Source organism: Cornus florida, unplaced genomic scaffold, assembly GCF_030987335.1.
Source record: "Cornus florida cultivar Cherokee Brave unplaced genomic scaffold, ASM3098733v1 CherokeeBrave_3.0.0_Hap2_Chr11, whole genome shotgun sequence".
Classification (NCBI taxonomy): Eukaryota; Viridiplantae; Streptophyta; class Magnoliopsida; order Cornales; family Cornaceae; genus Cornus; species Cornus florida.
In genome coordinates, this window is record NW_026775581.1 from 135,817,268 (window position 1) to 135,960,869 (window position 143,602).

General features: G+C 36.1%; 11 protein-coding genes across 14 annotated transcripts in view; 8 read left to right on the plus strand and 3 right to left on the minus strand.

Moving 5' to 3' along the window:
• The window catches only part of LOC132282356 (bifunctional aspartokinase/homoserine dehydrogenase, chloroplastic-like), a 17,268-nt gene extending 4,858 nt beyond the window's left edge, over positions 1–12,410 (plus strand). Inside the window, exons 5-18 of the mRNA XM_059784009.1 lie at positions 1–227; positions 450–502; positions 595–809; positions 921–1,008; positions 1,089–1,202; positions 2,609–2,707; positions 3,120–3,314; positions 4,249–4,331; positions 8,624–8,849; positions 9,255–9,400; positions 9,554–9,689; positions 10,183–10,266; positions 10,349–10,441; positions 11,861–12,410. The exon at positions 1–227 is cut by the window's left edge and continues 77 nt beyond it. Coding sequence (XP_059639992.1) covers positions 1–227; positions 450–502; positions 595–809; positions 921–1,008; positions 1,089–1,202; positions 2,609–2,707; positions 3,120–3,314; positions 4,249–4,331; positions 8,624–8,849; positions 9,255–9,400; positions 9,554–9,689; positions 10,183–10,266; positions 10,349–10,441; positions 11,861–12,106 — 2,005 coding nt within the window. The 3' untranslated portion in view covers positions 12,107–12,410. The remainder of the gene's footprint in view (positions 228–449; positions 503–594; positions 810–920; positions 1,009–1,088; positions 1,203–2,608; positions 2,708–3,119; positions 3,315–4,248; positions 4,332–8,623; positions 8,850–9,254; positions 9,401–9,553; positions 9,690–10,182; positions 10,267–10,348; positions 10,442–11,860) is intronic.
• A 32,118-nt stretch (positions 12,411–44,528) lies between these two features.
• On the plus strand, positions 44,529–50,732 carry LOC132283044 (V-type proton ATPase subunit d2). 2 transcript variants are annotated; one of them, XM_059784923.1, is made up of 10 exons: positions 44,529–44,933; positions 46,167–46,287; positions 47,711–47,818; positions 47,897–47,999; positions 48,790–48,870; positions 48,972–49,057; positions 49,169–49,228; positions 49,323–49,371; positions 50,019–50,153; positions 50,309–50,732. In XM_059784923.1, the coding sequence occupies exons 1-10, from the start codon at positions 44,753–44,755 to the stop codon at positions 50,438–50,440; spliced, it is 1,056 nt and encodes a 351-aa protein (XP_059640906.1). In that variant the 5' UTR covers positions 44,529–44,752; the 3' UTR covers positions 50,441–50,732. The 2 variants fall into 2 exon arrangements, with proteins under 2 accessions (XP_059640906.1, XP_059640907.1); XM_059784924.1 differs by lacking the exon at positions 44,529–44,933 and adding an exon at positions 47,393–47,603 and having other exon boundaries at positions 46,166–46,287.
• A 723-nt stretch (positions 50,733–51,455) lies between these two features.
• Positions 51,456–53,765, plus strand: LOC132283389 (uncharacterized). Its single transcript, XM_059785330.1, has one exon. It carries the CDS (start codon positions 51,581–51,583, stop codon positions 53,603–53,605), a length of 2,025 nt encoding a protein of 674 aa, XP_059641313.1. The 5' UTR covers positions 51,456–51,580; the 3' UTR covers positions 53,606–53,765.
• A 4,913-nt stretch (positions 53,766–58,678) lies between these two features.
• Positions 58,679–67,073, plus strand: LOC132282902 (5'-adenylylsulfate reductase-like 5). The gene is made up of 4 exons (XM_059784724.1): positions 58,679–59,050; positions 65,673–65,854; positions 65,954–66,078; positions 66,289–67,073. Exons 1-4 carry the CDS (start codon positions 58,871–58,873, stop codon positions 66,732–66,734), a joined length of 933 nt encoding a protein of 310 aa, XP_059640707.1. The 5' UTR covers positions 58,679–58,870; the 3' UTR covers positions 66,735–67,073.
• A 1,132-nt stretch (positions 67,074–68,205) lies between these two features.
• On the minus strand, positions 68,206–69,985 carry LOC132282215 (AP2-like ethylene-responsive transcription factor At1g79700). The gene is made up of 7 exons (XM_059783823.1): positions 69,667–69,985; positions 69,529–69,537; positions 69,320–69,408; positions 69,121–69,194; positions 68,985–69,035; positions 68,813–68,889; positions 68,206–68,720 (listed from the first exon to the last, which is right to left on the minus strand). The coding sequence occupies exons 1-7, from the start codon at positions 69,983–69,985 to the stop codon at positions 68,206–68,208; spliced, it is 1,134 nt and encodes a 377-aa protein (XP_059639806.1).
• A 3,033-nt stretch (positions 69,986–73,018) lies between these two features.
• On the plus strand, positions 73,019–83,099 carry LOC132282403 (FACT complex subunit SSRP1). The gene is made up of 16 exons (XM_059784074.1): positions 73,019–73,163; positions 74,142–74,327; positions 77,753–77,858; positions 78,475–78,611; positions 78,816–78,899; positions 78,992–79,086; positions 79,189–79,297; positions 79,458–79,544; positions 79,637–79,729; positions 79,920–80,117; positions 80,242–80,387; positions 80,469–80,616; positions 81,012–81,110; positions 81,201–81,383; positions 82,675–82,753; positions 82,843–83,099. Exons 1-16 carry the CDS (start codon positions 73,110–73,112, stop codon positions 82,968–82,970), a joined length of 1,932 nt encoding a protein of 643 aa, XP_059640057.1. The 5' UTR covers positions 73,019–73,109; the 3' UTR covers positions 82,971–83,099.
• A 4,300-nt stretch (positions 83,100–87,399) lies between these two features.
• On the plus strand, positions 87,400–89,824 carry LOC132286752 (probable auxin efflux carrier component 8). Its single transcript, XM_059789137.1, has 6 exons — positions 87,400–87,998; positions 88,558–88,738; positions 88,809–88,894; positions 88,996–89,153; positions 89,229–89,305; positions 89,406–89,824. The coding sequence occupies exons 1-6, from the start codon at positions 87,491–87,493 to the stop codon at positions 89,470–89,472; spliced, it is 1,077 nt and encodes a 358-aa protein (XP_059645120.1). The 5' UTR covers positions 87,400–87,490; the 3' UTR covers positions 89,473–89,824.
• A 3,245-nt stretch (positions 89,825–93,069) lies between these two features.
• LOC132283514 (mitochondrial outer membrane protein porin of 34 kDa) lies at positions 93,070–97,561 on the plus strand. Its single transcript, XM_059785468.1, has 6 exons — positions 93,070–93,225; positions 93,404–93,471; positions 94,970–95,080; positions 96,123–96,209; positions 96,380–96,588; positions 96,981–97,561. Exons 1-6 carry the CDS (start codon positions 93,177–93,179, stop codon positions 97,285–97,287), a joined length of 831 nt encoding a protein of 276 aa, XP_059641451.1. The 5' UTR covers positions 93,070–93,176; the 3' UTR covers positions 97,288–97,561.
• Positions 97,562–99,378: 1,817 nt separating this feature from the next.
• LOC132283478 (hypersensitive-induced response protein 1-like) lies at positions 99,379–108,125 on the minus strand. The gene is made up of 6 exons (XM_059785425.1): positions 108,004–108,125; positions 101,932–102,140; positions 100,939–101,059; positions 100,738–100,829; positions 100,554–100,650; positions 99,379–99,931 (listed from the first exon to the last, which is right to left on the minus strand). Exons 2-6 carry the CDS (start codon positions 102,118–102,120, stop codon positions 99,558–99,560), a joined length of 873 nt encoding a protein of 290 aa, XP_059641408.1. The 5' UTR covers positions 102,121–102,140; positions 108,004–108,125; the 3' UTR covers positions 99,379–99,557.
• A 655-nt stretch (positions 108,126–108,780) lies between these two features.
• LOC132283477 (protein CLP1 homolog) lies at positions 108,781–117,775 on the minus strand. Of its 3 annotated transcripts, none has more exons than XM_059785423.1 (11): positions 117,379–117,775; positions 116,985–117,174; positions 113,436–113,504; positions 113,275–113,367; positions 112,194–112,435; positions 111,873–112,011; positions 111,695–111,751; positions 110,419–110,553; positions 109,998–110,233; positions 109,309–109,353; positions 108,781–109,217 (listed from the first exon to the last, which is right to left on the minus strand). In XM_059785423.1, exons 2-11 carry the CDS (start codon positions 117,147–117,149, stop codon positions 109,130–109,132), a joined length of 1,269 nt encoding a protein of 422 aa, XP_059641406.1. In that variant the 5' UTR covers positions 117,150–117,174; positions 117,379–117,775; the 3' UTR covers positions 108,781–109,129. The 3 variants fall into 3 exon arrangements, with proteins under 3 accessions (XP_059641406.1, XP_059641407.1, XP_059641405.1); XM_059785422.1 differs by having other exon boundaries at positions 108,937–109,217; positions 116,985–117,206; positions 117,379–117,774; XM_059785424.1 differs by lacking the exon at positions 111,695–111,751 and having other exon boundaries at positions 116,985–117,206.
• Positions 117,776–120,638: 2,863 nt separating this feature from the next.
• Positions 120,639–126,430, plus strand: LOC132282381 (probable RNA 3'-terminal phosphate cyclase-like protein). Its single transcript, XM_059784042.1, has 6 exons — positions 120,639–120,985; positions 121,112–121,261; positions 123,994–124,175; positions 124,240–124,415; positions 124,537–124,753; positions 125,981–126,430. The coding sequence occupies exons 1-6, from the start codon at positions 120,724–120,726 to the stop codon at positions 126,188–126,190; spliced, it is 1,197 nt and encodes a 398-aa protein (XP_059640025.1). The 5' UTR covers positions 120,639–120,723; the 3' UTR covers positions 126,191–126,430.
• The last annotated feature ends 17,172 nt before the right edge of the window (positions 126,431–143,602 follow it).

Consider the following 143,602-nt stretch of genomic DNA (forward strand, 5'->3'; position numbering starts at 1 on the left):
AGATTATATGGAATCGGAAAAAAGACTTGAGAATTGGTTCTCTCAAAATCCATCAAAGACAATCATTGCAACTGGTTTCATAGCTAGCACACCTCAAAATATTCCTACTACTTTAAAGAGAGATGGAAGTGACTTCTCTGCCGCTATAATGGGTGCTTTATTCAGGGCACGCCAAGTCACAATTTGGACAGATGTTGACGGTGTCTACAGTGCAGACCCCAGAAAAGGTTTGAAGTGACCTGCTAATTTGTGTATTATAAGTCACGTAAACATTCTATTCTCATGAATTTGTCTCTAAGACCTGCTTTGATCCTTTTCATTTTATATTAAGAATCTACCCCTCTAAACACAATTCTTACAACATCATTTGGATGATGGAAGTTAACTTTTTGGAAAATTCAGTTACAATATTAACTAGTAGTTTGATCTGAAGGACGTTTTTTCTGCAGTTAGTGAGGCTGTTGCACTGAGGACGTTGTCTTATCAAGAGGCCTGGGAAATGGTGAATTAGAGATTCTTCTTCTTGTACCTGTTAAAGTTGATGAGACTTGCCATGACACATATTTTAACAACAAAATTTGCATGCTTGTGCAGTCATATTTTGGGGCAAATGTTTTACATCCGCGTACTATAATTCCAGTAATGCGATACGACATTCCAATTGTTATAAGAAATATCTTCAAGCTCTCTGCACCTGGAACAATGATCTGCAGGCCTTCTGTCCATGAACTTGAAGATGTCAACAATTTGGAATATGCTGTCAAAGGGTTTGCAACCATAGACAATTTGGCACTCGTAAACGTCGAGGGGTGAGCTTGTATTGAATATATCATTCTGCTTGTCTTGTCTTCCTTGGTGGTTATGTGTAGTATTTACCTTCCTTTTCCATTTAAGTTGTACATTGCAAATGCTTTTTGCAGAACTGGGATGGCTGGAGTTCCTGGTACAGCTAGTGCCATTTTTGGTGCTGTGAAAGATGTAGGAGCTAATGTTATCATGATATCCCAGGTATCTTCATCCTCCAATGTTCTTTCAATGTTATTCTGAAATTGTAAAATTTGCATGGTTAGTGATTGGCTCAAATGCAGGCTAGTAGTGAGCATTCTGTATGCTTTGCTGTGCCTGAGAAGGAAGTAAAAGCTGTTGCTGAGGCTTTAGAATCCAGATTTCGTCAAGCTTTGAATGCTGGACGTCTTTCTCAGGTGTCCTACATTGATTTGATATAATTGTTGAATATAATATGGTTTTCATTATGCTATAATTATTTTAATTTCCAATTGTTGTATATCATGATTTTCAAGTCTTTTTGATAGTATTTTGGATTTGTTTCTTTGTTTCCTTTATAAAAATTGTACTTCCTTACACAACCATTACTTGCTAAACTTCTGATAATTCTACAAGACTATAACTTGAAAGGGTAGAAGTTAAAAAAGTTGTGATATAAAACTATACTTTAATCGGTCCATTATTTTTCAGCCACATGGGCACCTAAAGTGTTGGTTCCTGTGACATCATGTGTACTTGTAAAATCATTTTATTTTTTATTTTTTATTTGTCTAGGATGGTTTCATGTGCCATGATAATTAATTAGTGCACCACTAAGGAGTGATCTAATTTCATGATTTAGTAAACAAGAGGAGAAACAAAATTATCCTGGTGAGGAAAGACATAAATTCTTATAATTTAATAGAATATATGGTACTAATAAAGTTGAACTGTAGCAGCCCAACTGCCCACAGTCACTATAGTATTGAAGGTGCTAACTCAATATGTTGGTTCCAAGGCTCTGCTGATTGAGTTGAGAAAGGGAAGTCTACAGGAGATCATTTGGTCTAGCACGGCTAATAACATTAGACAATATTTTTCTGATATGTTCTAGGGATCAAGTAATGTCGTAGACTTAAACAAGTGGTGAGAAGGGGTGAAAGGAAGGGGGTTCAAGACCAGATCAAACCTGAATCATTTTTATTACAGGTTTGGAAAGGTTAGGCGAAAGAGACGCACAAATAATTACAACCCTGAGGGTCCTCACTCCTTGGGTGGTTTGCTGGGTGCCACTTCAGATTGGTTTGAAAATCCTGTGGCAAGGATTGTCAAACCAATTCGATGGCATACCTCTGCTGTAATTAGTGTTGGCCTTCAGTATGCATTTTCTGTATGCCTATCAAAGGACATAATTATCCCAGCATATATGATTGATATAGTTTTGGCTCATACCTGAGATCATCTTTCCATCTTTTATTTTTCTGTAATGTACTATCAGTTGGAAACTTGAAATGGGCATCCAGAGTCACTTAAGGATATCTTTTGTGCTTATGACCCAGTCAGTTGCAAATACTATATAATCTTGCATAGTTATGATATTATCCAACAATATGAAACTAATATGTTCAATTTTATTTATTTTATCATGGGAGGCTGAAGGTTATATCAATTCAATCCCTTTCCTAAATGGATGAGATTATGAGAATCTCGAGGTCTTTTTTTTCTTCTTTGACGTTAGATGACACTGATAATATCATTCATTATACTAAGAGATTCTTTTCTTTTTTATGTTTTTCTTTCTACTTCTTCAGTTCCCAATCTTAACGATTTCAGCTTTTCTCAGGTTGCAGTTATTCCAAACTGTAGCATTTTGGCAGCTGTTGGCCAAAGAATGGCAAGTACTCCTGGAGTTAGTGCAACACTTTTCAATGCACTCGCAAAGGTTGGTGAAATATATTGCTCCAAATACACATGGTAGTATGCCATGTTGTTATGTAGCTTCCTGCTTCTAATTTGTGAATGCATGAAAACTGATTATACATAGGAAGTGGAGTATATGAAACAAATATTGGTTTGCCAGCAGGGTTTTTTCTTTCTTTCTTTCTTTATATATATATATATATATATATATATATATATATCATTCTTTCTAGTAGTTTTAGAACTATTTACTGATTGCTGAGTATGCACTTCATTGTTGAAACTTTTGGCAATAAATTGTCTTTTCTGCCTCTCCACGGTGGAATTTGATATTTTGTTTTTCGACTTACTGAATTTTTTTTTTTTTTTTTGGGTTTTATATACACGTTTCTCATAATTTCATGAGAAGTTTATGGATAGTCATTGTACTGCAGGCTAATATTAATGTCCGTGCAATAGCTCAAGGTTGCTCAGAGTACAATATAACTGTAGTTGTCAAGAAAGAAGATTGTATAAGGGCCTTAAGAGCTGTCCACTCCAGATTTTATCTCTCAAGAACCACAATAGCAATGGGTATTATTGGACCTGGATTGATCGGTGGCACGTTACTTGACCAGCTCAGAGATCAGGTTGGTCATCTATTTTTTAATATTTAATTTGTCAAAATTCTTTCTATATTATTGTGTTGAATATGCAAATCATAACATTGACATCATTTAATATGGTTCTTTGAACAAGTTATTAACAACTTAAAGTTCACGATCCTGTATCATATTTTCTTTGTTCAGTCCTATTAATTTTTATATATATATATATATATATATATATATATATATATATATAGTACTTTATTAAATGGCATATGTCAATAATTCAAATAGATGGGCACTCATTTAAATTTAAGACAAGGTTTAAAGATTCTACATTGATTTTATTCTGCTTCTTTTTAAAAATATACTCCGTATAAGAAAAAGTTTAGAGGATAATTGGTCAGGTAAAAGTATATCCATTTTAATTGCACCTGACATGTCTATCCATATAGACGTTTGATGTTGGATTAAGGAACTTGATAAAATGTTCTCTCCAAATCAATGTATTCCTACCATCATGCAATGGTTACTTTAACAATAACAGAAAGTATATACATTTCATTTTTGATGTAAATGGATGACAACTCGTCATTCTTTGTGAGGATAAATCTGCTGTCATTTGTCTGGATGACACATATTCCTGGAAGGACAAGCCAACTTATATTGGAAAACCCAACTAAAGTTTTGTACCTACTTGAGCATTGTAATGGATACTGAGGCTCATATAACCTTTTTCTTTAGTTTAAAATCTGCAAAAATAATCTTGTCTAGAAGCAAAGCAATGTAGTTCACTTAGTTGATTACAAGCTTAAATTTGGTCTAAAATCTTGAGTGCATTAACTAATGCTGTACTCTCTGCATTGCTTCATATTTTGCTGGTGAAGATAAAACTGATTTTAAAGAATTTTAGCTTTTAAGTTTCTAAAGCATACACATATGATGCTCACCGCTTTACATGAATTCTCATTTGCAGGCAGCAAACCTCAAGGAAAAGTTTAACATTGATTTGCGTGTTATGGGTATCTCTGGCTCAAGGACAATGCTTTTGAGTGAGAAGTAAGTTTTAAGTTCTCAAAGAACATTCTTTTTTTCTACTCCCATGTCAGAGGGTTATGCCCGTTTGTCATCTTCATTTTCAAATGCATGATTCTTTTGCAGCCAACTTTGCGATCTACTATGATATTGAGAAAAATTCCTTTAAATGATAAACTAAAATTGTAAATAGAACTCAGAAATTATCAGTCATGTACATATTCTTGTAGGTAAGTATCAGTCATGTATTTATTGTTAATCCTATTTATTGTTAATTCTCAGTTAGCTTGTAATTCTTTAGTTAGAAATTCTATTTATATAATTAAAATTAGAATCTGTTCATTCACTTAGAAATTCTATTTATTACTATGAACTGCAGCAATTAACACCTTAAAAATTATTAAATGTAGAAAATTAACACCAAGTACAATAGTCATACTTTTTGTTAATTTGCTGCAGTTAATAATTTTAAACGTGGTTAATTACTGGAAAAAATAATTTTAAACATTGTTTCAGTTCATATATCTGGTTCTAGGTTAGTGTTGGCTGTTCTTCTTGACCATGGAATTGGCTATAACCACTTTTTCCACCCAAGTCCTCCTTTGAAAAGTATTACAGAGGATTTGTAAATGCTTTTCGAAGTTGCTTCACATTCTCCCTGTGTTTTCCTACTGCTCTTTTTACCCATTCCATCTACGCCACCATGCTCTCCCATATGCTTGCTATGCAAGATTTGCTTGCGTTATTATATCCATATGTCCGTGTTTTTGTTAGTTATGGGATAGTTCTGCCTTCTAACCTATAAAACTATCATTCGTGTTAGAATTTTTTTTAAGGGCGTCATTTTATTTTAGCCAATTTAAAACCATTTTCTGTGTGGTAGGATGGTTTTATGTTTCTTAGAATGTGCTTGATTCAAGTTGGAACAGTATTTCTCCCTATAACTAAGAAATGAGTTAAGAGTTCTGAAAAGATAATCAATTAATCCCAAGGGAGTCATTTGAAAATTTTAGTAACAAGAACTTGAGAGAAGGGGGAACAACAAACACAAACATAGCTATAACCCTTTCCATTGTTTAATCATTCTCATTTCTCTGTTCCTTGTTTCCACCAGCACTACCAAATTTTCTTACCATCATAACCACTTACCACTGTCACCACGACCAGGATTTCCCCACCAGCTTTGGCTTTATGCTAGTGCCATCACTGCCACCATCACTACCATCTTTGACACCTTAGTTGTCAAATTATGTAACATATCAAGTATTCCAAAGCTAGTGCCATCACTGCCACCACCACTACCATCTTTGACACCTTAGTTATCGAACTATGTAACATAGCAAGTATTGATTTATATGTGTTTATGAGGCTTATCGTGGTGCGATATTTTTTTCATAAATATATGCACAGACATAAATTAAAAAATAAAATACACAACAGTTATATTGTTTGATATCAATTTATTCAAATTTGACATAATTTTGGGGCTATTGATAAAATTATATATGAATTTTGATGTTTTTATTCCTGTTAGAGTTGGAGTGTGTTTAGTGTTTTACTTATTTACTTTGGGGCATTAGTGTTTTACTTGTTTCCTTGATTTCTCTTCTTCTACTTCTCTTCTCTAACCCAAGAAACAAATTCTCACAAGCTCTAACTCTTCCATTAAACTTACTAACAAAATTCAATAAATTTCTATTTTTATAAAAATTTCAAGTGTTTACTATGTTCAAACAAATAAATTTAGTTCCTATGTGCTTAAAATAAATATCAATATAAAATATTGTGTGTGATGTGTCGATACAAGTTATAGTTTTGAATATATAACTTAGGATTTCCAATTATTTTTTCACATTTGATGCAAATTTTTGACAAGTCATCTGTATTCTGTACATAAAATTTGATTATCAGAAATTTTTTCAGTAATGAGGCAAAAGAAAGAAAATGGGTCTGTAAAAGATGTGCTTTAATATTTATGTACCTCTGAAAGAATGTCATTATAGCATTGGGAAATGTTTTAACTTATTTTTCCGAATTAGATGGTGGGTAATTTGTCACAGTCCCCTACGCAAAAATAGTACAGTCTCATTGTTTAAAATTAGTAGAGGATGTGGTGATTTTTTTCAAGCTTAATGGACCTTGCATAGAAGATTGTACCAAGTCAACTCAATAAAGCTTGTTCCCGACTACTTGGTGCTGCTACATGAATTCTTTCACCAGTCTAGTATAAGGCCAAATTCTCAGTGAAACCACATCCTCTAAATATATTCCCTTACTATCTTGTTTGGCCTTTTCCTTTGCCTTGCATGACCACAGGGGATGATCACTCTTAAAAAATGATTTGCAAAGGAACCAGGAGAACCTCATAATAATATGTTGCGACTGAGTTACATTTACAATACACATGCATATATTGCAAATCCTTTGGGGAATTCTTGGTTTTTTATACGAGGTAATGAAGCCTTCATGGACAATCGGCATGACTAATGATTAAATAAAATGGCTGTACAGTTGCATTTCATAGATTTTTTTTTTGATAAGTAAAGATGTATTAGAAAGCATTCAAAAGGGGAACGCATCCCAAGAGCTGTACAATAACCGAAAAGGCAGAAAACAACAAGGAAAAGGGGACGACCTATGGACCCAAAGACCCCAAAAAGTCCATGATCTCATCAACAGATGTACAATCTCTCCCCATACCCCAACTAAAAAGAGAAAAAATAATAGAATACTTTAACGCCCCAATGGATAACTCCTCCCCAATAAAGGATCTCCTATTCCGTTCTTTCCAAAGGCACCACCAAATACAAAGAGGAGTCGCCCTCCAGAAATCGCGAACACGAGCCCCCACTCTTTGGCCCATCCAAATATCAATCTAGCCCCGTGAGGTCCGGGGCATAACCCACTGGACGCCGAAAAGACCCAACATTAGACTCCAACAGTCATGAGCCACTGGGCAGTGCAAGAGAAGGTGCAGTCCGTAGATATCTTGCAAAAAAAACATTTATGTCTCCAATGATACATGCCTTTAGCAATTCTCTTAATTGTCTATCCTTTATATATGACAGGGAAGTCCCCTCAGCAGTAGCTTCCAATACTTAAGTTGACCTCCTCAAGTGCCAGATATGAATGTTTTATGACTTTCAGAGTGCACAATTTACTTAATGTTCACTTGCTATATCACCGCTTCCAAGTCACAATGTGGGCCATAGAGTGAATGCAGACCCTGGAGCATTTATCATCTGAATCATTTCTGAGAAACTGTTCTGAATCATCTGAATCATTTATGTGGGATGTGAAGAGGCTCTGTAAAATGGTCACCTGGTCTTTTCATAAACGACAAGATGAAGTCTATGGACGAGTTAGAGATATGTTCACAAATATTATACCACCCCTCAAAATGGCTAGGGTTTCAATGGGCAAAGTAAGAACCTTTTCTTGATTTCAACTTTAGTTTGCAACTCATTTTAATACCTAATATTTTATATAATGCATATAGTTAGAAATAAATTTTGATAGAAATAATCTACCAGCTTCATAATCTACCTGGGAGGGAATCGTTAGATTTGTCAGGAGGAATATGGTTAAAAAAATTTACCTACTTTCTTTTATTGTTGTCCTTTGCCATCGTTAAATAAGTTATGTTCTATCTTAGTGCGAGTTTCCATTGTTTTTATTTTTATTTTCATTTTTATTTTCTATTTTTTTAAAGACAAGGAGACAGATGAAGCTAGGACGTCCAGATTCACAAGTGTGAGGCACAAGGCTTGTCCTTCTAATGTTTCATTGTTTTAACAATACTAATATTATATGTGCAAATTAAAACTTCTTTTGGTGGTAACTTAGCTATTCTTTAGAAGAATTTAGGTTTAAATTTTATTTATTTTTTGTGATAATTATTTCATTGGCTTATTTTATTTCTTTTGCCCAAAAGAACAGTTTTGCTGTAGTCTTAGGTTTTTCTCGTCTTACTGAATTTCTCTGAATGGACATCCTATTTGTCTAACTGAATCTCTTGCTTTGTGGACTTCATTAGCACAAAAGCGAGTGTTTGACAGAACATAGTATTATTCCACTTGAAACTTCTTCCTTTTCCAACCTCCTTCCTTTTTGCTGCCTTCTGCTAAAGTGTGTAATGGTTTGTCTTGAATAGTCTCTCTGCTCGGTGTTTCAACCACCACTGTCTTGTGTCTTTCCGAGGATGATGTTCTCTAATTCTCATTTTATTCCGGGTCTTGGTAGTTGATGAATCTTTTTGTTAGCCATTTGAGAATTCTCTTGACTATGACCTTTGACATTTTCATCTTTGATTGTAGGGGTATTGACTTATCTAGATGGAGAGAACTTCAAAAGGAGAAAGGAGATGTGGCTAACCTGGAGAAATTTGTTCAACATGTGCACGGGAATCATTTTATCCCAAATACTGTTTTGGTAGACTGTACTTCAGACTCTAACATTGCAAGCCGTTATCATGACTGGTTGAGAAGAGGAATACATGTAATCACCCCAAATAAGAAGGCAAATTCAGGACCACTTGATCAGGTAACATTATATCTGCTGGATTTACTGTGTTGTGGTCGTCATTAGTGAAAAATTTTGCAAGTTTTGAGGAAAGCATCGAGATCAATTCAATTCCATTGGCTGTCCTTTCAATTTTCCGATCAGAAGGCGGAAACAGCATCCAATGCTCACTAAATAGAAAAAGAAGAAGACTTGGATTCTCCTTCTTGGAATACTTTGCCTATGTTTGTGAGCTGCAGTTATACTTGGCATTGGAATGCTCCAAAATTTTCTTCTTTCTTTCTGCAAGATGGAATTCTCATGTTATTGAATATTCTAATTTACTTAGCAAAAATCTGTCTTGTGTCCTTTTTTTTTTTTTTTTGCATTTTATTTTGTTGAAACTTGTATTGGGTTTTCTGTAATGGGATTGTTATCCAAATCCAGTATTTGAAGTTGAGAGCTCTTCAGCGGAAATCCTATACTCATTACTTCTATGAAGCTACTGTCGGAGCTGGCCTCCCAATCATTAGCACCTTACAAGGTCTACTTGAAACTGGGGACAAAATATTGCGTATTGAAGGCATTTTCAGGTTAGTCATACTGACTTGTTAAACTAGCAAAAGTGAAAAATACTACATGATAGGGATTAATCAATGTGCTTATCAAAGTATCTGAAGTATTTTTGCTTACATGCATGTTAGTTTTCTGGAAATTTGTCTTCAATTCAAGATTTACTGATGCAGTGGGACTCTGAGTTACATTTTCAACAACTTCATAAGGACACGAGCATTCAGTGAGGTGGTGGTGGAGGCAAAAAAGGCAGGTTACACTGAACCAGATCCAAGGGATGATCTATCAGGAACAGATGTGGCCAGAAAGGTATTGGGTCCTAAATTTGTATAAAGGAATTCTATAATACTTTTGTGTCTCTGTAATCAGTTGGCAAATGAGGGAAACGCAATTGAATCACTAAAGATTTCTTCAATCTCCATTTAAAAGCTATCTGGATACTTGATTTGAAATATTATCTGAAAATGATATATTGCAAGCTAGCTACCCTGAGAGTAATAATTGTGCTTTTAGAAAAAGGAAACAATTTTGAATTATATGTTGATTTGTTCGTTTTCACCCTGGTCCAATCTGATTTCATGGTTGAGCTTGGCAGCTCTTTATAGCTGACTGAACACCCAACATGTTGTCAAACATGCCATCTGATTGGAATGGGCAGGACAACTTTCTAGAAACTGCTATTAAATACCTCACTTGGCCCCTTACACAAGCCATTAAGCGAGTGATCTCATTATGCTTCAGAAATATGTTATTACTTTTATACTCTTATGTTCAGGTTAGTAAATCAGTTTTAATATTGTAGGTAATAATACTTGCAAGAGAATCTGGTTTAAAGCTAGAACTTTCAGATATTCCTGTTGAAAGCCTGGTTCCAGAACCATTAAGGGTAAGAATTAGTTTGTATTAAGCATATGCCAATTTGCTGGGAGGAACACCATTTAATGTGATATTCTGATGATTTATTTCAGGCTAGTGCATCAGGCGAGGATTTCCTGCTGCAGCTGCCACAATTTGACCAAGACATGGCTAAGAAACTACAGGATGCTGAGGATGCTGGTGAGGTGAGTATCTCAATTGCATTACTGCTAAATTTAACCTGTCTGCAAATGCACCAAATTAAGATTGCCAAATTAACTATCTTCCTCCTCTCTCCCCCAGCAAAACTGGACCAATCTATATGAAGTGTTTGAATAGTCTGAAGTGGATTTAATGGGTTATAGTTCTATAAGATCTTCTGGACATTTCATAGTTGAATGGTTCCGTTTTACGAATCCATGGGCTAGAAAGCCTAGAATGTTGTCACACGATGCTCTTTTCCATGTCATTTGGGATGACAGCTTCTATCTCCCATGATAGCTCCATGGTTGACAATTGATTTCTAAAAAAACATTGTTAAAACATGATGAACCATTAGCTTTAATTATGAATGGACTGATTAGATTATTTTGGTGTATGCTATTAGGGTGGTTGTATCAACTTCAATAATTGAACTATACCATGCATGATGCAAAATCACTGGTTTACAGAAAATCTGAATATGATAAATTTAGAAAAAAAAAAAAAAGAAAAAGGGTGGGGGGGGGGGGGGGGGGTTGGGGTTTGTTGGTGAAGACATCATGTGCAAGAAAATTGAAAAAAGCCAAAGAACAAGTGAAGTGCCCGTGTTGCAATACTCGGGCATGGGATATGCCTGACATTTTTAGTTAGCATATACCTAAAAATCATTCCCAATGATCGTATTATTTAGTAGTTGTCTATGTGTTTTTCTATTAGGAAATTTGTTGCCAGACGTTTGGATACATACCTGCACCCTACACACATCCCCAAAATTAGCTAACATAGCATACTCTGAGGAATGAAAGTAGGATGGATTCAGAGGAGGAATGCTTTTGGTGTATTATGTAATGTCTAATAATAAGGTTGGAAGGTAAAATATTTAAAACTACTCCTAAAAGCATCCGCTTTTTATGACTAGAATGTTGTCCATGATCTTTTTTTGTAATAAAAGCAGTTTAAGAGATAGATTGTTGGTCGAAAAACAAAGTTGTAAGCATGCCCAAGATACGGATATTGTGGTGATGTTTGGTAATAAAAGGAATAAAATTCAAAATTAATGCATTCTTCAGACAATAAAAGCATCATCCTTTGATGATAAAACAAGAGAAAACCCATTAAGATGGACTCCTAATTTGTAGCAAAAACTAACAATTGCACAACTGAAAGAGTAACATGGCCTACATTAGGGAACAAGAAGACCAAAATTAATGTGAGTTGAAATGATTAAACAAAAGCATGATAACAAGTTGATTAACCTACAAAGAGTGGAAGATACTGGACTTGTAAGGCTGCATTGAGTATCTTACATTTTTAAGCATGGTCGTAGTTAATCCGAAATGAATATTGTGAAAGAAAGCGTCATGTTATTTTTCTTTATGCTTTCTGTGTGTTTAATGTCTTCTCATAAATTGTGGTATTTGAAGGTCTTGAGATATGTTGGGGTTGTGGATGTGGCTAATCAAAAAGGGGTCGTGGAATTGGGAAGATACAAGAATGATCATCCATTTGCACAACTATCAGGATCTGATAACATCATAGCCTTCACTACTGAAAGGTACAAGAATCAGCCTCTTATAGTCCGTGGCCCTGGTGCTGGCGCCGAAGTTACAGCTGGTGGAATATTCAGTGACGTTTTGCGGCTTGCCTCTTACCTCGGTGCCCCATCATAGTGACATTGATCTCTAGCCATAAACCAGTGTAGGTTCTGTTTATGTTGTTATCGGCTCCTATTCTCAATTTTTTTGTTAGTCTGAGCCTGTGGCATTTTAATACCTTGGATTGTGTATTTAACTGTATTATTGGCTTCAAGTCAATTTATGTAACAGCCTTGGAGTAATGTTTTGAGGCTTTTTCCAACCCTTGCTAGCTAGGATTTTTAGTTCAATCGAAGTTGAAAATGTTCCATAAAGCTGTATTTTCCCAGCAAAACTGCCAATATTTTAGTGAAGTCATTTTTGAGTGATGAGGTGAAAAGTCGTGTTTGCCTTGACATGGCTAAAAAATCTTTTGCCATCTTGCTAACTTGGTTGGTCGTGCCACTATGAATAGATAATTCTATTTTTTAAACCATAATTGTGGGTCTTAATGTGACGAACAACGATGAAGTTATAATGTGAAATTGCTCTTGTTAGCTGCTGAAGAGGGTTCATGATCTCTAATTAAATAAAGGAAGGGAGGTACGTGGTGAGCTATATGGTCTATAGAGGGTGAAAATCCGGAGAGAACATGGGTAGTTGCATTCAAATTGCCGTTGGTATTGCGGTAGTTCTCCATGAAGTGCCCTATTTTGCCCCGGAAAATTCTCAAAGAATATATAGTGTCTGGGAAAATTATCTTTCTTCGTAGAATTGAGGAAGTAGGTACTTACTCACTCACATTTTGCTCAAGAATCCCTTTGATTGAAAAAAATGAAGTAAAAACTTACCCTCCAAGAAGAGTGAAAGATTACTTATATAATCATACTGTTTTCTATTTTTATTTTTTGAGGAAAAAGTTTGAGTTTTCAAATTCCCTTTGCATCAAATCAGGCAGATAATCAAGTGTTTTGCGCATGGGAAGGCTGAAAGGACGAGAGATAGGGAATGGAGAATGCTATTTTTAGTTTGAGAAAAACGTTATTTGACTAACCAATTATTGTTACAGCTAGTATTTATTGTTGATCTTCGAATTTTATTGAATAATATTATGGGCACATTACACAAACCACCCACGAAGGTTTCTATATTGTGCATGTAAATAGAAGTTATAGCAATATTATAGAAAGGTGCAAATTGACCGTTTGACCACAAAAAATCAATATAAATTTACACTTCTGACCTTAAAATTAAAATATTTATTTTTAATTAAAAAAATTAAAAGATATTGTATATTGGGAAGTTTCATTTTTGCCCCTGAGTACACCTCATGGCTTCCTTACCACATCATCGTTTCCCTACCACATCACTCCTCTTTTCTCTCTCTAAACACATCAATCGAATTATGCGTTTCCAAGGAGACGAAGAAGTTGGCACGACGACGAGCCAAGTTACCAGAAAATCATCCATGTTCTAGTACAATTCGCCCCTTGTTCAGGTGGGTCTTATCGGATTGGTGTGTTTCTGTTGCCCTGACATGTTCAATGCCCCTATTGGGTATAGGCGGTGGTGGGCAGGTCGACCACACGACCGCGAATAACGACAACACCGCTAGGTAAAAGGACTCTCGACAGTGAAATGCAGCGATGGCTCGGAACGGCAGTAGAACTGAATCTCCGTGAATGACTCGCGGCGGCTAAGGCTGTAGATGAACTGCAGCAGTGCACGGCGAGACAAATTCAGCATTGGTGATGGCAGACCATCATCATCATTGTAATACCCCTAATTTTAAAAAGATAGTCATGGTATTTTAATTAATTGTTTAATTGCATTTTTAATTATTTAATTGTTTATTTGCTTGTTTAGTTAAATTAATTGTGAATTGCTTTATTTAACTGTATTTTGCTTTTTCTTTAATTGATTTAATTATGATTATTATTGTTTCCTTTAGTTGAAGTAATTGTTTAATTAGTTAAATAAGTTACTTGGTTTAAATTAGGGTTTTATTATTCTTTTATGTTTCACGGGTTAGCCGACTAGGGTTTTAATTAGTTAAGGTTGCCGTCTTTTAATATAAGTAGAATTAGGTTTTTGGTTAAGCCTATATAAAGAACAGTATGTCTGCCAAGGGTTTGTAAACCCAGCTCCCGTATACAGAGAAACAGAGATAAATAGAAAGAGGAAGACTAGGGTTTGACTTAAACTAAGACTGAACCAAGGAGGGGAAATTTAGTTTGCTCGTGGGTTGAACTAGGAGCAACAGAGGTCAGTAAAAGCAATTATGGTCGCCGGAGTTGCTAGAGAAGACGGTTTAAGATTTCTAAACTGAAATCAGAGGCAAGTCTCTATTCTAACTCCTTCCCTTAAACTTGTGTTCTGTGCTTGCCTAGGTAGACTCCAGGGGTTTAATTAATGCTAAAAAAAATCTTTTATTCATGTTTAAACTATATTTAATCTCGTCGAATTAAACTGGTTTGCAAATTCTTAAAGTTCTATTAACTGATTCCTGTTGTCTTTGCGCTTAAGCTTTGTTTAATTGAGATCGTTGAAGCATATCGATGTCTTGTAAATAATCTGGGACGTTGAATGAACACTAGAACAAGTAGTAAAAGAATTACAGAGGCCCTGGGTATCGCTGGAGGCGAGGAAGACGAAGCAGAAACATGTAAGGGCTTCAGGGAGTGAGAGAGCAGGCTCCCAAAAGGAAGGAGCCAGCTCCCTCATTGATGGAGCCGGCTCCAAGGAGTGTGGAGCCGGCTCCTAACTTCTTAGAGCAAGCTCCCACAGGCTCTCAATTTGTGAGAGCATGCTCTCGCCCAGAATTTCGTATTAACTATTTTTAGGCCGTTGTTTGGACTGTACAGGGTATTTTTACTCTGTTTAAACTGCTTTAAATGATGTATGGGATTGTTATAGACCTGTAATATTATGCGGAAACATTAATTCATAATTGGACTACGGAATGGAGTAAGATGAATTTAAGGAAAAACCTGTAGTTTGCACACTATTTTGGTTAATTAAATTACTTGCTGGAACTTAGAGCTTCTGTTATATATAATTTAATACTGTTTAATCATAATTAAACAGAGTTATAAGTGTAGTAAATTACTTGTCATTAACTATGTTTAGTTTGGTAAATTGGTATTTAACTTGCTTTTAATTGTATCAATTTATGGACAATTTGGAGGATTTAAATGCTTTGATTTATTTTAGCAAGTTAAATAGTTAGAACATGATTTTTAGGTTTTATAATGAATGCCTAATATCGATGTATATGTATTAATTTATATTGATGCATATTTTGGATAATGGTTCATAAATACCTAGTGTTGTGTGATACCCCTCGGATCCGAGACACGGGTTGATCAGGCCCAGGCCCAAACCCGAGGGAATATCAAACAATTAAAGTATTTTAAAGCGAACACAGATGACAAAATGAAACAAAAGTGATGGAATAAAACTGAAAGAAACATTAATTATAAAATCCTCCATGGACAACTGAAAAATGAAACTCCAATCCTCCAAAACTTCAAGGTTACAACTTGGGAATCCACTGATGGACCCCTAACCAAAAGTTCAACTGAAACTGAAAACTGAAAATAGATAATGCTAGAAATATCGAGAGAAGTCCTACGTAATCAGATGAAGGTGAGACTGCCCTCGACAAGCACGATCAAGCTCTAAAGCTGGAACCGTCCTGTACCTGAAAAGAATAATAAAGGAGTGGGTCAGACCCACGAGCAAGTTCTAATCTAACTGCAATCCATACAGTGACCTGATACGCAGATACACTGTAGACACCTCACAATATCTATCTAGTCCATACATATAAATATATCCACACTAAGGGACATTCACTAGTCTATAATAGGGGTCTCAACCTGAATAGAAGGCAACATGCGAATACGCACCCAAAGGTGGGCATGAGTACCTAGACCTAACAGGGTACACCTCAACCTATTATAACCAGCTACGCATCCACTGCATATACGCACCCTAACCAACGAGTCTGAGACTCAAGCTCAACTCGTGGTACCATAAACATATATATAAAGTCCGTCCAAATCCAAGGTAAGCAGTTCAACTATTTATTAAACTGACCTACAATAAACCAACTAGTTAGTCACTCCACTTATTCAGTTGATATGACTTAACTACCATCCGTTAATCCAGGAAGTCATCCAACTTGGTTACAGCTGATCTGACTTAGTCACAATTAGGATTCGATATCTTTCAATCCATTCCATTAATCCATTAGGTTAGGTTTATGCGTTTTGAGCTAAACCGTCCCTAGTATGTCACCGTCCCATACCGGTACATACCATCCTCCATATCCATGTAAATTACAACATATATAACAGTTCAATAATTTACAGACCAAAAACTACCATCCAAACAATTGCAGAAAACTATTTAAAGCTTCAGCAATTTAAATCCAAGCATTTAACCATATAGTTGCAGGAGACGATTTTAACAAATCAACAACTAACATCCAGAGCATGCATAGACCAAATTTAATATGTCAGGGACTCCATCATGCATGTGAATAGGTTAAATAATCCTATTATTAACCAATAAATTGCTAAAACAATTCAGAAGATTGTTTAAATATTTCAGCAGTTTAAATCCAAGCATTAGCCATATAGTTGCAGTAAACAATTTAATAATTCCGCAACTAGCCTCCTAAACATGCATAGATCAAAATTAATAATTAAATGACCCTATCATGCACTTGAATGCATTCTAAAACAAGTTTTATAAACACATTATGTTCCATCAAATTGCTGAATTTTAATTCAACAATTAATTCAATTCCATTTGTTAAGTGCCTTAATTTTTACACAGTTTGTCCCGACAACTTAGAATTAAACTTTACTCAATTTAGGGTCTTACTAACACTCAAAATTCATTCCTTGATCCCTCTGTAAAGTTCCAAATTCATTCAAACAGTCTCCATGCTCCAACAGTGAACATAGTATGTAGAAAATTAAAAAAACCGTAAAATAAATCAAAAACACCAAGGGAGCCTGCTCCAGAATTTGGAGCAGGCTCTTTTCCAGCCTAGAGCCGGCTCTAGGACTCCCTAGAGCCGGCTCCACTTTGTTGTGGGAGCCGGCTCCCACTTCCATGGAGCCGGCTCTCACTTCCTCTGAGAGCCTTCGTCCCTGGTGCGTCGTTTCAGCTCTTGTGCTCCTTCTCCGGCTTATTCCTAACCCTCTGTTAGTCTCTGAACTAATCTTAGGACTCGTAATTTAGTCTAGAAGCATTCCCCAAGATTGTTTACAATAGTTTTGAAAGCAATTACAGAGTTTACTCAGGCCATTTAAACTAGCGTTGTTGAAGAACGGCACTGAAACTAAATTGCAAGATCAGTTTTATCCCAACCCCTCTGTTCTTTCTCCAATTTAAATTTGAAGTCTTAATTTACGTCTAGTATCCAGTCAGACCTTGATTGATTTCAGTAAGATTCAAAATAAAAATTAGAACAGTGGGACGTTATGCCAAAACAGAGTCAAGAAAACATACGCGCTATAATTATTTTGTAAATAAATTTTGCACAGATAAAACGATCAAGCAAATCATATATCAAACATGCATGGTTCAGTTTAAGGCCAATTAATCTCCTAGAGACTGTCTAGGTGCACAGAACACAAGCCAAAGGGAAGGAGAAAGAGAAGAACTTGCCTGTACAGTTTTATAAACAGAACCTTGACGCCGTTGTTCTAAGCTTTCCGGCAACCACTGACTACCTTCTAGCCTCCTCTGGTTCTGATCTAATCCACCAAACACCTCCCTTGGTTCTCTCTGTTATTCTCCTTGACAGACCGTTACGACGCTCTGTTCTCTCAACTTCTCTCTTTACTGTATACGGGAATATGGTGAATAGGGTTTTAGAAACCCTCGGCAGACGTATACCCATATATTTATAGAGTTATACCAAAACCCTACATTAATTAGAGCCCTAACTAAATCCTAACAGGCCCATAGAACTTAATTAAATCCTGTGTCGGCTAAAGAAACTAAACCCTCAATTTTGAAAAAAATCGTTAATTAAAATACTTCCTAAATTACTTCCTAAATTAAAACCTTTAATAATCAATTAAATAAATAGAATGCAATTTAAACAAATAAATAGATACCAATTAAATACACGAATAATCAATTAAATAAATAGAATGCAATTTAAACAAAGAAATAGATACCAATTAAATACACGTCACACAGGTAAACAATTAAATAAAATAATTAAACCAAATAATCATGCAAAAATACAATAAAAATAATAAATAAATGCCGAGACTATCCTTTTAAAATTAGGGGTATTACATGTTGTTTTATCAATTTTGCTAATTGGAGAATTGTATGCACCGGTATGGGACGGTGGTATACTAGGGATGGATTAGTTCAAATACTAAGTCCTACCTAATCTGGATTGAGATATGGATTAACCATAAAGGTTAAGTCCTACTCATATTTGTGTCATATCAATAAAATAATTGAATGACCTACTTTGGTTTCTGGATGGATTGTTGTACATATATCAAGCCACTATACCAGATGGATGATATTTTGTATTAGGAGTATACGGACTTTATATATTTATGTTATAGTGCCATGGTATGAGCTTGAGTTTTAGGACCATGGTTAGGGTGCGTATATAACCTAGGATAGATAATTGGACATAGGTGTTATTCCCTGGTAGGTCTAGGTACACATAACCACGTTATGTGCGATTTGCATGGTATCTCTACTCAGGCTGAGACAGACCTATTGGACTAGTGAGCGTCCTATAGTGTGTATTTATACATATATGGACTATTCTAGTTATTGTTGAGTTATCTAGGATGTATCTGCATATCGAGTTCCTGTATGGATTGTAGTTGGATAGAACTTGCATGTGGGCCTGACCCACTCTATTATTTTTCAGGTGTTCGTCAATTTCAGGGTCAGAGCTTGGTCGTGCAGTGTAGATACAGACACTCACTCCTCCAACTACGTAGGATTACTTTCCATGTTTAGCTCTATATTTTGTTTCAATTTGGGATATTATTAGGGGTCCACTAGGATGGATTCCTGAGTTGTTTATTAATGGAGGTTTTGGATTATTGGATTTTAATAATTTTATTTTAAGGATTTTTAATTTAGTATTCTTTTAGCTTATTATTTTATTCTTATTTCATTTTTTGTATTCCGTGCTTATTTACATATTAATTGTTTGGTATCCCTCGGATTTGTGCTCGAACTTGATCACTCGTGGCTCTAGAATCGAGGTGTATCACAATTGGTATCAAGGCACTCCAGGTTCAGTATCTTTAGGATTCTATCGTATAAGACTTCCGCGTAGCGTTTTCTCTTGTTTAGAACTTAAGTTTAGGATTCATTGTATTCTTTTACGGTTCGATTTAAATCGTACTGATATCTGTCTTTCTATGTTAACAGAATGGTTAATGCTAGAACCAGACGTAACAATCAGCGATGAAGGGAAGTGGCCCGTAGGCAGCTTCAGGAGGATGGTGGTCAGTTCTACGAGGAGTAGGAGGAAGTTCAGCAGACTTAAGATTAAGGAGGAGATCCAGAGTATCCTCCTCATATCAATGACCTTATTGCTCGGGCTATAAAAACAGGTGTGACAGCTGCACTTTGGAATCAACCACCGGTTCAGCAGGCACTTATACCAGTACTGGTTATTCAGGTTGATACTTGGAAAAAGGTTAGAAGTTCTTTTACAAAGGGGAGCCCACCTGAGTTCTCAGGCTCCACCGATGCGAAAACAGCTCACCAATGGAAACAGGACATTAAGCGACATCTGCACCTGGTTCAGTGCTCGGAGGTTCAGAAACAGATGCTTGCTACCTTCAAGCTGGTCGGAGATGCATTACAGTGGTGGGAGTCAGTTACCACCATAGAGGAAATGATGTCATTGACTTATGATCAGTTCAGTGCTCACTTTGATGAGAAGTATTTTCCTTATGCAGTCAGGGCAGCCATGAAGACAGAGTTCCTGCAACAGGGAAACACGACAGTGGAAGAGTATGAGCAGCAGTTTACGCGTTTATCTCTTTTTGCTCTAGATGAGGTGGCTATAGAGGAGAAGAAGCAAAATAGTTTCGTTAAAGGACTAATGTGGTCTAGCAAGCGAGCTATTACAGGTAGTCAAGCCTACACTACTTATGCTCAAGTGGTGGACACCGCTTTATAGCAGTATCAGTTGACCGTGGACTTTAGACAGGCTAAGGGTGATAAGCGGGGTGACAGAGACTCTGCTAATCAATCAACTGAGAAAGGAAATGGCAATGGACACCGACAGAATGACAAAGGTAAATTCCAGGGACAACAGTCTTGGAAGAAGCACAAGGGTGGTTCAGATGCTCACAGGGATGGGGCACCTATTCAGAGGTAACAAAATGGGGGACCACAGGCAGGACAAGGTCAACCACCGGGCTAACCGACAGAGGAGGCCATTTGGCACTTTCCAGGGTAGTTGTTACACTTGTGGAGAGTATGGTTATACTTCTAGGCAGTGTCTTGAAGCAGGACAGGGACAGGGACAACATGTGCAGCAGGGACAGAGGGCATCGGTACCTTTACTCGTTCCACAGGTTCCACGGATTCAAGGACAGACATTTTCGGCTTTACCAGTACCGCCACAGCCTTAAGGACATGCACTATAGCAATTGCATTTATGGCAGGGTGTACAACCCCATGCCACAAGATATTCAGGCACCTCAGGCTGTTCAGGGTATGTTTCCTATTCATGGTTCATTGGGGCATGTTTTATTTGATACGGGTGTTACACATTCCTTTGTATCTAGATCTTTTGTTGTTTTATTTGGGATGACAACGCGGGTATGCAGTAGACCTTAAGGTATTTATACACTTTTAGGCAATACAACCATTTTACATGAGAGTGATGGGCCTGTGACACTAGATATTGGTAAACTCAGATTTCTAGCCAATCTATTGGTCCTGAACATGCACACTTATGACGTGATGCTTGGGATAGATTGGTTATCTCACTACCATGCCCAAGTTAATTGTTATAATAGGTCTGTTGTTTTCACCATACCTGGTCAGGATATGTACGTCGTCGCTATGCCACGTTCTAACGGGGTCACTAGCACTTATTTGTTCCATATGGAGGAGGAAACGGAGGAGGGGATTTTGTATCATTGGATAGCATACCAATCGTATAGGGTTTTTCGAATGTTTTTCAGGAGATTCCAGGGTTGCCACCTAGTCGCGAGATAGACTTTGTGATTGATTTAGCTCCAGGCACTACACCTATTGCTAGAGCACTATACAGGATGGCACCAGTGGAGATGCGAGAGCTGGGGGATCAAATTCAGCAATTACTCAGTCAGGGTTTTATTCGCAGGAGTATTTCACCCTGGGGAGCACCAGTTTTGTTTGTGAAGAAAAAGGATGCTTCACTTCGCCTGTGTATAGATTACAGGGAGTTAAACAAGGTTACTATTCGTAATAAGTACCCTTTGCCCAGGATTGATGATCTTTTTATCAATTAAAGGGAGTTACATACTTCTCTAAGATTGATCTTCGTTCTGGATATCATCAACTTCGGGTTCGGGAGCAGGATGTTCCAAGGACAACGTTTCTCACTAGATATGGTTCTTATGAGTTTCGTGTCATGCCTTTCGGACTTACTAACGCACTTACGGTTTTCATGGACTTAATGAACAAAGTTTTCAGGGCTTACTTAGATCAATTTGTCATTGTCTTCATTAATGACATTTTGATTTATTCTAAATCAGAAGATGATCATGCTAGACATCTTCGCATAGTCTTGCAGATGCTTCGTGAGCACCAGTTATATGTGATGCGACCCGAGCGTGTGCACAAAATAATGCACAACACTTTGGTTTTGGAAATGGTATCAAGCGGGCATCATAGTTTACATTTGTAAACCGCTAGACACTTATACTATGTAGTATGAAGTGAGAAGGGATCGAACCCAAGGGATTGAACACGTGTTGGGACTAAACTTGATTTTAATGCTAATTAGATTGTAAAAGAGAGAAGAGAAAGAGTGTGAGAGAAAAATATTTTGGTGGAGTGATTAAACTAAAATTCAATTAAAAGCATGAAAATAGAAATGACATTAAACTAAGAATTAAAGAGATAGGAAGAGAGTCTTAGGGTTAGGATTCACCACTAAGCCCATGCAATTAACCATATGCTTTCAATTAATGGGGAATTTATTAGTGTAATTATAGATGTGGTCACATTATCATCACAAATCACAATTGTAAGCATAGATTATCAACATCAAGAATGAATTGTTTACCTAATGACAATTAAACTAAAGTGTAGAACCCATTCAAGACTACGTCATAACCCACCATACACATTCACAAATGTATTCGATAAAAGCACACATCAATTAAGAGGATAATACTAATTGTAATTAGAAGTATGGATTAACATAATCAAGCACAAATTGCCTACTTTACTACAATTACCTAATGACAATAAGCTAATTTGTAGAACAACCCATCAAGATTAAGCCTTTATCCATCAAATTAATTTACAATTGTATCAACTAAGTCTCATGCTATGGCCATCACTAAACACAACTAAAAGAAGTATCTAGTGTAGAGTATAATTCTAAATCAATCACACATAGACATGCAATTTTCATATAGAATTAATGGAAGAATTAATTTTCAAACATCTAATGAAGAATAAAATCCCTAATTAATCATATATAGACATACAATCAACTTGGAGATTTCAATGGAAGAATTAATCAATACAAGCCCTAATTTGTCAAATCAAGCATGTATATATAAATAAATCACAAGGCCAAATATTTAATTACAACTTAATAATTCCCCAAGAAAAGAAAAACAAAGGTTTAGGTTACATGAACTTAGGGCTCATCCAAGCCCTAAGTGAAGAATTAGCTCATGGAGAAGATGATCATGGTGTCAACAAGCTCCATCTCCATCTTTTGGCTCCCTCTTCTTCTTCCTTCAATTGTAGACAAAGTCTCTGCAAAAAATATTCTTGAAACCCTCGCTTTTTTTCTCCTTTTCGTTTTCTCCCAAAGAGAACAATATCACGATACAGATTAAAAAAAAATAAAAACTTCATTCCCCAAATAATAAATCACTAACTAATAAATACTAACCCTAAAAACAATGGGCCTCACTGGGCTTAAGTAATAAACCTAATAAAGCCCACTAGGTTACAAAATAAGCCCAAACATTAAAATAAAAATATGCAATGTTGCCAAGTCCTGGGGGATTGATCTCCCACCCTGGGGGATCGATCCCCCACAGTTAGAAAATTCCTTTAAGCCTTATTCAGCTCCATTTTTGCCCCGGGCTATTTGGTTTGCTTCTCCATCTTTGGGAACATCATCAAAGGCCCGAGATTGACCGTTTTGTGCCATTTTCTGAAAATATTTGCTTAACTCCAAAAAGGCTTAATTGGACCGTTCTTAGCTCATTTTAACTTTATTGCCCTGAAATACACATAAACATAAATTAGGACTAAAACATAAAATTAAGATAGATGCAAAGACTGAAATACCTTAGCTTAGGTGCTGAAATGTGCAACATTTAAGCACTTATCACGCCCCCAAACTTAGATATTGCTAGTCCCTAGCAATAAACTACAGCATGGAAATGAAACAAACATATATACGATTATGAACTAATAAAGCAAATAAAAATAACACCACTTTCGTAGGGATCACGGTTGCATTTAGCATATGCAACAAGCCTTTTAAACCCCTAGGTTACCCCTAGTGGACGAGTGAAGTCTCGTGAGGGTTTACAGAAATGGTACCCACAAACATCAACAGCTCTTTCTTACTTGAGAAGTAACGACACATATTAAACAAGTGTTGAAAGTAGACTACCTCAAGTATGCAAATTTCTGCCATTTCTAAGCTATTATCAACGTTTCAACATCATGTAAGCAAAAACGGTCCTCCACACATCAATCAATTAATCATGCAAATTGAATCAATTATATCATCCTTTTAAGTGAACCGGCATCAAAATGTGTTGCTATCCTAGCAAATCAAAGTAATGGCATAGCCTTACCCTCAAACTAGCATGCAGATATAGTACCAGACATCAAGACATTGAATGAACCTTGTTATTTAATCAAACATTCTTTTTTTTTTTTTTTTTATTGATTTCATTTTTTATTTTTATGTATGACCATGTGCAATGTCCAAGTTCCTTAAGCTCTCTAATCACCCCATGTAACAAGCGTTGAGCCAACGACTCCCAAACCAGATGGTCTTAGGGCGTTAAGTGTAAAGACACTCCTAAGGGCGTAATGACTCGGAATGGCTAGGCTACGAACTCAAACTAATCATACATCTTACATTCTTCCCTTGTCTTCCTTTTTAATCAGTTGACATGTTGAAAGAATGCAGTTTTTTTTTTTTTTTTTTTTTTTAATTTATTTCTTTTCTTTCCTTTGCAAGGTCATTTTATCAAGAATGAAAGCTTTCAAAGCATACTAGCTCAATTGGAACAAACCAAAACAATAATCAACTAAGCATGTACCCCACAAATTGAATGCTAGTGTGCGCAAGTGCAAATGTAGAATTCTAGAATCAACTCTCAAAGCATTTTCAACCAACAAGATGATGTGTACCACAAAAGCAAACATGATGTCAAAAATTAAAATTTACCCCTAAATGGCATCCTAGAGCATACAAGAAGTATTAGACTCTAACAACTTGTTTTTTAAAGGCACTATGCTTCAAAAGTTCAAAATCATTGTCAAATATATCTCAAATCTCAATCATGCATTTAAAGCTCAACTTAAAGTAGAATGTAACAAGGCTACGTTACCCCCAAACTTAAACTGCACATTGTCCTCAATGTGCAATGAGAACAATGAAAGAAATGGAAAGAGTATACCGTGATGGCAAAAGTTAATGACGCCCGGCAATGATCCATGACGAAAGAGGTCTCCCCCAAACTTGGATGCAAAAACTTACTAGAAAAGCCATACTAGCAACTCACATCAAATATCAAATGGGATAAGTAAAGCATACATTCCAAAACAATATAGAATAAGATGTAAAGAGATATGATATGAAACCCTGGATAAAAGATTAAACATGTATAACCAAGCATAAGGGCATACTAGTAACATATTTTTGATTTTTAATTTTTTTTTTTTTTTTTTTTTTTAAGAAACAAAGAAAAAGATTATGTGTACACAACTTACAAAAGAAATAAAAAATAAAATGGGCTAAGTTTATCTTCTCTAGCAAGACGGATTGGGACTTTGAAATAAATTTTTTTTTTTTTTAATTTTTATTTTGTCATTTATTTTAAAAGAAATAAATAAATAAATAAAAATCTTATTGCAAAATCTATTGAATTGGTTCTTTTTTTTTTTCATTTTTTTTTTTTTTTTTTTTTTTAAACGGTAAAATCTGCAAATCAACCAACAAAATTCAACAAGCAAACTTCCCCAAAATTTTTTTTTCTTTTTTTTTTTTTTTTATCATCAAGTCCATTTTTCTTTCCTTTTTTTTTATTTATTTATTTAATTTTTTTCCTTTTCTTTTTCCTTCCTTCTTCTTCTTCCTTTTTTTATTTTTTTTTATTTTTAACATCACAAGCTTGCCGGAGAAGACAACCGGCAGAACTGGGTAAACCCAGTCCAAGAATCGCCGGCGAGACCCAGCAGCGACGACGGAGAACTGCGAAGCGGTAATCGACGACGAACCCAGCCGCGACGCCGTTTGATGAACCAGCCGCCGGAATCGCTGGGGAAAACGACGAGTCACAAGCTCGCCGGAGAGGGCCAATCCGGAATCGGACTGATTTAAGCACGGCCGGAAGAAAACGGACAGCCGCGACGCCGACGAATTAAACAAGAACCAGGAAATGGCGCTGGAAGATGAACAGATGCGACGCGAAGAAAGACGAACAGCCATGATCGCCAGAGAACGACCCAGCCGCGATCGCTGTTGGAAGAACCAGACGCCGGAATCGCTGAAGAAGAAGCAGCCGCAACGCCGGAGAGATGAAGCCACGATCGCCGTAGAGAACGACCCAGATCCGACGCCGAAAAAACGAACAATTAAAGCCAAAACAGATGCAACCCGAAAAGAAAACAGATGCAACGCCGCTGCTGTTTTTTTATTTTTATTTTTTTCAGAAAGACGACCCAGACGCTCGCCGGAAAGACCAGCCGCGATCACTGGAGAATAAAGGATGAGTCTCAAACCGGCGGCCGAAGGAAAACCCAGTCGAAATCTCCGGAGAAAAGCGACCCAGAAGCGCGACAGAGAACCCAGCCGAAATAGCCAGAGAAAAATAGCGACCTTGATGCGATCGCTGGAGAACGGCGACAACAACTCAACGCCGGAATATGACCCAGGCGCGGCGCTTGTAGAACAACGAAAGAGGCAACGCAGAACAGCGTCCTATCCGAAATCGCTGGAGAACGACCCAACCGCAACGCCGGAGGACGAACCGGCCGTGATCGCTGTTAGAAGACGCAGCCGCGATCTGAATCGCCGGAAGGAACAGCCGCGTCGGAAAATAAAAGGCGAAGCCAACGGCGAACTCAAACCGTCGGCGGAGAAGAACTCAGAACATGGCGCCGTTTTTAACAGCCGCGACACCGTGGAAGAGGAGAAGAGATCATGAGGGTTGGACAATGAAATTGGGCTTAGAGATTTTTGGGGGAAGAAGCAGAATTTCAAGCAACAGAGAGGAATGTATTCGTGGTTTCAAGGGTCAAGGTGCGATCGATCTGCTTTGACGGGGGATCGACAATTTTAGGCAAAAAATGTCCCCTTCACTGTTTAATAAGAAGGGAGAAAAAATAAGTAAAATGGGATCGATCCCTTTGGACGGGGATCAATCCACTTGGCCTATTTTTTTGTTGCTCTCTGCCAAGAAAATGGGATCGATCTCCTACCCATTTTGGGAATCGATCTTCCCTTTTTTTTTTTTTTTTAAATTTTTTTTTTTTTTAAGCAAAACTAAAAATACTATATACACTAATATAGATAAAATAAAATAAAATAAATAATAATAAATAAAATTACAAAGCAACCTATATGAACTAGTACTATTCTTTTTATTTATTTATTTATTTTTAATTTAAGCAAAACTAAAAAGAAAAATATATATACTAAAATGAAATATATATAAAAATAAAATCAAAAGAAAATAATACTACTAAAAATTATAATAAAATCAAATACTAACCTAAACTACTCATCACAACATTTTTTATTTTATTTTGTTATTTATTTATTTATTTATTTTTTTGAATTTAAAAATGTATAAATGTACAAACAGAAAATAAAATAAAATAAAAATAAAATGCAATTTTTTTTTTTTTTTTTTTTTTTTTTTTTTTCAAATCAACAAAAAACTAGTGTTTAACGTCTCTAGCAAGACGTTGGGGTGACTCACTAGTCGAAAGAATCAAAAACCGGATATGAGATATCCTTATTGATCCGTTTATCTATTTTCCCCAATGGATCCGCTCTCACAACAACAAATTCATCTCTCAAAAGAATGATTTGGAAAGAAATGGTGAAAGATGCAATTTGTTTCCTCTCATCCACGGTTTTGAAAATAAAGTCCATAATGAGCGGCCTTGCACTTGGCAAGGTAATGTCTTTCAAAGGCTCGGTTAGATTATTAAGAAACTCAATCTCTTCATCATTTTTGTCAACTTCCACATTGATCACTTTCTCCTCCTTCACTAAGGTCGCCTCAATGACTTCATGCTCAATATTATAAGGAATGTCCTCATAAATTGGATTGGCCATTGGGGTACTTACCACTTCTTCCTCTTCTTGATAAGAAAGAGTACTTGCGATTGAAGGGAGAGGTTCTTTTGAGTTTTTCCATGGCGGGAAGTCTAAGATGGCTACGGAATCCATTAGAGAATTCACTTCATATATGGAGCTTTCAATGTCAAATGCGTCCATGTTGAAGTGAGAGAGGCATGCCTCAAGAGGATCTTCAGAAGGAATGGAAGGAATGACTTCTTCAACAATTTCATCCAAGATATTCACCATGAAACACTCGCCTTCATTGATAGGATGTTGGCTCGTGTTAAACACATTAAGCTTAACCATCATATTGCCAAAAGAGATGTCCATAATGCCGGACCTACAATTGATTGTCGCATTAGCGGTGGCAAGAAATGGTCTTCCTAAAATGATGGGAATGTAAGTGGTAGGATTGGGAATCGGCTCAGTGTCAAGCACAACAAAATCAACCGGGAAATAGAATTTGTCTACTTTGATGAGGATGTCCTCAACAATTCCCCTTGGTTGTTTTGTAGACCTATCGGCGAGTTGAATAACTACCGAAGTTGGCTTAAGATTTCCCAAACCTAATTGAAGATACATGGAGTAAGGAATAACGTTAACACTAGCCCCTAAGTCAAGAAGTGCCCTTTTTACCTCATGGTTCCCTATGGTACAAGAGATGGTTGGAGCGCCAGGGTCTTTGAACTTAGGTGGGGTGCTAAGCTTAATGATAGAGCTTACTTGCTCCGTGAGAAGTACTTTCTTTGGGCTTGGTCCCTTGTTCTTCTTCTTTTGAGTACACAAGTCCTTCAAGAACTTGGCATATGGTGGAATTTGGCGAATAGCATCAAGAAGAGGAAGGTTGATTTTAACTTGTTCAAAAACTTCCATCATGTCATGGATTTTTCCTTCTTGCCTCAAAAATGGATTAGAGTTTAAAGCTTGAGGAAATGGAGCTTTTGGCTCATAAGGCTTCTCTATATGGGAGGAAGATGATGATGATAGAATTGGCTCCTTAATGTGACCATTTGACTCTAGTGAAGTAGGAATGGAATTGGGAATTGTAGACGAGCTAACACTTGGTTGCATTGGAACACTTATTTCACTAGGTCTCTCAACTTTATTATCAATTTTTCTGCCACTCCTCAAGGTGGAAATGGAGTATGCCTTTCGGTTAATCTCAGGTTGAATAGGCCCTTTCTCTTTTATTGATTTAGCCATTTGCCCAATTTGGGCTTCAAGTTTTGCAATTGATTGAGAATGTGAATGAAACACTTGATTTTCCTTTTGAAGATCACCCAAAGCTTCTAAAACCTTATCCTCAAAAGTGGGATTCCTAGGAGGCTCTTGAGGTGGATGAGAATAAGATTGATGATTTGAAGAATGAGAATTAGAGAATTGATTCACATTTGGAAGAGGATAAGATGGAGAGTAGTATGCTTGAGAATTTGCATTTCGGAGGTGGGGAGGCACATACTTTTCTTGGGAATTTTTATGAATAGGAGGAATGATACCTCATCCTTGATTTCTCCAAGAAAAGTTAGGATCACTCCATCCAGAATTGTAGGAGTTAGAATTTGGATTACTTCCCGGATGAATAAAAACAGCATTGACTTGTTCTTGATACTCACTCGGAAAAACTTGTCCAAGAGGACAATTGAAAGTATTGTGAGTATAACTAGAGCAAGTCATGCACATCACATTTTGAGAATGGAAAGAGTTGGATGATTGAATTGCCGAGTTTTGGCTCAAAAGAAATTTATCAAACCTTTGAGTAAGATTTTTTACTTCGGCGGCAATTTCCATGGAACTTTCCACTTGAGAAAGACTGGAGGTTTTCTTCCCTCCTTCATTCAAGTTTTGGCCAAATCGGGACGATGAAGAACGATGCATTGAATTTTCGCTCATGCGATCAAAAAGATGCCACACATCATCTTCATTTTTGTCCAAATAGGCTCCTCCACATGAAGCATCAACCATACCTTTTTGGGTATCGGATAAGCTTTCATAGAAGCAATGAACTAATTGCCACTTAGAAATGTCGTGATGTGGACACTTCCGTAACAAATCGTTCAAACGCTCCCATGCTTCATGCAAAGGTTCTCCCTCATTTTGGGAGAATTCACGGATAGAAGCTCTCATAGCATCGGTTCTACTTGTAGGGTAAATTTTTTTTAGGAATTCATATTGTAGTTGAGCCCAAGATGTGATTGAATTTGCCCTCAAGTTATTGAACCAATATTTAGCCTTTTCCCGAAGAGTGAAAGGGAAAAGCTTCATTTTTAAGACTTCTTCCGGAAGGTCCGTGATTTTCACGGTTGAACAAACTTCCAAAAACTCATCCAAATGTTTATATGGTTCTTCATTGTTTACCCCATAGAAAATGGGGCACATTTGGATGGTTGCGGGCTTAATTTCATAATGGGTTGCCCGAAAGTTTGGCAACCGGATGCATGTTGATGCATTGTATACATTGGGAGTGTAGTGATCCCGAAGAGATAATTGATGATTGGGGGGATACACTACATGATCTTGAAGATGGATTGGCATTATTGGAGGTTGTTGCACTTGATTGGGTTGTGGCAACACATTAGGATGGGGAATTCTCAAGGGTGGATGCCCATTAAGAGGGTAATACTCACCTAAATTATCCATATTCCCTAGATATTAAAATTGGTTTTCTATTAAGTGTGAGATAATCAAGAATGGGAAGAATTCTCCCAGAACTACCTCCTAACACCGAATGGATGATTCAAGATTAGACCACAACAACTTCACAACAAACCACAACAAAAATCAACAACAATTCACCACCTCCACATACGATGTTCCCATACTCCCATGTTCTATCAATGCACAAAATTAAATTGCCTCCACACGGGCCGATGCTTTCTATCAAGAAAGTAGTAGCCTCCTTTTGGGCTTATGCTTGGACAAGAATTTAAACAATGTGATAGCCTCGACAAGGGCTATCTCGCAAGCATACAGAGAATTGAACAATTATAATAAAAGAAATTCAAGGAAGCTTACAAAAGTCCCTAGCAACAATGTTACAAAGGTGCTAAAATCCAATGCTTGCTCCTTTTCTTTTCAAGTACCTAATTGAACAAGGGGGATTAGTAAGAAAATAGTAATTTTAAGAAAACAATTAAATTAGCCCTAATGCCTAATTTAATTCCAACTAAACCGTCAATCCCCGGCAACGGCGCCAAAATTATGATGCGACCCGAGCGTGTGCACAAAATAATGCACAACACTTTGGTTTTGGAAATGGTATCAAGCGGGCATCATAGTTTACATTTGTAAACCGCTAGACACTTATACTATGTAGTATGAAGTGAGAAGGGATCGAACCCAAGGGATTGAACACGTGTTGGGACTAAACTTGATTTTAATGCTAATTAGATTGTAAAAGAGAGAAGAGAAAGAGTGTGAGAGAAAAATATTTTGGTGGAGTGATTAAACTAAAATTCAATTAAAAGCATGAAAATAGAAATGACATTAAACTAAGAATTAAAGAGATAGGAAGAGAGTCTTAGGGTTAGGATTCACCACTAAGCCCATGCAATTAACCATATGCTTTCAATTAATGGGGAATTTATTAGTGTAATTATAGATGTGGTCACATTATCATCACAAATCACAATTGTAAGCATAGATTATCAACATCAAGAATGAATTGTTTACCTAATGACAATTAAACTAAAGTGTAGAACCCATTCAAGACTACGTCATAACCCACCATACACATTCACAAATGTATTCGATAAAAGCACACATCAATTAAGAGGATAATACTAATTGTAATTAGAAGTATGGATTAACATAATCAAGCACAAATTGCCTACTTTACTACAATTACCTAATGACAATAAGCTAATTTGTAGAACAACCCATCAAGATTAAGCCTTTATCCATCAAATTAATTTACAATTGTATCAACTAAGTCTCATGCTATGGCCATCACTAAACACAACTAAAAGAAGTATCTAGTGTAGAGTATAATTCTAAATCAATCACACATAGACATGCAATTTTCATATAGAATTAATGGAAGAATTAATTTTCAAACATCTAATGCAGAATAAAATCCCTAATTAATCATATATAGACATACAATCAACTTGGAGATTTCAATGGAAGAATTAATCAATACAAGCCCTAATTTGTCAAATCAAGCATGTATATATAAATAAATCACAAGGCCAAATATTTAATTACAACTTAATAATTCCCCAAGAAAAGAAAAACAAAGGTTTAGGTTACATGAACTTAGGGCTCATCCAAGCCCTAAGTGAAGAATTAGCTCATGGAGAAGATGATCATGGTGTCAACAAGCTCCATCTCCATCTTTTGGCTCCCTCTTCTTCTTCCTTCAATTGTAGACAAAGTCTCTGCAAAAAATATTCTTGAAACCCTCGCTTTTTTTCTCCTTTTCGTTTTCTCCCAAAGAGAACAATATCACGATACAGATTAAAAAAAAATAAAAACTTCATTCCCCAAATAATAAATCACTAACTAATAAATACTAACCCTAAAAATAATGGGCCTCACTGGGCTTAAGTAATAAACCTAATAAAGCCCACTAGGTTACAAAATAAGCCCAAACATTAAAATAAAAATATGCAATGTTGCCAAGTCCTGGGGGATTGATCTCCCACCCTGGGGGATCGATCCCCCACAGTTAGAAAATTCCTTTAAGCCTTATTCAGCTCCATTTTTGCCCCGGGCTATTTGGTTTGCTTCTCCATCTTTGGGAACATCATCAAAGGCCCGAGATTGACCGTTTTGTGCCATTTTCTGAAAATATTTGCTTAACTCCAAAAAGGCTTAATTGGACCGTTCTTAGCTCATTTTAACTTTATTGCCCTGAAATACACATAAACATAAATTAGGACTAAAACATAAAATTAAGATAGATGCAAAGACTGAAATACCTTAGCTTAGGTGCTGAAATGTGCAACATTTAAGCACTTATCAATATGCCAAGTTCGAGAAGTGTGAATTTTGGCAGCGGGAAGTGAAGTTTTTGGGTCACGTGGTGTCAGAAAGGGGAATAGCGGTAGATCCAGCCAAGGTTTCAGCAGTGGTTGAGTAGGGACAGCCTACTTTACTTACCGAGATTCGGAGTTCCCTCGGATTGGTAGGATATTATCGTAAGTTCATCCAGGGGTTCTCAAAAATAGCAGGACCACTCACACATTTGACTAAAAAGGGTGTATGGTTCGTGTGGGATGAGCATTGTCAAAAAACTTTTGATGAGCTAAAGCGCAAGTTGACTTCTGCACTGGTTATGTCTACTCCACAGAGCGGGATTGAGTATCTTGTCTACACAGATACTTCTTTGTAAGGTCTTGGATGTGTTTTGATGCAAGAGGAGCGACCGATTTCATATGGTTCTCGAAAGTTTAAGCCTCATGAGCTTAATTATCTAACACATGATTTGGAGTTGGTAGCTGCGGTCTTTGCTTTATGCATTTGGAGGCATTATCTGTTGGGAGAATCCTTCAGATTATTTAGTGATCACAAGAGTCTGCAGTATTTGTTCACTCAGCGGGAGCTGAATATGAGGTAACACCAATGGTTAGAGTTTGTAAAAGACTATCATTTCTCTATACAGTACCATCTAGGGAAAGCGAATGTGGTGGCAAATGTACTCAGTCGCTGACCCGCTGTTAGTCTTTCTGCTTTATTCACCACTGAGTGGAATGTTTTGAAGACGGTGGATGAGTTATCGGATGCTTTCATGGCTTGCATGGTAGTTACACCGTCTATTATTCACAAGGTTTTGAAAGCACAACTCATGGATCAGCAGTGCATTGACAGAGTTGTGGAGAAAGCTTCCGGGATTGATGGAAGTTTGAGGTACAAGGGATGGTTAGTCGTACCTTCTGATGACAATTTGAGAAAGGATGTAATGATTGAGTCTCATCATTCTAAGTTTGTTGTTCAACCAGGAGGCGACAAGATGTATCAGGATATGAAGCGGCAGTTTTGGTGGGCAGGTATGAAGAAGGACATTGCTATTTTTGTCTCTCGATGTAATACTTGTCAGATGGTTAAGATTGATCATCAGCGGTCGCCAGGAGCTCTACAGCCACTACCTATACTGGAGTGGAAATGGGAGAGCATTTCTATGGATTTCATGGAGGGATTGCGTAATTCCTATAAGGATCACAATTCCATTTGAGTCATCGTGGATAGGTTGACTAAATCAGCTTATTTCTTGCCTATTCGCACTGATTTTACTTCGGAGCAGTTGGCGAGACTTTATATTACAGAGATTCTGAAGTTACATGGTATTCCGTTGTCTATTATATCAGACAGGGATTCGAGCTTTATGTTAGGATTTTGGAAGAGTTTTCAGCAGGCTTTGGGTACAGAGTTGCATCTTAGCACTGTTTATCATCCTCAGACTGATGGGCAGACTGAGAGGGTTAATCAGATCATAGAGGATATGCTTCGTTCATGTGTTCTTGATTTCAAGGGCCACTAGGAGAATTATTTGTCACTTGTGGAGTTTGCATATAACAATAGTTTCCAGAAGACTATTGGTATGGCACTATTTGAGGCATTGTACGGCCGACCGTGTCGATCGCCTGTTTGTTGGATGGAGGTTGGCGAAAGCAGATTTTTGGGTCCTAAGTTCATTAAGAATACTTCTGAAAAGATTGCTATTATTAAGGATCGCATGCGCACTGCTCAGAGTCGGCAGAAGAGTTACACATCGTTATACTAGTGCATTAGAGTTTCAGATTGGGAATCAGGTTTTACTTAAGGTCTTTTCTATAAAAGCAGTAATGCACTTTGGGAAGAAAGGGAAGTTGTCACCGCGATTTGTCGGTCCATTCATGATTACGGATCGAGTTAGCGCTGTAGCTTATCGGTTGGCGCTTCCGGATAATTTGGATTGCGTACACAATGTGTTCCATGTTACGAAAATTTCTACAAGATAAAGATCGTTATCAACATATCTATGTTGGGGAGATTGAGTTGCAGCCGGATGCAACATATTTGGAGCCACCGGGTCGTATTGTCGATCGTCGGGATCAAATCCTTCGTAATAAGGTTATCCCTTTGGTGCGTGTTTAGTGGAGTCATCACAATGAGGCTGAGTCTAGTTGGGAACGGAAGGATGTCATTCGCTCGCAGTTTCTTGAAATTTTGGAAGAAGGTAAGAGCGAATTCTGAGGATGGAATTCCTTTTGTTAGGGGGAAAGAATGTAATACCCCTAATTTTAAAAAGGATAGTTCTGGTATTTTAATTAATTATTTAATTACATTTTAAATTATTTAATTGTTTATTTGCTTGTTTATTTAAATTAATTATGAATTGTTTTATTAATTGTATTTTGCTTTTTCTTTAATTGATTTAATTATGATTATTATTGTTTCCTTTAATTGAAGTAATTGTTTAATTAGTTAAATAAGTTACTTGGTTTAAATTAGGGTTTTATTATTCTTTTATGTTTCACGGGTTAGCCGACTAGGGTTTTAATTTGTTAAGGTTGCCGTCCTTTAATATAAGTAGAATTAGGTTTTTGGTTAAGCCTATATAAAGAACAGTATCTGCCAAGGGTTTGTAAACCCAGTTCCTGTATACAGAGAGACAGAGAGAAACAGAGAGAAATAGAGAGAGGAAGACTAGGGTTTTGGGTTAGACTAAGACTGAACCAAGGATGGGAAATTAAGCTTGCTCGTGGGTTGAACTAGGAGCAACAGAGGTCAGTAAAAGCAGTTAAGGTCGCCGGATTATTATACATATATCAGGCCATTATAGCAGATGGATGATATTTTGTATTATGTGTATGTAATACCCCTAATTTTAAAAGGATAATTTGGGAATTTTAATTGAGGATTTTATTGCATTTTTACTGAATTATGTACTTGTTTGTTTAATTGATTAAGTGTGTATTTATTTAAGTTGATTATTTAATTGTATCTATTTATTTATTTTAAATTAATTGTTTAATGGTTATGGTATTTTATTATTTGATTAATTGGTGATTTAAATGACGTATTTTGTTTGATAGTTTGTTTGATTTAATTGTGTTAATTACATATGTGCTGAGGTGGACTAGATGGTTAAATTGTGTGTGTCGTGTATATTAGGGTTTAATTCTTTATGTAATTTAGGGTCGCCGACTTGTAATTTAAAGGGTTTAGAATTAGGGTTTAGTAGAGGCTATTATATATATACTGTATAATCCAACTTAGGGTTTAGCCGTATATATATATGCTTGGTTTATGTCAGCTAAGGTTGAAAACCCTATCCACGTAGTAATTCTTGTGAGGAAAGCACAGAGGAAAGCTTGAGAAGAAAACAGAGAGGGTCTTGAGAGATAACCCGTGAGGCTAAAGAAGAAAGAAGGGGTTGCTTCTGGATGGAACTAAGAGCAACGGAGGGGTTGAACGGCAGTTGGGAATTTGTCGGAAAACGCAGAGTCGGTGGTTTAAGTTTCAAAGCTGAAACCAAAGGCAAGTTTCATTCTATCTCCTTCCTGTAAACTTGTGTTTTGTGCATTCTTTATAATCTCCAGGGAATTAATTCAACTTTTAAAACTGATGGTTGATGCATGTTATGTTGGACTGTAACTTGTTTTACGTTTAAGTAACTGAAATCGGTTTCTTGCATAAACTGTGTTGTTTTTGGTTTGAACTTCTATCAAACAATTCGTAATAGAAATTGAGGAGTTTCTAGGACTGTTGGGACTTATCTTTCGTTTATATGACTTCCGCGTTGCGTCTCTTAATACTTAGAGCCATATTAGGATTCGTTGTACTCTATTTACGGTTTGTTAGAAGGAGCAGATGTCAATTATATTTCATTGTTATGGAATGGTTGACACTAGGAGGAGGATGGGGTCCAAGGCGAAAGCGATACAGACCCAAAGGAGTAAATGAGTACGTTATCGAGTTCTTTGCCAGAAGCAAAACTTATAAGCCAAGGAAGGATTTAGGAGTGTGTTTTGGGTCACAGCGTAACGGGACTAACACGACTTCAGTTTTTCTCATAGAGGAGACAAACGAGGAATAGGAGTCCGCAGAGGTTCCTAATGGAAGAGATTACGACGTATCCAAGAAAAATACTGAATCTTGAAAATGAAGGATCACACGAGAGTGATCTTATTCGCTAGTAGTATAGTGAATGATACTAGTAAAGTTGGTGAGGATCAACCTACATATAGTTAAACTTTTGGATTATTTTTAAAAGAGGTAGATAAAGGAACTCTTCAAAGGCTCAGGGATTGGGTGGAGTTCTTAGCGGAACGAAGAAATGATTTTATATTATGTTCCGGAAAGTATGGGGATTAAGTTGTGACATTCTAAGTTGCTTTATAAAGCTACGTTAGACGGTTTGCATTCCGTGTATAAGGAGGATGAGGGTTAAGCCTTTGGTATTTATTTAGGCATAGGAATTTTTTTTTGAGCTATGGTTTGAGTATATGTTTCAAGGTTGGATGATTACCTACGAAACTATAAAAGGAAATTGTGAACCAATTTGGCAAGGTTGGTTTTAAAAAAGGATGTTTCTTTTCTAGAAAGAGCGATGTTTTAAGTAGGGATGTATGTTTGTTTTAATGGTATGTGTCTTATGTGTTTCATTTTCATCAATTTATTTCGGGATTGGGAATTTGGTTAAGTTGGGGACACAAGTGTGTAATCAGCCAACTACGGTTTTGGAATAATAGCGTTATTTACGCTAGGATTGTGAACATGTGGTTATAAGATTTGGTAGATGTACATAATTCTAGCCAATCTATTGAACTTTACATGTGTAATTTTGGTATGTTTTCAGGATGGGATAATTACGAGTTAAATAATCTAATACGATTGATTTGATGTGTTTTAACGCTACGATGGTTTATCGGAGGTACTGACTTTGCTGAACATCTTCTTGGACATTTCAAAAGTTGTTCCCAAGTCAGCGGGAGGATTTAGTACTGGTTCAAGTACCTATTGGAATGACACAGACTAAGGATAGTAGACGAACTAACTATTCATCAGTTTATTCTTAATAAAGAATTTTATTCATAAGAGTGTGTCATTAGGAGGAGTTGCCGGGGTTGCATATTGAGGAGGAAATAAAGTCTCTTTATTTGCACAAATAATATGGAATTTTTTTTTTTTTAGTCACGTTTCGCAACAAATAGTTGTTGTTAGGAAATTGCTGCTAATTGGAGGATGGAAAGCTTTCATATTCTTGTAAAGTTAGACAGGAAGTCTAATAGACACTTACTGGTGTTAGAGCAGTAGGGTGTCAGAGACATGAAGGTGTAATTAAACACCTAAATAAAGAAGAAGTGCATGAAGTGTATGGAAAAAGTTGTTAGTTGATTTCTGATAAATAGAATTACCGATTGACTTTCTATATCGATAAGTTTATCTTAGATCAGAATGTATGGATTTGGGGGGGGGGGGGGGGGGGGTAGAGTTGGTTTTTAACGATGCTTCAAATTAAACAATGGGGGCAAATAAATGCTGGTGGTACCAGACTACCGGTAGATAAATCAGAAGGAGGATGTAAGGACAGGGGTTCATAACTCTTAGCTCTTTATTTAGTCTGGTAGACACATGTTGCTTCACGAAAGGAAGCAGATGTTTGGTGGTTCACACTTTGCATTAAGTTTCATCTGGTGGAAGTAAGAAGGAGGAGGATGATCGTATCAACTGATACGGTAATTGAACCTTCGGTGGTTATAGCACAATCAGTTGAGTTTTTGCATGTGTAAAAATATAACACTTGCTGTTATCAAGGTAATTGAAGAGGTCAACTTATAATATTGAAGCTGACCTTGGAGGAGGTAGTACCTTACTCTGATGAGCTTAGGGTACTGAAGGAGGATTAATAGCTTGTCTTAATGATGCTAGGAGGGTCGGAGTGACTGAGATATAAAATTTATAAATTTTACGGTGCAGAAGGGATGGTTAGTAGAAATTACTAACATTGATTGGAATTTTAATTCCTTATGGATTACAAGTGGTGGATAACGTAAGTTCACTAGTGGACGTTACTTCTTTACTTGGGAGTTCATTATCAGGTATACATTACACTGATAATGGAATTATAGCATGTGGTTATTTGTTATAATAAATAAAAGCTGCTATGTCAAAGAAATTTTCTAAAGCTGTTGGAGCAACAACATTGCTTCACATCTTTAGACGGGAGATTTGATCGAGACATTATACTTGATCCTGGGGATATGCTTAGGACATATATCCTAGGTTTGCATGGGTAATTGAACGTGTTATTTCGCTTTTCAGTTATTGTTTGTGTTATTGTTGGCACAAGGAGGTTAGTGCAACAACGGTTGAGGTTTTGAATATTACGTAGCGCAAATCTCTCACTTAATGGTTTGACAGGGAATCGAGGGTAATATAATAAGACCTTGCTTTATATAAGGATACATCGAAGAGAAATACTCTCTTTTGTAAAGGATTGCGTACGGTTTGGAGGCGGTAGTTGGATTCTATAGATAGTTGAATTCGTATATTAGAGTTTTCTATCAGGAAATGGTTGGTTGGAATGTCTTCCGTATAGGAAGCCAGGTGCTTTTAGGAGGACGGTCAGTTTTATGTATTAAATTGACTTTTCACGGATGTTGTTTATCGATTTAGGCAGTAGCCTATCCTTCAGCGTTACCCACTTTTTAAGCGCTGCATGCATAGGAATTTTGTGCATATATTCAATAGCACTTAGAGGGCTATGGATTTATACCCTTGTATGGATATTAGGTAAAGATGAATTGTTATGTCATGTGATCTATGTGTAGTTTTGGTATTTTCTTAAATAATGAAACCATAGCTTTTCTTTGAGGATTTGGGAATTTTGTGGAGCCATCAAAGAGGCAAAGTCCACAACGGAATGGAAATGAACTTACAATAAAAGAATTCAAAAATTTGTGAATTTCGAGGACGGAATTCCTTTTGTTAGGGAGGAAGAATGTAATACCCCTAATTTTAAAAGGATAATTTGAGAATTTTAATTGAGGATTTTATTGCATTTTTACTGAATTATGTGCTTGTTTGCTTAATTGATTAAGTGTGTATTTATTTAAGTTGATTGTTTAATTGTATCTGTTTATTTATTTTAAATTAATTGTTTAATGGTTATTGTATTTTATTATTTGATTAATTGGTGATTTAAATGACGTATTTTGTTTGATAGTTTGTTTGATTTAATTGTGTTAATTACATATGTGCTAAGGTGGACTAGTTGGTTAAATTGTGCGTGTCGTGTATATTAGGGTTTTATTCTTTATGTAATTTAGGGTAGTCGACTTGTAATTTAAAGGGTTTAGAATTAGGGTTTAGTGGAAGCTATTATATATATACTGTATAATCCAACTTAGGGTTTAGCCGTATATATATATGCTTGGTTTACGTCAGCTGTGGTTGAAAACTCTATTCACGTAGTAATTCTTGTGAGGAAAACACAGAGGGAAGCTTGAGAGGAAAACAGAGAGGGTCTTGAGAGATAACCTGTGAGGCTAAAAGAGAAAGAAGGGGTTGCTTCTGGATAGAACTAAGAGCAACGGAGGGGTTGAACGGTATTTGGGAATCTGTCGGAAAACGCTGAGTCGGTGGTTTATGTTTCAAAGCTGAAACCAAAGGCAAGTTTCATTCTATCTCTTTCCTATAAACTTGTGTTATGTGCATTCTTTATAGTCTCCAGGGAATTAATTCAACTTTTAAAACTGATGGTTAATGCATGTTATGTTGGACTGTAACTTGTTTTACGTTTAAGTAACTGAAATCGGTTTCTTGCATAAACTGTGTTATTTTTGGTTTGAACTTCTATCAAACAATTCGTAATAGAAATTGAGGAGTTTCTAGGACTGTTGGGACTTATCTTGAACCTTAAATACTTTAAGAAAACTTTGGAACAGATGATGGAACTTTACCGGAATCAAGGAAGACGAACAGAGGAAACATAAACTGTTTTTGTTTTCGGTTTAGATTTTTGTCAATTAATTCAAACTAGAAGGTGAGAAGTTTCTAGGACAATAAGAACTTAAATTGAACCCTAGGTATGTTAAAAATATTTGGGACAGGGACGTTGAACTTCGCCGGAAGCACAGAAGATCACTGGACAAAGTAGAGACGAAACAGAGGGGGCTCTCAAGGGGAGAGCCGGCTCCCCCCATTCTCCAATGGAGGAGCCGACTCCCATGAGGAAGATCCGGCTCTGGAAGGTTAGAAGCCGGCTCCAAGGGTTCTAGAGCCGGCTCCATTGTAAAAATGCCCTACGGGGTGTTTTTCAGATATTTTGTGATTTCAGAGGCTTGAAAGGACTTTCTGGAAAGTTATGGGGAGTTTTAAATGTTTAAGATTAACCTATTGAATCCTTTAAACAGTTAGTATAGGCTGTGGTAAGGGACATCATGAATTATGAATATTTGTGTGCAAGCTGTCAAGGAAATGAAGATGTAATTGCTAGTTGTTTTAGCAATTGAAATGGACTAATATGAAAAGTCATTTGAGGATTTTATATCAATGATGTATTTGACACATTAAGTCCCAGGAAGTTGGTTACACTATGGTATGGACATCATGTAATTTTTAACTAGAAGTTGCATGCTGTCAGGAGTTATAGAAGTCTTAGTTGCTAGTTTTGTGTTAGCGAACTAAATGGACTAGAATGAAAGTACTATTTGGAAATTTGTATAATGTACTCCGTCTAGACTTTTGAGTGTCGTTATATCCGGCAAAGGATTTATAATTAAAGATTTAAAAGGATAGCATGAGTTTTTATATTACTTTGCATACTATCAAGGATATAGGAGGATTTGTTTACTAGCCTTTGTTTTAGTAATTCAAACGGGCTAGTATGGAAGTATCGGTTGGGAATTCTAATTTAATGTGATCAGTTTAAAATTCTAAAAATCATTATATCATGTTATGGATGTTAATTGCTGAACTAATATAATTCCTGTTCTGTCAATTATATAGGGAATGGATAGTTTAAATTGTTTATCATTACTGTAGCAATTTGAATGAATGTTTCGTGATTTTAATTATGTACTATATGCATAATAGAATCTTACTTATATCTGATTGCTATTATGTCGGACTCTGGATGTATTTGATGTTCTAATGAATGTGCATCATTTGTGGATCATTTGCATTATATGTACCGGTATGGTACGGTGACATATTAGAGATGGATTAGATCAAAAAGTTAAGTCCTACCCCTTCATACATATGGAATGGATTAACCAAAACAGTTAACTCCTACATGGATGCATGTCCTGTCAACTAAAACAGTTGAACGACATAATGGATGGTTGCTTTATTTTTTATTTTTATTTTTATTTTTCTGTATTAAGAAGGATTTAAATATATATTTATGGTGCCGTGATACGAGCTTGAGTTTCCTGATCACGGTTAGGGTGCATATGTCGCTTAGGATTGATAACTAGGCCTGATGATGTTTCCCTGGTTGTTTTACTCGGTTTGAGACGGATTATGTGGGCTGGTGAACATCCTATAGTGTTTATTTATATCTATATGGATTACTTTAGCTATTATTGAGTTATCTAGGATGTATCTGCTTATCGGGTTTATGTATGGATTGTAGTAGTATGGAACTTGCATGTGGTCCTGACCCACTCTTATTTTTCAGGTATTCGACAGTACCAGGCTTAGAGCTTGTTCGTGGTGATGTAGATACAATCACTCACTCTTCTAACTAAATAGGATTTTCTTTCTGATTTTAGTTTTGGATTTTAATTCTGTAAAGTTTTATCTTTTGGGATTATTAGGGGTCCACTAGTTGGATTTCCGAGTTGTACGGATTGAAAACTTTAAATAGTATTAAAGTTTTATCATTGGAGGTTTTACAGTTAGAATTTCTTTTCAGCTTAATACTTATTTCTTTTATTTTCTTTGTCATCTGTATTCGTTTTAAAATATTAATTGCTTGATATCTCTCGGATTTGTGCCCGGACTTGATCACCTGTGGCTCTAGAATCGAGGGGTATCACAGAGTATACGGACTTTATATATTTATGTTATGGTGCCATGGTATGAGCTTGAGTTTTAGGACCATGGTTAGGGTGCGTATATCGCCTAGGATAGATAATTGGACATATGTGTTGTTCCCTGATAGGTCTAGGTACACATGACCACGTTATGTGCGATTTGCATGGTATTTCTATTCAGGCTAAGACAGACCTATTGGACTAGTGAGCATCCTCTAGTGTGTATTTATACATTTATGGATTATTCTAGTTATTGTTGAGCTATCTCGGATGTATCTGTGTATTTAGTTTTTGTATGGATTATAGTAGGATAGAACTTGCATGTGGGCCTGACCCATTCTATTATTTTTCAGGTGTTCGTCAGTTCCAGGGTTAGAGCTTGGTCGTGCAGTGCAGATACAGACACTCATTCTTCCGACTACGTATGATTACTTTCCATGTTTAGCTTTATATTTTGTTTCAATTTGAGATATTATCAGGGGTCTACTAGGATGGATTCCCGAGTTGTTTATTAATGGAGGTTTTGGATTATTGGATTTTAATAATTTTATTTTGAGGATTTTAATTTAATATTCTTTCAGTTTATTATTTTATTTTTATTTCATTTTTTGTATTCAGTGCTTATTTACATATTAATTGTTTGGTATCCCTCAGATCTGTGCTCGGACTTGATCACCCGTGACTCTAGAATCGAGGGGTATCACAATCATCTCCAATTCACCCCTCCTCAACTCCACCCATCAGTCATGCCCATCTATCACCCAAATCCCACCTCACCAACACTGCAACCCTAACTTTCTTCTTTAACGCTGCAACGCCCATCTGCTTATCCATCACCCAACCCTAATTCTCACCACCAACAACGTGCCGCTGATGGAAAAAGATGGGATCGTACTCTGATCTTGGAGGGAATGAAAGTCAAGAATCATCCTTAGCCTTCTTGGGTTGAAAAATTGGGGGTTTTGATGGAGAAACGTGGAGGAAAAAATTGGCGATCTGAGGAAGAAGACGACTGTCGCGGCGTGAGGGGCGTGCAAAGCACGCGATTTGCAATTACCAGCGCGTGTTGAAGGCATGAAATTATGTCGCCGCCGCCATTGCTGCAAATCGATTTATTGATGACAATTTGGTAAACCCATGGCCGCCACCTGCAAATCAAGACTGGTGGTTGTAGCGATGTTGCAATCTCTGGCACCACCTATATCAAATTTTGATTCAAACCCAAGCGGCGTGAAGGTGGGTGATGAAATGTCAGATTTGAAGGTTTGGTGGTTTAGTTTATCTCGATGTTCAATTGGCGTCTCCCTCCGATTTGGTTCAATACGATTACCGTTGCAAATCCATCTTTACCGGCGACCACAAACCCAAAATCACTGCTTGGTAATGGGTTAGGGGCAAAACCGTAACTTTAACAATACACAAATATTTTTTTACATTTTTTCATTAAACAAATAATTTAACTCTAAAGACAAAAATGTAAATTCATATCAATCCACTAACCACAAACAATTAATTTGAACCTTTTTGTTGATTTTCAAATTTTATTGTAAAAATTAAAAACTTAAGGGTTCTTTGTATAATTTGCCCTAATATTATTGATCCCCTTCCTTCCCATTATTCTTCAGTACGCTAGATTTCCACTTCTAAAAGAATTTTACGAGGAAAAAAAAAAAAAAAAAAAAATGAAAAGAAACCTGCAGGTTAATAATATGTACTTAAAATATCTTCTGACCCCACTTTTGCAAATCTTACCAGCTTTATCCTCTATCCAGCGCGTGGCATACCGACGACAAAGAGGTGACTGGAATTCCTCTTTCCTCTGCACCAGACTATCACCTCTGTTCTCCACCTCTAACCTTGCAATTGTCCTCCCCTTCTGCATCGTTAGGGTTTTTCTGGAGGGGTCGTTCTCACACCTCTCTCTCTCTCTATATATACATATATACTTTTCAGATCTGTTTCTCAACCTCTAAGAAAATGTACGGATTTGAAGCCCTTACCTTCAATATTCATGGCGGTTACCTCGAAGCAATCGTGAGGGGCCACAGATCTGGTTTGCTCACCGCTGCCGATTACAACAATTTGTGCCAGTGCGAAACCCTAGACGACATCAAGATGCACCTCTCTGCCACCGAATACGGGCCTTATCTCCAAAATGGTGCCTTCAAAAGCTTCTAAAAATTCTCTCAATTGAATTTGCGTTTTTCTATCTTAATTATTTGTTTCACTATCAAACTCAATTGCATAATTCACACATTTACTAAACAAACTTTTTTTTTTTTGGTTTGATATGTCGTTTGTTGTTGAATTGAAACATTGTGTAATCTAGTAATTCACTTGAATTATACTTATCTAAAATACATTGTCTAATCTAGTTATTCACTTGAATCATACTTATCTAAATCCATTTGAGCTTATTCCTTGTTTAGCTTCTGTTTGTTGTGTTTTCAGTTCAGAATGTTTGGTTCTTGAGGAATATACGTGTTTATTGTAGTTCTTAAATATAGATTTGTTTTGCAAGACATGTTTCAGGTTCCATATCTTTACATATGCTGGTTCTTTAACTTTTAGGCACCTGTATCGCATAGTTGTTCTTGTCTGCTTTTAAATGGCTAAAAATCCGATAACTAGTAGTTATGGTGGGATCACAGTCTATCAACGTCTCAGCTGGGGCCACCCTCTGCATACTCAAATTTTTTTGGGGCTTAGGGCTACTAAGAAGCATCTTTTTTTCTCCTTTTGGCAAGTTAGAAGTAGAGACACATTTGGAATTGAATATTTAGGGACCTGGGGAAAACCTTCCCCACTCCCTCCCTCTTCCCTTTCTTTTTCTAGAAGTGCTTTTGAAAAAGAGCAATCAAAACTCATTTTAAGAAGATCCATCTGTATGTTTTTGTTAAGTTCAAACATAATCTCACATTTCCTGTGTATTTTGATAGAGGTTCTTATTTAAATCTAATCTGGTCTGAGGATGAGGAGAATTGAAGTATGTATTTTAAAACTCTCAATGAGGAGAGAAAAGAGGACAACTGACAGAAAAATTGAAGCAAACTAATTTTTCCAACTTTCAAATATTTGTACATCAATAGTAAAGTGCATTCTTAATTCTTTTTAAATATATTTACATATGTAGTTGTATCCATATAGATAGATCGATATTCTTTTTGCTCGATAGCTGGTGCATAGATTGGGTGCTCTTTTCATGTTCATCTATTTTCTGATATAAGTGGTTGAAATCAGTTTACTTCTGTATAGGATTGATTATTTCTTGGAAAATGTATGAAGACTTCTATAATCTTAGTTTTTGTAGAATCATGTGAGTTTTTTATGGATTGATGAAATTTCATAGTTTTAGCCTGTACTAATTATTGCTATCATATTTTACTTGCAGAACCCTCCCCGTTGCATACAACTACAATTGTGGAGAAATGCACCCTTAAGCTGGTTGATGAGTATAAGCACATGTTATGCCAAGCCACAGAGCCTTTGTCAACCTTCTTAGAGTATATCACGTATGTGGATTTTTGGTCTCCTCAAAAGCTTTATTTTTCTGTAATACATTTTGGACAATTTATGGCCATTGCCTAGTTTCCAGTGATAAAAACTTGGATTGAGAAGCCCGGGGTCTCAAGTTTGAGTGAAAACACAACTACTTTGTGTAAGATGCCAAAGATTAGGCTTATCTCCGATCTTTCCCCTCTAAGCAACCCATGCAGGTGGGACATACATTTGGTAATGCACATATTGGACATTCTGATTACACACTTGGACTGTTTTTAATCCTTTCTGAAAGAATCAGATGAATTTTAGCTGAACCTCTTTCAGGCTGATATTTTAGAAGTTTGTAACCCTTAGTATCTTATAAGTTTACATTGGGTGCTTTTGTGGTGACACATCTATAGTTGTGTTATTAGGTAAATTAATTTTTTAGTTGACTTCTTTATGAAATTAGACAATTATGCTATATGGTTACGTTGGCTATTGTTTGAAGGGAACATTTAAATTGGTGTTAATTACTTGGTGTTAGTTATACGATTAAATGTGAATGCTTCATGCATGCAGATGTTATCAAGTACTTTTAGGGTTTTAATTGTTGATTTTGGCATATTTTCTTGACCGTGATCCAATTCAAAAGGAATTCTGAATTCATAGCTTTTCTTTTTTAGATCTGGAATTTTTTTTATTATGAATACCTTGTTTGGTAAATTTCCTACATCTAAGTTGAAAAAAGTCATTTCCACCCAACATTTAAATTGGTGTTAATTACTTGGTGTTAGTTATACGATTAAATGTGAATGTTTCATGCATGCAGATATTATAAAGTACTTTTAGGGTTTTAATTATTGATTTTGGTATATTTTCTTGGCTGTGATCCAATTCAAAAGGAATTCTGAAATCATAGCTTTTTTTTTTTAGATCTGGAAAATATTTTATTATGAATACCTTGTTTGGTAAATTTCCTACAGTCTAATTTGAAATAATTCATTTTCTCCATCAATTCAAAGATTCTGTAACTGTTGTATTTTATTTGGTTATATTCCTTATGAAGAATCAACCCATCCGCTAACCAATTTGGACTCTTGGATTGTTTGCAAATTCCGGATGCATACATTGCAGGATTGCCACTCAACATTCCATAGTATTTATTTTCACAAATGTGAATCTCACTGCTGGTGTGTGCACTCACGTGCGGATGCATGTGCCAGCACTTGTTTGCAAAAGGCTGCCAACATTCTATCTCGGTCCCTAATTCTGGCTTCTACAATGTTGGGTTAGACATGTGGTCATTGTGTGGATGCAGTTTTAGTGCAACCCACTTATTTTGGAGGTGGTGGGGATGAATTTTTACTCTGCAGCTTTCTTGAATTGATGCCTAACCTTGAAAAAAAATACTCCCAGAATTTAGTAAAACGTAATGTTTCTGCATTTTTTCAGATATGGTCACATGATTGACAATGTTGTCCTGATTGTTACTGGAACCTTGCATGAGAGAGATGTCCAGGAACTGTTAGAGAAATGTCATCCTTTGGGCATGTTTGACAGGTAATGTGTCCTCATTGGATGTTTCTGATTTGTTTTGACTGCTAATAAGGCAATATTATTTGCCATTTGTTTCCTCAGCATTGCTACCCTAGCAGTTGCGCAAAATATGCGAGAGCTTTATAGACTGGTTCTTGTTGACACACCATTGGCTCCATATTTCTCTGAGTGTATCACATCCGAGGTTCCGACTGCCATCCTTTTTATGTCTTTTTTCTAATTAAGATCTGTGTGTCTTTGTGTAATTTATCAGATGTGCTTTTCTAAAAACGTTAATACCTATAGTTCATGTACTTCTTAAACATAAATTTTTAATGACCATGTGGGAAAAGGCTTTGTTTGTTGTTATAGTAGTATGTGTTCAACTGTTTTCTAATGAAGGGTGTTAATAATAAATGGTTCACAGGGCATGGACTAATGGCATGTGCTATCTATTTGTAGCAATATCCAGTGTTATCAAAGTCCCAAGGTGCACTAAGGCGCTAGTGGTCCTTTGGTGCCTAGGTGCAAGGCAAGGAGAGGCGCGCGCCCGAGTGAGGCGAGGCGCACAATTGAAAAATTAAATTATTATTAAATCATATTCATATTCCATATTAAGGTGCAAATGTTGTCAAAGGCGCACTTGGGCACACAACGGGCGCAAATGTTGCGCCTGTTTGAGCCTGGAGCCTAGGCACGCCTTTGACAACACTGACAATATCCTATACATGTAATTGAAGCTTTTCTATTTCCTTGTCAAACTAATTGGTAAACAAAGAAAGAACTTTCTACATATTACATAAACACTATTAGCATCCCAGTCCGATTACTTGTTACCAACACGTAAAAATAGAAAATTTACTTCCATTCTGTATCAATTTAGTTCTCGTTGCATTCATTATTAGTAATGCTCAGTTAGTTCTACTGAAGATTCATTTCACAGGTCAGTTGATACTATCTTATTTCTTTTCTCCTTTATCTTTGTACCATCTTAGGACTTGGATGACATGAACATTGAAATTATGAGGAACACTCTTTACAAGGCATACCTAGAAGATTTCTACAGGTTTTGTCAGGTGTGTTGACTGCCTGATGTTCGAATATTTCTTTCATCTTGTACTTACAAATAGTCACCATATATTTTCTTAGCTCAATTCTAATATGAACTTTCTGATAGAAACTTGGTGGTGCCACAGCAGAGATCATGTCTGACCTTCTTTCCTTTGAGGCTGACAGAAGAGCTGTTAATATCACAATAAACAGGTATCGTCTCTATTTGCAAATTTGTTATGGTTAATTCTGTTATTTTACCAGACTTAGGCAGATCTAGTTACAGGTTCCTGTGCATCTTTTGTTGTGGCTTACTATGTGCAGCATTGGCACTGAGCTTACCCGAGATGATCGTAGGAAGCTGTACTCTGGTTTTGGGTTACTGTAAGCTTCTGTTAAGCTTGTTTTTAGTTTCAACCTTTGATGTTATTTGCCTTTCTGTAGTTATATCTCACATTGGTGTTTCTACCTGAATTAGTTACCCCTATGGTCATGAGGAACTTGCTGTCTGTGAGGATATAGACCAGGTATGTTTTGAGTTCATTTCTTTGTTCCTCTTTTAAGAAGAAATTAAGAATTCTGCATACACATTAAAGATTAATTTTGGTTGGTGATAAAATCTCTGACTTTATATATATATATATATATATATATGACTTTATATATACATATTTCATTTTTTCTTTTGGCTGAATTAAATCCCTTCTCCTGTGAATTGAATGATTGGTTTATGATGTCAATAAGTTAAAAATTCGAAGAAATGCTAATACCAAAGCCCTCCACACCCCCACAAACCCAAAGAAAAATGAAAGGTCATGGTACTGCTGTTTCTTTGTGTTGGTCTTCTGAGACGATAACTTGATGAGTTCTGAAGATATCCAGGGTGAACATCTTGGCTATTTTTTTCTACATGTCATTTTCACCGTGTTGGTAACCATGTATGATAAGGAAAGCATAAAACTTTCACCACCTTTTTTCACTTTGTAAAAATGAACCAAGTAAACTTGTATCTACACAGATTTTATGATTGTAGCTAAGCAACCCACCCCAAGCTGAGTTATTATTTGGGGGATACATGTATTTTTTATTTTATTTTATCCGGTTTCCATTATCTTAAATGTCTTGGAATCGAATATGTGGTGGCTCTTAGTTCCTTTTTCGGATGGTGTTGTAGGTTCGTGCTGTCATGGAAAAATACCCTCCTTATCAGCCCATATTTGCTAAGTTATCCTATGGAGAGAGCCAGATGCTTGACAAGGCATTCTACGAAGAGGAGGTCAAAAGGCTTTGCTTGGCATTCGAACAACAGGTTTGTGATTTACAGAATGAGGTGTTGAAATCGTTTTTTGCTCTGCTGGAAGTAACATGCTTCCTAGGAAACGCTGAAACAATTTGTATTCTAGTCAATTCACTATCCATCCTTTAGCTTACAATGGAACATATGTTTTCCTTCCTGAGCTGCAGTTCCATTATGCCGTGTTCTTTGCATACATGAGGTTAAGGGAGCAGGAGATTAGGAACCTGATGTGGATATCTGAATGTGTTGCTCAGAATCAGAAGTCCAGAGTGCATGACAGTGTTGTTTTCATATTTTAGTTGATTTACAAGTTTTAAGAGAATTGAAGGCATTTTGCTCATTCTTCTGTAAATGTTGTTCCATTCCCTACCGAGTCGTGATTTTTACGAGTTGCAGAGACTGGGCCTGCTGCAATATGTGCAACTTTAATTTTTTTCTCAAATAAGTGTAATGTATGATGAATTTGTTATCTGGAAGAATGATTCCGTATGTGTTCTCAGATTCATGTGTGTACTTAAAGTGAATTTGAACGTTTTATATATTTATTTATAAATTGTGATGGATATAGAGGTCGGGGAGAGTTGTCTTTTACTCATGTGGCAGACTAAGTTTTACTGGAAGTTCGTCTAATTACTTATATGTTACACAACGAAATTGAAAGAAAAAGTGATGAGGTCGGATGATGACTTGGACAGAAAAACTTGTGCTAGCGATCTGGGGTTGGAGCCTGGTTGGAGACTCTTGTGCTTTTTCTAATTTTCGTTATGTTACAGTGTTAAAATTAAGAAATTAGTGTAAAAGATTTTTAAATACTTGTTTATAAAAGTCCTTCCGTTTATCCTCGACTTGTTTACCATTGTGCCTCTATTATTAAATAAAAATAATACTAAAAGAAAATTTGACATAAGAAAGTTATCGGAAATAATTTATGGGATGATGTTAAAAGTAGGACACAATGACATTGACATGTAATCACATTCTTTAAACACAGGTATTGTTTGATAATTAGTAATAAATAAATTAAATGTGTTTGATAATATTTTTGGAAATATTACTTAAATTAAGAATTTTTTTAAACTAAAATCAATTTCACTAATCACCCAATGCCGGATACTAAAACCAAAAAATATATTAAAGAAATTCTCAAATTACAATTACTGTATAGAATTTTAACACTTAAAATTCAATTTTCATATTTTAAATATTACATTTTCAGTTTTATCAAGGAAAATGAAAAATTACTATACACATCAAAATATAATATCGTTTGCATTCAATTAGTAGGAACTCTGTAGTTTGTATAATTAGCTGCATCATTTAACGCTGTTAGATCAGGGAAACTAATAGAATGCTTCACAGGCTCGTCCATAATATAGTCTCACACCACTTCTTTCAGTCTCCTGTCAACTGGCCCCAAACCCTAGCTCCGCCTCCACAAAATGCCCACCACCACCACCATCGCCACCTTCCTCCTCGTTCTAATCCTCAGCAGCACCCTCATATCCACCACCACCTCCGCCCCAATCCTAGGTCTAGACTCATTCCTATCCCAACAATCCCGCCTTGACCCACAAGCCTCCAACGACTCCTTCCTCTCTCTCTCCTCCTCCCTCAAGAAATCACTCTCTCTCTCCCTCCACCCACCCACCACTTCCTCCCTTCTCTCTCTCCAACTCTCCGTCCCCGTCACCGTCAAACTCGTCGGCTCCTCCTTCTCCTCCTCCTCAACCTCCCTTTTCTCTTCCTTCCTCAACGCCGCCGTCTCCTCCGATAACTTCCACATCATCACCCCCTTTTCCCACCACCATCACCACCTCGCTCTCACCCATTCGCTTCACCTCGACGTTTCTCTTTCTTCCTCTTCTTTCTCCACCCACCTCTCCGAAACCCTCCGATCCGAACTCTCCAAGACTCCCTCGTCCCTCCGCTCTCCTCTCCTTTCAGTCCCCTACTCCGCCATCGACCAGATCATCAAACAGGAGTTCGAGAAAGAGAAACCCGTTCAAGGAATTTACATATACTTGCTCAATTTGGGTCCCCAATCGAACCCCTATGCGTACAATTACGGTTTGGGAGATCCTTCACCTGCTTTCACCAAGTGCTTGGGGAGTGTCTGGACCGGAAAAGATCGCTATTTGTGGATTGATTTGGCAGCTGGACCAGTGGATTACGGGCCGGCTTTGTCCGGTGATGGGGTGTTGCCGAGAGGTGAGTTTCATCCGTTGACAGCATTGCACGGTCGACCCAAGTCGCAGAAGGCATTGCTGGCGGACTTGGCATCGCTTGTTTGGAGTGCTTATCAGGTACTTCTTGTTCCCTCTTTGAGAATTCCTGTTCCATTTGAGAATTCATTGATTGTACAGTTTATACATATACGGGAGTCGGATACTAAGGACATGAATGGGTTGGACTGGAAATCCATTGAAAGAACTTTTATGGATGAGGTTAACGATGGTGGCTTGTTGTTGGGTGATCAGTCACTGAATTTTAAGACTTATGAGGTGCTTTATGCTGAGTGCTCGATGTGTTCATTCGCCATTTCGCGTGCAATTACCTCGTACACTTCAAGGTACTTGTTTGATAACTATACCTTGATTGTTAGTGAGTACTTGGATTCGAAACGATTGCATCAGATCTTGTCAGAATCAGCTGAAGAGTTTAGGAGGTTGGCAGGGTTTCCAGAGGAGGATTTGGCAAGGGTTCTTCCTGTTTATGTTTTTGATCTGGACTACAATTCGATATTGTTGCTTGATAGGTATCACCAGTCCGTTGCGTTTAAAGACATGGTTATTGCAGTCCGGACAAAGAATACGCAGACTGTGAGTGATTATAGCTGTAATGGCCGCCATGTGTTTACACAGACCCGGGAGCTTGAGAGACCACTAGTGGGTTCAATTTTACAGAGTATGTGGGGAGTATCGCCTACCCATTTGTTGTGGAGCTCTAGGCATAATAATACTCTAGTGGATTACACATGGAGTGTTGGGCAGACCCCGTTTGGGCCTTTCTCGGAAATTTCGTCCTTGTCCTTTGTGCAGAAGGACGCGGCTCGCAGGAATGTTCTTTTGACAACATTGAATTACAGTATTACTAGTGCCGTTGACGTTCTTGAATCTATAGCTGCACATGGTGGAGACAGAAACCTTCTTAAGCAGAATCAACATACCGAATTCGTACAGAGGTGGAATTTGTTCAAGTACAAGCTGGACAAAGCGGTTTCTGCATTGTCACATTTGGATTTTGAGATGGCTTTATATTTTTCAAGGTCGTCTGAACACGATCTGTATGCCATTCACTCTCTTGTTTATCATGCATCCCAAGAAATGGAGGCATCACTTGTTTGTTTTAAGGATCCTCCATTTCCTTGGGCATCAGTTTCTGGGTCTGCATTAGTTCTCTTTGCTGTCTTTTATGTTTATGCAAAAAGAGACAAATTGTTTAGGAACAAAAGAAAGCAGTTTTGAAGCTTTTCAAAGTGACAGAATTTTACAACTGTTGAACGTGATAGGATACTTGTATTTCTGTAACAGAGGTAAGTTGTGAGCTCAGTAACTAGTATTCAGTTTGATAAAAAAATGTAATGTTTTTGAACTAGCAATTTGACTTGTCGCTTATTTGTTTTCAGCTTCTTTATTACTGTCAGGTTTGTGCTTTGAGTTTTATGAGTTTTTAATATATGAAATTGCAAGATACCTCTATAACATTTGTTGTGGGATAAATGTTGCCAATCCCTTATCTTTTACTATGGATCGACTTCCATAAAAGCCATAAATATACTTCGAAGATTGTCTCTGTTGATAGTTTCAGCTCCTGTTGAGTTTAGCTTGCATCTGACTACATCGAAAACAATATTCAAACTTCCATGGTTTTATGAACTCATACTTGAGATCCGTTTGCTATTATCTCTTCAGTTCAACATAATTTAGGATGTTTCCACTTTGTGATAGAGTATAAACATTGAATTACTGAATTAGGTATGTGACTTTCGAAGTAGATGATCAATCCAATCTAATATTCTGAAAGGTGAGGAGTGTAGGTGTTTAGTTCTCTGTTCCAAGATCTATAGGATGTTAAAGTGTACTATAGAACCTTAAAATTGTTTTAAATTTGGCATCTGGTCTCTTTAAAATAGGTGTTACTCCACAGTAAATCATTGAAATGGCAAAGTGGTGGTATAAGATGATCTACCCGTGCCAGCACTTACTCACCTTTAGATCAGAAAACTTAGAAAGCTTTGGCTTTGGCAGTTGACCTTGCATCACAACAACAAATTTTTGTCCACTCTCTTTCAAAACCCAGTGAGGCATAGAAGGATTTTTATTACAGTTTTTGGTTTGAACTGGTTGCGAGTAAACGAATGCTTGTAGACAGATGTATATGCATTTTTTTTTGTTGTTGTTGTTGGAGTGAGACATATATGCATGTTGAGACACTCTCACAGTAATTCACTCTCAATTTTGTTCTTGTTCTCACTCTAACCTCAACATTCTAACCATAATTATGATTTTATAATTTTGAAAATACATAGATGAACTGTCTCTGTTCTTTGCCTAGGCATCTGGCTATATTTGGTGATATGTGCCTCTTACAAATGAGGTGAACCTTTTGTAGGTTTTTCTTCACAATTTTGAGTATAAGTCTTTCGTATCCCCTGAGGTTAATTTTTATGCCTGAAAATCATAAATCTCATTGCTCGGATCATGAGAATAATTTTTAGCTTGTTTCAGCATTTCCTATTATTAGACTGAAACCTCAATAAGCATGTCAGACTGGATTGGTTGAAGTTGAGTTGGATGACCTGCTGGACTAGATGTATACAATGTATAAGGGTCAGGTATCACTCATCAGTGAGGAATTATAAGAATAGCGCAGCTGGGTTTCGATGGCTTCATCTGTACCAGTTTTTGGCTTACAGAGTTGTTCATAAACATCCACCGCATAAATTTGTGGATGGATTAGCTGCTTGGTATTTGGCAGTGACTTGACAAAATGTATCAATTTGCCTTATATTTTATGGGGTCGCACATGGATCATTTTGGGAATAAGGTTCTGTCAGTTTAGTGCAGGACACTAAATCTTTATGTGGTTCAGCTCCCCTGCCTATTTCGAGGAGGGGGTCGCCTAGAATTTAAGGGTTACACCAACCCTTTTACAACAAGCACAAGATAAATGAGAGTTGAGTACAAAGAATTCCTCAATGGATACAGATATACAAATCAAATCTCTCTCTAGAGAAATGAAGCAAGTGATGAAAGCTCGACTCTAGAATGTATATCACTAGATTTGATCGACACTAGGCTGTTTGGAAACTGGTTTATAAAAATTACGAGTCATGTAGATGTCTATAGGATTCCATATAGACGTATAGTCCTCGTATCACTTTCAGCACTTGTTGTATTCATATAGACTTCTAGAAGACAGCACGTACACCTATAGTTGCGGATTAACGTCATGTAGATGTCTATAGGATTCCATATAGACGTCTAGTCCTCCTTGGATCACTTTCAGCACTTGTTGTATTCATATAGACGTCTAGAAGACAGCACTTACACGTATAGTTGCGGATTAACTTTTTGATACAGTCATCTAAATAAGGTCATGTAGATGTTTAGTCCTTAAATTCTGAGAAATCTGCACTTCAGTCCTTTTCTAGGACATGCAGAGATAGACGTCTATTAGGAAACCATTAAGACGTCTTCCTAGCAATTTCTGAAACTATTGCACTTGCAGTCGCTTGCCAAAACACTAAGATGTAGATGTCTGCCGGAAAGCATGAACATGTCTATATAGCCATTTCTGAAACTCTGCACTTGCAGTGCTTTTGCCAAACCATTAAGTTGTAGACATATATAGGAAAACATCTAGATGTCTCTGTCACTTTGAAAATTTTATTTTGAAAAATTTAAGTGCTGAAGTATCACTAAGTGGCGAAATGACTCTTTTGCCCTTTATGGTACTCATCTAAGTTCTTGGGCCAAGTCATTTATCATAGGGACCTTAGAATGATTATTCAATATTTAAAGTTTTAGGTCCTCAATGCATTTAAATCCTAGAGTTGAGCTTTCGAATCAAATGCATCAAAAATTACTTAACAAGGATCTAGCTCTCATCAACCCATATGACCCGATGGTATCGAACTTGATCTTCAACATTTGAATTCCATATGCCATGAGCTTAGCTCCAAGAGAGATTTTGCATTTGTCCATGGATCTTTACATACTTTGAGTTTATAAATTGTCCTGAAACTAATCACACTCAAGTAGATCACATTTCCACACTAGTAGGGTATTATCATCAAAATTAACAATTTGCCTTTGGTATGAAACCTTGGGGGTAACAACAGGGTCAGAAACTTGAATCCAGTTTGATCAAGAAATGAATGCAGTTTTAACCTAGCATTTTGTGTTCTATGATTCTTTGTCTTGGGTCTCTGTTAAATGTAATTCTGGTTCAACAAGAGATATAGTATGATTTTTCAGATGGTTTTTTGCGGCATTTATACAGTTCTGAGGCCAAAGCATGAGTTGGAGAAGGCTAGCAACTTCTGCTTTGTTCAGAGGAAGGGACACTCTGCACTGTCCTTCCAATGGTGTTGTTATAGCTAAGGTGCCTCTGTTTTTCATCAATGGTTTGAGTCATGTACATGCTGTATAGCAGCCTGAATCTGGCATGTCAGTGGTGGCTTTAGGGTGACTGACTGGTTTTGCTGCCTTATTTATTTGGAGCCTTTAGATTACAAACCATTTCGTGAAGTCCCACACGGATACACCTTCCCTTCTCTCGTTGACCTAGAAGATTGAGTTCGGAAGGTGAGGAATGATTGTTCAGTTTGAAACATTCACGATGATGAGAAATATAACTTTATTTTTTATTCATTGTAGGTAAACAACCTTGCATGAAGTGGAGGATAGCGAAAATATCAGCCATTTTTAATCTGAACTTGGGTAAGGAAAAAAATGAAAAAAAAAAATCCATTTTTCTTTTCTATAGGTAAGACAGACTCACAAAGTCACTAGTCTTAATAAGGACTTGGAACTTCCTCCCTGAGGCGGTGGTTTTACTGTCATTTTAGAGTCGTCAAAGAGAGAACTATCCACTGTTATCAAAGGTTGTGTACTTTATTGGTACTAAGGTATGTATTTTCTAACTTTTAAAAGTATAATAATGTATGGTTTAAGTCTTCATAAGACCATGTGAGTGATAATTGTTTTTTTTGTAATTAAAAAAAAAAAAAAAAAAAAAAAATTGATACTTGGTTTCAAATTATTATTTTACAAAGATCATGTAATTTTCAAGTAGGCTTGATGTTTGGCATTATCTACACAAAAGAAGTAATTGTTCTGAGACTTGGATTTAGGTTTTAAGATGGATACTCAAGTGAGAAGCATTTTCATTTAGGCTCGCTTGTTTAAAAGTAAAATATTTTTTAGAAAATATATATATTTTTTATTTTTTGGTGGTGTTTAGTTGTCGTTACGAAGAAAAAAAACATTAAAATTTAATAAAAATAATTTATTTATAAATTTTCGGTAAGTTATTTTATATGTCCCGTCCAATGGACTTGACCTCAATCTCGACGTAAATCTTTGTCAAACATCGACAAAATAAAAATAAAAGAATATTTTACTTAAAAAATAAAAATCGGAAAATAAAAGAATATTTTACTTAAAAGATAAAAATCGGACCTCAATTTTGATGTAGATCTTTGTCAAATACCGACAAAATAAAAGTAAAAGAATATTTTACTTAAAAATAAAAATATTTTTCAAAAAAAATATTTTACATGGAAACAAACGGAGCCTTAAGGCCACCTTTGGAAATGCAATTTCAAGACAATTGTTGTGGGCGTTACTTGCCAGAATAAAAAGAAAAATCAAATTTTAAAATTTTTTTGAAAATAATTTTTGAAGGAGCCTATGGGCAATATATTTTTTCTTTTTCCTTTTAAAAATAAAAAAAGTCCAAAAACATGGCAACGAGAACAAATAGGGACTATTTCTTTCTATCTTATTTTAATAAGTATTGTAGATTTGTCACTTAAACTCTCACAAACGTAATAATAACTCGGTTACTGAATAATCACTATTTAAATAATATAAACTATCTACTCATCACTCATGATTGATTTAAAAAAAAATTTAGCTACATTAATTTGATAATATAAAATATTTATTCATTCCGACAATATTACCCCAAATAAATGGTGGCAGAACAATAGGATCTTGCTGAAAAGTAGTTATTTGTACTTTATATGGACTATGATATTAAATTGCGTGATTAAATTGTCACAACCCGGAGCACCGAAAGTTTTAAACCGCTTTATCGTACAAAACGGTTCAACCGGCTATTACGCCCATATTGGTAAGTCGTTCGTTTCAGCTTACTCAATAAAAACACAGCCAATTTTTTTCAAAGTCAAAAGGTAACCACGTCATCTCTCAACCAATCAACCTCTGGAGTGACACAATTTATTGTCTAGAGCTGTAACTTTATCAAGAATCCACGAAGGTCATGATAGCAATAAGATATCAAAAATGTACGAAGACGAAAGTGGCTGAGAGAGTTGCAAAGCTGGTTTGGTAGGAGAGAGAAAGTGGTCGAATTTTCGAACCGAAGGGTCAGAGTTTTAGAGAGAGAGAGAGAGAGAGAGAGAGATTGTAAGGGTAGTAGAGAGAGAGAGGGCGGAAGGGGGCGTATCTTGAACTGTGAATCGTTTATTTGATCTATTAATGGCGGCGTCGATGAAATATTTTGTATTGCTATGTATATTCACAGCGGCATCTTCGATTCGAGACGTTTCATCATCATCTTCTGCATCTATATCCATGTGCCATCCTCAGCCCACTCCGTTCATTCACGATCTACAGTTTCAATGCCCTCTGGCGATCTCGTTATCTTCGCCGATTGAGGTATGGGGTTTCCATTTGCGGTCAATCATTTATTTTTATTTTTAATTTTTTCTTTTTCAATTTGTTAGTATTCTTTTTGGCTGTCCGTGTGTAAATTCCCATGTATAGGTTCAAATTCTTCTGGATTAAATTGCATTTGTTTATAAACTTTTATTGTTTGATGGAATGATTGTCCTCTTTTTATCTTTATTTTTTAATTATTAAAATATGTGGGCTTTTGTACCGTTGGATTCGGTTGTAGTTCTAACTTCTAAGGATGATTCAAGAATTCTAATATTTTCCTTCTTGGTATCGCCACTAGATTGTTGTTGCGTTTTGGCTTATTCTGTTGTTTTGAATCAGGTTTTAGGTCATTCTTCATGTAACTATATATACATGTATGTGGTATTATGATATGTAAGTGAGCGTATCTATATAAATTAGTTTGAATATGGCGATTATAGTTAATTTTTTTGTTGCACGAGTAAAATTAATGACCCTCACAAATTGTGTGACTGAATAATGCAGATATCTTGTGCTTCACCGTTTCGGATATCTATTATTCTATTTAGTTGGATGATTTAAGGAGGAGTCAGAAAAAAAAAAAATTAAAAAAAAAAATTAAAAGAAGAAGAAGAAGAAGAAGCTGATAGAAGTAGTGGTTCTTTAATTCTATAATAGTCTATAAGTTTGTGAACAATGTCTTCAAAATTTTGCATCTCGGACTCGTGGTTATTTTTGCATATTTTAGTGTAGAACAGAATGCGTCCTCTCATTTTCTCTGTGTGAGCCAACTTACAGGGGCTGTGAGTAGACTCCCACGGCCCTGTGAGCCGACTCCCACTTTCTTTGAGTCGACTCCCGCAGCTTGTTCTCTCCTGGTCATTCCCGACCATTTTTTACATCAAAACCGAATTAAAATTGAAAATGGACATTTTATTTACAAAAGATCATTTTTGTCGGTTCTCAACACTTTTGGAACCATTTTAGCTAAAATGGTCACTACTTAGAACTGTCAAACTATCATATGCCTTGAACAGCCACTGTCAACGTACCATTTGTCATTCGAGGTACAAGCTTTGAAAATTGTGTAAATGTGAAGCTTCTCATACCAAGCAATAGGACTTGTGCTCTTTACTTGAGAATGCATGTTTGGTTGATGCCTTTCAAGCTTGCTCTTTGTTGTATCTGACTGAGATATGCTTATCCGGCAATTGCAACTGTTGTTAGCGGCAAGATATAGGCATGCTTACTTTGAGAAGCTGAATCTTGTTTTCCTTGATCACATTGTTTCCTTAGTGAATCCCACATTTCTTTAGCAGTGTCTTATTTTTTTATTTATTTATTTTTTTTTCTTGTACTTGGCAATGGTTAGAGGATTAGTAGTTTGAGGGAGAAGGGAATCGAACCCAAGACCATATGAGTGGATTGTAGTATGAAAATTAGGATATGGTAAAAGGAAAGATGAAGACAAAATGAAATGAATATGGTTCTCCATAATTTGAAAATTAGAATTGCTTTCTTTATCTTTAAAATCTTTATTTGGTTTATTTACTTGATCCCGATGAAAGAAAACTTTCACATTTAATTTTGAAGGGGGTGATCCAATAGGATCCTATCCAAAATTTTATTTTGCTAAGCCCGTTGCTAAAATTTCCCTATGATTACAAGGTTCATTTGAATATGAAATCCAATCCTGTTCGTTGTAGACTGAGTGTAAAATAACCCAAAAAGTGTTGAGAGATGCATAGACAAATTGTTTTGATCTTTGCAGCATGGGTTAACTTGACAAGTATTGACTGTAGTTCGTTTAGTATTTTATGGAACACGTTGATAAGTTGGCATAAACATATTCCGTGTGCGAGAAATTTTTTGATTTGAGACTTCACTGCCCACCTGTAACTCAAAGGGATAGTGCATATGATAGGGTATGAGATCACCTTGCTTTATAGCATTAATTGTTGTACAGGTCCAACCGCCTAAATAGTCACTTTATAATTTTGCATACAACAACAACAACAACAACAACAAAAAAGCATTTCCTTACTACTTGGGTCGGCTACATGAATTATATTCTTCCATTCCTCTCTATCTAAGGCCATAGCCTCAGTCAAACCACATGTTATCATATCCTCCTTTACTAACTCTACCCGTGTTAACTTCATGAAAATTATATGAAGCATAGTAAGTAAGGAATAAATGAAATACGAGTTGTTAACAGATGATGACAGGGAGTCAGATGAGACTAGTTTAGCCAATTGGCGTGTGCAAGTTAGACGAATGACTATAGTCTAAATGTATAAGAGTACTTTATAAGTTCAATTGGCCACACATAGCAAATAGTCACTGTAGGAAGTGGTAGAAAAGGAAATTGTGGATGAAGCTCTTACACTGAAACTCCTAGAATAAGAGTCAAGACTGGCATCCTAAACAAGTGGATCGTATGGGATTACCACACGGAGAAGAACCTAGAGATTGTCAAAAGTTATCTTACTTAAACATGGCGACTGGACTAATATTTCCATGGGCTTGAGTGGTGTCAGGATGATGATTCGGCTCCCGAATCTATGGACTATCCAGGTTCACAATGCTCCGGTAGCAAATTTAGTGAGATGGGAAGTTTGGGGTTTGTGACCACATTTGTCCTATGTTAGTCCATGTCTAAAATTAAGTTAGTTTCACATATCCAGAAATTTTCTTTGAATAAATCACAAATAATTTGTTGCCTTGAAGACAGATTATTAATCTTTCTTGTTGGTGAAAATCGGATAAATTATTTAGTTAGATCTCATCTCTAAGGGTCAAATTATAGAGATTGGGTGTTTTACATATTCCCTTTTTTTCTGTGTTGGAGAGCAGTTGGCTTGACCTTAATTGATTTTTTTCCCCCATTTTACTAGAAAGAGCCTTTTTTCTTTTGGGAGCAAAGGTTCTTATTTATTTTTTTGATAAGTCTTTTGGGAACAAATTTTACTTGCTAATTCAAATTCACCTTTTTCATCTTTGAGATTTTGCATATTGTATGGCCTTTGTTCCCTTGTTTTGGTTCTCTCTTTTTGAAGTCAATCTCCATATGATATTTTGTTGTTTCTTCATAATTTGTATGAACTTATCCCTGAGATGCATGTTTAAATTTCATAAGTTGTTCATCATTTAGGGAAAAAAGATTTGCATAAGTTGTTGAAGCACAAGGAGCATGGTGAAAACAATTTTAAAATGTCTACATGTTTATGCATAGCTTATAGATAATATAGGGCCTATAAAGAGATCGGGATAAAGCTGGGATCACTAAAGTCTACTGCTAAGACTGCGTGTCATGGAAACTTTTTGGATCCTTCGCCACCATCGCTGTCTACTCTACATCTGCCCTCAGCCTAACAGCTTGATGGTCCTTCTAACCCAGCTGCCTGAACATTTTCCCGTGGTTTCGTAGTTGAGATCGAAGGCAGTCGTATATGCTGATTCTGTTGACATATTACTGCCATAGAAATGCTCTAGTTTTGGTATATATGTAGATAAAATAAGTGACGCACAAATGAATGGCCAGGAATCAGACACGTATAGATCCTTTCTCTATTGTGTATGTGACCCAAAATGAGCGTAGCTGCTTACCGAGAAATAGAAAGGGAAGGTCCTGATTCCAGGGCTGCAAAGAGAGATGGGGATTCCTTTCACTGTTCTGCTCTCTTTACAAACGTGTTTTTTATTTATTTTTTATTTTTTTATTTTTTTTTATTTTTTTTTCAACTTTTGAGGCTATGCTTTGGGGAGCTGGATTATTGGAAAAAAGTAATATTATGTAGAAAGTTAGACGGGAAATATCATTAGTTGTCAGTCTTGTGGCCCAAGTATAGTGGCTCTGGCTCCTTGCTGCATTGAGATGTTGCAAGTTCCTCTCAGCAAATCTCTTTCATGCAGCTGATGGTGATACCCATAGGGAAGTGATCGAGTGGGAGCCATGTGCCTGGCAAGGCGTTTTTGTGGTCCAGGAATTTGAATAAAAAGGAATGAGTGAAGTGATAAATTTAATCAAGAATCTGGATGAAAGTACTAAGTTGGAGAAACAGGATATATGAGATATTTATCAATTTTTTTGGTCTCTCCGTAGTTATTGGAAGGATACCAATAGGTTTTTGAGTTGCTTTGATCTGACCAAGTAGACTATCCAAGATAATATTTCTGCTGGTTGAAGTTTCTAAGATGAGATTGGAGAGGCCAAAAAGGACACACAAAGAAGCATAGACATGGACACGGGACAATGATACGTAACAACATAGATAAGTTGACAGAGAAATCTTTAAAAAGTTGGCGTGGAATCAGCGATTATATATATATATATATATATATATATATATATATATATATGTACTTTATATTAAAATTACATTATATATGACAACTAAAATATATTTAACACCAACATGAAATTTGTCACGTAGTAATTATTTGCATGTAATTGTTTGTGTTTGTATGTAAATATGGAATGCATATGAATATGTATGTATATGAAAAGTTTGATGACTCCCATGCTCGCTCCTTTAATAAGCCTTCAAACTTTTATGTTTTCTTAAATATGGTCAAATTTAATTTTTAATACAAATCTACAATTATACTTTGTTTTCATGTAAAAAGAAAGTCTCATACAATGATCAATGTTAGTCCATTTTAATATATGTTCAAGAAGTGTCAGCTATGTGTGTGACACCAAGAATTTTATTCCTAAATTATGGACACAATCAAGGAGTGCTTGGAAGTGTCAGTGTCCAACACATGTTGAACATGGATTAGGCTTGTATGTACTTGTTAGAGGACATCAATATAAGGTTGAATAGAAAGGTTTTGAAATTTTTATTCTTGGACGAAGAACATAGTTTGGGTTGCTGACTTCAAATTGTTGGGATGTCTGACTATGTGTTAGTGCATATACAAACCATTCCCCAACCCCGTGTGCCAAACTATATCTCTTGCAGGAGTGAGTTGAGATTGAGGTTTCATGCTGTGCATTTCAGAGATTACTTTTTCGCCCAATATGTCTACTCTCCAGCAGTGGTTTAAATTTCTTTATGACCATTTAATTGTTACCATACGTGTCAGGTAGTTCAAACACATGATGATGTGTGATTTGCAAGGACAAGGTTATCTAGTAGGATATTTCTCTCTCAAATGAGTATTGTGGAGCTGTGAGTACTGCTTATAGAAGTTTTCTTGAACTAAGAGTTGATGTTGTACTGTGGTTTTTTATTTATTTATTATATATATATATATATATATATATATATATATATATATATATTTTATGGGATATTGATTCAGAACAAGGCTTCTCTCTATACATATCTGCCTTTCTGTTAGCTGAACGACCTTCTCTACTTTGGGGTTTAGTTGAAATTTCTTGAGCACATTCTTCCTTTTATGAGCTCGTCTCCTCTTTCAGTGTTTGCTGTTATGATTTGAAAGTTTCAAATAGATGCTTTGACTAAATTGTAGGATTTTTGCTTGGATCATGTTTTGTGCTCACTTATCTGTCATACCCACACAATAACGGATGTTGTGGTGGAACCTTTGAATGCTTCTCATAGAAGGAAACCACTACTTTTAGATGTTTATAATCCGCTGCTTTACTGTAGTCATGTTGATCAGAGTGCAAATGGATTTTTAGCTCTCTGAAGTTAGATATTCTCCCATGTGCGGAATGTTCATGTTATTCAAACCGGAATTTAATTAGCTGTCCTATGAATTAGAGTTTAATTTGCTAAGGATTTATTTATTAAGTAGGTTTCATTTTAATCATGTTTCTGATTACGTACAGTTTCATGGACTCTACTGGTTTCCATCTGAAGCATGTAGTTTTATATGATGCTTGCATTTTCTTTTTTGTATGTAAAAACAGTGAGGAAAAGTTATTTCTTGTTGTAATCTTACCTTTATGTTGAAGGATTTAAATATTAAATTTGCAGCCTCTCTAACAGCTTAAGCTTTTGGAGTTGATGGTTGTTAACATGGTATCATAGTCAAAGGTCTCGTGTTCAAACCTCATCATCACCCTGAAAATTAATATTGAAAACACGTGTTGGACCAAAAAGAAGGCCATGTGTGAGGGGGCGTGTTGAAGGATTTAAATATTAAAGTTGCACCCTCTCTAACAGCTTAAGCTTTTAGAGTAGATGGTAGTTAACACTTTAAAATTTATGAGATTGTCGCAAAGAAAGAACATTTGCTCTTTATTGCACTTGGAAACCCCCTGTGAACACCAGCAGTTCTTTCTCATACTGGGTTGAAAATTTCACATTTTTGCAAGACTAGATCACCCACTAATTTTTGTTACTGGTCTTTTGTTCAATTATAATTTCCTAACTAAAATATGAAATCACTAAATCATCTCAATTACTGATTATTTATCGAATTTGTCATGTTATAGCCCAAGCCATGCTGCTGTTTATTTTTTTTTCTTGTGATAATGAAGATGATGATATACTTGATGATGACGACAACAGTGATGGTGTGGTTGCAATGGTGTTTATTCCAATGATGATGTATTCCTGTGGAACTTTTTCTTGGATTTGGAATTTGCATATCTTTTACTGCATAAAGACATGCAGATTACTGAACATTATTAATATAGTTCATGTTCTTGTCTTTAAAGATGGATGGGGAATCCCTTGATAGAGCTTTAAGATCCAGCCAGATTAATGTATATACTGCCGTTTTGTTCTATGCATCCTGGTGTCCTTTTTCGAGTGATCTTCAACCCAAGTTTGCTGCCCTCAGTTCCATGTTTCCTCAAATTAAACATTTAATGGTTGAACAGTCTTCAGCCTTGCCAAGGTGGGTTGCTTTACATTCCCTTTCTCCATATCCTATTGTCACATTAGTGTCTTGGCATTGTCATGATTTCTATTTACATGCTTTTTGTCGTATCTGCAGCATTTTCTCAAGATATGGAATTCACAGCTTGCCCTCTATATTGATAGTGAACCAGACAGCTAGAGTGCGATATCATGGTCCAAAAGATCTCCGCTCCCTTGCACACTTCTATGAGAGAACTACAGGTAACACTTCAAAAAAAAATACTTGCATATGACTTAGAGGCCTGTGATCCAGTGAAAGTAAATCATTTCAATGTCTCGTGTGTAGTAATATAAATGATTTTCTTTCAACAACCCCCCTCCTCCTTCTCTTCTTTTCTGTTTCCACAAAGCATTTAACATTCGATGATGATTATGTTTATTTTTTACCCAATATCTTTCTTTCCATTTTAGGGCTCGAGCCAGTGGTGGATTTGACTGAAGATGAAACCAGCAATTCAGAAAGTGATCATAAAGTCCTTCAGCCCTGGAATCGAACATCTCTAAAGGAGATATTATTGAGGGAGCCTTATTTGTTATTTTCTGTATTGTTCCTCTTCTTGAGGGCATTCCTATATTTCTTCCCGGAGATACTATCTCGTCTAATGGCTTTGTGGGTTGCACACATTCCACATCTGAATTTGGGGATCTTTGGAGAGTCGAGCCAGCTTGTGGGACGTGCTCTCCAGCTAATTGATGTAAAGAGGGTATGGATTAAGCTGAAGCTGTGTAAAACCAGAAACTTCCATAACGGGGCTAGGAGTGCTCGTGTTTGGGCGTCATCCCTGGCATCTATGTCCTTGGGTGAGACTTCCTCAGCAAGAACATTCCCCTCAGGCCACTCAACATGTATGGGTTAAGCTTTTAACTCAAGCTCAACAAACGAGGACTTATCTGATGAGGATGGGTAAGGAACAAACTTCTGTGGTAGCGAAGGGAGGTTCTTCACTTTTTGTTAGTTTCTTTACATCTTTTCTTTTTGTCTTGTCTTTAAATTTATTAATATCCAAAGAACTTGAGCTGTTGTCCTAGTGTTGGGGAAGCAAGAAAGCAGTGGTGTAAATTCAGAGAACGATTTCATATTTTATGTATATTAATCCTACCATTTGAGAGAGTATTCATACTTATAAACTGAATGAATGAGGATTGTATAATGTATAAATTAACTGCTCAACCCTATACATTTAAGCTTTATGGTATGATTTATATTCTTCGGTTGGTTGCTTTGAAAAGAATGCTGGAAAATGGAAGTAATATTAATGTAAAATGAAGGAAAATAATATGCAGTCCAATTCAACTTTGCAGACTATGTTTAGTTTCAAATTTTATTGTCAAACCAGGACACATATGGGGCGTGATCTTTTAAGAAATTGTTTGTGCCTAGAAGATACCTTCATCAGAAACATGTCCCAAATCTTTCCCATCTAAGTCAGGTTAAGACAAGCATCACCTAAACGTAAACATGAAATCCTTCTTGTGTTGCTTGCTATCAAGCACCACAGAAAAACTTTACTATCTAAACTGTAAGAGAAATGCTAACGTGACCATTGAATGTTGGATAGTGTGATTGTAGAATTCAAACATGAATGTATGGATCTATCTTATATTTAATGGTAGGCGACCCTCCTTGATTGTCTGTCCATTAATTATGTTGATCTGGATGTCTTTTGACAAAATTAGGCTTCACTAGGGACTGTCTTCTATATATGTTTTTCTTCTTAAATTAAGCGAGAAATTTTGTCATCATATTATGCCATAATTCATATTGGACTTGAAGTCCCGACCTTGCACAGTAAAACACGTCGGAAAGATGTCACTAGTTAGGTTACTGTCTTGTGTAGTTTCATTTTGGTGTTTTTTTATTTCTTAAACAAATTTTTATTTAGTTGGTGAAATCACTGTTGAGAGCACCAAAATGACGTGGTGTAGTGGTACTTTTTCACGTTTCAAAACAAAAGGTCAAAGATTCGAGTTTTTACTTAGACAAGTGGGTGTGTTTGTTATTTGTTAATATATAAAAATAATAATTAACTTGATATCTACTCTCTTACGGTCTTACTTAGAGAAGTGGGTGTGTCTTATTCGAGTTCTTACAGTAGTAATTAACTTTATCAGTGAATACAAAAAAGAGGGATATTTTTCATGATTTCCATATCAACAAAGAAAAATCTTACATTTCTATAGAAATTCAGACGTTCTAATAGAAAGCAATGAAAATTGTTTAAAATCATGCTCCTGTACTGATCGATGAGGCTAGCTTGTTTACAATGTTGTTCCAAGCACATTATATACCTTGACCATTTATAACTGGAATGGAACTCTCCTTGCAACTCAATACCAAAGACTGTTGGAAGACAGCATAAATGGGATATCTCCACTTCCATCATAATATATCCCGGTATATTCGTCATCACTACATGTCTGTGGATTGTTCTTTGTGTCTTCCACATCATTTTCATCTTCACTAACATTCGAATTCTTCTCCACCAATTCTCTAAATATGGAAGATCGAAGGAGGAGGCCAAGTGCCGTGGGAGAAGAGGATTTGTTGCCCGAGCTAACTGGGAATTTCCTTTGGAACAGTTCTTCTTGCTTTTGAGGAATGTTCAAACTATCTATGGTGAAATCACTCGTGTTGAACATGGACAGGGACTCCTCGGAAATGAAGCTAGAGGTTGGCATTGCCTGAGGCAGCTCTGTCTCTGGTTCTTGAGCAACCACTGGAGTGCTTGTTCCCGGCTTTAACCATCTGATGTAAGTACTCAAATCAAAGTTGGTCACCGCGTTAATGCCCCTGTATTCGATTGCTGCAATGTCATAAGCACGAGCAGCCTCTTCTTGGGTGCCTAAAAGGACACAAGATGCTCTCAACTTAGATAATTATAAGTTCAAAGTTTGCATCATATCCGTTGTAGTAAATCAGAGATGTTTAACTTACTGTATGTTCCGAGGTAAAGATACTTGTTTCCAAAAACTCTCCCTATCCTAGCTTCCCATCTGCCATTGTGATGGTGTCTGCATTTTGTACCCAAAACAGTATTTAGAACAATCTGCTTCCTCGTCTGTGATTAAGAAATTGTTCGTTACGTAAATTTGTATAAAAAGCATACCTTGCAACTCCCCTGTACTTGGATACACCTCTTGAAAAGCCGCTGCTTTTTCTATAACGAAAGAAAAACAAAGTTTAGTCAAGGGAAGAGCCATGGACAATCTTTATTGCATCGGACAATATATTTAAAGTCATACCTTCTTAAAGATGCCAAGTACTCTTCTTTTGTTACAGTTTGCATTATTTCAATCTCCTTCTCATAATCAGGCACCTGCATAAAATATCAATAGTGTTTGATCGAAAATTAGATCTTATATATAGGTTAAATATATAATACTAACATTTTTTATTTATTATTATTATTATTTTTTTTTTTATCAAGAATGATTATAGTACCGGGAAATTGGTAAAAGTTGATATCCCCCAATACTTAAGTGCAGCTAAATCATATGCTCTTGCTGCAGATTCTTCTTCATCATAAGCACCTGAGAAAGTTGGAGAGAAAAACATGTTATTTTTTGTAATCCACAAAAATAATGAAAAAAATTATATATATATGACACTGCAGATAACTAAAACCTGAGTGTTAATAGCAAAGGACTCACCAAGGTAAACTGTTCAGTCCCAACATTCCATTCCAAAAGCACAACCCAAAGGAAGAAAACAGAAAAATTCACATTAGCTAGGCACAAGCAAAACAATGAAAGAATTCAAAAACTACACAACAATGAAATATGATCTACCTTGCTTTCCTTTCTTCTTCTGTGTTGCATTCCAAGAAAGTTTATCCCACAAGTGTGCTTCAAATCGGCCGGTCCATCTATGTCTGCTGACACCACGAAACCTTGAACTTCTCTTCACGGTGGTGGGGGCAGAAGTTTGCTCAACTTGATGATTTGGCAGTGGCTGCGTTTCTTTATTATCGCAGCCAAGTGCAGCTGCAGCAGCAGCAGCATCTCTTCTCCTTCTCTTGACACACCTAGCTTCTAGGGCCTCTCCATCCACCACACATATGCGACGCCTTCCAACATTTTCTTCACTTTTCACCATCATCATAGCCATCTGATCTTGTTTTCTTCTTATGATATTGGCTTCTCACTTGGGTTGCTCTGTATCTTTTCCTTGATGCTTCCTTTCTCTGGTTGCTTCACCTCCAAAGATTTACCATATATATAATCCGTGCTTCTTTTTGGTTTATTATGTTTTGTTTTTTGTTGTTACAACTGTATTATAAACAATACAAAGTAGACGATTATTACGAGGCAGGCAACTTAAGACCAATTTTATGTGTTTGTAATTGGATGTTTGTTTGAAATGGAATTAGTACATGGTTTATGTGACTGAATTAAGAACACTCATGTTTCTTTTTGAAGTGGCAAGTAACTGTCCCCTGAATTTTCACAGGTTATGAACTTATGACATCAAACTGGTTTATATTCCACATTCCAAAACCATGAACCATGATTTTTGGTTCCTAGGGATGGAAATACATGTGTTATTGTCCCACATTATTTGGGGAGAGACTTGGTAACACTTATATGTATGGATATTCCTCTTCTTTTTTTTTTTTTTTAGTATCTAAACAGGGCAGCAGGTCATTACAGATAGTATCAGAGTCAATTCCCAATAAAAAATAGGGATTGTGGTCTATTTGGTAATACATGCATCAGAGATCATTATTCTCTGTACTAGTACTACTTTTTCAAATGACACCTAACTTAAAACAAATATGCAAAAGATCAAAATTGAGAAGTTTGGAATTTACTGCATCAATTCAGACCAGTTTCCATATAAAATAAACAAAATTTGTCGTATGTAGATCTAAATGTTCTGGATTTTTGTTGTATGTGGAATGAATAGCATCTGAATGAATATCCTTTATATGTCTCCCCCTCTGTTGAAAGTGTATATATACATACATATTAAATTATAGGTTTATGTAGCATAATCATATGCATCTTCGACTCAGCATTTCCTTGGATTCTCAGTACATTTTTGTTTGTTGTTGGGAGTAATTTATGGAGTTTGTTGCCTCTACGCAGCTAGCACTAAATGGCGATGTCTTCTATGGAACCAACTAATCAAATAAAGTAATATTCTTCCATTCTGTCTAAACAAAAACCATCTGCTACTTGACTTCATTAAGTTATACGTTTGTGGCATTTTTTTATTATTTTTTTCTAATTGGTTCTCACGTCTCTTCTGAAATTTAAATCCTTGACTTCCCTTTAAAAAGTAAGAGACTGATACTGCTAGGTCACTGATATGTTGATAATTATATATATATGCATGGATGCATGGAGATACGTGTGATAAAAATGCAAACATACATTAATGCATTTATAGTAGATAGAGTGATGTCAACTTGTGAAGACAAGGGGAAACGTACAACATACAATATCATTGAAGTTATCTAGGCAGCTAAAACTCCACTAATTGGATAGGAGGAGATAATAATAATAAGCCTCAACTTGTAAAATAATATGTATATATATATATGTAATTTCTGAAAAAATAAAATAAATAAATGTATGTAACCTAAAAATGGTATGATTTTGCATGCAGGTCAAAGTTCTGATATAAATTGATGTCATGAGGCACATGATTTCCCATTAAACATGTATAAATGGAGCTTGGGTTGTGGTAATTGAATTCGGGAAATTTGTATTATAACACGTGAAATTATATAATATTGTGTTTGGGAGTATCGAATCGGTAATTTAGATTTGGACTTGAAAAACAATTAGATTGTGTTCGGTTGTATGGAATTGGAGCTTTGGAATTAGAATTTGTAAAATTGGAAAAAAAATTTAGTTCAATTTTTTGAGTTGTTTTTCTTTAATTCTACCAATTTTAATTCCAATTCCAAAACTCTAGTTTTATACATCCCCTTAATTTCTCCGATTCTAATCTAAATCACCCGGTACTTTGAGTGGCAAAGATTTTGGATTCAGTATCATCTATTCATTCTAAGCCCAACATATTGATAGTAAATTTCTACTGACTTAACTCCTTTGTTCCCACAAGTCGGGGAAACATTAATTCTGTTATTACCTAGTCCATAAAGGAGCAAGTTGAGTTCAAAAAGTCTTGAACTTAATTCCATTTGAGTTATTTGTAGCGCTTCAAATAATTATGATCAAAAGAAGCTACCTCTAACCAATTTGAATTTTCAATTGGTTTGTTCAAATCATCGCCAAACCAAAGTTTGTTGTCACATAAACTCATAATTTTAAGGGAATCCAATTTTCTTTCGGGCAATGTTCAGTTGCATGAATTGAAAACTTGGAATTGGAATTGTTGGAATTGAAAAAAAAAAAAAAAAAAAAAAAAGGTTCAGTTTTATGTGATTCTGAACTCTCTTCTTTAATTCCACCTATTTTAATTCTAAAACTCTAACTCCATGCAGCCAAACATAGTCTCAGGTTGTGTTCGACGGTATGGAATTGAAGCCTTGGAATTAAAATTCATGGAATTGAATAAAATTTTGATTCAATTTTGTAAGTTGTTTTTCTCCAATTCTACAAATTTTAATTCTAAAGGCCCAATTCTATACAACGGAACACAACCTAAGGAATTTTCAATATGGATCTATTATAAATCAAGGTAGTAGGACCAGATCCAACCCATAGAAAGGATACAATGAGTATGGCCCAGATTATGTTATTCCCAAAATAATCAGATCATGGATAATTCCATTTGAGGAACATCAACAAGATGGTCTGACCGAATTATAATACTTCTGTTGCTGTGTAACTAAGCTGCTTCTGTACTGGGCTTCATGACTATAAGGAGCAAAGCTCATGCAACTATGCAAGTGTGTATGACAGAGGAGTTTGGACTGAATTCGGTTATAAAATGGGCTCTCCTAGATGGTAATTTTGAATTCTACCCACTTCAATCTCCGACCGTTGAACATTCTTTAGCCATAGATGATGGTTATCAGTTGGGTTTGACATATATTCCCTACGGCCCATAACTACTAAGCAGCCTCTCAAGCCCACCAAACTTCTTGCCATCGCCACAGTTTTTATGGTGGGCTAATCACACATGATAATCACCTCTTCGCGCCATACCTCGAAGATGCGCAATACGCACTCCATACCAATTCTATTCTATAAATATCCCCCTCTCCGCATAGAAGGATATTTCGCAGTGCCAGTGATCTCATTCGAAGCTAGCAAAGATGGCTGATGGTCACTTATTCAACAATATCTCTCTTGGAGGCCGCGGAGGCTCTGTGAGTTCTCTCTGCATTTTATCTCTCTAGATTGAACGCTCAACCTCAAGTTCAACTTTTAAAATCAATTTTTCTCTATGTTTTTTTGGGTTTCTGTTTCTTTCCCTTCTTCTTTTTTTTTTTTTTCAGAAACCCTAACCCTAATTTTTTACGATTGATATGTGAATGTGATGCCGAAGCCCCATGTTTTATGCGAAACCCTAATTTTTGCTATCTTTTCAAATTTTTGGTTGATTTCATGCTTTTCTAAGTTTTCCTTCTGATCTGACCTCAGTTCTGTATGTTCGATTGTTTGGTGAGAATTTTACTCTTGTTGTAAGTTTCCTACTGATTAAGATTTACTCTCTCTTTAACCAAAAATGCGAGGGTTTCTGTCTTTTTTTTTTCTGGCCTTTGTTTCAAACCCAAGCTTCTTTCCTTTTTTTTCCAGAAACCCTAACCCTAATATTTTTGCAATTGCTATGTGAATGTGATGCGAAAACCTAATTTATGTTATCTATTCAAATTTTTGGGTGATTCATTCTTTTCTAGGGTTTTGCTTTTGATATGACCTCAGTTCTATATGTTCGATTGTTTGATGAGAATTTCTTGTTGTAAGTTTCCTACTGATTAAGGCTTACTCTCTCTTTAACCAAAAATGCAAGGGTTTCTGTCTTTTTGTTTTGGTCTTTGTTTCAAACCCAAGCTTCTTGTGATAATCAGAATCGTGGAATCCAAGGTGTATGAGTATTACAACTGCATACCAGTTCCCCATTTTCGAGGAATTTTAACCACTCTTAAATTTTTTTCTCACTTCATTTATTTGCAGGATGGATTCAGATTTTAATTTCCTTAATCATATACTCATTTATTGAAGAATTGGGAATATTGTTTAGGTTTTTTTGATGCACATGGATTTATAAATATGAATAATTTTGCTGGATGCTCATGAATATTGTGAAAATTGTGAGAGTCTTTTGTTTATGTTTGGAAATGCAGAATGCAGGACAACTTAGGGTTCACTCGGGAGGTATATTGTGGAAAAAACAAGGGGGTGGGAAAGCTGTGGAAGTTGATAAGGCTGATATTGTGGGCCTTACCTGGATGAAGGTTCCACGGACTAACCAACTTGGGGTTAGAATTAAGGATGGTCTGTACTACAAATTCTCTGGTTTCCGTGACCAGGTAATTATCTCCCTCTCAGGCGTATTTTGTTTTCTTTGTCAATTCGATATTGTAGGTCAGTTCTTTGCAATGATGATAACAATGTTTTTCAGGTTGTCTAAATTAAACAGAAATTTAGCAGTGGATATTTTTAATGTGGAATTTAAGGAACTGAAATTATTCCTTTAGAAGAGGAGTGCTAGGGGTAGGGTTGTAATTGGGATTTTTTAAAATAATTTCAGTGGTGGGCAATAGTGGGATTTTATATGTGTATATAGCAAAATGTGAAAAATAATAGGGTATACTAGTTAAAAAATATATAGCAGAATTGCCCCCACTAAGCCACTAATGGGTCCGTGCATGGATGCTGGTAGGGCCATAGGAGTGTGTGAGAGGGGTGATGCTATTAGAAGTGTGTGAGGGGACCTGGAAGCGGCAATCTTAAAGAGGAATGGAAAAAAAAAAAAAAAATAGAAGATGAGAGATTAGGTTAGGGTTTTATACACACACATATGGGCTCATGAGTTTATTTTGTTTGGGCCGTAGTTGGGCCCAGCTAAACTTTATTAAATTTGGGCCTTGTATATACTAAATGGCGTCTCACTTTTGGGTATATATTAATGTGTGTGTGTGTGTGTGTGTGTAACCTAACGTGTTCATGAACAAATGATTTGAGAAGGGTGTTGTTTGAGCTCGGTTCATTTATTACTCGAGCCTGGAAATTCTATTTGACCTTGGTTCATTCATTAAACAAACGAGTACAAACCAATGTTTTAGCAAGCCGAGCTCAAGTTCATCAAAACAGCCTTAGCTAGGGGCAGACACTAGCACGATTGCCCTACACAGTCGACAGTTATAGTTAAGCCAATTAATTACGTGTCTCCCGTTTGTATGGAACATTAAAAACATAACTTTTTAGGACATAATTACCCTTTTAATATCTTATCTCTTTCATTGGCCTTTCTTCTCTCTCCTCTTTTGATCCATAAACATGTATACACACACACACACACACACACACACACATATAAACAACTAACCTTCCGAATGGAATCTTTGCTTTTCTTTTCTTCTTTTTTTCAATTGTATTTCACTGTTTATATATACATATATGTATCACTTGCTATCATCCTTCCTTTGCTACCATCTATGATTGTCTATCACTTGCCAAACCATACTTATCTCTCAAATGTGATTATCCATCACCACCATACCTCTCTCTCATTCTTTACGAAACCATCCTCATCTCTCTCTCACAAAATAACTAAAATTCAATTCCATAATTTTACTTAAATTAAAACTTAGAATCATGGAAACCCACATTTAAAGGGTGTATATGTGTGTGTGTGTGTGTGTGTGTGTGTGTGTTTGTGTGTGTGTAAGTAAGTATAAAGAACCCATCCATAGCAAGGTTGGCATGAATCCATATGGAGTGTATATATATAAAATTTTAAAGACCATTGAAAAAACAAAAGGAAAGGAAAGGAAAGAATCCATTCACACAAGGTTAGTTGTTTATATATGTGTATATATATGTTTATATGTATATGCACGCATATGGAAGAAAGACCAAAGAAAGAGATAGATATTAGAAGGGTAGTTTTGTCCTAAAAAGTTAATGCCTCGTAAAAATAGGAGACGTAATTAATGGATTTAAATATAGCTGTTGTAATTGTTTTTTCAGCCAATCGCAACAGTGACTGTGGAGGGACAGTCGCGTTAGTGACTGCCCCTAGCACTCCTTTTACTAGAATTTACATGCCTATGCAAGAAACTCTTGTGTCTATTTAGATTTTAATTGGTTCATGTATCTGCGAAATAGTTTTGTTCGTGTAATTGGTTAGCTTATTAGTTTCTCCTGTATTCAACCACAAGAACAAAGGAAGTATGCTTCCCGTGAAAGGTTAATATGGTCTAATCTTCTAAAGAACTGATCGATACTTCCTACTTGAGCTCCATCATGTACTAATCCAGATTAGGCTTTTTATGATGCTACCAAAAAAAAATTATTAATGAAAACAGTGAATTTTCTTTCTGAAATTACCTATTTCCATAATTGATTTACATTCCAAGAAGACATTTGAACAGTAATTCTGTTTGTTTTGTCCATATTTAGTTACCTCTACTGGTGTTAAAATTTTAGAGTAATTTAAGCATCAAGATAGTAATTAGTCTTACTTGAATTTTGGAGCATATAAAATAGAGCAATTCAATTAAGTTTGCTTTTAAAGCAATAAGCTTTATGTTATAAGTAAAATTGTATAAAAGCACTCACAAGGGGAGCGCATCCCAAAAGAACTACACAAGGCCAAATAGGGCCTCTAAACATTCAAAGAGCCCAAAAAATCGACCATCTCCTCTTAAGATCTATAATATCTCCCTACAATCCAACAAAAAAGAGTGGAAATAATAGAGAACTTAAGCATAGAAATAGGATTCTCCTTTCTTTCGAAAGATCTCTTGTTCCTCTCGAGCCAAATACACCACAAGGCACACAAAGGCGTAACCCTCCAAACATCCTGGACTTGGGCCCCTGCTATACAACCTCCCCAAGCCTCAACCAACCCTCTGGAGGATTTGGGCGTGACCCACAAAACTCCAAACAAACCAAGCATCAAATCCCAACATCTTTGGCTATGGTGCAATGCAAAAGGAGGTGATCCACCGTCTTCTCATCACGAAGGCACATGCAGTACCAGTTGAATATACGACAAGTTTTGACTATGTTTCTATCTAATTTTGGGAATTTTTGAATATAATAATTGAACTTGAGCAAAGTATTTCCTTTTAACGGAATGCTTCAACCCCAGGAAAATGTTACCTTTTTTTGGATAAAAAAGCAAATGTTACCTTTTTTTGGATAAAAAAGAAAAAGTTCCTTTTTTGGGTAACAAAGAAATTGTTCTTGTTATCACTTGGTCATTAGACTCATCACATCTCGTCTTTTCGTGTAATATGTGTTCATGCGTTCCATCTTTCTTGGAAAAACCATTCATTCTTTTTCCTTTTGGCCAGAATAGAGGTTAAATATTTTCCATTGTTCCTAATGTTAATCGTTTTTAATGAGACGTGTTTTTTTTTTCTTTTTAGTGTTACCTTATCTGCATGTTTATTTATTTATTTGCTGGTTCTGTTTCCTGAAAATCATGTTAGTTTTTGTAAAATGGAGAATGTAAATACAACATCTATAATGCAAAAGCCTCTTATTACTCAATTAATATACCTTTTTTGGTCTAAAAAAGCGAATTTTGGCTTAATTTGTTGTTTTTAGTTGAAATGTTAGATATAAGTATGAAGATCTGTGTTTGTAGGCAATGTAGTTTTTCATCTGCAGTTTGTTCGTGATATCTCTTTGAAATATTTGAAAACTTATAGAACTTCCCTCATTCCCTTTAATGGTCTTACATTTTGACTTGCTGATTTTGTGCACCCACATTGCCTTGTAGGATGTTGCAAGTTTGACAAGTTTTTTCCAGAGCTCCTGTGGGTTAACACCTGAAGAGAAGCAGCTATCTGTTAGTGGAAAAAACTGGGGCGAAGTTGATTTAAATGGTCAGTGGATTTCTTTGACATCTGTGTTTTTGGTTGTCTTCCATTTTTTTAATCCTATGGTAGTGATTCACTGAAGTAATTTTCAAAAATGTATTTTAGTATTATTTCCCATCTAGTTTTCAAATGTGGTGCTCGTTCATTGGTGGAACTTGCTAACTATTATTTAAAGCTTCAGGAAAAGAATTAGTAATTATGTCATAATTATCATGGATCATAGCAAAGATGATGGATGTGTTAACCAGTAGACCATACCATGCCTCTTCTACGATACTGATGATATGACATGCTTTCTTATGTTGTTTTAGGCTTTTAGCAAGTGTTCTATGATTCGTGGACACATAGTTGTAGTATTTGCTTCTTTTTTTGTCTAATATATTATTTCTAACCTTTTTTTATTGGTCTTTTGAGTGGGAATTGGGTTGATTAATCATTTTATGCAGTTTTTTTTTTTTTTTTTTTCAATTAATTTATCATTTATATATGAGCTTGTTTTGTTGAGTCTAATTGACTACATGAATTGTATTATTTGGTCCATCATGTACAATGTGTGCAGCAGATTTTTATATTGTTTGCTATGAATTATCCCCATCTTTATCCTTTTTTTCCCCCTCTTTAGGGAACATGCTGACTTTTCTGGTTGGTTCAAAGCAAGCATTTGAGGTATCCTTAGCAGATGTCTCCCAAACACAACTTCAAGGGAAAAATGATGTCATCTTGGAGTTTCACGTGGATGACACAACTGGGGCTAACGAGGTTCTTTTTTATCTGAATGACTTGTATTGTTCTAGTATATGTGATATATTCAAAAATTTGAGTTCATAAGCTTCATGGAGCAAATCCCTCTATACATGGGCTTCGAGATAGCTCTATAAGCTTGGAGTTTATTATAAGTTGCTTCAGATGTTCTTTCGAGAGCAATTTCATTGATATTCTGTTTCTATGTTTTTACTATTGCAGAAAGATTCATTAATGGAGATAAGTTTTCACATACCTAATTCCAACACTCAATTTGTTGGTGATGAAAATACTCCTTCTGCTCAGGTGAGTTCGTTACTGTGTTTGATTTAGAATTGCATGGATAAATATTTGACAATTGTTTACAGTTTACTTATGCCATGGTTACTTCTTGTCAGGTCTTCCGGGACAAAATCGTATCAATGGCGGATGTTGGTGCAGGAGGTGAAGAGGCTGTTGTTACATTTGAGGGGATTGCCATACTTACACCAAGGTAGGTGGTTGTTGGTTTGCATCGCTTTTAGTTCCCTCATCAATTATATGTCCTGTATGCTGGTTATAAAGAGATCCTCATTGAAGAATTCTCGTTGTGTAGGGGCCGATATAATGTCGAACTTCATCTTTCATTTATGCGGCTCCAAGGGCAGGCTAATGATTTTAAGATTCAGTACAGCAGTGCTGTTCGCCTTTTTTTACTGCCCAAGGTTCTCATTTTAGCTCTCTCAAGGCGATGATATTAATTCATTTGTTAATAGTTGATCTGTTACATAATTACATAAGTACTATTGCAGTTGGTTGACCTGTTATGTTCTGTAAGATGCAATCATGCGCAGAACTCATTTGGATTGTTCTTTGCTTGTGCAGTCTAACCAGCCACATACCTTTGTCGTTGTCACTCTTGATCCACCAATTCGTAAAGGACAAACTTTGTACCCACATATTGTGTTACAGGTATTCCTAGTTTTCTTGCATTGATGAACGTCATTTTAGCTTTCTTACTATTTTATGTCCATTTGCTGATTGGATGTGCCATCTGTACACAGTTTGAAACAGACTATGTGTTGGAAAGCACTCTGTCAATGAATGAAGATCTTCTGAATACCAAGTATAAAGACAAGTTACAACCATCATATAAGGTAATAATTGAAATGATGCTTGTACTTTGAGCTGCCGTTTTTCAGAAACCAATTATTTTCATTCTAAATGTAAATGTAGCCGTATTATTTTTTAGATATTAAGGTTTATATGATCTTTGAGAACTATATTACGTGAGTTGGGCATTATATTTACACGTGTATTATGATTTCTTTTCCTTTATAATATCAGGGACTCATTCATGAAGTGTTCACGTTGATTTTGCGTGGCTTGTCTGGCGCCAAAGTCACTAGACCAGGAAAGTTCCGCAGCTGTCAAGACGGTTATGCAGTGAAGTCATCACTAAAAGCTGAAGATGGAGTCTTGTATCCACTTGAAAAGGGCTTTTTCTTCTTGCCCAAACCCCCTACCCTTATCCTTCATGAAGAGGTAATCTTTTTTATTTATTTATTATTTAATTTTTTCTTTTATCCTGACACAGGATATGCTTGCATGCTGTGAATTCAGTCTTATGCAATATATATCTTATGATGAATGATCGTTTGGGGTGTAGATCGACTATGTTGAGTTTGAGAGGCATGCTGCTGGAGGCTCAAATATGCATTACTTTGATCTTCTCATCAGACTGAAGACTGAACAAGAACATCTCTTCCGCAATATCCAGAGGAACGAATACCACAATCTTTTTGACTTTATCAGGTCAATATGAGCTGCTCATATTTTGCAAGTCATGAGTCCAAAGGCTATTTAAATTCTAACTTGACTTTATCATTGATGCAGTGGGAAGGGTTTGAAAATCATGAATTTAGGAGGTGTCCAAACCACAGATGGTACATTAAAAGTTTTGGAGAATGATGATGATGATGCAGTCGACCCACATCTTGAACGGATTAAGAATGAAGCAGGTGCAGACGAGAGTGATGAGGAGGTAGGCTTGATTATTTCCCTGAGAACAATTAGATTTTCGCTTTTGAATCTTGATCTGACGGTGGTCAATTTACTTGCTTTCAATTATTCTATTCATAATTGCATAATCTAAAAAATTGCAAAATTTTAAGATAAATTTTAAGATTATGGAAGTTAAGAGTTCTATGTTAATTAATTTTTAGTTCTTGGTTTGGTTTAGTTCATAGTATATTATCTATCTTTAATTGTGAAGAATATTAAATCAGTTGGAATTTTCAAATTGGGATCTGGTTACCTATATTTATCTTTCTTTTTTTCCTTTTTTGTCCAATGATTCTTTCTGTATTTGTGTCCTGCTATGTCCATGTCTCTGTACTGGCGAATTCATGCATTATTTGACATGGTGACTCTTTGTAGGATGAAGATTTTGTGGCTGAGAAGGATGACGAAGGTTCCCCTACTGATGATTCCGGGGAAGAAGAGTCTGATGCTAGTGAAAGTGGAGATGAGAAAGAGGTAAACCATTCATCGTGTTCTCTTGTTCTGCCTTTTGTTGAACATCCACACATGAATTTTATTTTCACATTGAATGTTTGGTCAATTCAGAAACCGTCCAAAAAGGAAGTCAAGAAAGACCTTCCTACTGCCAAGGCATCTTCAAGTAGGAAGAAACCCAAAGATGGTGATGAAGATGGTTCAAAGAAGAGGAAGCAGAAGAAGAAGAAGGATCCCAATGCTCCAAAGAGGGCAATGTCTGGTTTCATGTTTTTCTCTCAGTCTGAAAGGGAGGTTAGTATTTTTGGATAATTATAATTGGTTCATGTTTGTTTCCTTTTTCATTATAGGATACTTGTTTATACACAGTGAGGCTAATAGTTTGTAAGCGCGTCATTTTATGAAATTTAAGTATAATGATGCGAGTATAATAGATTGTACAAGAGGTTGGGATGTAATGTCAGGAGAAAAGAACCACAAGAAACACAGGATCTGAAGATAATTTTATCTTCCTTGTTGAAGTGAGTGGGATAGTTACTGTTCATTGAGGATTTGTTATGGCAGCATAGCAGTATCGCTGGCAAAAAAAGTGTGTCAAGTGGAAGTGACACTGTTACTGCCATTATTTATTTATTTTGTATTATTATTTTTGGGTGGTATTGCCATTTGGTGCTACAATAGAAGTAACATGATTTACAAATGAGATGGCGTACTAATTAACCGGAGTATTTTCCATGGCCACTTGAATTTTTGGGGGGTTGAAGGCAGGATAACATGTTACTGCATTGAATCTTCCTGACGTTTGCTTATGTAATTACAAAAGGTCTAAATTGCCTTTCTAATTCATCCTACGTTGTGCCTTCAAAGTTTTTATGCCTAGCTGTCAATGTGAGGCTAAGAGTTTTAGATGAGTTCATGTTCTAGGTAGTTTGATGACCATCCAGAGTTGACTAGTGATTATGATAGGTTTGACTGTCGTAGTTTGTCATAGAGATACTTCTAGGATCACATTGCAGATGTGTCGGTGACAAAACAATCCATCTTCTAATCTAATTGGCATTCATGAATTATCCTTGTGAATCTGGCTTGCTAATATTTAAATCATTTCCCTAAGTATCTCCATTCTGGCTCTTGAGGTTGAGGATTAGCCCATCAAGTACCATTAGGCCTATCAAGTTGGTGAAACTCAATTTTAATTTTTGATGAAGTTGGGCTACATTTTCTGGATGTCTAAACAAAGACATGAAATATCATAAACTATAGCTTCCTGATGAATCATTTTATAATTTTGGAAGTGGATTTGTTTTGGGGTAGCTGCATAGCCGGAAATACATGTGAAATACATGGATTTGTTCTAAACTGTGGGTGATGAAGTTATTGCTGGCAGATGCTTTCCTTGAGCAACTTTAGTTCACCATTACTTGCATTTGAATGACTATCTGATATGCGTCTGTTCATGAATATGGGATTGATAATTATTTTATTTATTTCTCCATCTTTTTCAAGATGGAGGATCATGGTAAATGGGATGGCTGGTATTTTCTGCTTGCGAATGGGATGTCTCACCTTGTTATGTTGGCTGCAGAATATAAAGAAAAGTAACCCTGGAATTCAGTTCACAGATGTGGGGAGAGTTCTCGGAGAGAAATGGAAAAAATTGTCAGGTATGCCCAGTTACACATGCTGTTGTGCTATCAATACAAGTGAAAATGCATGGACTGTTTTCTGATTGTGCTAAAAATGATTTGTGCAGCTGAAGAGAAAAAGCCATATGAAGAAAGGGCTGAACAAGATAAGAAACGCTACAAGGATGAACTAAGTGGCTACAAGAACCCGCAACCGATGCACATAGATTCAGAAAATGATTCTGATAGTGCATAGTTGTAGAAGTTATTTTTTAGCCTTTCCCAATCAAAATGCTACCTGACAATTTATAGGATGTTTTTATGGTCTGCGTGTACTAGTTGTATCCGTATACTATTATTGGTAATAAAAATTATTTATGCTAAATTGTGGATACTGCCCCAATTTTGGTAGCTGGACGGAGTTGTGGGTACTTAGTGCAATGTTTTCTCTCAGGGTTTTAATTCGGATTTGGGATGTTCTCATAGTCAAAGCTCTCTCTCTCTCTCTCTCTCTCTCTCTCCCTCCCTCTTTTGTGTGTGTGATGTGGCAACAGCTGATTGCACAGGATTATCCAATTATTATATTTTAAATATAGGTGGATTACAGATGTTCAGCCTCATATCCACAATCCTTGTTGCAGTTCTCTCGTACTCCTCCGAACAACTCACCTCTTTTACAATAACCATTTAACAACAATTCTCCAGGGCGAGTAGGTTTTTGGAGATCAATGGTCTCCCCTCCTTGATGCAACTAGGTTGAACAGTGGACGTAGGAGTTTGTGGTGGTCGACTGATTCTGGTCTTAGGCTCACTGTAGATGGAGGTTGGAATGTTTGTCCATCTCTAGTCCTTTAGGCTCATATGTCCTTTAGGATTCCCTTTCGACTTGAATGCCATCTTTACCGACTTAATGTTAGGTTGGGATTCAAAAACGAATTCATTTGTCCCTATTACACCTTTAATTCCAAGGTCAAAAGAATCCATTTGGCCCTATTGCACATTTAATTCCAAGGTCATATAAACCCCATCGCATTTAGGTATGATTGGTGCTTCATTGATGGCAGAATTTGTCTCTGGGCTTCTTTGGTTGTGGAAGAAGATGAGGTTATGGGTTATCGAGTATGTGGTGGGCACTTGTGTGAGTTTGGTGGAGATGAACCGTTTCAGGCTGTCAATTCTCTGTTGGTTCGAGTTTGAGGGTGCTGCACTTCGCTACAAAAACTGACTTGGCAACATTTTTTTTACTCTCAAATGGGGATTTGTCTTTTACGGTTCATCTGGTAGCACGGAAGGGAGGGAAGAACACTTTTTTTTACTTCATTCGATTAAAGCAAAAGAAAAAGAGGGATTTAATTTTTTTTTTTTTTTTTTTCAATTTTTTGTAGAGTGCCCAACTCCCTCCTCTCCTCTCCTCTCCTCTCTCTCTCTCTCACACACATCATGGACAATATCGTGGGTCATAGTCGTGTCGTCCTAGGAGTATCTACTAAATAACACAACCCGTTTAATATTCATGTCAGGAACCCTCAACACTATCCCGACCCGTTTATTAAATAGGTTGTAACCTGTTTAATGACCTATTTACTCAAATAAAATATTATATTACTTAAATTATTAATATTACTTAAATATTATATTACTTGAAAAATATAAGTTTCAATCCAACCAAATTACTAAATAGTCTCTAGTCTACAAAAGAGTGAATTGTAAAACACAAATTTAAATAGTTATTTTAGAACTTAAATATAAATTTGTTTATAACATGTATAGTTACACGGGTTACATGGATTGAAACTCTTAATCCAAACATGACACGATTAACTAAACGGGTTAATTGTATCGACCTGTTTAAGGTCAACTCAAACTCGCTTAACTCGTGTCGTGTTCGAGTCATGTTAGTAGGTCATATCAAACTTTACCACCCCTAATAACAGTATACTCTGTAGTAATGTATAGTAGTAGGAAAATTAATAAGAATGGATGGCTACTTTTATAGTATGTTTGAGTAAGAAAACAGAAAATCAAAAGTTATAGGTCGTCAATAAGAGTAAAGTAGGTAGGAAGAGCACCCAAGAAAAGAAAAGGAAGAAGAGAGCCAGAAACAAGAGAGCACAGCACTGGAGGCTGTAGTTGTTACAAGAGAAAGTGAATGGTTATATATGAATTGAGTGTAAGTATCACTAATAACTTAAACTTTTAGGTATGATCGCGAAGCACCTTGTTTGTTAAAGTTAGTATCAAAGGTAGAGTTAGTCTTTAATCCGGTGTCACACCAAGTGCCTGGTCCGAAAGAGTTCGGATGTGCCCCAAATAAGCAGAGTAATCCGATCGCAACGAGAGCATTGCGAGTTCGGATAACTTTTGAATATTATAGTAGTGCCCTGGTGAGGAGATTATTTAATATAGTAAACGAAATGTATTATATACTGCCAACAATGATACTGGAAGTAATAAATCCCACATTCTAGGAGTTGTTCTCACCATTTCCATAAGTGATTAGTCTCCGAGACTAACTTAAAAGCAAAAGAATAGAAGTGGATAAATTAGCATTTAAACAGGAGGCAAAGGAATGTGCTAACCTTAACCTCACTTCTTTGAATTGTTAACTCTTAGAAAGATAAAAAGGGAAAAGAAAGACAGTTTGGGAAGAGAAGAATGGAATTCAACTGCACAAAACCAGGGTAGTGAACTCAGTCTGAGAAGTCTTTTAAAAACATAGCCATGGTTGTTGACCAGAAAGAAAGAAAAATTACGAAAACATATACATATAAGAATGAAATTAAACTATTTTCAAGCACATAGAAAGCATATGAAAACATTCTTTACTTCTAATAACAGCACAGTACCAGAAAAGGAGTCTTAAGATACTTTAGCATGCCCTGTTCTTTTACCGTATATAGGATGCTTCATTTATCTAGGCAAATCTTCGAGTTAAGATGAATTAACCAATTAACAAGAGGTTATGAGCATTTTTAGCTCCATCAATCACGAACCAAAGAGAGTGACAGTGAGCTTATCTTAAATTCAGAATGCATATCCTATCGAAGTAGCTACTTAAGTAAGTAACCTGATACAAGGTCCATTATGCTAGCTACAACTAAACATTTGGTGGTTTTCATAGAAGTATGCCTTCTAATGGTTTTTGGGATACTCAATAATAGAGATGACCGGAGTTTAGAACATTTACTTTTACCGTTAAAAATATAACTTAAAAACTAGCCGACCCCAAGAAGTTGGGGAAAAGGCTTGGTTGTTGTTGCGGAAATCATAACTGAAAAACTGGTTATACTCGAAATCAGCCAACAGTTGTATACTTGTAGCAGACACACGACACCGCGTGTAACTTTGAATTCATGGGATGTTAATCAACCTATCCTTCAAGTCACCAGATTAGGCTCCTTCAACATCTAAACATTACTCAACTCCATGTTAGTAAACTTACCAACACAGGCCAGCAGCTTGGCAATTCTGTATCAGAAAGATTGACCATTGTTTAGAAACTTTGAAGGTTTTCCACCATGCCTATATAAGACAATGATGGCCATCAAAAAGAGTATCATGATTGTCATACGAAACATGTCATGGGATACAAATTTTACTACGTCACACAAAGACAACTTGAAGGAACAGGGGATAGGCCTTTTCTTGGCAAAATTCACACCCTAAAAAAGTAAATTCCCACCTACACTTATTCTCACACTTTTGACCATATTTAGCAAAAATTCTTCCTTCACCACTGTTATTTACTCATTACTTCAATTACTTCTCCTGCAATTCACTTCTTTATTCCTCTTTCCCACTCTTTATAAATAATAAATTGTAAAGAAAAATACCAAGACTGTGTAAAACAAAGATTAAAAAATAATAAAAATGATTAAAAAAAATAAAACTACATTACCACACACCACTTATTCCAAAATATTTAGTGTGACTAAAGTTAAAAAGAAAAATAGAAGAGCATGTATCTCTTTTCTTCTTTAAATTGAACTCATAAAATCAAGGCTTTACTGGGCTGGGTTTAGGTTGACACATCAGCCTATTGCTCTAGGCCTAAAAGAACCAATAAACCAAAAGGACCATGACCACATGAAGAAAACTGGTATCAACTTTTTGACTGATGATGACTAAAATACCCTGACTTTTCCATAAACAAAAGAACCCCTTGAAATTGTTTAGTGTGATAAACTATATTACTGATAATTAAACAGTCAGAAAAAGGAAAAAAGATCTCCACACACATGCGCAGTCATATACAATTACACGTATATAGTGAAAGCCATCAATTAACTACATTTCAATCAATTTTACAAAATAGTTGTAAGGAAAAAAAAAAAGTAATACTTTTTCCTTTCAATGAAACTCCTATTTATAAGAAAATCCAAAATTTGTGCCTTGTAGAATTGTTGCCTATGCAGAGGGATTTAATTTTTATTTTATTTTATTTTTAGAAATGTAACATGATTCAGACTCAAATTTTTTTATTTTTGGGTGGCAATAATATAATTTTTCTAACCCAAGTAATTAAAAATTTATACCTAAGTATCAATTAATAGGCTTATAAAATAAAACTTTTTTTATAAAAAAAAAATAATAATAATTGGGGAGGCCATGGCCCTCCTTAGTCCCTTGAGTTGTTAAAAAAGAAATCTTGCCTTGCCTTTCATAATCAACAAAGCAACCTTAGAAGAGCCTTTATATATATGACCAAGGTTTCATACAAGAAATATAGAGGGAAGAGTTAGTTATTTGCCATATATCCTTGAACCAGTAGCCGTTATGATTGCCCTACATGATATCTACCGTGTGGTGGCAGCCACTGTCCCTTTGTATGTTGCCATGATCTTAGCCTACCTCTCCGTAAAATGGTGGAAGCTCTTTACACCAGATCAATGTGCCGGAATCAACAAGTTTGTGGCAAAATTCTCAATCCCACTATTGTCCTTCCAAGTCATCTCCACAAACAACCCCTACAAAATGAACCTGAGTCTTGTATGTGCAGATTTCCTTCAGAAGCTTCTCGCCTTTCTCGCGATGGCAATAATCTCCAAATTTAGCTCCAGAGGAAGCCTCAAGTGGATCATAACAGGTCTTTCACTCTCAACACTGCCCAACACTTTGATACTCGGACTTCCACTACTAAGAGCCATGTATGGGGATAAAGCGGCCGAGCTCCTTGCCCAGATTGTCGTGTTACAGAGCGTGATTTGGTATAATCTATTGTTGTTTCTGTTTGAGCTCAGCGCTACAAGAGAAACCTTTGTCACAACACCATTAGAATCCACAGGTATGTGTCCAGATTTCACCTTTTAAGGATGCTATTCTAAAGCTTTAAGGATGCTATTCTCTATACCTCAGTTGTACATGGTCATTAACTACATGACTTTATAGAATGAAGGCCTCTGTCATGCTTTATAGTTGATGCTTTGAACTCCTAAAACACAAATTGTTAACTCAATCTTAATTATGTTAACTCAGTTTTAGTTATGTTGGGTTAAATTGTCCAAAAAAAAGCTACTGTTTGGTAAGCTTTAGTCTGAAAAGAATACTCATATGGGCCCTGACATATTTCAGGTTTATTCCAATCTCATTTCCTTTATGCAAGTGTAAAGAACATCAATAAATATCAGGGGGTTTCCTAAAAAAAACATGTAGAAATATTGTTGTAATAGTAATTTGTACAAGTTATAACACCTTATGTCAACAGTTGAGTAATCTTTTATCTATAAGCATTGGCATGAATGGTGGTGTCAATGTATCCAATTGGCATTTAAGCCACAACCCCTCTACACTCGAATCTGTCCATTATTGAATAGCATATAAATTGCGCCTTTTTTTTTTAAAAGGGGATCCGGAGACCCAACAAGAAGCACAACGAAAAGAGGGAGGGGAGGACACAACGACAAATAGAACTGCTACCAAAAGAAAAATCATTCTCATTCTTCTGACAGTGGGAAGGAAGCTCATAAGCAACCCGAATACTCATGCAACTATGTTAGGCCTTATTTGGGCAAGCATACACTACAGGTAAGCCTGCAGGAGCATCAAAAAGAGTCATAGAGTTCTCAACTTCACAATGGGATTCAACTTGTTGCAGGTGGGGAGTACAAATGCCAAAGATTGTTGAAAAATCAATATTATTGTTATCGGAAGGAGGACTTGGAATGGCAATGTTCAGCTTAGGTATGATTAAGATTCCATATTTATTAACATACATTAAATTGAAAAAAAAAAAAAGTTAAAAATAAAAATCCCTTGACTGCTTCATTTGCTTTACGTGATAGGTCTCTTCATGGCATCAAGGTCTAGCATTATAGCATGTGGGATCCGAATGGCAGTGTTAGCCATGGCGTTGAAGTTTGTAGCCGGACCTGCCCTAATGACAGTGCCCTCCATAGTTATTGGTTTAAGGGGAGCATTGTTTAGAGTGGCAATTGTGCAGGTCCAAAAATATTATAGTTGTCTTCTGTATTCTACAATCGGGATAAAGACTAAAACACTGTTCTATGTGATGCAGGCAGCTCTTCCTCAAGGAATCGTGCCATTCGTGTTTGCCAGAGAGTATAATGTATATCCGGACATCTTGAGCACTGGGTAATTAATTTATAACTCTACTTCTTCTATACAACTTCATAGTTGAACTTTGCTAAAAGCTAAACTAGATTTTGAGATACTGGTTTATTCTGTGTTGTAGGGTGATCTTTGGCATGCTCATTGCGTTGCCAATCACGTTGGTCTACTACTTCCTGCTAGCACTGTAATCCAGAGCACAGAAGACATATTGTTGAAAAGGTTGATTTTATTTATATTCAGAAATTCTTTGGCATGTTACAAGACTAATTCTCTGGCAGAAACAAGAGACTGTTGTATTCTTTAATAACACTACTAAGCATATGTATGAATAATATAGGAAACATGTGGAATGTATGGTTAGTTTGTTGTCGTTCTTTGAAATTAGACAGAAGAACATGTAGAAATTAGAGTGTATATAGGATGGAACATTTTTAACAAGCCTGGATGAGGTACCAATGTTGTGTCCCCAAAAAAAGGTCATTTGCTGTCGTTTCCATTGAGTTCGTGCAATACAACCCAAAAAAAAAAATTATGGAATTAGGAAATTCAAGGAAGAAGTATATTTATAAAAAAATATTTTTATACGTTGATTGAATTCCCAAACAGTCAAACACTATTTAACCTACCAAAATTTTATTTGATAATTTTACAACGACAAAATAAAAACTTAGGGTCTGATTAATATGAGTTTTGTTTTTGGGGTTTTTATTTTATTTTATTTTATTTTTTGTACTGTAACTATTAATAGTTGAAAAAACATGTTTGGTAAAACTGTTTTGTTTTGCACAATGTGAAAACATTTCATAAATAGTGACCAAAAATCGAAACACATTGGTGGTTTTATATGTTTTTGCACTGTAGCTTGGTGCTATAGCAATGAATAGTATAATATTTTTAAAAAAAATTTCTTAAATAACATTTTTGATGATTATAATTTAATTACCGTGGGTAGGGGAATATCGTTAAAGTAACGCGCTATCTCATAAGATTGAGATAGGCTCTACAGACTAAGATAAGGGTTACAGATTACGATAAGAATTACAGAATACGATAAGGATTAGGCCAACAGATTATGATAAGGATTAAGTACGACGTGGACGCTACGTAACATCCTGACCCAAGTCCTATAAATAGGGAGGGCTAATCGACATTTGGAGGTACGCAAAAAACCCTAACTCAATATCTCGATTTCTCCAGAGAGATTATCATTCACACTGACTTGTTCGTCGGAGCCTACTCCACCGGTGTTTGTAGGATCACTTTTTCTTCTCTTTATTCAGGAAGTCAGATCAGATCTGAGTTGCGCAGAATCCATCTTCAACAATTTTAAAGCTAACCATTATATTTTTCAAACTCGTACTGCTTTTTTTATAACTCTAAAAACAGTTTTCAAGAATTCAGAAAACATAAAACTGTTTACAGAGAACAATCTTTAATAGTTCTCTGAAAACAAACATTTTTTATAACTTTGAAAACAGTTTTCTGAAAACAGGAAACTGAAATATAAAAAACTCAGCTTGGTTTTGTTTTCTGAAAACTATTTTATGAAAACTCAATTATAAAAAGATTTATTTTCAAATTTTATAGTTCTCTGAAAACAACTTTTATGTTCTTTAAATTTTTTAAAACTGTTTTTAGAGTTATAAATCAAGCATGCCCGAGTTTTGAGAAAACTGAATCAAGCAGAATTTTTTATATAGTTTCCATTTTCAAATTTCTGATAATAAAAAACTGTTTTTATAGTAACAAACTAAGCATACCCTTTTTTTGTTTTAAGTTAAAATAAAATGTCAAATATAAAACGCTTAGCAAACAAGCCTACTTATAACTCAGGGATAGTAATATGACACAAGTAAGAAGTTAGGACTAGATTATGATTTGACATCCTTATAACAAAAAGGGTAAATTACATAAGGCAACTTGTATAACATAAAGGGTAAATTACACAACGCACACCTCAGGTTTTCATCTCGTGCATCTAATGTATATGAATTTTCAAATTTGTAAATATATTTACATATACGTGTCTACAAATATTTGTATCAAATCAAAACCCTAAGGAATAATTTGGTACGGAGGAATGAAATAATATATGCGTAAATATATATTTTGGATGTGTATTTGGAAATTAAGGAGGGAATATCTAAAAAAAAGTTGACTTTTATTGTTTGAGAAAAGTGTGTTAACAATCACATCGTTCAAGTAAAACGATTTTTAATATTATTTTTACTCCATATTTTTTTAAATGGGGAATGAAATGTATATTCCTCTTATTGGAAAATAAAATGCCCTAAGTAGACTAGTTCATATTTACCTAGGTCAACTAGCCTACTTTAAGCACTTAGGGCTTCCTGATATGTCACATTACTTCCATATTAGTGTAAGAAATAAAAACCTCGGTACTTACTGTAATTTGCCCTAACACTAAACAATTAAACATGCCGCTCGGCGCTCGAGTCATTTATAAGAGTAACATTTTTCTTTTTGACTAAAAGAGTTAGCACAAGTAAACGGGAATAAATAGCTGTATAGAATAAACATAAGGTCGTCTTTTTAAAAGTATTTTCTAAACAAAATTTTGTTTTTGAAAACTAATAATGAAACTATCCACTTTTTTTTCTCATGAAAAATAACGATATTGTTTTTATAATATTAAGTTTGTTAGAAAATAATTTTATTTTATTTTTAAGAAACTCATACATTCACTTTATTCATTTGGAAACTCAACACATTCTTAATTGTTAAAAAATAATTAAACCAACTTATTTTCAAAATTTTCATCCAAATGCAAGAAGAAACATCCTGAAAACATCTATAATAAATAAAATAAAATGATAAGGTTCATGTCCATCTTTCTCTTAAATGTCCCGTTCCACTACTTTGACATGCATCACCAATTTGATTATTTATTTTTTATTTTTAATTAATTACAATTTCAATCACAAGAAAGTAATTTAAAGTAATTCTATACTAAGAGATGATTGTAAGTGAGAGTTGGGTGTAAAATTCTTAATATATATATATATAGATTTAAATGGATATATGAGTGAGAGTTATATCGTCAAAATTAGATTTTTAATCATTTAAGTGATATTTATAATTTTTTTTCCTTTTTTGTTGGGTTAAATGACTTTTGAATATTGACATATAAATACTTTTAATAGATTTGCTCATACCACCGTCATATCGTTGAATTGACATTAAAGATTGATGATTGGTAAATTTAATCTGACAAATTTAACTTTCAAAAAAAAAAAAAAAAAATCAATCTAAAGATGACTTACCAAATTAGATTTAAAACTTAGACTAAAAACTTTTTTTTTCAGGGATCAGTGATGCTTTAAAGAGAAAAAATAAATAAAAAAGAAAGAAAATGAGAAAATAAATGAAAGACAAATTATTTTTTTTTTTCAACAAATGAAAATGTAATAGTAAACTCCTAAATCCTCCATTTAGTCAAGTCAGCAATAACGAGCACGAGAATAAATAAATAAATAAGAAAGAAAATGAGAAAATAAATGAAAGACAAATTATTATGTTTTTTTCAACAAATGAAAATGTAATAGTAAACTCCTAAATCCTCCATTTAGTCAAGTCAGCAATAACGAGCACGTGTCCACTATTTTTCAATAAATAATGCTCCAGTCAAAATAAATAAAGCCCCCAAAAATGAAAAATATTCCACGCCTCCCCTTGGAATATCGACGGCCCAAATATAGACGAAACCCATCTTTCTGATCGAACGGCCTAGATTCTCCGAAGAGCACCTAGCACACCGTTCGAAAAGGGTTGCAAAATTAGGGCTGTCCTCAAATCTCTCGGCATTGTTTGTTGAAGCAACGCAGCGCTCTCTCTCTCTCTGGTCTCTCATCTCCATCCTTCGCACGAAATCATGGGCAAGGGTCCTGGTCTTTACACTGATATCGGAAAAAAAACCCGAGGTTCTCTCTCTATATGTATCTATGTATATATGTATACATGTAGAAGCATATACTTAATACACATGCGTAGATACACCCACGCGTATACATGCAAATTTGTGTGGTTTATGCAATTTAATTAGTAGTATAACTATTTTGGTTTCTTGTGTATTGTTCATTTATTTTCTATTGTTAACAGATCTTCTCTACAAGGACTACCAGAGCGACCACAAGTTCTCAATCACGACCTACTCTCATACTGGAGTTGTGAGTTCTTTTTCTTTTCTTTTTTTCATTTTCCTTTAGATCTGTATGTTTGCTTGGTGTAGCTATAAGTTTTTGTGGTGTTAGTAGTGAATGTTTGGTCATGCAAGGATTATATCTCAAGTCAATGTGTTTTGTCCGAGAAGTTAGTGTCATGGATGTAATGGTTGAGATGCTCATCATGCTGTTTTGTGCGTGTGTGTGTGTGTGTGTGTGTGGGTGTTTGTGTTTATTCATGCATCTGTAACCTTTTTAATTCAACTAAATTTGAAGATGCCGTTTCCACACACAGGCGCGCGCGCGCGCACACACACATATATATATATATGACGGTGTAAACTATTATTTGGATTATATGTAGATGTATGTTTGTGTGTGTTTATACATATAGATTGTATAAAGCATGCATATGTCTAGTGCTAGAGTTCAGGTTCTTTGCATAAAACATTTCATACTTTGCTTATTTTGTAAATGAAGACAAGTGCGTTATCTAATTGGAAAATTGGAATAGCCCTTTTTTCTTTTTAAGAAAATTCTCGTTTAACTGATTAAGTGTTGTTTCTGATCAGCTAGTAAAGTTAGCAGAGCCACTACTAATTGAAGTATTATGTCATTGATTCATGATTAGCATTTTTTAGTTTCATAGTTATGTTTCATATAGTTTTATAAATGGCTTAATTAGTATAAAAATTAATCTTCTCTTTGATTCTCAGAATTGCTTTTAGCACTATTTGTTTTTTGATAGTAATACTAGCTTCCTGTATTTTTTTATTTTTTTTTTTTACTGTCAATTTTGCTTTATGATGCATTTTATTTTATTTTATTTTTTTTGGGAAATTCATGTCATTCATTTTTATTTTAGAGGAGATAGCATCATGTGTTTATTTATCCATTTTAAACATTGATTGGTCTCTTCTTAGTATGCTATGATGTATAATTTGAATTGCACGAGCAATTCAAGTACCAGTGTGTCTTATTTTTCCTTTGTGGTGTTGCTTTAGTTTACCTCAGATTTTGGATAATCCATTCATTTATTGTTAGTTTTCTATTTGTTTATTGCTAAAAATGAGCATAATTTGTTACACGCAAGCATGCAAAGAAAGCTCGAGGCCACAGGAAATGTGTTGCATGACTCATGCAATATGTACAATTGGTATTTCTCTTTTATATTACTTTTTCTAGTCTTTGGAACAAATAGAACATCTCCTTCTAGAACATTTGAATCATGTCAATTGCGTTTAGAAGTATGTGGGGTTTATTGTCTCTTTCATTCCGTTGTTTATTCCTTCTATTTCAGATGTGTTTTTGTGCGTATTGATCCCAGTTGTGTCATGGATCTAGGCTTTAATTATGATTTATTGTACAACAGTAGATATCTTTCTGTTTCTGACCTTGGTGATGTGCATTATGTACCTTAAATGTTGTTTTTTAATAGTGCATTCTGATGTGATAATATTTTGTATGCTATATAGTTGTTGATTTTTCCCTTTCTTCTTTTTAGGCTATCACTTCATCAGGAACAAAGAAAGGTGATCTATTTCTTGCTGATGTCAATACTCAGTTGAAAAACAAGAATATTACAACTGATATCAAAGTGGACACAAACTCCAATGTAAGATCCATCATATACACTAACTTGAGTTACAATTTTTTGTTTGTTTGTTTTTTTTTTTTTTAACAAAAAAAAAAAAACCTGTACATCCCATATATTACATGGGGTTCATTCTTGAACTGTGAAATCAAAATCTGATTGAGGATTTTCTTTTATGCCTCAAATATTGATGGCTTGTGCTTTAGGTATGTGCCCCACAGGTCATCTATAATTTTGTACTTTAAGGTATTGATAACTTTTGTGTGTATATTTGTTATACCAGTCATTCTGTGTTTCATGATATTTGACGCAGACCCTTCGCAATATTATGTTTACTTCACTTTAATGTAATGTGAATGTTGTGGCCTGTTCTTGTGCTTAGATGGTCTGTAAAGTATTTGAAGTCAGGTTTTAGTTTAGACTTGTGTTTCTCATGTGATGACTTGCCGCCTGGAGTATGATTACATATTTTGATGTGTGGCATGTTGACCTGGAGAATGATGGCATTGGATGCATTATTAACTTATATAATAATAATTGAGTGCCCTTATCAGTATGAATATGGTTTTATTTCTGTAAGTTGGACATGTGAAGCAAGTTTACATTGTAATGGTTGACGATTGCAACCGTAAACTTGTTTGGCAAACCTAATGGGGAGTTGCGACAGGAAAACTCTGAATTTTTTATATTGTCCATGCATGCACTTTTGTAGAATTACAAGATGCCTGCATTTGTCACTCTTTTATCCCAGCTTTGTACATGCTCTGTTGTCCCTGCACATGCAGCCAAGTAGGTGGCTATTGGTTCGTGCTGTAATGCTTCTTTGTCTATAATAAGTTCATGAATTTTTATACATTTTTGGATGAGATTGAAATATTGAATATGCTTCTCACATTCAACGAGTTGATGTCTCACATTGTTTTTAAGTAATTCTCCCCACAATGCTATGATATTTAATGAGTTATAACTAACCAATTTTGGAACATTTTTTCATAATGCAAGTTGAATTGTTATTTTATGTATTTTTTTTTATCATTCAACTGACTTTTTGCACAAATACCAGCTTTTTACAACCATTACGGTTGATGAACCTGCTCCTGGGCTGAAGACAATCTTTAGCTTCAGAATACCTGATCAAAGATCTGGCAAGGTAAGCAATTGATTGTTTAGTCTTTTGGAATGCATATTCATATTAATATTATTGGGATTACTTTCAAATCTTGTTTTGTGTAATGAGTTGGAGGACTGAAAATTCTAATCTAATTTCATATGCCAAAGTTAATGTCGCATATTATTTCTAACTTATTTCTCATGTGACAGGTGGAACTTCAGTACTTGCATGACTATGCTGGGATAAGCACAAGCATTGGATTGACAGCAAACCCCATTGTCAACTTCTCAGGTGTTGTTGGGACTAATGTTGTCGCACTTGGGACTGATGTCTCCTTTGATACCAAAACAGGGAATTTCACTAAATGCAATGCTGGATTAAGCTTCTCCAAAGCTGACCTTATTGCTTCATTGACTTTGTAAGTAGTCTATGCTTGCTTTTTGTATTTGCTACTTGTCTGTTTGTGGTAAAATCTGACAACTTATCTTCCTTCAGTAGATGAATATGTTATTGGCTTTTGCATAGTGGACGACAAAAATATTTTTCCTGGATGATAATGTGTAGCTTAGATTAAATATATATTTATATATACATACATATATTTCATAAGCATATTAGATTAAATATATTTTGTGGCATGTTGAGCATGTCTCCATCCTGCTTTATATTGAACATTTGTTGATCAAAAATACAAACACTAAATTTAAATGCAACACCAAAATGATTTGATTGTGCTATGGCCCATTTTGGTTTTATAAATAGGCCGCTTTTTTGGTGCGCAATGTGATTTAGTATGTATTGTTCATTCAGGAATGACAAGGGTGACACATTGAATGCGTCTTACTACCATATAGTGAAGCCCTTGACAAACACTTCTGTCGGTGGAGAAATAACCCACAGCTTCACAACCAACGAGAATACCCTCACTCTTGGAAGCCAGCATTCATTGGATCCATTGACCACAGTGAAGGCACGTTTTAACAATTTTGGCAAGGCAAGTGCTCTCATCCAGCATGAGTGGCGCCCAAAATCAACTTTCACAGTTTCTGGAGAAGTGGACACCAAGGCAATTGACAAGGGTGCCAAGTTTGGGCTGGCCTTGGCTCTCAAGCCATAAGCAGGCTATATTCAGTTATGACCGGGAGCAATAAGAGGTAGGCACAAGGAGCATGTTACAGTTGCCTGTTTAGGCGTTCTTTTGTTCTTATGGCATTGATTCTCTTCTATTTTGGTGGTATTTTGTACTGCTAAAACAATGTTAGATGGTTTTTGTTTGCACATGCTGATAACTCTGTTAAACCGATAATGAGTGAGTAAACCTTGATACTTGAAGAGGTTTGACTCGAGATTTTGTTCAGACTTTCTTTGTGATTCACTTTCAGTATTTCGTATTTCTGGAACTGTGGTAGTCTAGCAAGTTTGGTAGTGGTTAGCTTGGAATGAGGAGACAGTGAATTGATGTGCTGAATCTGATTAATTTGATGTCCCTGTCTATCCTCACTAATTTTTATTTTATTTCATTTGTTCAGTCAATGAGAAGTGCTTGATTGATAAGCAATGGTCATCCAATGAATTTGGGATGTCAATGGTATCATAAATGAAATCTGTTACCGAGTTAACCTAGTAAAACTAGTAAATAGTGGTTTCTTTGAGCTTTAACGGAAACTTTGGAGAAGCCTAATTAATCCAATCAATCACCTTTGCTTTGTTACTATATACCCTTGGGATATTTATGCAGCGTGGTACCCCAATTAATTGATGTGGTCATGACACTTTTAACTTTACCTTTAGTTGGGTGTAGCATATGGTAAATACGGGTATTGTTTACTTGTTCGTTCCTTTTAGCGGTTCACTACTATTTTAATAACTTAAAGAGGCATCTCTATTTTAAAGTTCAGTATTTTCAGAATTGGGCAATGAACCTGTGTTCAGAGTTCGTGTGCGTGTATATAAAGATTTGGTAAGTGCTGCTACATTTCAATTTTTTGTTCATGCAAACAATAAATGAGTTCTGCTGCCAGTTGAGACTTTTTGATAATTAGCTCGGGAAGTTGAATTTGCTTGGTGTCATGTTTGGAAGCACCAAATTGGAATTGAAATTGGGGAAAATTAAGTTTAAAGTTGGAATAAAACTTCTTTCAATTCTAAGTTGGTGGTCCTCCCGAAGGCAAAACAATATGCCTGATTTTATATGACTAGAGATTAAAGCGTCTAGTGATACTGTCAACCAATATCGACCTTTATTCCATTTACTTGTCCACCCGCATGTACCCATGATGAGATTTAATTTCTTTCTAGCCATATCCATTTCTCTGAGTGAAAAAGTTCATCGGACATGAAAAATATGGGAACTAAGATATGAGGAATGGCAAAACACCCTTTTACATTTCAATTTGTTGTTCATGTGGTTTTACCCTAGTGAATACAATAAATGAGTTTTGCTGTCAGTTGAGACAATTTGTTAACTAGCTGGGGAAGTTGAATTGCCTGATGCCATCTTTGGGAGCATCAAATTGGAATTAAAATTGGGAAAAATTAAGTTTAAAGTTGGAATGAAATTTCTTTCAATTTCAACTCGCTGGTGCTCCCAAAGGCAAAACAATTTACCTGATTTTATATGACGACGAGATTAAAGCGTCTAGTGATACTGTCAAATGAGACCTTTATTCCCTTTACCCATCCACCTGCATTTATCCATGATGAGAACTTTCCATTTTGTTTCAATTTGTTTCAATTTCTTCCCAACCATATCCATTTCTCTTTGAGTGAAAAAGTTCCTGGGACATGAAAAATATGGGAACCAAAATATGAGAATGTCTAAACACCCTTTTACATTCCAATTTGTTGTTCATGCGTGTTAAGTGTTTTACCCTAGTCGATACAATAAATGAGTTATGCTGTCAGTTGAGCCAATTTGATAACTAGCTCGGGAAGTTGAATTGCCTGACGCCATGTTTGGGAGCACCAAATTGGAATTGATATTGGGGAAAATTAAGTTTAAAGTTAGAATAAAATTTCTTTCAAATCCAAGTCGTTGGTGCTCCCAAAGGTAAAACAATTTGCCTGATCTTATATGACTAGATTTTAAAACGTCTAGCATACACCCATGATGAGAATTCTGTATTTTGTTTGAATTTCTTCCCAGCCATATCCATTTCTCTTTAAGTGAAAAAGTTCCTGTGACACGAAAAATACGGGAACCAAAATATGAGGAATGGCAAAACACCCTTTTAACAATTTAAAACTAAAAATTCATTTACAAGCAAAATACTGGAGATGAATATTTCCAAGGGGCATACTGCTGCGTCACAACCATATAAAAGTAAAGAACAGTCCATTCAGATAAACAAAATACCCATGCACACTTCTTTTTGAACACGGCCAACACTACAGGAGCTCTGGTTGCTGGTGGGCAGATGCCTGAAGCAGCCCATCTCGAATCTGTTGAGCAACGTCACGCACAGCACCAGGTCCATGTGGGATGAATACTGCCGAGGACTTGGAAGAAGCACCAATTTCTTTCATGGTGTCAAAGTATTGGGTCACAAGTACCATGTCCAAAACATCCTTAGCAGTAGTACCTGGTACATTCACTGAGAAGCCAAGCACGCTGTCTCTTAGACCATCTACAATAGCCTGTCGCTGCCTAGCGACACCTAATCCTGCCAGATACCTGGACTCAGCATCACCCTCTGCTCGTTTTATCTGCACAATTTTTTCAGCTTCTGCTTTCTCATTAGCTGCTAATCTCAACCGTGCAGCTGTCCAGAGTTTGATTCGTTAGGCACATTAAAAAGAACTAATTAGTTCTATAAGCACATTGCCTCAATTTCTTGACATTGTAGACATGAATGGGGTTTAAAGAATAACCACATGATGGCAATGCCATGCAACAAATGTGCATTGGCGTTCTTTTTAGACCACAAAAAACCAAAATGGATAGGTGAATATAGTAATGCACAAACATGCATGTGCACAAATTGTGTTGAGGCAAGCCATTTGTCTGATGCACGCGGTCATTTGTTTTAAATTAATTACTAGTTATGTTTCTGAAGGAGTTTTAACTCATTTTTTTTTCCATAACAGAAACCAACAGGGGTCACAGTCATCGAATTAATGAGAAATGTGAGAGGAAGTTGAATAATTCTTAAATTCTTCATGGAAATTGAAATTTCATATGCATGATGCATCTACTATATCCAATGGGACACCCTGCAATATGCATTACCTGTCTGCACTGAAACAGTGAGGAGATACTGTCCAACTATCCTAACTAAACCATCCATCGAGATTATATTAAGGGAAATCATCAAAGAACTGCACTGTGGGTACTAAACTGTTTCCACAAACTTCACACCTACCAAAAGAATGGGGATATCTTACCAGCATTGATTTCATTCATGGCCCGCTTCACACGCTCATCTGGTTCTATATCAACAATAAGTGTCTGAACAATCTCATACCCATAGGCGGACATGGCCTGTGAATCATTAAGAAAGGTGTGCAATTAATTCATTTGATGCATCAATGTTGATATACATAACGGTTTCGATAACCAATTGATTACCTTTTCAAGCTCTTCTTCCACTGCTTTTGCAATTTCATTCTTTTGTTCAAAAACGTCATCAAGATTTAGCTTTGGCACGCTTGCTCTGATCACTGAGCAGTTGAAAAAGAAACAAGAAAAAAGTACAGTTTATTTTATGTATCAGAGGATGATGCAACATTGAAGGTTTTCTACTTTTCATTTTAGGCTTTTGGATCATACCATCAAATACATAGGCTTGGATTTGGGATCTAGTATTACTAAGTTTGTAGAAAGCATCACTCGCGTTATTGGCCAAGGCACGATATTGCACAGATGCAACGACATTGACAAATACATTGTCCTGCAAACAAATGGCAAAGTGGCATGTCATATCTGATCCATAATGTTGTGTTACCCGATTAACTTTATCTTAAAAAATAGAATAATGGATATGGTTAATCCGTAAAGGGTAAGACACTATTATTGCTTTTGATTGTTAGGGACCAAAATGGCTATATTCATTTTTTACCCCTATGAAGCTACCTCTCTTTGTACACATTGCTCTCTGCAAAGGGTGGGCGCAGGGTTGTACCATCAAACGTGCATCGTAAAACATACTTAAATTCAAGGTTAAGCACTGAAGTAGCACATTAGCCATATAAGCTGGGTAAACTGATGGCTTAGTTGTGAGCTATTATTTGGTTGTCTTGCAGACCCGTTCCATTGGGTCAAAGGACATATGGAGCCCTGTTGGCACACATGAGTTGGCAATTTAGTTCCGCAAATTTCCAATCTTCTCAAATTTGTGTGCCTCTCATTAAAAATTATCCTCCTCTTAAGCATTAGGTGCACAGTCTGCACCTAACAACTCCTATGCACATGCTAGAAATAAGACAACCGAAACTTTCTCAGTTGAAAATTATTTGAAATGCTTTAAACTCGATGATCAATAACACATTAATTTCCTTAATGAGGTTAATGCACTACAAGAAAAAGTCATCTTTGTCAGAGTAGTGCAATTCATTAATGCTAAAGCCAACTGAATAATAGGAATAAAGAAAGACAAGTCTCTACCTTGTCCCTACCGAGTGTGTGTTTATATATAGCAAAATAGGAAATAAAGACAATTTCAGATTTAGGATGCAGACAAATGGAAAGACTACCAAGTAAGTCACACAAACAAGAAGCATGCACAGTAACCATGCAATTATCATTCGTAGAAAACAGACAAACCTTAGTCTTTGTCTCGCATCGCACATCCAACTGCTGTAACCGAAGCGAGAGATGGCCAGCAATCTGACTTCCTATACACCAAGGCAAGAAATGGCATCCTGGCTCAAGTACTTCCTCAAACTTGCCAAATCTTTCCTTCATAGCAACTGTAGATTGGTCAACTTGCACACAGCAAAATAGATTTCCCATTCTATATATTATCTAGTATCCTTGGAGAAAAAGAAAAGCAAAAACAAAACTATATCAGCAACTACTACGAAATGGATAAAGAAATCATAAGAATTTCAATTTTATGCTCCTTTTAACCTTTGTCTTGAACAGAAATCGGAAGGAAAGGAAAACAGTTGTCTTGACAGAATGACCTTAAAAGGCCTAGATATGACACTTGCCCACTATCAGAGCCCAATAAAACTTGATATTGATTTAGATACCTTCTGATGCAAAAATAATTTACAAGTGACCAACAAACTGAACTCATATCTAAGCATCAAATTACAAATATATGATTTTAAGAAACCAAGGTAGAATTTTGAAGTAGCCATTTAGAGCTTATTAATTGGGCAGCAAACTGGATCCAAAAGGTTGGCATCCATATGCAATATCATAGTTGTTAAAGGCTCAAGACGCACTAAGGCACCAAAGCTCTTCTCGAGCCTAACTTGAAGTAAGGCGCATGTGTGATCATAATGCATATTGATTACAAGTATACAAAGAATAATTAAATTTATGCAACACTCATTATCAAAATAAGGATTTTTTCCGACATATCAATTAATTAGCTAAATCAACATACATATATCTTTCTTTTTGCATATGAATTCAGTAAAATCAACGTACAATAAGAACAATTCAAGACATGTGACAAAAATAATAGAAAAAAAAAATTTTAAGATGGAATTTTTGATATATCAACTAAGAGGATCGGGTAAATTAATGGTCATAAATCATTTCACATGCTTAAGAAATTACTATATTCATAAGGGATACTAAAAACCTGGTAAAATTTGGTGTTATTTCCCTCCTTACATTATACTGCAAGAATCAAGAAGTTGGTTCAACAACCCAAAACTTTTAAGTACAGATGCCAACACGTCAGGTTGTATATTTAGACAAAGAAACTAAATTGGATATCTGGAATTGAGACCAATTAATTGGGAATACAATTGCACAACATTTAAAACATATGAAACCCTACAAAGAGGGAAAAACCCGTAGATGAAAACACAAACATACACGTTTACATACCACTACAATTAGAGAGAGAGGGGGGGAGAGAAAGAGATGAACACGACATAGGAACAATGTTAGATGAGAAATGAACACGACAAGGGGACAATGTTAGATGAGAAATGGACATGACAAGGGGACAATGTTAGATGAGAAATGGATTCAAAAGGTGTGGTCATAATTGGTCTCGACTTCAGAGCTTCAAATTGTGCAAACCACCACCTCGTACCCGGAAGCCTCATTCCAAAAATTGTAACACTTCTCAGTTCCAAGTTGGGAAATTAGCTGAAGCTATACCATGCCTGGATGATATATATATATAGATATATATATATATTTGTGTGCGTGTGCAACCAAATATTTTGTTTCTAGGAAAGTTCAAAGTTCAAACCTCATCTAACACCAAATTAACTATTGACTAGTACAAAGTCAACACCATAGGAAATTTTCATGGGCATATTACTTATATTGTGACATACAGACTCGAGCACATCATAATTTTTTCCAAAAGGCTCCTGTTACGACAAACACAGTGAACCCAAGATAAAACCAAGAATCAAGACAAAAAATAAACACGCCACACAAAGAACACAAAGATTTAGAGTGGTTTGGCAAAGCCTACATCCACAGTGGAGATCCGGCGAAAGTTTTCATTATGCCAATAATAGGAGATTACAAGTTTCAGCCCCTCACACTCTGCAATTTTCAGTGTCTCAATCTGATTCCACTCCAAACCCAAAGCACCCTTACATATTGGGCTACAAGAGAGTTTAATTAGGGTCCACGACCCACAAGCAAAAAAGGGGTCGTCGGGTCGCGTTCCAAAATCGGGCCACAACAATCACAGTTCCTAAACACCTACTGTAGACTGGCCTGACAACTAAGTTTTGATTAATAGTTCAATCCTATAAACAAGGTAAACTTATGATGGTGAAGTGAGAATCTATGATCCCAATTATATAAGATGCAGTAAAGATTAATGAAAAAAAAAAATTTGAAAAGTGAATAAACCATACAGCTATAGAAAGATCATTATTCAGTTAATACACAAGCATACTAGTAAACACATTCAAATACTTTTGCACTATAATGCAATAAAAACAGAATATTGGCTAACTCTATTATACTGAATTCCATTATGTACTAGAAAAGCTTTACGAGTGTTCCTATTCGAGCCTTTATTCTCTTAAGCAGTCAATCATTTAGAGGACACTTGAGAGAAATGTTTTCAATTTGACGCCTTTCTTCGCCAATCAAGTTTACAAGCAACTAAAACCCCATTTGTAAATAGGCTGGTGGTGAATTATCCAAATTTAAACACTTAGAAAACAGGTTGGAATTTCTTATGAGGACTGAGGACATATGAACTTGAATGAAAAAGGTCAACAAAGGAAAAAACCTTAAGCCACAATTTCCTTAATTGTAGAAGAAAAGGAACCTTAAAATATATATTAAAGCCTTTAAAGGATCTACAAGCCTAACAATCACATTTTTCAATGGGGGGAAGATATATGATGAATAAAGCAAGGCCACCAAACAAAAGTACAAGATTGATAAAACAAAGCAAATGAAGCTTAAGCCATATGCCATCTAGCCTAATAGTAGTTTTTAAATTTTACGAAGTTTTAGATATTATGGAAAACAAAAGATATAGGCTCAATATTGTTCTTCATGTGCTACTTTGATTGTGGAATCTACCTACTTTCATTTATTTCCTAATTTCTGATGGAGACATTATCAAAGCCTATAGTTTTACTTGAATGCATTTTTAAAATCAAGATCAACAAAACATATCCAAACTCAAGCCACCTTATTGTACATTATAAGGATTAAAAAATAATCACATTCTTACACTTGTCTACTTGATGAGAAAATTATTTCAACTACTATACAGATGATAGCTGTAGAACACAAGCTGCAGGACAAAATTCTGTGAAAAGAAATGACAATTAAAAGAGCACACCATAACATAAGAGAAAGGGCATTTAAAAATAGAACAAAAGTCAAATGTTAGATTCCATTCATATATACACACACACACACACACACACACACACACACATTTCATTTATATATATAAATATAGAGAGCAAAAACACAACAACCGAAGAGTTAAATTTGTTGTATATCTTATTATGGTAAATCTGATAACATGAACAGCCCAAATTCCTCTTGAAATAAGCATTCAAGACGAATTTTCCGTAAATTTGCAAGTTCCTCTTGAATCTTGTTAAGCCACTGTAATCCATGATCTCAGATAGGCAAAATTTCATACAAAAAAATAAAATCAACACAAGCATCGGAAAACTGCCTTCAATATCAAGCTATGTTACACCGACTCTCCTGTTTCACTTCTTGTACCCGTGTCAAACACATGGGTATCGCTACAAAATATGTGTCTGGCATGCGAAAAAGGCATTCAAGACGAATTTTCCGTAAAATTGCATGTTCCTCTTGAATCTTGTTAAGCCACTGTAATCCATTATCTTAGATAGGTAAAATTTCATACAAAAAACATAAAATCAACACAAGCATCGGAAAACTGCCTTTAATGTCAAGCTATGTTACATGGACTCACTTGTTTCACTTCTTGTACCCGTGTCGAACACATGGGTATCGCTACAAAATATGTGTCTGACATGCAAACCCAAATTAGGCAATCCAATCCTTCATATGGCATGATTGGAGGAGAAGAAAAACTAACTTAATTACACACATAAGTTACCTATCTATGATATTTATGGAACCTTCTCTTTTACCACATCCGATTTACTTTGAGTAATAATTGAGTGTGTGTGTGTGTGTGTGTGTGTGTGTGTGTGTGTGTTTTATTTTATTTTTTATAGAAGAACATCAACTTGTTTTTATTTTTATTTTTTATTAGTTATTGAAGAACATCATTAAACACTAAAATATCATAAAACATATGTAGGTGTCAAATATATCGTAGTCTACATCAACAATGACCCACATATCTTGGTCAAACGGTCAATGGGCTACGCCACATCACCTACAATGGCCCACAAGTAAAACGGTCTAAGTTACGTGGTACTTCATGTCATCAGTATAACAAAAGACCGAAAACTTGAAAATCCGAGTTGGAAGCCGGACTCAGGATTACTTGAGATCCGAGGAGGTACTTGATTTGGTGGCAAAAGTACATGGCGTCGAGTCAACCCTCTGACTTGTAAAAAGAGAGAGATCATTTGACTCCCGCACAAATTATCCCCATCTTAATTAACATTACTTTATTATTACTATCTCTGTCCCAGAAAATATGTCGTGTTTCGAGAACTGTGATTGTGAGTCACGGTTCCCCAAAAGCGACATCTTTTTTGGGACAGAGAGAGTATTTGAGAAATTTATTGCTTTTAATTATTATGTTAATGGACCCACGTGTTGTCATGAATGACATCACCCACTCTCTCACTTGGCCTATAAAAAGAGGGGATCGAAGGCCAAAAAAAGAGGAGAGCAAACAAGGAGGGAAAAGCCTCGTGGACATAGACAGCTCTCATAATCTCCCACCCATGCTTCCTCCATACACTCCACACCTTCACCAAGGGAGTCAATGGTGTACTAGTACACTTCCATATTCTTTCTCTCTTGTTTGGGCTTCCACCTCTCTCAGTCCACCTCGGATTCTACTGTGTTGCAAGTTATGCCTCACCATTTATATTTTATATTGTTATAGTAAAGAACCCCTACAACATATAATTTACATGTATAGTAAGTACTTGTATCCAACTTTTAGACATGTATGCCCATTCTTAAGATTTGAGATTTTTTTTTTTTTGTTAAGTAAGATTGAATTAAAAAAGCATTTAAAAGGGGAACCATCCCTCACAACTAACAGAAGGCCAAAAAGGGCCTCTAAACTCTCAAGGAGTCCAAAAAATCAACTATCTCCTCCATGAATTTATAATTTCTCCCTAGAACCCAACAAAAAATAGTGCTAATAAATTAATAATATAGAACTTCATAGCACCAATAGGATTTTCCTTTCCATCAAAGGATCTCCTATTTCTTTAGAGCCATAAACACCACCAAACGCACAAAGGCGTAATTTCTTAAGATTTGGGATTTGAGGAGGTCTGGCACTTAGATAAATATCAGCAGCCAAGACACTTACGCGAATCCTGGTAGCATAGAGATCAAGTACAATAACGAATGGCAAATTTTCATATATAAAAATATAGATATATAATGCAATCAAATATTTTCTATATATATATATATATATATATATATATATATATATAATTCAACGTCCATCTTGCAGGATCACTTGTCTAGATATTTCGTAAACCCTAACTTCATAGTATGAGATAAAGAAAATCAACGGTTAAATAAAAAATAATAATAATTTTAACCAATTTACCACGACAATAAGCTAATGCAGAAAAGCCACTAATTGAAAAATAATTATCAAAAACTCCCACAGAACACCTGAAGTTCAACGCTGGTCATAAATTTCTAGAGCATGATTCGGAAATAGAGATCTAATATAGGCAGTATAGCAGAATTACACCGTTTAAAATGAAATTCTAAACAATATCTGCAACAAACCAAGATTTCATCGCTATTCATAGTTAAAACAATATATAACTACACGGGAATCAAATAACAAAATGAAGAATTTCATCTTCACGTCATATTAGCTCTAAATGTCTTCAACGAATTCACATAAAAGTCATCAAAACATTTAAAGAATTTTCTGTTTTTGGCTAAAAAAGAAACCCTAATTCATCAGAGTTTAACTTACGAATATATATTGATAAATATATATAACATATAATATAACAATACACATATCGATATGTATGTAGAGGTTTAAGATGGAACCTAGCAGCAAATTCGTGAACACGACGGTGACGATAAGATGCTAGTGACGACTTTCGATGACTTTCTGGAGAAGCGATGATGTTATAAAAACGAGAGAAAATGTATGTTCGTTACTAAGCACTCTTTGTATTACCCGCCGTTTAAATGACAAAACTACCCTTTAATCATAATCAACAAATTTTTTTTTTTTTGGCTTGGCAGAGTCCGCTTGAAAACTGAACATAATCAATTGATGTGCCAAGTTAGGATTCATTCATTTATGAGAGACTAATGCTATTTTAAATTGATTTATTTAGCAAAATCGGGAAGAGTTTTATTTATTTGATGTAATAGATTTGACAAATCAATTTAAGAAGCATTATTCTATGTATATAAGCACATTATTCTTTTTTGGCTTGATACATGATGCACTAATATTTGAAAGATTTTCTTACAGAATTCACTTTCCTTCATACCACATTCAATCATGATTTAGCATTGTGAGGGTAATTTCATAACTGAACATCAAAGATTACGAGGAATTTTAACTTATAAAAGAAAATAAAAGAGAATTTAATTTTGTTTGAAAGCTTGGAAGGATAGTTAGACCGGGTGATTGAAATTAATATTAAGGTAAAATGTGAAAAAAAATTCCCTGAACGACAATCATTTTGACATATTACGAGTGAACTTTAAAAACAAAAATTACAAATTTAACTTCACTTTCTTACATGCATCTCACTCACGGTTTCCAATCACACTTCAACCCTAAACTTTTTACTTAAGTTCCGTTAACCATTAAGTGAAAAAATATCAAAATATAGGAATCATGCGAAATAGTAGAGTATTTCAGCTGTTTGGTCAAGTATCATAAATATCTACACAATAAAGAACAATCCATCCCATTGTTGGGAATTTCAGTAAGTTTAGCCACGAATTTAATACTAGAAAATAGACATGTAAAATGGATCTTGATATACCAATCCAAAAAAATGATATGTTAAAAAGTTTGACAGCTACACACACTAATTCATATCGCAGGACGGTTAATTCCTCGTTGCCCTTGTTACTACAGTCTACTGTTCCGTTTATAAATATAAGATGAATACAGCACAGGAGTTGACACCAAACTAAAACCATGTTAACTTCAGCCTTCCAGCCATGTTAAACCTCCCACAATCAAAAATCTGCCTGGGAGATCCCCCACTGATGGTGCCAGATATGTAATTATTTTCCTGCAATTTATTATTAAACTAATGATCAAATGAAAACAGCATAGAATCATAGCCTGCCACATTAAGCAACCAACAGGTTTTAAGTTCAAACCTCTGAATATCGATGTCAGTTACATATATGAACCCAGCAACATTACTGCATCAGAGAGTAAATTTCAATTAGTTAGTTAATCACGATTTTATTTTTTTATTTTTGGTGCAGAGGCTCATAAATGTAATGGTATTTCAAATGGACGCCACCTAGATGGAACAAAAATAGCAGGTCCCATGGCACCGTCACATTCTACACGCAGTAGAGGCCCATGGCACAAAATATGCATTACAGTCAGATTAATACTTCATGATAAATAAGCTCTTTAGGTTCACACCTATCATCAACCCTAGGTTACCGTAGAAATTAAAAAAGAAAACTGATAATTATAAATAAACTCTTCAGGTTCACACCTATCAACAGCAACCACATTATTTGGTAAGAGATGATGTATAACCCAACCCTATTATTTTACATCAATCCACTATTTTGGGACAAAAACCGGGAAATAGAGAGGGAGGAAAGAAGAAAGGGAGGGAGTGTGTATTTGGGTGTTGATGATTTGTCGCTGCAGAATATTTTGAATCATCAAATCAGGCATAAATTTAAAAATTGTTCTCGAAAACAGAAGCAGGATTGCTATCCAACAACTGTCCATAATGCTTGGATTAAATGCCATCAACTAGATGCCTCTTGCCATTTACTAAAAAACTTCATTTAATAATTAAAGAAGAGGAATCCATCTATACCTTGAAATAATTTGATCTGGTTCTTTGGCAAATGAAACGGCAAGAACTCCATGGAGCAAGTCTCTGTTGCTACTAACAAGAACCAACCGTGTAGGATCTGCAGCGGGCTCTGCACCAATTGGCAGAGCTGAACGTGGAGCCTGTGGTCCACCACCAATACGATAGACTGACAAATCGCTGAAATTTGCGATATTAGAATGCGGGGATAGATCATTTGCAAGGCCATAAAAGTATTCCTGGATAAAAAGGCATGAACTAGCTTTGTCATCTTAAGTAAACAAGAAAACAAATGTTTAGAAGGTAGTAGGAACCAACATCATGTAATTAAAAATTCAAGATTTCATAGACACAAGCACAAAGAACAGCAATGGGCCAATGACCATCACACTATTATATAATAACTGAAAAAATCGCCATGTACCCTTATCCTGCTGCTCCTGGACCTCTGACGGGCTTTTGAATTCCTGGATACAACACCACCTGACTTTTGAAGTTTCACAACGTCCACATTGGGCTTGTTTTTCAATACATCTTTCAGCATGCTGCAAAGTTTCTCCTGCAGAGTTTATAGAAGCATATAAACACCAACAGCCTGGGGTTGTAAGTGAAGTATTTTCAATATAGATTTTTTAATTTCGGAAACGATTCAAGCAAAATGTTCCCTTTTTTCAAGGCTTCAAGCTGACCATAGAAAAATAATATCTATACCATGTTTAAGATGCACAGAGACTACAAAATGGTTAATTTTACAATTACAAACTAGGTTAAACTCCAATTCAAACAATTTTGTTTTTCTTTCTTTTCATTGGTACGACACAAACCACTTTGTCCCAATTGGGACTTAAACCCTCAAACTCATCTTAGTCTTAGGAGGTGGAGAAGACACTACTCAAGGTAATGTTTGGTTACAATTCAAATAATATTTAACAGAGCTTTTTTACCATGTGCCAGCTTTGCTTCTCAAAACAAAGTACTCCATATATGTTATGAGAAGTATTGGCAGAACGAGGCAATGAATAAATAGCGTTTAAAAAAAAAATGTCACATAAACAGATATTTGATTAAATTTATATAATATGAAGTGCGATAAAGCAAGAATTGCCTGAATTTCAGATACTCACCAACAGTAGGATGAAATCGGGAAATTTTGATTTCATATAGAAAATGTAATAAAAAACTGCAAGTATATCAATACCACAAAAAGGCTTTAAAATACAAAAGCATGCTCTGGGCCGAAAAGGTTTGATGTACTATTATAATATGGTTTGACTTTAACATGTCACCTAAGAAGCTCTATGTTGCTCATTGAACTCAGCATATCAGCAAAGTGTGTGTATATATACATTGATAAGTTCATGTCAGCAAAGTATCTCAGTGTATCAAGATCATATATTTGCACACAACTTATACAAAAAACTGAAAGAAACCCAACAATGACGTCGTCACGTCTAACAACAAGAATACTTGCAGATTGCACTCAGACCATGTGAATAAAGTGTGTGTATATATATATTGATAAGTTCATGTCAGCAAAGTATCTCAGTGTATCAAGATCATATATTTGCACACAACTTATACAAAAAACTGAAAGAAACCCAACAATGACGTCGTCACGTCTAACAACAAGAATACTTGCAGATTGCACTCAGACCATGTGAATGAACACAACATAAAGTTCTCAAATGAAAATGACTTACTTGACCCAACACAAGAACAACAGTGGCATTAAATGTATCAATTGCATGGAGAAGCAACTGCAATAAATACAAACCAGAAGATTCTTTTGAGCATAATATCTCATATAAATGTTAAGACAAACATCCCTACATTACTGTGACTGACATGCACAAAAATAGATGCTTGAAACTTAATTACCTCATAACCAACACCTTCTATCCATCCCATGGTATTGATTACCATGCCTGCAGCTCGAGACTCTGTATTTCCAGCAAATTGTCTTTCCAGAATTTGAGCTAGCTCCTTCATGAGCACCTTATACAAATCTGCATTGATACTGTGAAGTACCAATTACAAAAAAACGTCCATGATTGTTGGGAGACAGAAAATACTTCAGTTAGAACCAAACAGCAACTGACCATGCAAGCTTTCAATGTGGAATCATTCAAGGAAGTTAAAAATAAGTAAAGACATAACAATCAAACTGACAGAATAAAAAAAAAAATGAAAGTACATTACCTAGGACTTGGATGCCCATAGAAGTAAACAAGAGGCATCTCTACCGGTACTCCCTCGACAGGATCAATTGGCATTTCAATTGGGGTGGCAGCAATACACCCAGGAATGGTTATAGATCCTTGGCCAATATCTAAATCTACAAAAGTAGGTTTCCAACCTTGTTTAGCTGCCCAACTAAGTAGCATTCTTGATAAGGTACTCTTCCCAGAATCTGTAGGTCCCACCACGATTACCCTGGGACCCTGAACCAACACAAAGTATTACAAGCAGAATTGAAAACATGAATTCATAGATAAATTTGTGAACTGGTAATATAAGTTTGCAATTAAAAACTGCAAATGCAAACAAAAATTATGATAAACACAGCAAAAATAGAAATATATAAAAACAAAGTGATAGATGATTACAAAAAATAAAAAATAAAATGCTAAAAGATAATTATATTAAAAAACTTCTTGTTTCCTCAACTCTCCAAATATCTAAAATTCCTATTTCCTATCCATTGTTTTGTTGGGCAGTAATCCCACTTGAATAGGAGAGGGGCAGCAAGTTTGTCTGATTAAATAGGAGGGGTAAATTACTTAAAAGTTTAGGGAAGTTTTTAGGCTGATGCAGCAATGCCAATAATTTGGGTTAAAGCAAACAGGAGGGAGACGGTTACCGTTAACATCTGCCAATGGCAGAGGTTAAAGGGGATCTTTTGTTTGTCAAAGGATTAAAAATAATGAGAGGTTTCTAGCTTGTTATCACTCTAGAGTCAACCTATTTTCTGCAGGAAATTGCATACAGGAATGTCTCCATTGGAGAGTTATCACATTCGGGATATGTTTCTGTGGTTTCATTACACCTAGGGCGCCAGAATATCAATAATAAACAAAGAAAGGCGTAAGAAAAAAAACATATGAACACTTTCTTCAGTTGCAAAAGAGGGATGTCTCCCATTTTGAGTCCAAATTTTTTTTTTTTGGAATTTCTATAGAAGATTCCACATATGTAACGATAATTGAATGAAACATAATTGATACATGTAAATACATATACAATATGTATTGGAATATTAAAGATACATATGAAGTAATACCTTAGAAGAATCAGAGTCACTAGGCGATGCTTTGGCGCGATTTCTTCGTCCTTCGAGTACAGCATGCACATTTACGTAACTGATCATGGGTGTCTGCAATCAAGAATTGAAATTATGTCATTCCAATTACAATGCAAAAGACTTTGACCAACCAATCATACCTCATCTGCTGTATAATCAGTTTCAGTAATACCATCCATTTCAATTGTCGCTCCATACCAAGTGAAAACCTGATAATGCATGAACATGAAACAAGATATTAAACCAACTTACAGTAAAGACCACTAGCTATCACGAGCAATGATTCTTTAGCAGGAGTCAGAAAACATTTCTATATATGTTGTGCTACTACAAATAAATGATATGTTGTCCAAGGAACTGGCTTAAATGCATTCCAACTATGGGCCGAAACCTTGTCTCTGAAACCTTGAGGCACAGCTTCCATCCATAAAATACATTCATCACAATTTGTTTATCCCTCTGTCTGATTGCATACAAACATTAATCCTTTGTTGAAGGATGGAAAAGAGGGTGGAGGGGCAGTGAGGAAGGACGGATGAGGCATCCCTAGAGAAGGAAAGGTGTCCTTTCTTTTTGTTTGGTTGAGTGGAAGGGAATAGAAAGGAGGTGACACCTTCCATTCCATTTTCTTAACATTATATATAATTTGGCAAAACTAGTGAAGGGCAATAACGTCACTATATTTATCCTTCTCCTCCCTCCTCTTTTCCATCTAATTTTGGAGGGACAGAAATGTGGTGGACCATAAATTGACATAGTCCAGGAAGACCAAAGTTAGCGTGGGTAGAGCTTTTTTTATTTAGGTTAATTTCACTGACACCCCCCTCAGGTTTGGCCAAATATCACCTTTAAATATCTTTCGAAAATAACTATCATTTAGATCCATTTCTATTTTTCTGTTGCTCCGTTAAATACATGGGAAAAGACAACTTTGCTCCTAATTTTTTAATCCCATTTATTCCAAAATATCAAGTTGCTTAAATGACCATTATACCCTTACACCCACCTGCCACCCACATCCATCACCGTCACCATGGCCGCCGTCGCCACCGCCAGTCCTCCCATCTCTCTCTAACCTCCTACCACCGCCACCGGTCCTCCCAACTCTCTCTAACCTCCTACCACCACCCACAATCGGCACCTTCACCACTGCTCACCCACCATACAAAAACAACCATCTCCACCCCTTCACCGCAGCAACTCACCTCTCATAATCACCGGAATCGTCAACATCACATGCCCTATTGGGTCGCCCTCAAGGACCACCACTTACAAGTTCAGCAATCTCGCTGGCGATGGTGTTGGCAACATCTATTTCCACCGCCCCTTTGTCTCTTCGAATTTGGGCCGACGAAGCTTACCAGACAACGCGATTTGGCCGAAAATTCCAAGATCAAACAAAAGCAATCACTAATTCGAAGTGGCAATCGTTCACGCTCAAGTACTAGCTTCCCAACGAAGACCTTGATTCCTTAATCTCTGTCACCACAGACGAAGGCCTCGAAAACATGACTGAAGAATTCAACCACCTCTCCACCTTACATGCGAACAGTCTCTTTAAATTTCTCTTCATCAAGAGAATGAAGTATTAGAGACACAATTTCTCTGCATTCTTGTCTTCAAATTGGTCGAAATTGCAAAAAGTACAAATAAAAAAAATAGAAAAACTGAAAGATTCATACAAACAAATCAAACAAACACACCTCACCAGAAATCCCTAAATTCCAAACAAATGCATCGAACAATTGACTTCTAAGTCCTAATTGCTTTAATCTCGTAAACATCAAAAGAATGAGACCACCTCTCCTGGAATCCATATATCCCGCCCGTGTATATATGTGTGTGTGTGTGTGTGTGTGTGTGTGTGTGTGTGTGTGTGTGTAATTTGTAAATTTATAAAATTGTTAGGGATATTTTAGTCTTTTAATATAATTTTTATGCTAAAGTGTCGTTTTGACAAAATCAAAGAGTATTTAAGTCATTTTACATTGTGTCATAACTGTGCAAGTAACAGTTGGGGTGTGGGTGAAAAACAGAGCAAACGTCTGTAATGTGAGTGATAGTTATTTATTAAAGATGTTTGAAGGTGATATTTGGCCAAACCTAAGGGAGTGTCAGTGAAATTAACCCTTTTTATTTTTATTTTTTAAGGTAAACATGGGTAGAGTTAGTAAACAAAGATATGATAGAATATGGATTGACTGAGGCTATGGCCTTAAATATAGAGGAATAAAAAATTAGGATTCATGTAGCCGACCCCAAGTAATTGAGAAAAGGCTTGGTTGTTGTATAAAAGTGGTAGGCCAGAAGGAAAGACTCGTTCATCCATCACTCCCTTCCCTCCAGCTCTCCCTTGTACCAAATAATATAGACTTGTTCCATCCCTCTCCCTTCCTTATCTCCAACAAACGAAATGTAAAATTTATACACACACGAGCATGAGGATGTGCATGAGTGTAATATTCTACCAATATAATGGGGAAGCTCTTAACTTATGATTCACTGTTGTGAACATCTGATTACATCAACAAAAATTAAAGCTCATGAGCTTCCACCATATGCGATACACAATGGATTATAAAGTGATTAAAGAGTGAAGAATGTCCAATTGAACCACATTTGCAGGCCAAGTAAACAAACCGTTTTAACATAAAGATACCACAAAATAAACCCCCCATCCCACCAACCCTCTTTATTTTCTTTTCTTTTTTTATTTCATTGTCACAAATTGCGAAAGATGTAGCAAATTTTCTGACGTGGACTTCTGCAATTCTGAAGCTCTTCGAGAAGTACAAATTAAAAAAAAAAAAAAAAGAAGAAGAAGAAAAATAAAAAGAAAAAAAGTGTTTTGGCTTTTCCTTTTTTTCTATTTGGTATGTGTATGTGCATGGATATGAACCAGGTTCACGGGAAGAACAAATTAGATTATTTTATCCTCTCTACTTCTGTAAAAAAAAAAAATGAAACAGCAAGTCCCTGAAGACTATTGCTTAAACTCTATGGGCTTCGTTCTTGCCGGTCGAAAGTTCATCCATGTTTTGGAACATGATTACGTTATAAATGATGTTTAGGCACTTATCAAAAAAAGAATTAAAAAAAAAAAAAAAAAAACGGTTTAAGCTGTTCAAAAATCTTACCTCCAGGTGGAAGTATATTATTCACTAATATAATGTTCCTCATTTACTCAACAACCATAATCAACCATCGGAAATTTCTGTCATCCCCTTTTTCAATTATCAAACTAATTAAAAATGGAGATAGCCGGCCTAGGTATCTTAAACGAAACCAACCAAAATAAAATAAATATGTACACATATTCACACTGGTCCTTAACAAGCTATGGATCCACAAAACTGTATATTACATGTCAACTTATTTCCTCTAATAACCACAAACTATGCATAATCTTTTCAAGGTCAAGTTCCTCTAATATTATGCTATTTAAACAGCCTCTAAATTACAATGATTCGATGAACAGAAATAACGTAGCACTTTCCAGTTCTGTATTAGCACTTTCTAGTTCTGAATTGTATTCAATTATAATCTAACCTCCGACCACATGAATACAATCTCAAACTAAAAACATGTGGTGTTTTTATGTTGATGATACATTTGTATTGGGTGTATTTCCAAATTCTAAGCATAGGTGCATGTATTTATAGAGAAAAAGTGGGAATGTATTAGCTTACAGCGAATTTGTGTCTTGGAGGAAAGGTCAGCCAGATTTCAGGAGCTATTTCGGTGCCAAAGATCTCTGCAGTACCCATGAGGAGCCGGAGGCGAAGAGGCATGTCTGGACCCACTTCGATTCGAAGCTCACACTCTTTCTCTAACTTCACCTGCCTCGTCGTCATTGTCTGCAGTGGCAGTTTTAATTCGCTGATTGAAAAGCCAGAGATGTGATTCGGTCACTGCATATCGGATCAGAATCAAGCAATATATATGTGTGTACAGAAATGCAACTATAGACATGAAGAGTACAAACTTATTAAAAATTAAAGAAAATAAAAAAGAAATTCCGAGTTGAAGAAAAAAAATTTCTACTGTTTGAGACCAAAAACTTCTAGGGTTTTGAGGGCTAACCTTCTTTATCGCTTTGTCTGGAGGAAAAGATCGTCGGGAATGTCTTAATTTTCGCCGGCGACGTCGCAGCGAACCCCTTTGGAGTTTTCGTCGTTGGAGGAGAGATAAATGAGTGAGGGAGGAGAGTGGTATGAAAGATTTCTCAATTCCTTAATTCGGCACTAACTCTTATCTAACAAGTTGTTAATGCTTCCATTGACAGAACCGGGATGGACCCTCTCGCCGTAAACCCTAACCCCGCCTGACTTGCTCACTGGAATCCTCCTTTCCGGTGAACTCCCGACCTACTCTCTCTACCCAGCTTCCTCTTTTTTCTCTTATTATTCCCAAGTCCATTTAATCCCTTTCTTCTCACTCTTGCCTCAATTCCGTTGTTGGCAGGGTAGGACCAGGGTGGAGACGAAACGCCATATGGCCCCAAATGTTTTAAAAACCCTATTTTGTTGGATTCTAAAATAATTAAAATTAAGGATATTAAAAAGGTTATTTATCAAAAATAATAATAATACTAAATTAGCTCCTTAAAATTTTGAAAACCCTACTTTATGGTGCCCTGTGAATATTTGATGTTAAAATTTATGAAAAAGATTCATTTACCTGGATATTAGTAGTAACTACACAAAGCTAATAAATAATTTCAATTTAAAATCTTTTAAGTTGTATTTCTAGGAAATTAGGAATCGACATTTATATATGTATAAATATATAAATAAATAAATAAGAGAGAGAGAGAATATAACTATTTTTTTTTCTTCTCCTTGTTTTACTATTTTTAACTTTACATTTTTTTATCCATATATATGTCATTGTGAAAATTAGACACATTTTTGTATGCTTGAGTAATGAATTTTTTATTTATTCATTATCTTTTCTTAGATTTTTTTTATATATTAAAAATATAAAATAATACTTTTGTGTAAAGAACAATATATTATAATTTAATTTTATAAGGTTTAAAATTGTATTTTTTATATACTTGTTTGATCTTGAAGTATAAATTTTTAAGGTGTTATGTGATGACTGAATTGAACTGAATTCTGAGTGGATTTAAGTGTTTCAATTGATAAAATGCAATTTTAATATCACTTGAAAGCTTGCATGGCAAGTTAAAAACACATCATTTTAAGTAAAAAAATTTTTAAAAAAACACATATTTTTTTAATTACCACTTAAAAAAAACTTCAACACTTAAAATTTTTAATTTTTTATCAAAGACCATTTAAGCTTGCCCCTAATTGAACTCCGTGACTTCAAGCTCCAAAGCATAATTTAATGCTACAATTCGATAATGATGATAATACTCCAAAGAAGCATAATGATAAAAACGTTGTGGAGTTTTTGAAACCATGATCAAATTACAATATTTGACTGATGATCAAAACACAAGTCTTCTGTCCATACAAAATTAAAGTGAACCCTATTAGATTTGTATGAATAAAAACTATAATACTTGAAAGAAAGGGGAGACAAAATGAAAATTAAGTAAAAATAATATATAAAAAATATAATATGTATCTTACTCTGTAAATGTAGACTACACTCCTAAACACAAACTCTACGTAACACTTTTATCTCTATTTAAAAAAGTATACAAAATACACCTTTAATCTTTTCACATTGTGCAAAAATATCCTATCTGACATAAATTAGTGTTGTAATGCCTATTTTACCTTTTTACTCTTTTGAAAATGTCCAAGGGGGTATATATAATTTCATAATATAGTGATGTTATGTGCATATTACTTTTTTTTTTTTTTTTTTTTTATCTATTTATATCTCCAAACATTTTATTTATTTTTTTTAGATTCAAGTTTACTCTTTCCTACAAATTTTTTTTTTATTTCATACTAAATAAAAAAAAATATATCTCAATATCAGTATGCGCTGATTTTTGGAGTTTGGAAAAATTTTGTTTACTTCAGTTTGCACTTTTTTTTTAATTATTTTATATTTTTATCTTTACTTGTCCATTGCCGGTGTCCTCCAATAGTGTCATTTTCACTCATTTTATAAAATTATTTATTTTTATATATTTTATAAAATGGTTCGATAAGGGTAATTTAGTCAACTTAGGGTTTAAATTTATTAGAGGAATCTATTTGCACCCGATTAAAACTTTATGTGTGTTTTTTTGCACGAGAGAGACATCCTCCAATTGTGTCATTTTCAATTATTTTACAAAATTATTTATTTTATATATTTTATAAAATGGTTCAGTAAAAATAATTTAGGTTCCGTTTGTTTCGACGTAAAATATTTTTTTTGAAAAATATTTTCCTTTTTCAGGTAAAATATTCCTTTATTTTTACTTTGTTAATGCTTGATAAATATTTACGTCGAGATTGAGATCGAGTTCATCGGACGGGGTATGTAAAATAACTTGCTAAAAATTAATTAATAAGTAATTTTTGTTAAATTTTAATTTTTTTTTCGTAAATATTTATGACAACCAAACACCAGAAAATAAAAAATAAAAAAAGAAAGAAACTTTTCAAAAAAATATTTTACAAATGAAGCCTTAGTCAATTTAGGGTTTAAATTTGTCAAAGGGACTTATTTGCACAAAATTGAAACTTTAGGAGTGTTTTTGCACGCGAGGAGTGTAATATGCACTGTAAATATATGTGACTATGTTTTATTTTAAGAGTGTTTTCTCCACATGACCCTCAAACTCGTGACCAATCCTCATTTAAAATGTCAAATTTGATCTTACTATCTAATATTAAATTAAAAATTATTATTATTATTATAAAATAAAATAATTGTAATTATAACTTTTGAATTTAGAGGGACTGTAAAATATTTAGAGAGAGAGAGAGAGAGAAAAAAAGGGGATGAAGAATACAATAGTTCTTTTGTACTTATAAATTAAATATATAATTTTTAATTTAATATTAAATAATAAAATTAAATTTGACATTTCACCGCTCAATCATAGTAAAGTATATTAAAATAGTAATCTAATACTATGTTTGGTGGACAAAAATTAAATAGAATAGAATGAAATGCTGATTCCAATCATTCAGTTATTTGATGTGCAGGAATAGAATAAAATGACAATTCTAATAAAATGAAAATCTATTTTATTAATAAATTAATAAAATAACCATTCCATTTCATAATAAAATAAAATATTTTTGTAATATTTCCAACAAGCCTTTAATCACATTCCAATAGCTTTACGTAGTTGTTAGTTCAGAGAATTTTTTTAATTAACCTTTTTTTAATAATCTTTAAAGGTTAAATTTTAGACGTCGCCCTTGCCTTGCAAAACATTAGGGCAAACCTCAACCCAAAAAGAAACCCTAACAAAACAAACGCGGTCGTACTTGGAAGACTTGAGCAATGGCAGAGATGAGTTGGGAGGACGAAAGGGAAGAGAGGAGAAGGAAAGGAGTAATGGGGAGGACAAAAGGGTACATGAGGCTAAAGGGAAGCCAGAACCTGAGGCAGCGTCTCCTTCTGTCAACACTATCCTCCACTCCCATTCTCATCGAGGACATTCGCGACGACGACACGTGGCCCGGCCTCCGCGCCCACGAGGTCTCCTTCCTTCGCCTTCTCGAGAAGATCTGTGACGACTGTGTTGTTGAAATAAACGAAACAGGTATTCAATCACTTCTAATTTACACAAGCATGTTGTTTAAAGTTTAGGGTTTTAGGGTTGAACACAGATATATATATATATATATATATATATATATGATTACTTAGTTGGGTATATTTGGGGCAGGTACGAAATTGAAGTACAAGCCAGGGATTGTTATGGGTGGCAAACATATTGTGCATGACTGTGGTGTTGGCCGGTCCATCGGATACTTTTTGGAGTCACTAGTCGTGCTTGGTTTGTTTGGGAAGAAACCTCTTTCGATAAGGCTCAAAGGTACTTATTTCATTCCATTTTTCTCTTATATGTTTTAATTTTTTTGAATTTGTCTCTAAATATTTGAATTTGGTGTTTGTTTTGAGTAATTTTTTTTTTTAATTTTTTATGCATTGTTCCTTATGTTTTCATGCATTTTATTAATTATTGAGATTAAAGTTACACTTGTACAGATGAGTTAATAACTGCTTAATAAAAATCAGTGATACTATGAACGCTACGTCTGATGGCAAATAATGGGAAGACGATGCTCAGTTGTTAGTTTTTTACGACTTGTTTGGGGATTCAGAGCTTAAAGGTTCCATTGCCATGTCAAATACTGGATTCTAGTTGACTATGTATTTTTAGGGTACTTGATTCTTTTGTGAAGTTGATTTTCAGATTTAAGTTGAAATGATTTGGTAATATAAAATTTGCACATACTTATATGAGATTATTCTCTAAATGGAAGATCTTTTTCCCAGACGGAGAAAGAAAAAGGAAAAAAAAAAAAAAATCTAAGTCCCATCCTCTGTCCAAGATAACTTAGCAGATAAGCTTGGTTTTTAAATTCCAACATTTTTTAAACAAGTCATTTGAAGTTGTAAATATGATGAAGTTTTGTACCGTAATTGTTACAAACCAGCTAGTAAGCGTCTTATTGGGAATTCATTGGTACAACATTTTGGCCACTAGATCCATTCCCCAATAGAACATGGGACTTTCTTTTCAGGTGAAAGGAAGCAAAGTTATTGTGTTTATTCAATTGTAATCATGGATTCTGTTCAGGATGTGACAAAAGTTGCCGTGTGGTATGTTGTCATGTATGTGGGTTATGCTCATTAGTCTCAATGTTGTATAGGCAATGAATTCAAACGTTTGATGACTTATTTCTCATTGACTCATTGGTTTCAATTTATTTATTTTATCATAGTATGATGTTTTATAGATTGTTACTCAAAATGCACTTCATGTAGATATTGGAAATTGCGGTACTTTTATAAGTCCCGTTTCTTAGTATCAAATATTGGATGTCGTGATTGGTCTTGTTCCGCTGTTTGCCCCCCCTCCTCTCTCTCTCCCCCCTCTCGTGAAGAAAAAATAGAAAGTGTTAGTTATTGCAGAAGTGTTCTATGAAATAATGTTATTTGTATCAGAATACTTGAGGAAATTCTTGGAAGCTCTCTCGATAGCATCTTCACTTATAATATTAGCTACCGTTTTATTTCATTTTTCTGGATATCCTGTATGTGCAATTTTTTGCCTTCAAGCATAAAAACTGCGATTACAGTTGTGAATGTTTCTATAGGTGCGACTTTGATAATTAATTAACATTAAACCAAGGCCTCAGGGGAACTCTTGATTATATTTGTCATCAGAGTTGTGTGTGGTTGTGGAGGGGAAGACGGTAGAGAGGGATGGAGAGTGAAAATTTCACAAAGACGCGTGGCTTGAGATTGAAGATGCAGAATAGACTTTAATATTATGATTTATTGTTTAGAATGATACCGCATGGAAAAGGGTGGAGATAGCTGTCATGATGCATTTTGTTTTAAAAGCATCCAAACTAATGTATCATCCATGATCAAGTATGTATGAGGATGGGTATATTAGGAGCTGACACTAATTGCCTTTTGTAAGAGGGGAGTGATAAATAAGACCCACATGAATCTACTATATATGAATATTGATTTATAAGTAATCTTTTATTTTGTATTATTTTATTTTATTTTTTGTTATTGATATGAATCAACTGATAAAGAAGAAGAAGAAGTGGTGCTTTTCTAAAATGGATCATCTATCGATCCTTAATGCACCGTTTGGTTGGAATGGTGGAAAAATCGATGCAAGAGAGAGGGAAAGAGATGGATGAGGCATCCCCGGGGAAGGGAAGGTCAAAGGTGTCTTCCCCACTTTTTATTTGGTTGAATGGAAGAGATAGTGAAAATGATGGATGAGTGACACATTTTTTTAGTTTGGTTGGAAGGAAGGGATGGAGAGGTTTTATATCTTTTTACTAATATACCCTCATTATATAAAATTATTAAAAACAAGTGTTTTTCTTTGAAAGGTCAAAATTGTTTTATATATTTAGGCAGTATTCACTCTTTCCCTCCTCTATTCCACCCAGTTTTGGACGGATAAGAAAACTTAAGGCAATGAGGGATGCTTCATCCCTCCTTGCTTCCTCCCTCTCTTCCCGTCCTTCCAACCAAACATGAGGCTCATTCATCCCTCCTCTCTTCCATCCTTCCTCAATCCATCCCTCCAACCAAACATAGCATAAAGGACTATCATAGCAGAAGCTTAATGTACACTTTGAAGATCGAAGCCCAGAAGTGCACCAAAGTCATTCCCATTTGCCATAAAGAAATGTAATGTATATGCTTCTATCTCCCTACCAAATGCAGTTGCTGCCATGAATGGATCCAAGAAGCATCATGTGCTGACAAAATTCACTATATATTTTAATGAATCACTGCTCTATCCGTGTTAATGACTATATTAGTAGGAGTTTTACCGAACACTATGGAGATCTAAGCCCTGCACCTCAAAGTCATTTTCACTTGCCATAAAATACTTCATCTCCTCAGAGAATTTACTTCCATGAACTGATCTTTCTAGCACCATCTCTCTAGCTCAATGGAGTCACTGACTGATGTCGCTGCTGTACACTGTGATTTGTTAATTGTCGTAGATAGGAAGGTACCTTTGCCACTTGATTTTAAGAGTTGCTACTTTACTGCTTTTAGGTATTACAAACGACGTCAAGGATCCATCTGTTGATACTTTCCGTTCAACCACCGTACATATATTGAAGCGTTTTGGAGTTCCTTCAGAAGGACTGGAGCTAAAAATTGAGAGCCGTGGAGCTCCTCCCAGTGGTGGTGGAGAAATTATTCTGTCGGTTCCTGTTGTACCAAATAGTTTAACAGTGAGTTTCCTCAACTCAGAGTTATTCATGTTTTTGCATCTTGTATTTATGTCTTGCTATACAGGCAGTCACCTGGATTGATGAGGGGATGGTGAAGAGGATTAGGGGAGTTACCTTCTCAACTAGGGTGTCTGTTCAGTTTGAAAATACCATGATACATGCAGCTCGTGGAATTTTCAATCGCTTACTTCCAGATGTTCACATATTTACCGATCATAAAGCTGGACCACAATCGGGAAAGTATGTTAGGTTTCACTTGTCAAGGAAATCCATAATGAATTTGTAAAATACATATTTTTCTTTCTTATATTAGCATGCTAGTCATGATTAGTCTCATCTGGATATTGATTATTTATGGCAGGTCACCTGGTTATGGATTTTCGGTAGTTGCTGAAACTACCTCTGGTTGCTTCATCTCTGCTGATACTGCGGTTTCTTATGCACGTGGAGTTGAAGAGGATGAATTTGAAGATGAAGAAAAGAAAGAACTAACACCTCCAGAAGATATAGGTGAACAAATTGCTTCTGTACTACTTGGAGAGATTGAGCAAGGGGGAGTGGTAGATTCGACACACCAGGTTTGTATTTTAAAATATGGTATCCTTTTATTTTCTCTACATTATTATTATTATTATTATTATTTATTACATGATCTAAAAATCTTCAGTGGATGGTGAATGTGGAAACTTAATTAGACAGAAGTTACTCCAATTTTGTTTTGTAAATATCAACATTCTTTTTAATTTTGTCTCTTAAATGGATGTTTTGGTTAAGATAATTTTTTCCCCTTGGCAAGAAACTCACACGGCTTTGCCCCTAATGAGATTTGAACCCTCACCTTCCCCTTTGAGAAATAGAGGAGATACTACTTATCAAAAAAAGAAATAGAGGAGATATATTTCGAAAAAAAGAAAAAGAAATTGGGGAGATACCAAGGGCCTTGTAGCCTGATGGTACTTCCTCACCTTCCAAAGTAGAAGGTTGATGATTCAAGTCCCCATATGGGCAAAAAGTGGGTGTGTGAGTGTTTCTTGCCAATGAAAAAAAATAAAAAATAAAATAGAGATACCACTAGGCTACTCCCCTCGATTTTATTTGTTATTTTTGGAAGCCAAATGACCATAAGTTTCTCAAATTAACTATTTAGATGAATCACTTAATGTATTCTGAATCCTTCAAAATATGGGAAAAGCTTTGCTGCTGCAGTATACCATTTGAACTCCCAACTAATTTATCATCCCTCAATGGCATGCAAGATTTTGCTCCTTTACCCTCAACTATGAATTTTTAACTTTTACTTCAAAATATTATTGGTCATCTCTCTCTTTCGCTCCATCATTTCCCCTCATGGTTTTTGCCAGCCAATGAGCAGTAAACAATCTAAATTTAGACCAATTACTTGTATTGGTTTGTATAGTAAGAAAATGATAAAATCTTTATGTAAATTTCTATATACATTCTTATAAAGTGTAAGGAAAAAGGATATTGTGAGCAGTGCTGTTAAGGGGGCTCAAATCTTTTAACTGTTTAATGTCTTTTGGGGTGTTCTATTGTGAAAATTTCCTAGTCAATAAGCCAAATTAGAATGCTAAATCAACTTTAGAATGGATTTATTAATTGGAGAATGATGCTGATAGTATATCTCGTAAGATGCAATCTTTGTCAACATTTGCCAAATGAACTTCTCTTTTTTTGACAAGGAAATAAACCCTCTTTTGAGATTCATTATATTGGGGATGTGCCCTTCATATATTTTTCATTGTGTTTTACCACCTGATAGGTGTTGCTTTTGTATTTGGTTACAGGGTTTGTTGTTTCTTCTTTGTGCATTATGTCCGCAAGATGTTTCTAAGGTTCGTGTAGGAAAGCTCACGCCATATAGCATAGAAACACTTAGGAACATCAGAGACTTTCTGGGCGTTAAATTTGTCATTAAGCCAGATCCATCAACAGGAACGGTCATACTTAAATGCGTTGGATGTGGATTGAAGAATTTATCCAGAAAGGTCTCATGACAAGTAACCATTATAATTGATATAGAGTGTACTTTATATTTAATTATAATGTTGAGAACAAATTAATTTATGTCCTGTCAAGCTTATAAACGGAGCTAATATTCTTGCAGCACTGCTAAGTCAAACCTCTCTTGAAAGTTTTTTAGTAGCACCTGAATGCCAACTTCGCACACTTTCCGTGTGACTTCTTTAATTGTAATTATCAAAAATTAATGTAATAGTTTGATATCTTGGAGTGGAGTATGGTTTGCAAAGTCTAGCTTGATCGAGGGATACGATTGTAGGATTCAGCTTTGCCGAGTCTAGTTTACCATATATGGCATGTGACATTCCTTATGGCAGTGGGAGTTATGAATGTTTATACTCCGGTATATGGCTCACATTAAATTTGGGATGAACAAGCAATGGCTGTTATTTAGACAAAACAACTCATGCAATTTCAGTTTAACACAATCCATGAAATATTGTTCAGAGAGATGATGTGAGCCCAAACCACCAAGGTTAAAAAAAGAAAAAGAAGAAAATACTATTAGGTTTTGGACTATGGGTGGACAGAAGACCTTCCTACATGTACTTGGGTTAGCATTTTGTGAGGTTGATTTGGCAAAGATGTTCCTTTATTGTTGGGTTAGGAATCACAATCTCTTTGAATGCAATTGTTTCTGGCCTTCTCTAATTCCCTTTAATCTTGCCCATGTCTTTACCTTTATTAAGGAATCAAATATTTCTTGCGCGTCTATGTTTTCTTTTCTTGCCCATTCAACGGTTTAATTTTCAATTCATTTTTTTTTTTATACATATAAAATTGGTTCTCCTTTTCTAATTTTCAATGTACAAAATGCATTTTTGAAGCTTTCAAATTTATAGTAAATAGTATTGTAATTATTTTTCAATATTGATGGCATGAAAGGCAGTAAAATGAGATCAAGCTTAGTTTATTTACTCGCTGTGTTCAGTAGGAAGGAAAGAAGAGATGTGGAGAGAAAACAGGAAGGAAAGTACTAAATTCTTTTGTTCGGAAGTAAATTATTATACAATATTTAAATTAAATACTATTTTAAATTATACAAATTTTAAATTACATTACTATTTTCTATAAATTAAAATTAAATTAGTGTAATTGGAGTAGTTGATAAACATTAAACACTTATATTTGCTTCCATCTCTTGGTAAAAAGGGCCCACTGCTGCTTTGTTATTTTCTTACAAACATTCAAGAGAGAAAAGGACACGCCCTGCATTTTCCGTCTACTTCCGAAGAAATTTCTGTTCAACTTCCAAATTTTAAAAAAGTAGTAGTTGAAAAAGAATCCGCGTTTATAGGCATGACTGGTTCTTGGTAATTTCATCAGGGCAATTGCTGAGAGCCCACACCCATCCATATAAAACCAGCTACTCCTCAAACTCATACCACCATCCACACCCACCACTATTAATATCTTCTCTCGCTGCTTCTCCTCTCACTAATCATAGCAACTCTGTCCTGCAAATGGCAATCACCATGGTTCACATTAACCACCGATGCGCTACCGAAACCACCAGCCTTTTCCACTTTCTTATTTACATGTTTTGGGCATCCAATGGTATTGGTGCAACCTACAGGGCTTATGTTCACGGCCACTATTCCATGCTAGCTCTCCTTTTCTTAGTGTACTTTGTTTTCGTGCCATTAGAATACTGGGTGTCATTGTCCCAACGATTATCGCTCAGAAGAGACTACTTGAATTATGCAATTTGGTTCCTATTTACGGCCACAGTGCTTGCTATAGCGTACCAATTCGCGCCATCCTTCGGCATGCCTACCGCCTTGTTCCTCTATGCCGTTTCAGCTGCAAGCAGTGCTCTTATTTTCTACTTCTACATAATCTATGATGACGAAATTGGTTGCGCCGAACGCTGTCCCACTGATGAAAATAAAAATTCTAGTCAGTGTCACGTTGACATGAAATTCAAGCATTCTGATTCAATTTTGGAGAAAGTATAATTGTTAACTTGAATGAAATTTCACCGTTTTTTCATCCAGACACAAATCGGAAAATTGAGTGTGGGTGTGGATGCACGTGAGTATGTATTAATAAAATAATAATAAAAAAAGATTTACCCTGCAAGTCCAAATTTTTATTTACCTCACATCATTGATTATGTGAAAGTACAAAGAATTTCCCTTAATTATAGAGAGAAATTTTACACTCCCAATGATTTTTAACCCATTTTTCCTCTCGATTTTACTTATTTATAGACGGTTACAACCTCCTCTAGCCTGGGGCCTAATTTGTTCTCTTTTGCCTGGACTCAACTTCTCTCATTTTAATATGGGTTTCCGCAATGACTTCATGGATTTGGGCCCATCCAGCGCGAACTCGCTCCATCCTGGCTATCCATACCCGACCCGTCCTTTGCAATACGGATCAAACCAAGCTCAGGTCATTTTGGTATCCTCATCTGCCCCTAATAATCTCTCCCCTCATTAATGAGGGTGAGATTATTGAAAAGACACGATCTTGGTCTGATGGCTCGGAGCGATGGCACGAGGAATCGAACGGCTGGCACAAAAATCCAAACTTCGAGATCTGCAGCGCCACTTTTTGCCTTACCTTTTGAGTTCCATGTTGCCTTTACTTTTTCTCCTTATAAATTCCGATTTTTCAACTTTCATCTTTCTTTTTTATATCTTGCTTCTACTCTCCGCTGCCTTCCTGCACATTCCGACGAGTTTTTCCTTTTCGATTTTTGGCTACTGTGCTGTTGCTGTGTTCATCACAAACTTCCAAGGTCAGTTTTTTTTTTTTTTTTTTTTTTTTACCTCTCTCTTTGAAAAAGACACCTTTATTGCCTAGGACTCCTCCTCTTCTCTATGACTCCCCCTAATTTGAACGCCATTCGATCCAAGAATAACATTCCCCATGATGTTTCTCTCAGAGTCTATCCAATAAACTTAGATGGGAGATCTGGTGAGGGTCTTCTTCCTGGGGAAGTTTTATTCTCCGCCGTTCATTTGAATGTCGTTAGGTTCCCCCTACACCCATTCTTTTGTTATGCTTTCAACAAATTGGGGCTTTGCCCTATGCAGGTTAACCTAACTTCCTTAGGGTAATTTCAGTCCTCTTGTTCTTGAATCGTGACAGGGGTCTCAACCTTGACATTATCGACCTTCTCCTCTGCTACCGGATTAATAAAATTTCACAAAATGATTTGTACTATCACTCATTCCCTATTGACAAACGGTCGATCTGCACTGATAAAAACTCATTTGAAAAAGGTTGGAGACAAAACTTTTTGTGGTTAGTGGGAATTGGCGGACTCCGCTCGGCCAGTCTTTCTCTATCCCTTCTTCCTTTGGAACATGCTCTGTCTCTGGCTACAAAAAGCTGAAAACACATCTTACTGAATGCCATTGTGAAAGTTGCCTTCCTCGTTTTTGCACTTTTCTTTGTAGATGCCTTCAAATTCCCCATGATGAACTGGTTTATAGCGTCTGCAGGGCTAGGTAAGACATCTTGCAAGAGAGTGTGCTGAACAATGTCCCTTCAACTACTGATTTGCTTACATTTGACAATCTCTCTGACATCTCTCTTTTAGGGTCCACAATGGAGAGCATTCAGATCCCATCTTTCAGCAGGAGGAGGCGTTCTGCTCCTACTTCTTCTAAAGCTCCTACTACCACATCATTATCTACACCTGCTACCACATCGTCCACGCTTGCTGTCTCTGCCCCAGAGCAAGCTGTGATTGCTCCAACTGTGACTCAAGTCACAAACCGTTCTGCTGTTGAGCCTTCTGAGCTCACTCATGCTGAGAACCCTATTGTGGATCACACTGCTGAGATCCATCCTACTGCTCCCATCATTATGCCTTCCAACATCTCGTATGATACTTCCTTAGAGAGCACTCAGGATGCTGAAAATTCTCAGGACAATGGAGGACCAACTAGTGCTGGTCTGTCAGAAAAAAGTTTAGGAAAAAGGCCAATGCCTGAGGGCGGTCATGACCGGAGTGATGTCACACCAGCCAAGGAATGAACTGGTAATGGGCTAACCTGGGCTATAGACCAGGTCCAATTGAAGAAATTTTTTTAATACTATTGTTCCTATGAGCCCATGTACCACTTTTCCTCTTTCTATCAGCCCAGCCCAATTCATAATATTTTTATAAATAAAAGGAGTTATAAAATTTGCATAGACCAAACCTTAAATATGAGTAAACCCACGAACCATAGACAGACCCAATCACAAAATAAACCATAATAAAACATAACATGGCCCAACTTAGTAAATCAAACACATTGTTAGTCTATGGAAGAAGACCTAAACTCTTCGTGTGTAAGATACTAAGGCATAGGTGGATGTGTATGATTGATTATTATTGTTAATCCAGTGAAATATTGAATTTTATTTTTGTAAAAAAAAAAAGGTCTTTGTTGATGACTTGTTGATAATTTCTTGTTAAATTGTGTAATTTACTATATAATGGATTAATAACTAGTTAGGGGCGGAGCACATAGGTCTTACTTTCTAATGTGAATTTTTTAATAAGGAACATATATATCTTGCATTCTTGTAGGTGTTTTGTTTTAGTACTTGCATGAAGCAGACTTCAGTGGATTCTTGACTATGAAAATACATTAGAGTTTGGAAGTGTAAATATGTTAAAAGGATGTAAATTATTGGGTTAAATTAAATGACTGATCATGAGAATTCTTATTTAGAGCATGAATGACACACTAAGCAATCATGGGTTTAATTATTTTTAGCCTTCCTTACTTTGTAATCCTAGCTCCGCCCCTGCCACCAGCCCGAAGGACCAGGATGGCTTCTTTCAGAGTTACTGAACCATTACCCCCTGCTTGGTTCTTCATTCCAGAGGGCAAATCAGCTAGAACCTCTGGTCCAACTACATCCGTTCTTCCATGGCGTTGCTCAGCTGTGAGGATGGCTCGACCATTGGCCCCACCGACTTTGTGTACAAGGACCTTCTCACCTCCTTTGCTTTCTACAAGGGTTTCTAGACCCCCAAGGACCTTGAGATTCAAAACAAACTATCTTTTGGAGAGATGTTCCAGCGGTTCCCAGCTGCTGCCATAAAGGTAACTCCTCTTTTTATTGAAATATGTTTCCTTTCTACTATAACTCTTTATTAGCTAGTCTGACCTGAATTTCCCTTCCTTTACGCAGACTCTATTCAAGATGTTCACCTTCCAAAAGACCATTGAGAATCTGAATAAAAAACTTAAATCCCTCTCTGTGGGCCTTAAAAGGTCTGTTGAAGCAGAGAATCGCCTTGAGGCCAAAGTTGCTGAGCTTGAGTCTTAGCTGAGCGAGTCAGAGAAGGGGGTTGCTGACTTAAAGGCAGAGAAGGACGGTCTGGCAAATGAGAGGGACTCCCTCAGAGCCGAACGGGATACCCTGAAGGCCGAACGGGATTCTCTTCAGGATGAGGTTGATGTCTTGAAGACTGAGAAGAGCGTTGCTCTGACAGAAAGGGACTCTCTCAAAGCTGAAAAGGGAGACCTTCAGCGTTCACTCATTGCTGATCGGTTGTCTCATGCCAACTCACAGGAGAAGCTCTTAAGTGAACGCTCTTTCTTACTGAACATGATTGGCAAAGTTGAAGGGGGTATGAAAGCTCTCCTTGCTTGCTTCACCAGAACCAGTGCCATCCGGTATGCTGAAGGGTACAGAGATGGTTTTATTGACCGTTTTCCCCCTGAAGGCGAATCAAGCTCTTGTGCTGCTCCAGATGAATTAGATGTTTCTCTGGATATCCACCCCCTAAACAATTATCAAAACCCACCATGCGACCCTGCTGAGAATATCTTCATCGAGTGCATAGAGGTTGTATCCTCAGGAATTGTTCCACCCTTTCATCCCCTGAACATTCCTCCAATTTCTACTATTGTGCCCTCTTCCTCAATTATTACTGACAGACTTATGCTTGCTGAGGGGGTGATTCATCTTGACTCCCCCCCTAAGGATGATAGGGCAGCTGAGAATGGAGAAGACCTCAATGGTCCCGAGGATAATGGTAGGGAGAATGACAGGTCACAGCCTGGAGAAGATCATGAGAACTGACATCCTGTAGCAGTTATATATATATATATATATATATATATATATATATATATATATATATATATATATATATCTACATGTATCCTCAGATCATCAAGCTATGTACCTTAGGACCTTTTTTCTAATGAATGACAATGCTTTTGTTGAGCATGACTTCCATTCTTCAAGTTTTCCATTTTCAACCTTGTTGTGTATTTTCACAAGTGTTTGGTGTTCGGCCTGGTTATCGATCTGGCTTTATTTTATTTTGAGCAAGTGTTCGGCGTTCGGCTTGTAGTGCCAGCTGCCACTAACTTTGCTGAATGCCTGGCGCTCGGCTTGAACGCCACTTGCCACTTGGCTTTATTTTTATTTTTGAGCAAGTGTTTGGCGTTCGACTCAAAGTGCCAGCTGCCACTAACTTTGCTGAATGCCTGGCGCTCGGCTTGAACGCCACTTGCCACTTGGCTTTATTTTTATTTTTGAGCAAGTGTTTGGCGTTCAGCTCAAAGTGCCAGCTGCCACTAACTTTGCTGAACGCCTGGCGCTCGGCTTGAACGCCACTTGCCACTTGGCTTTATTTTTATTTTTGAGTAAGTGTTTGGTGTTCGGCTCAAAGTGCCAGCTGCCACTAACTTTGTTGAACGCTTGGCGCTTGGCTTGAACGCCACTTGCCACTTGGCTTTATTTTTATTTTTGAGCAAGTGTTTGGCGTTCGGCTCAAAGTGCCAGCTGCCACTAACTTTGCTGAATGTCTGGCGCTCGGCTTGAACGTCACTTGCCACTTGGCTTTATTTTTATTTTTGGCGTTTGGCCCCAAAGTGCCAGCTGCCACTAACTATACTGAATGGGAAGGATGCCAACTGATTTTTTGAGCAAAGTAAACATTTTTTTTATAAAACTTAGGAATTTCGTACACTTGCAAGTATGCAATTTAAAGCGTGCATATTGTTTGAAATTAAATTCTACTTCTACTGGTAGTACCTTTTCAGGGACGTAGCATTCCATGGCTTATTGACCACCCTTCCTGCCATACTTTCCAGGACGTATGCCCCCTTCCCTATGACCTCTACAATTCTGTATGGACCTTCCCATGGGGAGAACATCTTTTTGACTATCCCCACCTTCCTTTTCAGAACCAGGTCGCCAAGAGCGAAGTCTTTGTGCCTTACCTTCTTGTTATGGCTATTCACGAGCGTCTGTTGATAAGAGGCAAGCCTTACTGCAGCTGCATCCCTTTTCTCCTCCAGCAAATCGAGATTAAACCTTAGCATTCTATCATTCTGCTCTTGATCCCACGCCAGGTTTCTTACAGTTGGAACCAAGTGCTCGACCGGTATCACTGCCTCAGTGCCGTATGCCATAGCGAATGGGCTCTCTCCGATCGGCCGTCTTGGGGTTGTTCTGAAGCCCACAAGACGTTCGGAAGCTCATCTAACCATTTTCCTTTTTCATTTTCCAGCTTTTTCTTAATGCAGACAAATATTGTCCTGTTTGTGATTTCGGCTTGACCATTAGCCTAGGGATGACTGACTGCTGCTAACTTCTGGTTGATTCCATATTCTTCCAGCAGCTCTTTCACTTGCTTGCTATCGAGGTTGGTCCCATTGTCCATCACGATTGACCTTGGCACGCCAAAACGACAGATAATATTATTCTAGATGAAGCGTCTTACTTGAGTTTGGGAGACACTAGGGTACGGCTCTGCTTTTACTCATTTGGTGAAGTAATCAGTTGCTAGTAGAACATACTTATTCTGCGATCTTGCGGTCGGTAAAGGGCCAACCACATCCATCCCCCACTGCGTGAAAAGCCATGGGTGGCCATTACGCGCAGGTCTTCAGGTGGTTGGTGTATCAATGGCCCGAACCTCTGGCATTTATCACATCTTCTAGAGAATTCTTCTGCATCTCGTGCCATGTTTGGCCAGAAGTACCGTTGTGTCATTGCTTTGTGTGCTAAAGATCTTCCTTCTGAATGATTTCCGCATACTCCCTCATAAATGGTTCGCATAATCTGTCTAGCCTCTGTTGGGGTAGCACATTTCAAATATGGACCCGAGAAGGAGCGTCTATACAACTGATCACGCACAATGGCATACTTTGTAGCGTTGGAGCTGATTTTTCTTGCCTCGTCCTTCTGCTCGGAGAGTACACCATTACGTATGAAAGCTATGATCGGATCAATCCAGCTCGGCTCATATGGTATAACATTAACGTGTTGAGCGTTCGGATTAAGCAACTCATCAAAAATGGAAGGTTGGACCAGCACGTCAACCGGGATGACCCTAGCCAAAGTCTCTCCAGAACTGGACGCACTTCAAGCCAAGCGGTCGGCATCTTCGTTATACTCTCTCGGCAATTAGATGAACCTGATCTGATCAAAGCCTTTCGCTTCACGCAGAACCGCAGTTCGGTATGCTTCCATGGTCTTATCTTTGGTCCCATATTCCCCATTGACTTGCCGAATGATTAGTTGTGAATCACTATAAGCAATCAGATTCTTGATCTTCAGCTCTTTAGCCAACTTCAGCCAGCTATCAACGCCTCATATTCTGCCTCATTGTTGGTTGCATTGAACTCAAGTCTTATCGCTTGGCTTAGCGTGGTGCCTTCTGGTGTTTGCAATTGGATTCCAATCCCTGCCCCCATTTGATTTGAAGAGCCATCCACGAAGAGCTTCCACAAGGAACAATTATAATCTTCCACCAAATCTTCAGCATTACATTCAAGTAGGAAATCAGCCACCGCTTGACTTTTGATTGCCGTCCTGGGCTTGTACGCAATATCAAATGAACTCAATTCAATGGCCTACCTGGTCATTCTCCCCGATAGGTCCGGTTTGTGCAAGATCATCCTCAAAGGGAAAGTTGTTAAGACGACGATCGGATGAGATTCGAAATAATGTCTAAGCTTCCTTTTGCGTTGACCAGCGACAAGATCATTCGTTCGGCCCTTGAGTACCTTCTTTCTGGCTCAGACATTGTTTTGCTAACATAAAACACCGGAAATTACTTTCCGTCTGTGCAACGGATCAGAATGGCACTAGTTGCTATGCTGGATACCCCAAGATACAGAAAGAGCTTCTCATTCGGCTCGGGAGCAGATAGAACCGGAGGGTTGCGCATGTATTCTTTCAGGCTGGTTAGCGCATGTCGTTGTTCATCCCCCCAGGTTTGCCTTACGTGCCCTCGAATTGTATCAAAGAAAGGTTTACAGCGGTCCGAAAGCTTGGAAATAAATCGGCTCAGCGCAGCTATTCGACCTGTGAGTACTTGCACCTCCTTAATTGTCTTTGCCTCTGCATTTCTGATCAGGGCTTCTGCTTGCGCTGGGCTGGCCTCAATTCCTCTATGATTGACCACATGTCCCAGAAATTGACCGGAGCTTACGCCGAATGAACATTTGGCAGGATAAAGCTTCATCCCATATTGGCGCAACACATCAAACACATCCTGCAGGTGCGCTAAGTGATCGTTCTTCTTCTTACTCTTGACCACTATATCATCAATATAAGCCTCGACAGTTCTGCCCATTTGGCCTTTAAAAATCTTGTTGATAAGCCTATGATAAGTAACTACAGCGTTTTTTTAATCCGAACGACATGACTTTGTAGCAATAAGTTGTGAAACCCCCGGATTTCCAGATGCAGGTTGGCCAGGCCCACGTTCGATTACCCGGGGATATCAAACCAATTAGCAATAAACGAACACAGAATACAATTAAGATAAATAAGAATAAATAAAACTGCTGAAATGGAACTAGAATGATAATCCTTTATAGAAAAACCCTCCAAATAAAATTTTATAAATAAATAATTAGTCTGATACATCCAACTTCTCCAATTCTGATACAACTCGGGAATCCATCTCTAATGGACCCTTAATAATAATCCAAACTGAAATGAAAGCTTCTTAAAGAACATCCATAGTAAACCATGGAGAAAAGTCCTACATCATCGGAAGAGTGAGTAGTAGTCTCTGCTCAGCACGATCAAGTTTAAGTCTGGAACTGACAAGTACCTGAAAAATAGAGGTGGGTCAGGCCCACGAACAAGTTCTAACCTACTACAATCCAAGCAGAGACTCGATACGCATATACACTCTAACAAACTCAACAATAACTATATAAGTCGTGTATATATATATGTCCACACTATGGACTCTCGCTGGACTATGATACGGGTCTCAACTTGAGTAGAAGGCAATATGCAAAACGCACCTGAATGGGCATGACTACCTAAGCCTAACAGGGTACACCACAACCAGCATAGCCAGCTATGTGTCCTACTGCATATACGCACCCTAACCAACGAGTTTGAGACTTAAGCTCATCTCGTGGTACCATAAAAATATATTTAAAATCCATTCATATATCCATCCATAGGAAATCCAATAAGTCGTTCATCTTATTCAACCGCCCATACTTATATAAAAGATCCAATAAGTCGTTCAGCTTATTCAACTGCACAGACTTAAATATAAGGAGAATTATGTTTTTATAATTCGTACCCTTATTCCAAAATAGGTAGGACTGAGTATTTTGAATCAGTCTGTCCCTAGTATGCCACCGTCCCATACCGGTGCATATAATCCACAAAATCCATATAATTGATAGAACAGGTAAAGTTGTTCACCAATTAAAATCCACAAGGTAGGAATTAACGTTTTGAGCTAACCATACCTAGTATGTCACCGTCCCATACCGGTACATACAATCCTCCATATCCATGTAAACTACAACATATAAATAATAAGCAAGCAATTTACACTCCAAAACTAAATATCCATATCATTGCAGAACAGTGATTAAAGTTTCAGCAATCTAAATCCAAGACCTAAACCATGAAATTGCAAGAAACGGTTTAATAGTTCAACAACTAGCATCCAGAGCATGCATAGATCAGTTTTAATAAATTAACAACTCTATTATGCATTTAAATAAGTTTTATAATCATGTTATAGTCCAAACAATTGCTAAATTAATTTAAGCAATTTAGTTCTTTCTATCTGGTAACGTGATTCTCCAATAAGATTAAAATACAGAGAAAAATATAATCCATTCTGTAATCCATTATGAGCATAAAATGAACGATATCAGAATTAACATGCTCACTTAAAACTGTTCCACGATATCCGGCAAATTGATAAAATACAATACTGTATAATTGTATAGTTAACAACCAAGTTCCCACTAAACATAACAACAAATTAATACAATTGACATGCTTAATTTTATAACACTGTGACATGATCTAAACCATAAACTCCTTAAGTCTGTTGCTAATTTAAACATGAGCAACCTGAATCATCCGCATCCAAGCCAACACTAACTGAAACAAGTTAAATTCTATACGTCAATTAATCCGCAGCTAGCAGTAGTTAAAGTTTAAGCATACTTGTTCCTACCACTGTTCCATGATTAACATGGTATAAACCTCCTTAGTAATCTATTAAATTAAAATTTTTTTTTTAAAGCAAATAAACTATTTATCTCCAATAACAGTAACCAGATTTTCATATACCGACCTATGTTTTGTATCACCCTGAACAATGGTGTTTTAATACACATAAATCAACTCTTAGAAGTTATAGTATAGAGTTAGATCATCTCAAAACACCTCAATATAGCTCCTACCAGAACTTAAAAATCCCAAAATCCGAGCACCACAGCCCAAACCGTCGCCCAAAAACCCAGAAAACTGAAGAATTGAAGAGAGGTTGCTCCAAATAAGTTGGAGCCGCCTCCAACCTAGATGGAGCTGGCTCCAAAACATTTTGGAGCCGCCTCCAACCTCCTCTCCCTCTATCTGTTTCTGCTTTTCAACTATGTCTTCGTCGGTGACGTCGAGTTTGATCAGTCCTTGGCTCTAATGATTTTATTGAGTAAAACTAAGTTCCATTGTCCCAAATATTGTAAAAACCATTAATCCTAGATCCACTCCAATTAGAATAGAGTTCTACAAGAAAGGATTTAAAATAAACAAAACCAAAATGTATAACATATACCGTTACAGACGAACCTAAACATGCAAACCAGATTAATATCTTCCAGTATTACAAGCTAATTTAACTCTGTTTATATCAGTTCACATACGTTATACATCCAGTTCTGTGAATTAGTTTATGAGTTAAACACGAAAGCCATAAACAAGCAGTATACTCATGGCTATCTTCAGTGGAAAATAACAAAGACATGTAATCCAGTTTAAGTTTGATTCTTATTTAATCCTGGAGTTGAATTAGACATGCAAAGAACACAAGTTAACAGGATAGAGTTAGGATTAGAACTTGCCTGTGAGTTTTCTGTTCAAAACCTCAGCGTCGTCTTCCTAGGTTTCTCCGGCAAACTAGGAAATCTTCCTCTGTTCCTTCCCTGCCTCCACTGTCGTGAATAGGGTTCTAAAACCCTAGGGCAATGTTAATAAAATTGTGGAAATGATTTTAAAGCCTCTCATAGAGGCCTTGTACAAATCCATCGGGCGTCAATTTGGTTATTTGGTTCACTGCAAGAAGAACATTGAGGATTTTGCAGATGAAGTTGATAAACTCAGCCTTACCAAGGCAAGGGTCCAGACAAGGATTCGATGTAGCCGAGAACAATGCCGAAGTCCTTTACGATGATGTTTTGGAGTGGCGGAGGAAAGTGCAGAGCATGGAAGATGACAAGAGCTGATTACTCCAAAGCAAATATAATGTCTTGATGTTTGCTCATGGTACCGATTGGGTAAGGAAGGAAAAAAGAAGAAGCCTGACGTTACCAAGCTTATAGAAGATTGCAACAATTTTGGCGATGTTAGATACCAACATCATCTCACTGGTATTTGGCACAAGCCATATAGCATAAACTATGAGAGTTTTCAATCCATGGAGTTTGTTTTTGAGGAGATCATGAAGGCACTAAAAGATGATGGGACTTGCAAGATTGGGATACACGGAATGCCTTGTGTTCGAAAAACAAGGATGATGGAAGAAGTTTCCCAACAAGCCCAAAAAGAGAGCCTTTTCGATGAGGTTGCCGAGATAGTTGTCCCCATAATCCAATTTTGACAGATATTTAACAAAAGCTTGCCAAAAGTTTGAATCTGAAATTAAATGAAGAGCCTGAAAATGCGAGAAAGGCGCGAATATATGATCGATTGAGAAATGGTAAAAATATTCTTGTAATGGTAGATGATATTTGGAATAATGAAATTAAGTTGGAGGACATTGGAATAACCATTGTGGATAATCACACCAAGGGGTGCAATATTATCTTGATCTCTCGGATAAAAGAGGTGCGCCTTTGGATGTCCGAAAAGGAGTTCGAAATTGGGGTCTTGTTCGGAACATAAATCATTGGACTTATTCAAGAAAACCGTGGGAGATTTTATCAAACGTCCTAAACTACATTATATAGCTGAAGAAGGGTGTAGTGAATGTGATTGTTTGCCCTTGGCAATAGTTACTGTTGGAACAGCATTACGTTATCAAAAAGAAAAAAAATACATACGTGGAATAATGCACTTCATCAATTGAAACATTCCAAGGGATATAATATTCCAGGAGTGTCAAAGAAACTCTATTCGTGCATAAAGTTGAGCTACTAGTATTTGAAGCTGAAAGATCCAATGCTGGAAGATCTGCAACCATGATTTTTGTATTACTGTTTGTTTCAAGAAGATACTAAAATTTCTATTGATGTTTTGGTGACATATGCAGTAGGAACGAGATTTCTTGAAGGCACAAATAGAGCATCAATGGAAATAGCAAGAGACCGAATGCGTATGTTGATTGATATCCTTAAGGAATCTAACTTGTTATTAAATGGTAGGGATGAAAACTTTGCCAAAATGAATGATGTCATTTAAGATGTGGCGATTTCAATTGCATTAAAAAAGAAAGATGCCATGTTTCTAGTGAAGGCTGGTGTCCGGAAGTGGCAAGACCAGGATGAATATAAACAATGCAAAATAATCTCATTAAGGTTCAATGATGATTGTGTGCTTCCAGATGATTCCGAATGTACAGAAGTGTGCACCTTAATCTTGGAATTCCATAAGCTTTCATCAGAATTTCTATGTAGCTTTTTTAAAGTGATGGAGAAGCTTAAAGTTTTACAATTGCGTAATATGCATATTTTGCAACTATCGTCGTCATTTAAAAATCTTAGGATGTTACAGCTATACAACTTAAAGAGTATATAATCTTAAGATTATATGTTACCCTCTGCTCGATCTGCTGCCTTATTGGTTGCGGCGGTGTGAACTTGGTCTTGTTGTGTAATACCCCTAGTTTTCAAAATGATAGAAAGAGAATTTAATTATTTATTTTATTTAATTATGTGGTTATATGCTTATGTGGCTATGCCTGTATATAATGAAGTGCTTAATTGATTTAATTGGTTGATGTGTTTTTGTGTGTATTAATTGGTGTGTATATGTGTGATTGTGATTTCCCAAGTTTTGTAAACCCGGTGCGTCAGTGATGACCAAAAGATAACCCGATAACAGATCCAAAATACAAAAACGAAAGGTGAAACAACGGTCTCTAAAGATACAATATGTCTCTAAGACGCCAAAGCGACCTTCCATGAGGCCACGGAACTCAACGAGAACTAACGCGGAAGAAAAATATCTAAAATAGACCAAGTATGCCTCCAAAGGAAAAATGGTCTTTTCACACGAAATGAAAGTCTAGAGAGATGTACGTCATCCCTAAGACACAAAAATGGCTGCTCAAGGAGTCCCGAGACTCAACAGGCTACGAACTCCAACGAACCATATTTATTTATTTATTTATTTCGTGAATGACCGCAATGCCTAAGTCCCTTAAGCTTTCTAACCAACCCATATAGCAAGTGTTAGGCCATCAACTCCCAAACCGGATGGCTTTAAGGTGCTAAGTGTAAGGACATTCCAAGGGCTCAATAACCCGAGTTAAGCTCCTTCCAACCATCAACAGCATGCAAAGTTTTATACTTTTCTACTGTTCCATCCATTAGCCTATAGGTATAATTTGTGCCACATGAGGTTTTAATAGTTCTTGAAATTACATTTAAAACCCTTATTACAATTCCAAAAACATTTCAGAATACCAAACTTGTCCCAAACAGTGCCCAAAATTCCAGTTTTCACGAAAATAAGAGAGCCGACTCTTAAACTTGTAGAGCAGGCTCCAAACAAAAGTGGAGTAGGCTCCAATCTTTATTGGAGCCGACTCTAGCTGGGTAGAGCTGGTTCTACACCTCCTAGAGCCGACTCTACACTTGGGGGGAGTTGGCTCCCTCCTCCATGGAGCCGGCTCTCTCTCTCTTTGAGAGCCTGATGCGTTTCCGACTGTCTTCTTCGATCCCGGCCACTTCCAACCTTTCTGTTTGGTTTTTAAAACTATTTCTAAGAGTCCTAACTGTGTCCAGTATAATCCCAGGCCCTTACTTAAACCAGTTTGTATTATTAGGAACCTTAGACCACTTACCGATTAAACATGCTTAAAAATTAAACATTGTATCAAAACTTGCAAGAACCGAAACTGAGATAATTCAACGCATACAGATATTCAATTTAACATATAATAAGCATGCACAATTCAGTTAATGTCCAATTAATCTCCTAGAGACTATCTGGGTGCACAGAACACAGGCCAACGGGAGAGAGGAAGAAAAGAACTTGCCTGTGATTTCAGTTATGAATTCTCGGCGTCGTCTCTAAGTTTTCGGCAGTTACTGAATGCCGTCAAGCCTCCTATTGTTCTAGTTTAATCCACCACAACACCTCCTTGGTCCTCTCTGTTTTCCTCCTTGGTAGCCCTAACTGTGCCTCTATTCTTTCAACCCTCTCTATGTGAACCAACCTTACGTTTATGTTTCTGTGTTATATTCTTCAAAACTCTAAGCTAAAACGTAATGGTGTATTTATAGGCTTAGAAACATACAACCCTAATTCTAACTAAAACCCTAATCCATGTATAATTAGAGACAGAACCCTAATTGTATCCTAGTCGGCCACAACGTGAATTTTAAAAGAAAACCCTAAGTAAATTATAATACTCATTTAATCCAACTAACTTAATTAAATAATTAAACAACTACAATAAATCAATTAAAGGCAAATAATAAATAAAAAAACACAATTAATTCAAATAACAAACACAAATAAACAATTAAACAAATATTTCATCTAAACAACCAATTAATCAAATAAGGAAAATTAAATACACAAGTAAATAAATAATTGAACAATTAAACAAATAAGAAAATAATTACACAAAAATGCAATAAAACAATAATTTAAAATGCCGAGACTATCCTTTTAAAATTAGGGGTATTACAGCCGTAGTCAACCTTGTCTTCAATTCCTGAAAAGATGACTCACAGGCTTCATTCCACCCAAACTTGATCCCTTTTCCAGGTCAAACGGGTCATAGGTACTATCAAACGAGAAAAATCCTTCACAATTCTTCGGTAGCAACCTGCTAAACTAAGAAAACTGCGGATCTCAAACACATTCTTGGGTTGCTCCCAATTCAGAACTGCCTCTATCTTTGATGGATCAACCGATACTCCACCTTCTGAAACAACATGCCCCAAAAACTTCACCTCTTGTAGCCAAAACTCACACTTCTCATATTTGGCATACAATTGGTGCTCCCGTAAAATCTGTAAAACAATACTCAAATGGACCTCGTGCTCCTCTCGAGTCTGTGAGTACACAAAAATGTCGTCCACGAAAACTACCACAAACTGGTCCAAGTAATCATGAAAGACGCGGGTTCATCAAATCCATGAATGCTGCTGGCGCATTCGTCAAGCCGAAAGGCATAACAAAGAATTCATAGTGTCCATACCGTGTACTGAACGATGTCTTTGGGATATCCTCATCCCTAACTCGCAACTGATAGTATCCTGACCTCAAGTCAATCTTCGAGAAATAACTGGCTCCTCTCAACTGATCAAATAAATCATCTATCATTGGCAAATGATACTTATTCTTGATGGTGGCATGATTCAGCTTCCGATAATCAATGCACAACCTCAAAGAACCATCTTTCTTCTTAGCAAATAAGATCGGTGCGCCCCACAGTGACACACTCGGTCGGATGAAACCTTTCATCCTCAAATCATCAAGTTCTCTCTTCAATTCTTCTAACTCAATAGGTGTCATATGATACGGTACCATAGAAATTGGCGCGGTACCGGGCATCAAATCAATAGTAAACTCCACATCTCGATGTGGAGGCAACTCTGTCAAGTCCTTTGGAAACACATCCAGAAAATCACGAAAACCACCTTCCATGCACAAGTAGGTTGAAACCACACAATCCATGCCTTAAAGTTTCAATTCTAAAATGATATATATAATGTCAATTACAAGGTGTGCAATTCATTATA

Bases quoted from the DNA above. Each gene is read 5' to 3' on its own strand.
- LOC132283389 (XM_059785330.1), top strand. From the start codon at position 51,581: ATGCCCACCACCACCACCATCGCCACCTTCCTCCTCGTTCTAATCCTC.
- LOC132283044 (XM_059784923.1), top strand. From the start codon at position 44,753: ATGTACGGATTTGAAGCCCTTACCTTCAATATTCATGGCGGTTACCTC. The intron at 49,058-49,168 runs GTATCGTCTCTA...TACTATGTGCAG, and splicing joins GTTAATATCACAATAAACAG to CATTGGCACTGAGCTTACCC. The intron at 49,229-49,322 runs GTAAGCTTCTGT...TACCTGAATTAG, and splicing joins TACTCTGGTTTTGGGTTACT to TTACCCCTATGGTCATGAGG.
- LOC132286752 (XM_059789137.1), top strand. From the start codon at position 87,491: ATGATTGCCCTACATGATATCTACCGTGTGGTGGCAGCCACTGTCCCT. The intron at 89,154-89,228 runs GTCCAAAAATAT...TATGTGATGCAG, and splicing joins TTAGAGTGGCAATTGTGCAG to GCAGCTCTTCCTCAAGGAAT. The intron at 89,306-89,405 runs GTAATTAATTTA...TCTGTGTTGTAG, and splicing joins CCGGACATCTTGAGCACTGG to GGTGATCTTTGGCATGCTCA.
- LOC132282381 (XM_059784042.1), top strand. From the start codon at position 120,724: ATGGCAGAGATGAGTTGGGAGGACGAAAGGGAAGAGAGGAGAAGGAAA. The intron at 120,986-121,111 runs GTATTCAATCAC...TATTTGGGGCAG, and splicing joins TGTTGAAATAAACGAAACAG to GTACGAAATTGAAGTACAAG. The intron at 124,416-124,536 runs GTATGTTAGGTT...TATTTATGGCAG, and splicing joins GCTGGACCACAATCGGGAAA to GTCACCTGGTTATGGATTTT.
- LOC132282215 (XM_059783823.1), bottom strand. From the start codon at position 69,985: ATGGCTATGATGATGGTGAAAAGTGAAGAAAATGTTGGAAGGCGTCGC. The intron at 69,036-69,120 runs GTATGACTTTAA...CTTTCGTTATAG, and splicing joins TACTTGGCATCTTTAAGAAG to AAAAAGCAGCGGCTTTTCAA. The intron at 68,721-68,812 runs GTAAGTTAAACA...GTGTCCTTTTAG, and splicing joins TCTTTACCTCGGAACATACA to GCACCCAAGAAGAGGCTGCT.
- LOC132283514 (XM_059785468.1), top strand. From the start codon at position 93,177: ATGGGCAAGGGTCCTGGTCTTTACACTGATATCGGAAAAAAAACCCGA. The intron at 93,226-93,403 runs GTTCTCTCTCTA...TATTGTTAACAG, and splicing joins TATCGGAAAAAAAACCCGAG to ATCTTCTCTACAAGGACTAC. The intron at 93,472-94,969 runs GTGAGTTCTTTT...TCTTCTTTTTAG, and splicing joins CCTACTCTCATACTGGAGTT to GCTATCACTTCATCAGGAAC.
- LOC132282902 (XM_059784724.1), top strand. From the start codon at position 58,871: ATGGCGGCGTCGATGAAATATTTTGTATTGCTATGTATATTCACAGCG. The intron at 59,051-65,672 runs GTATGGGGTTTC...TTGTCTTTAAAG, and splicing joins CGTTATCTTCGCCGATTGAG to ATGGATGGGGAATCCCTTGA. The intron at 66,079-66,288 runs GTAACACTTCAA...TTTCCATTTTAG, and splicing joins CTTCTATGAGAGAACTACAG to GGCTCGAGCCAGTGGTGGAT.
- LOC132283477 (XM_059785423.1), bottom strand. From the start codon at position 117,149: ATGACGACGAGGCAGGTGAAGTTAGAGAAAGAGTGTGAGCTTCGAATC. The intron at 110,554-111,694 runs GTAAGTCATTTT...TAAACTCTGCAG, and splicing joins TTGTTCTTGTGTTGGGTCAA to GAGAAACTTTGCAGCATGCT. The intron at 109,218-109,308 runs GTTTGAACTTAA...AATAAATTGCAG, and splicing joins ACTGACATCGATATTCAGAG to GAAAATAATTACATATCTGG.
- LOC132282403 (XM_059784074.1), top strand. From the start codon at position 73,110: ATGGCTGATGGTCACTTATTCAACAATATCTCTCTTGGAGGCCGCGGA. The intron at 78,612-78,815 runs GTTCTTTTTTAT...TTACTATTGCAG, and splicing joins ACACAACTGGGGCTAACGAG to AAAGATTCATTAATGGAGAT. The intron at 79,087-79,188 runs GTAGGTGGTTGT...CTCGTTGTGTAG, and splicing joins ATTGCCATACTTACACCAAG to GGGCCGATATAATGTCGAAC.
- LOC132283478 (XM_059785425.1), bottom strand. From the start codon at position 102,120: ATGGGAAATCTATTTTGCTGTGTGCAAGTTGACCAATCTACAGTTGCT. The intron at 100,830-100,938 runs GTATGATCCAAA...TCAACTGCTCAG, and splicing joins CCAAGCCTATGTATTTGATG to TGATCAGAGCAAGCGTGCCA. The intron at 99,932-100,553 runs GTAAGATATCCC...AACTCTGGACAG, and splicing joins CATGAATGAAATCAATGCTG to CTGCACGGTTGAGATTAGCA.